The 127,500-nt window shown below is 39.3% G+C and overlaps 2 protein-coding genes, 1 long non-coding RNA gene and 1 other non-coding gene across 8 annotated transcripts; 1 reads left to right on the top strand and 3 right to left on the bottom strand.

The window, feature by feature from the left end:
- Positions 1-16,782: 16,782 nt before the first annotated feature.
- Positions 16,783-56,499, bottom strand: LOC133606832 (tetraspanin-5-like). Of its 3 annotated transcripts, XM_061961194.2 has the most exons (11): positions 56,144-56,499; positions 49,404-49,454; positions 45,747-45,893; positions 45,497-45,667; positions 32,221-32,346; positions 32,048-32,095; positions 27,728-27,844; positions 27,591-27,652; positions 24,750-24,822; positions 24,421-24,461; positions 16,783-21,878 (listed from the first exon to the last, which is right to left on the bottom strand). In XM_061961194.2, the coding sequence occupies exons 1-9, from the start codon at positions 56,222-56,224 to the stop codon at positions 24,756-24,758; spliced, it is 870 nt and encodes a 289-aa protein (XP_061817178.1). In that variant the 5' UTR covers positions 56,225-56,499; the 3' UTR covers positions 16,783-21,878; positions 24,421-24,461; positions 24,750-24,755. The 3 variants fall into 3 exon arrangements, with proteins under 3 accessions (XP_061817178.1, XP_061817180.1, XP_061817179.1); XM_061961196.2 differs by lacking the exon at positions 24,750-24,822 and having other exon boundaries at positions 56,144-56,495; XM_061961195.2 differs by lacking the exons at positions 24,421-24,461; positions 24,750-24,822 and having other exon boundaries at positions 56,144-56,498.
- Positions 56,500-56,608: 109 nt separating this feature from the next.
- Positions 56,609-69,552, top strand: LOC133606834 (uncharacterized). Of its 2 annotated transcripts, none has more exons than XR_009815305.2 (4): positions 56,609-57,066; positions 60,605-60,675; positions 61,551-61,721; positions 69,049-69,552. It is a non-coding gene; the product is annotated as an uncharacterized lncRNA (long non-coding RNA). The 2 variants fall into 2 exon arrangements; XR_009815306.2 differs by lacking the exon at positions 56,609-57,066 and adding an exon at positions 58,333-59,187.
- On the bottom strand, positions 58,929-70,554 carry serpine1 (serpin peptidase inhibitor, clade E (nexin, plasminogen activator inhibitor type 1), member 1). 2 transcript variants are annotated; one of them, XM_061961193.2, is made up of 8 exons: positions 69,877-70,554; positions 69,042-69,286; positions 65,828-66,052; positions 63,584-63,778; positions 63,313-63,511; positions 63,129-63,229; positions 60,562-60,648; positions 58,929-59,169 (listed from the first exon to the last, which is right to left on the bottom strand). In XM_061961193.2, the coding sequence occupies exons 2-8, from the start codon at positions 69,283-69,285 to the stop codon at positions 59,045-59,047; spliced, it is 1,176 nt and encodes a 391-aa protein (XP_061817177.1). In that variant the 5' UTR covers position 69,286; positions 69,877-70,554; the 3' UTR covers positions 58,929-59,044. The 2 variants fall into 2 exon arrangements, with proteins under 2 accessions (XP_061817177.1, XP_072769263.1); XM_072913162.1 differs by lacking the exon at positions 69,877-70,554 and having other exon boundaries at positions 69,042-69,398.
- Positions 70,555-96,513: 25,959 nt separating this feature from the next.
- On the bottom strand, positions 96,514-96,595 carry trnas-uga (transfer RNA serine (anticodon UGA)). Its single transcript has one exon. It is a non-coding gene; the product is annotated as a tRNA-Ser (tRNA).
- Positions 96,596-127,500: the final 30,905 nt, after the last annotated feature.

Here is a 127,500-nt window from a genome sequence, read left to right as displayed (position 1 = left end):
CATACTTTTCAGTTGGCCAACATTTCTAAAAATCCCTTTTTTGTATTAGCCTTAAGTAATATTCTAATTTTGTGACACACAGAATTTTGGATTTTCATTTGTTGCCACTTCAAATCATCAAAATTAAATGAAATAAACATTTGAATGCATCAGTCTGTGTGCAATGAATAAATATAATGTACAAGTTACACCTTTTGAATGCAATTACTGAAATAAATCAAGTTTTTCAAAATATTCTAATTTACTGGCTTTTACCTGTATATACATGTATGTATATATGTATATGTATATATATATATACCTATATATGTATATATATATATACGTATATACAGTATATATGTATATATACATATACACATTTATGTATATATGTATATGTATGTATATATAACTATATATGTATATATATATATATATATATATATATATATATATATATATATATATATATATACACGTATATACAGTATATATGTACACATGTTTATGAAATGTATCAAAGCTCTCACCGATTTGTAAAATCATTATACCTATTAAAATAGTTTCTTACTAATTTGTCAATTTTACATTTAGATATTTTATTTGATGGTATTTACCTTATGCTGTTGATGTATTTTACATATTTGAATCCTTTCCTTTTGACAAATATAACATGTTAACCAAATCGTTTGCACATGAAAAAAACAAGTAATAAAACACCGTATAATTTTGATAGATTTGGTAGTCATTTTTATATATTGACCAAAACACTTACACATGTATTAAAAAAAAAGTAGTAATAAATACTTTTTTTCATGGGAATGTCATTTTATCAACTCTTGTAGTAATTACAGCTGCATACATTTTCTTTTTGTACAGACTTCAATGATAATCAATGTATAATTTAATCCAAACAAAACAACTCAGTGTGTGCATGTGTATTAATATAATCTACATGGGGTTGAATATAGAATATTTAAAAAAAAAACACATTTACTGTACTTTTAATGGGACACTTGTTTATTATTAATTGGCTAACCTGTTTCCTGGTATCCACTGTCTGGAACAAAGCGCGTCCCATCATCCCTTGTAGCGCCTTTTTCCTCCTCAAAATCCCCCAGAAAGTCACACTTTTCTCCCCTCAGCTTCTTCTCCTGCTTTAAGTCGAGGATGTTGTCAATGGTGAAGTTGAGGGAAGAAGTCCGACTCTCTTTACTCGTCATATTCCGTAAAGACGTAGAGTTGGACGCGGCTGGGGTGTTGATGAGGATGATGATGATGCGAGCTGCATGGCCTCCTGACTGCAGCTACAGAGCACGCTATGGGGGGGGGGACTCCTGTTTTTTGGCTATTGGGGTTGTAGGCGGGGCTTAAGGAGCACGCCAGAGTGGCCACAACAAATAAACTATACAAGTAATATTCTTACAAGTACAAAACCCAAAACCAGTGAAGTTGGCACGTTGTGTAAATCCTAAATAAAAACAGAATACAATTGACTTATATTCAATTTAATAGACTGCAAAGACAAGATATTTATTGTTCGAACTGAGAAACATTTTTTTTTTTTGCAAGTAACCATGAACTTAGAATTTAATGGCAGCAACACATTGCAAAAAAGTTGACATTGTGTTACATGGCCTTTCCTTATAACAACACTCAGTAAACGTTTGGGAACTGAGGAGACCAATTTTTGAAGCTTTGCAGGTGAAAGTCTTTCCCATTCTTGCTTGATGTACAGCTTAAGTTGTTCAACAGTCCGGGGTCTCCGTTGTGGTATTTTAGGCTTCATAATGCGCCACACATTTTCAAAGGGAGACAGGTCTGGACTACAGGCGGCCAGTTTAGTACCCGCACTCTTTTACTATGAAGCCACGTTGATGTAACACGTGGCTTGGCATTGTCTTGCTGAAATAAGCAGCCTTGCTTGGATGGCAACATATGTTGGTCCAAAACCTGAATGTACAAACCCTGTTTCCATATGAGTTGGGAAATTGTGTTAGATGTAAATATAAACGGAATACAATGATTTGCAAATCATTTTCAACCCATATTCAGTTGAATATGCTATAAAGACAACATATTTGATGTTGAAACTGATAAACTTTTTTTTTTTGCAAAGATTAATCATTAACTTTAGAATTTGATGCCAGCAACACGTGACAAAGAAGTTGGGAAAGGTGGCAATACATACTGATAAAGTTGAGGAATGCTCATCAAACACTTATTTGGAACACCCCACAGGTGAACAGGCAAATTGGGAACAGGTGGGTGCCATGATTGGGTATAAAAGTAGATTCCATGAAATGCTCAGTCATTCACAAACAAGGATGGGGCGAGGGTCACCACTTTGTCAACAAATGCTTGAGCAAATTGTTGAACAGTTTAAGAAAAACCTTTCTCAACCAGCTATTGCAAGGAATTTAGGGATTTCACCATCTACGGTCCGTAATATCATCAAAGGGTTCAGAGAATCTGGAGAAATCACTGCACGTAAGCAGCTAAGCCTGTGACCTTCGCTCCCTCAGGCTGTACTGCATCAACACGCAACATCGGTGTGTAAATGATATCACCACATGGGCTCAGGAACACTTCAGAAACCCACTGTCAGTAACTACAGTTGGTCGCTACATCTGTAAGTGCAAGTTAAAACTCTCCTATGCAAGGCGAAAACGGTTTATCAACAACACCCAGAAACGCCGTTGGCTTCGCTGGGCCTGAGCTCATCTAAGATGGACTGATGCAAAGTGGAAAAGTGTTCTGTGGTCTGACGAGTCCACATTTCAAATTGTTTTTGGAAACTGAGGACGTCGTGTCCTCCGGACCAAAGAGGAAAAGAATCATCCGGATTGTTCTAGGCGCAAAGTTGAAAAGCCAGCATCTGTGATGGTATGGGGGTGTATTAGTGCCCAAGACATGGGTAACTTACACATCTGTGAAGGCGCCATTAATGCTGAAAGGTACATACAGGTTTTGGAGCAACATATGTTGCCATCCAAGCAACGTTACCATGGACGCCCCTGCTTATTTCAGCAAGACAATGCCAAGCCACGTGTTACATTAACGTGGCTTCATAGTAAAAGAGTGCGGGCACTAGACTGGCCTGCCTGTAGTCCAGACCTGTCTCCCATTGAAAATGTGTGGCGCATTATGAAGCCTAAAATACCACAACGGAGACCCCCGGACTGTTGAACTACTTAAGCTGTACATCAAGCAAGAATGGGAAAGAATTCCACTTGAGAAGCTTAAAAAATGCGTCTCCTCAGTTCCCAAACGTTTACTGAGTGTTGTTAAAAGGAAAGGCCATGTAACACAGTGGTGAACACGTGCCAACTACTTTGGCACGTGTTGCAGCCATGAAATTCTAAGTTAATTATTATTTGCAAAAAAAATTATTAAGTTTATGAGTTTGAACATCAAATATGTTGTCTTTGTAGTGCATTCAATTGAATATGGGTTGAAAATGATTTGCAAATCATTGTATTCCGTTAATATTTACATCTAACTCAATTTCCCAACTCATATGGAAACGGGGTTTGTACCTTTCAGCATTAATGGTGCCTTCATAGATGTGTAAGTTACCCATGTCTTGGGCACTAATACACCCCCATACCATCACACATGCTGGCTTTTCAACTTTGCGCCTATAACAATCCGGATGGCTTTTTTCCTCTTTGGTCCGGAGGACACGACGTCCACGATTTCCCAAATCAATTTGAAATGCGGACTCATCAGACGACAGAACACTTTTCCATTTTGCATCAGTCCATCTTAGATGAGCTCGGGCCCAGCAAAGCCGGCGGCGTTTCTGGGTGTTGTTGATGAATGGCTTTCGCTTTGCATAACTTGCACTTACAGATGTAGCGACAAACTGTTACTGACAGTGGTTTTCTGTGGTGATATCCTTTACACAATGATGTCGCTTTTTGATGCAGTACCGCCTGAGGGATCGAAGGTCACGGGCATTCATTGCTGGTTTTCAGCCTTGCTGTGATTTCTCCAGATTCTCTGAACCTTTTGATGCTATTACGGACCGTAGATGATGAAATCTCTAAATTCCTTGTTGAGAAATGTTGTTCTTAAACTGTTGGACAATTTGCTCACACATTTGTTGACAAAGTGGTGACCCTCGCCCCATCCTTGTTTGAGAATGACTGAGCATTTCATGGAATCTACTTTTATACCCAATCACCTGTTCCCAACTGTTCACCTGTGGGATGTTCCAAATAAGTGTTTGATGAGCATTTCTCAACATTCTCCATCTTTTTTGCCACTTGTGCCAGTTTTTTTGAAACATGCTGCAGGCATCAAATTCCAAATGAGCTAATATTTGCAAAATATAACAAAGTTTACTTGTTTGAACGTTAAGTATCTTGTCTTTGCAGTCTATTCAATTAGGTTGAAAAGGATTTGCAAATCATTGTATTATGCTTTTATTTATGATCTACACAACGTGTCAACTCAGCATTAAGGGTTGGAATTGGGGGTTAAATCACCAATAATGATTCCCGTGCGCGGCCACCGCTGCTCCCAAGGGGTGATCAAGGGTGATGGGTCAAATGCAGAGAATAATTTTGCCACACCTAGTGTGTGTGTGACTATCATTGGTACTTTAACTTTAACTTTAACTTCATTTGTTTTGGGTTTTGTATAAGAAAAAAAGGCATATTAATATAATATTTAAAATCCTCAAAATGTGTGCAATCAGCATTTTATTGGAAAATGTTGTTTTGTATGATTTTGCAATGCAACTGTGAGTAACAGGTGACGAAAGGCGGCCACAACAGATAAAACAATATTTGTCAACATTTAAATTATTGTAACGTCTGTGGAGACACTTAAAGGAGGACAGGAATTCCATCGGTCCCTTTATTTAGCGAAATTGTTTGTCGGCCATAACCACACCAAAACAATGTGTAAAATACTTTTATCTAGCAAAACTGGTCGTTGTCCACCGTACAAACCAAGCCAAAAGCAACTCTTTGTCATCTTTTATATCAACAGCAGCTGCTTGCTCTCTCTCTCACCTGCACCAACACATACACTATGGCAATTAGCCACTGGTGCGTTTATGGCCACAAAAAAGTTGGACAACTCCAATACTACACATAAAGTGTAAATTCCAGGTTGTTTTACTATGACTCCTCAATCAGTGTGCTTATTCTACTGTCATTTGTTAAGAATTTTATTTTTTGCATATTAATCATGAAATTATGTTACAGGACTACATAATTGCTATTAAAAATATTTATTTTACGGACAGAAAGTTAATAAACACTTCATCTCATGCAACATGTGAATGTTTTAAAGGGAACTAAATGTGATCTCTGAAAGGGGTACACAATCTTTCCAAAGCAGGACCCCCACCCAGGCATAAAATACTATAGTGCATAGCTGATTAAAAAAACAATATCTAAGTGGGCCAAATCACATATATTAGAAAATAATCTCTTGAAATTGACTAGTCACTTGATTATAATAATAAGACATTTAAATTGTTATGTCAGGTTTGAGACAAATGTGCTGCTGGTATGACCACAGTGTACACGTCTGCATTCCACTGAATGCTCAGGGTGTTTGTGTGTTTGCTCACACACATGAAAAATTAGAGAGAACATTGGTTACAGCATATCTGCAGTCTCTTGGTGCAGATTCAAAAGGACCAACGATGTCGATTGACACTTTACCCCATGTGGCATCAGGCAAAGGCACAGGTTGGAGTGGGGCATTGTAACTGACTTGTCATTTTGTCTGCATGTAGTACAGTCTTTGATGAGTGATTCAACTTGTGCATCCATTTTAGGCTACCGGTATAGTTATCTGAGGCGGTGTTTTGTTTTGACAATGCCCTGATGAGTCTCATGTGCAATGTCTATGAGCCTTTTCTGTAGTGACCCTGGAACCACGAGACGGTGAGTGCCTCTGACCACGCAGTCATCCAAAATTGCCTGTTCATCGCGTATCAGGTAGTATGGCTGTAGGTCATGGTCAAGCACTTTTTTTTGTCTTGGCCAAGGCTTTTGAAGCTGTGAGTGAAGTTTGGTCAGCACAGAGCACGAGTTACTCTCCGCTTTGAAGTCCGCCTGAGTGACTGCTTGAATGTCGTCCAGTATTGTTGCGACTGACTCCACGGTCTCAGTATAATCCACGTTTGTAGCAGGAAGTGGTAGTCTGGATAAGCAGTCGGCGATGCTGTTCAGTGTTCCAGCTGGACCTCATAGTCAACTCCATTAAGCAAGCAGACCCCCGGGTAACCCGAAGTCCAGCTTGATTATTTCCTTTGGTAGTCAGGAGTGTAGTTAAAGCTTGATGGTCGGTGCGTAACAGGAACTTCCTTCCCCTAAGCCAAACAAAACACATGCAAGAGCCTCTTTTTCAACTATCGAGTACTTTCTTTCAGCATCTGATAAACTGCGGGAAGCGAAAGCGATTGTGTCTTCCTCCCCTCCATTCACCTGTGTCAAAACAGCTCCAAGTCCGTAATCAGAAGCGTCAGTTGAGACCACTGTTGGTTTGTTTGGGTCAAACAGTGGAGGGTTCTGGGCTGTTGACAACCATGTTTTTGACTTGATCAAAGCTCTTTTGTGCTGCATCATTCCAATTGAATATCGTATTGTTCCGCAACAGAGCTCTCTTTGGCTCGACCAGGCTGGTGTAGTTAGGTATAAATTTGCTATACCATGGACTTAGGTCCAGGAATGAACGCAGGGTGGCTGCAACAGTAGGAGCAGGCGCATTCAGGATTGCAGTCAGATGGCCATCACTTGGCTGTACACCTTCAGGTGAGAGTCTGTGGCCCAGGAATGTCAGTGTAGTCTGACTGAAGAGGCATTTTTCCTTGTTGAGCTACAGACCCACTTCCTGGATACACTTCATTACAGCTTTCAGGTTAGCATCCTGTTCTTTCTGTGAGGGCCCATAGATTATGACATCATCTAGGTAACACTTAACGCCCTATAGTCCAGTATTTTTGTCATCATTTTCTGGAATGCTGCAGGGGCTGAACTTAGTCCATAAGGAACTCTGCGGTATCTGTACAATCCTTCATGTGTAATGAAAGCAGTGAGACCTCTGCTCTCCTCATGCAGTTCCAGTTGATGGTAGGCGCTTTTCAGATCCAAGGTAGAGTACATCTTTAACCCACGCAGCTCAGCTATTACGTCCTCGATCAGTGGTAATGGATGGCTGTCGGGGACCACTGCCTTGTTAGGTTCTCTCATATCCACACACATGCGGATTTTCCCGTTCTTCCTCCTTGTGACTACAATAGGGGAAACCCATTTGGATGAATCAACTCCCTCTATGATTCCCTGATTTTCCAGTTCATTCAGCTCTGCCGTGACGGTATCACGTACTGAAAGCGGCATGCGTCTGAGTTTTTGTTGCACTGGTTTAACATCTGTGCGTATCTGCACCTTATGCACAAAGCCTTTAGCATGTCCAATATCCAAAGTGGTTGTAGTTTCAGGGAGCTTAGGTAATTGGGAAAGCATGGCGCAGTCCACTGTTGGTTCCACCAACTTTCCTCCTTTAATCTCTATGTTGAGGTCTTCACATAGATCCAGCCCAATGAGGGATGTACCAGAATTTACAATGTTGAAAAATCCAGTTGCAGTCCTCTGTCGGTATGTTACTGTCCAAAAACTTTTAGGCTCTGTCTTGAGTATGTCAACAGTTTTACTGTAGACAGACTTAGTTTACTTGTGCTGAAGTTGTCTTTGTACAGTTTTTCGGGTAGTATTGAAACAGCAGCAGCTCCTGTCAACTAACATGTCACTTGTATGTGTACTTATATGTGATGTAGCCAGAGTGAAAGTTAAGTTTTCCTTGCACATCAGTCTTCTTGCCAAATGGTAAAATGGTAAATGGGTTGTACTTGCATAGCGCTTTTCTACCTTTTTAAGGAACTCAAAGCGCTTTGACACTATTTCCACATTCACCCATTCACACACACATTCACACACTGATGGCCAACATTGAAGATAGTCACTTCAAGCAAACTCACTTCATTGACTGATTTAGCAGAGGATTTGCACACTCTGGAATAGTGGCCTATCTTCCCACATGTTTTGCATTTACCTTCTTTAGCTGGGCATGACTGGTCGTTAGCAAGGTGATCAGCAGAGCCACATCTGTAAAATTGTTGACTGGTGTCATTCTGTTTTCCCCCTTTGTGTTTATACTTGTCTTTGGGGTTTCCTGCCTTCTTATTTCCCTGTCTGTAGACTGCAGAGACTAGCTTCGTTCCACTCTCAGTGGACGTTTTTGCATCAGCAACGGCAATTTAAATTCGTCGTAAGTGCCTTGTCAAGAGTTAGCTCAGGTTCCAACGACAGTCTTTCACGTAAATGAGGCACACACGTTTTCTCCACTATCTGATCACGTATCATTTCATTTTCCTTTACACCGAAATTGCACGTTTTCACTAGCTCACGCAGCACTGCCACATAGTGATCCGTTGACTCACCCATAGCTTGAGCGCGCTGCCGAAAACGGTACCTTTTTGCGACCACGTTGACTTTCGGGGTGAAAAATGTTTGCAAAGCCAGTAAGCTACCACTGTAGGTATCCTCAGTAAGCGGCAACGTATTGTACAACCTTTGTGCTTCTGTTCCCAGACAGTGAATCAGCAGGGCTCTTTTCCTCCCCGCGGAAAATTCTTGACTTCCGATTGCTAGCAAGTTGTTGTTGAATAACTTCCTCCAAGCCTCGAACGGAGCACTCCAGGAACGCAGAGGGCGGTTGTAAACCGAGTAAAGCCGTTCGTTTATTTCTTTATCCTCGTCGCCACTTGTTATGCTGGGTGTGTAGTAATAACCAACACGAACGCGTTACTTTCCAGTCAACATCTTTAGCTCCTTACTTGCATCCACCTACATTACGTTCTTCTTCTCTCCTCATCTCGCCGTATCTCATTAGTCTGACTCACTATGCCACCTAGAGGCTGTACAATGTAACTGAAATAACTGTATGGGTAACTCAATGTAGTGAACACAACAAGATGCAAACGGTATCATTCAGCGGCCACAATGTGACGTCCCAAACCTAAAACTGTTTGCGACCGGTGTTTTTACGTTTATCTCTTGCACCTTTGGAAGCCTCATGGAAACTGGCACAGTCTTACGCCATGTCGAGCCTCCCTACCACGAGTCGGAGTAGCGGATATCACATTGAACCCCGTAAGATCCGACCAAAACAACCAGCGTCTCGCTTGCTAGAATGTTGGCTAATAGCTAGCAAGACATGGTTTTGTTTTTGCCACCATGGAGTTGAAGAAAGCGAGTGTAAAGGACAGTGCCGAGAAGAGGAAGTGGCTTACATCCAATAAATACTACGAGCGTAGCATTGCTAGTCTGCGCCATACAGACGCAAAATGAGTCGGGGGCATTCAAATCATGGTGGACATTTATCCATGAAAATTTGAGGAATCTGCTGACAGAAAAGCAGCTCAAAGAAGATGCCGTAGAAATCCACTTTTCAAGGTAAATTCTGCACATGACTACATTATTTCATTAAACTACTGTAGTTGTTTATTATATTGGATTTTTTTTTTTTTAAAGGTGAACCATCACAAATTCATTTGATTTCAATTCATTTCCGTGGGCGAGATTGATTTGAGATCCGAATGTTTTGGGTTGCGAGCATCACCACAAAATGAATTAAACTTATAAGCCGAGGTACAATTACTTTGTACAAAACCCAAAACCAGTGAAGTTGGCACGTTGTGTAATTCGTCAATAAAAACAGAATACAATTATTTGCAAATCCTTTTCAACTTATATTCAATTGAATAAACTGCAAAGACAAGATATTTAATGTTCGAACTGAGAAGCTTTATATATATTTTTTCGCAAATCATTAACTTAGAATTTAATGGCAGCAACACATTGCAAAAAAGTTGGCACAGGGGCATTTTTACCACTGTGATAGCCGGCTGCGTTTCGTGGTGTTGTTGATAAATGGCTTTCGCTCTGCATAGTAGAATTTTAACTTGCACTTACAGATGTAGCGACAAACTGACAGTGGTTTTCTGAAGTGTTCCTGAGCCCATGTGGTGATATCCTTTACACACTGATGTCGCTTTTTGATGGAGTACTGCCTGAGGGATTGACGTTCACGGGCATTTAATGTTGGTTTTCAGCCTTGCTGTTTACGTGCAGTGATTTCTCCAGATTCTCTGAACCTTTTGATGATATTACGGACCGTAGATGGTGAAATCTCTAAATTCCTTGCAATAGCTCGTTGAGAAATGTTGTTCGTAAATGCATTTGTTGACAAAGTGGTGACCCTCGCCCCGTCCTTGTTTGTGAATGACTGAGCATTTCATGGAAGCTGCTTTTATACCCAATCATGGCACCCACCTGTCAAGGTCTCGTCTTAAAACCCACTTTTATTCTTTGGCTTTTAACACTACGTGAGTTGTGTGGTCTTCTGTCCTCTGTGGGTTGTTTTTTTTAATACATTTTGATTTCTATTTACTGTTTTAATTGGTTTTACCCTTTAAAATCATGTTTAATCATATTTATTTTTATATTGTTTTTATATTGGTTTTATATTTATTTATTTTTTGTTTTTATTCAGTCATTGGTGGAGCTAAGGATAATATTTGAATATTGTTTTTAATATTGTTGTGCAGCACTTTGGAAACATTTTTGTTGTTTAATGTGCTATATAAATTAAGTGGATTGGATTGATTGGATTGTTCCCAATGAGCCTGACTCGTCAGACCACAGAACATTTTTCCATTTTGCATCAGTCCATCTTAGATGAGTTCGGGCCCAGCAAAGCCGGCGGCGTTTCTGGGTGTTGTTGATAAATGGTTTTGGCTTTGCATAGGAGAGTTTTAACTTGCACTTACAGATGTAGCGACCAACTGTAGTTACTGACCGTGGTTTTCTGAAGTGTTCCTGAGCCCATGTGGTGATATCCTTTACACACTGATGCCGCTTTTTGATGCAGTACCGCCTGAGGGATTGGTCACGGGCTTAGCCGCTAACGTGCAGTGATTTCTCCAAATTCTCTGAACCTTTTGATGATATTACAGACCGTGGATGCAATAGTTGGTTGTTAAACTGTTCTACAATTTGCTCACGTATTTGTTCACAAAGTGGTGACCCTCGCCCCGTTCTTGTTTGTGAATGACTGAGCATTTCATGGAAGCTGCTTTCATACCCAATCATGGCACCCACCTGTTCCCAATGAGCCTGTTCACCTGTGGGGTGTTCCAAATAAGTGTTTGATGAGCATTCCTCAACTTTGTCAGTCTTTTTTGCCACTTTTGCCAGCTTTTTTTTGAAACATGTTGCAGGCATCAAATTCCAAATGAGCTAATATTTGCAAAAAATAACCAAGTTTTCCAGTTCGAACGTTAAGTATCTTGTCTTTGCAGTCTATTCAATTGAATATAGGTTGAAAGGGATTTGCAAATCATTGTATTCTGTTGTTATTTACGATTTAAACAACGTGCCAACTTCACTGGTTTTGGGTTTTGTACATTCATTAGTTACATTTTGGACTGGATGGATGGCTTAAGGGCTAATTTGGAGCCAGTCACAAAAATGAGCCAATACTTACAGTATCTCTTCTGGAGTATATTCTCACTATGCTGCATTTTCTTGCGTCTGGATCATTGCACCTCACCATCCCAAGTGAGTGCCAGCATTTCCCAGAATCCTTTCTCTAGTGTGCTGTCCCAAGTGTTGAATTTCAATTTCAATTTCAAGTATATCCAGTTCCCATGCACCGAGTTGGGACACAATAAATGACACATCATGCCTCTTTCTCTCGGTTCTTGTTTTCAACCCGACCGCCGGGGAGGAACATCGCTGTAATGTTGTGGCCCGCATTCAAAATGGAGGTGTCGGTGTGCTATAAAGTCTGCTCCGTAGTCTCGAGAGCCCTGAAAAAGGTGGTGCGGATTACAGTTGTGTGCTACATGTTCCGCAATAATAGCAAATTACCACAGGTTGGAGCATGAATGTGGAGATGAATGAGGTGACAGCCGGTACATACACAATTTTCATTAAATAGGCACTTATCATTTGCCTGAATTTAGTGCTGCGGCCCTGGTCGTACTTATTTTCAGCGCATGTGTAAAAGATGTGAGCTGGCTTAGCTTAGCGCTCGAATGCTAGTCACCCTCACGCTGCAGTAATTGAAAAGAATAATGCTAGCATGCTAACAAGAAAACAATGATGCATTTTAAATGATACATTGGATGTTTTATTTATTTATTATTGTTATTTTTCATTGGATGTTTTTATTTATTTATTATTATTGTTATTTTTCATTGGATGCTTTATTCATGTATTTATTATCTTTCATTGGATATTTTATTTATTTGTTGTTTTTCATTGGATGCTTTATATATTTATTCAATGTTTTTCATTGGATGTTTTATTTATTGATTTATTATTTTTCATTGTATGTTTTATTTATTTATTATAATTATTATAACTATTTCATTGGATGCTTTATTTATTCATTTATTATTTCTCATTAGATGCTTTATTTATTTAATACTTTTCATTGGATGTTTTTTTCTTATTTTTCTTTGGAAATGTTATAAAACAAAATTTTCATTGAATGCTTTATTTAATTATTTATTATTTTTCATTGGATGTTTTATTTATGAATTTATTTATTTTCATTGACTGTTTTAGTTTTGTATTTATTATTTTCATTGGATGTTTCATTTATTACTATTATTATTTTTGTTGGATGTTTTATTTATTTTCTATTTTTCATTAGATGTTTTATTTTTTTTTCCATTGGATGTTTTATTTATTGTTTTCATTGGATGATTTATTTGTTCATTTATTATTTTCATTTGATGTTTTATTTATTATTTTTCATTAAATGTTTTATTTGTTCATTTATTATTTTCATTTGATGTTTTATTTATTATTATTATTTTTCATTAGATGTTTTATTTAGTTATGTATTATTTGTCATTGGATGTTTTATTTATTTGTTCATTTATTATTTTCATTTGATGTTTTATTTATTATTATTATTTATTATTTTTCATTAGATGTTTTATTTAGTTATGTATTATTTGTCATTGGATGTTTTATTTATTTGTTATTTTTCATTGGAATATTTTTGTTGTTATTTTCAATTGAATGCTTTATTTATTATTTGTCATTGGATGTTTTATTTATGTATTTATTTATTTTCATTGGATGTTTTATTTTTGTATTTAATATTTTCATTGGCTGAGATAGGCACTCTCCCATGAAGTGAGAAGAGAAAGTCCAAATGAAGAAATTGTGGATAAAAGAGGAAATGTCACCTAGACAGTTTTTGATGTTTTCAAAGGGGACCCGTAGTCATTTCACGTTTGTGTTGACATTTCCATGATAGCTGAGGGATTATAATCAGAGGAAGTTACATTTGAAATAATACATATTTTCTCATTAAAAAAAATATACAAAATTATAGATATGGACCAAAAAAACACTGATATCGTGATACAGTTTTCAGCCGTATCACCCAGCCTTCCACAAAAAGTACTTCAAATTGGTGCCGGTATCGAGTCCAAGGTTCCTGGAATTGGTACAGTACATCTTTTCCATGAAGTCCACACTTGTTTACAGTTTTATTTTAGTACTCACTACTAGAGAACAACAAGAAGTCATTCATGACAACAATAATACAAATATCATTTGTACCAAACAGCACCAAAAGAGACCTACTGGTCTCTTTTGTGTAGTGCTGCCACCTGCTGGTCTCTTGTATGTAGTGCTGCCACCTGATGGTCTCTTGTATGTAGTGCTGCCACCTGCTGGTCTCTTATATGTAGTAGTCTAATTAGACTACAAAAAGACTAAATAAATGCAAGATGAGAGTGAAATAGATGATTAACTAAATATATGTTATTCCTCCTCATTAATGATTGGACTATAGACACATTTCAGCAGATGATATGATATGTCCTGATATTTTCCATAATTATTGCATGAATGTAGGAATCACAAATAAATACAAGAGAAGTTTTAGGTGTAATGACAGACAAGCACCGCTAGATAGAAGCAGAAACACTTTGGCGATCTGAGGAGTGAGAAGATGATGATGATGATGTGATGCATCTGCAGAGTGTTTACTTGTGTGTGTGATATCATGTGCGATTTTTTACTCAATATGACAGTAATGTTCTTAGAATCCGGAAGTAAATAAGTCCTGCAGCGTGTTTACGTGTGTGTGATATCATGTGCGATACAAGCAGTCCTGCAGAGTGTTTACTTGTGTGTGTGATATCATGTGCGATACAAGCAGTACTGCAGAGTGTTTACTTGTGTGTAATATCATGTGCGATACAAGCAGTCATGCAGAGTGTTTACTTGTGTGTGTGTGATATCATGTGCGATACAGGCAATTCTGCAGCGTGTTTACTTGTGTGATATCATGTGCGATACAATAAGTCATGCAGCGTGTTTACTTGTGTGTGATATCACATGCGATACAAGCAGTCTTGCAGCGTGTTTACTTGTGTGTGATATCATGTGCGATACAAGCAGTCCTGCAGAGTGTTTACTTGTGTGTGATATCATGTGCGATACAAGCAGTCTTTCAGAGTGTTTATTTGTGTGTGTGATATCATGTGCGATACAAGCAACCCTGCAGCGTGTTTACTTGTGTGTGATATCACGTGCGATACAAGCAGTCTTGCAGCGTGTTTACTTGTGTGTGATATCATGTGCGATACAAGCAGTCCTGCAGAGTGTTTACTTGTGTGTGTGATATCATGTGCGATTTTTTACTCAATATAAATGATAAATAAATGGGTTGTACTTGTATAGCGCTTTTCTACCTTCAAGGTACTCAAAGCGCTTTGACACTACTTCCACATTTACCCATTCACACACACATTCACACACTGATGGAGGGAGCTGCCATGCAAGGCGCTAACCAGCACCCATCAGGAGCAAGGGTGAAGTGTCTTGCTCAGGACACAACGGACATGACGAGGTTGGTACTAGGTGGGGATTGAACCAGGGACCCTCGGATCGCGCACGGCCACTCTTCCACTGCGCCATGACAGTAATGTTCTTAGAATCCGGAAGTAAATAAGTCCTGCAGCGTGTTTACTTGTGTGTGATATCATGTGTGATACAACAAGTCCTGCAGAGTGTTTACTTGTGTGTGTGATATCATGTGCGATACAAGCAGTACTGCAGAGTGTAAACACTGCTTGTATCGTACATGATATCACACACAAGGAAACACTCTGCAGGACTGCTTGTATCGCACATGATATCACACACAAGTAAACACTCTGCAGGACTTGTTGTATCACACATGATATCACACATTGCATGATTGATGATTGGTTTATGAGTTATCTTTGAAACAATTTTTTATTGCTTCAAACGCGTTTTCTCTAGATTCTAAGAACATTAATGTCATATTGAGTTAAAAACTAATTTTTGCGTTTGCAATCTTTACAAAAGCACATGTTGCTAGTAAAACTCACAGAGATACATTAATACAGGCATATTTCATGTTTGGTATAGGAGTTATTCTTGAAAAAAAATATTACGTCAAACTAATTTTTTCCGGATTCTAAGAACATTACTGTCATATTGAGTCAAAAACAAATTTTTGCATTTGCAAACCTTACAAAGCACATGTTTCTAGTAAAACTCACAAATATACATTAACACAGGCATTATTAGAAATATTGCATGTTTGGTTTAGGAGTTATCTTTGAAACAAATTTTTATTGCTTCAAACACATCTCCAGATTCTAAGAACATTACTGTCATATTGAGTTAAAAAGAAATTGTTGTGTTTGCAAACCTTACAAAAGCACATGTTTCTAGTAAAACTCACAAAGATACAATAATTCAGGCATATTTAGGCATATTTCATGTTTGGTTTAGGAGTTATCCTTGAAACTATTTTTTATTGTCTCAAACACGTTTTCTGCGGATTCTAAGAACAATATTGTCATATTGAGTCAAAAACAAATTTTTGCATTTGCAAACCTTACAAAGCACATGTTTCTAGTAAAACTCACAAATATACATTAATACAGGCATTTTTAGACATATTGCATGTTTGGTTTAGGAGTTATCTTTGAAACAAATTTTTATTGCTTCAAACACATCTTCTCCAGATTCTAAGAACGTTACTGTCATATTGAGTTAAAAACTCATTTTTGCGTTTACAAACCTTACAAAAGCACATGTTCCTAGTAAAACTCACAAAGATACAGTAATACAGACATATTAAGGCATATTTCATTTCAAGGAGTTATCCTTGAAACATTTTTTTTATAGCTTCAAACGTGTTTTCTCCGGATTCTAAGAACATTACTGTCATATTGAGTTAAAAACAAATTTTTGTGTTTGCAAACCTTACAAAAAGCACATATTTCAAGTAAAACTCACAAAAATACATTAGTACAGGCATTATTAGACATATAGCATTATTGGTTTATGAGTTATCTTAGAAACATTTTTTTATTGCTTCAAACACGTTTTTTCCGGATTCTAAGAACATTATTGTCATATTGAGGTAAACACATTTTGTTTTCTTTTTTAAACCTTACAAAAGCACGTTTTTAGTAAAACTCACAAAGACACATTAATACAGGCATTATTAGACATATTATATGTTTGGTTTAGAAGTTATCCTTAAAACAATTTTGTATTGCTTCAAACGCATCTCCGGATTCTAAGAACATTATTGTCATATTGAGTTAAAAACAAATTGTTGCGTTTGCAAACCTTACAAAAGCTCATGTTTCTAGTACAACTCACAAAAAGACATTAATGAGGTAACAGAACACAGAACAAATGTTTGAAAATCAGCTTTTATTCCAAAAGCAGTCAAATGTTTTGAACAATGCAATGGGCGAAAGCATACAATAAGTAACAGTTTTCACGGGACATAATGTGTAACCCTAACAGTAACAACCAAAAACAAAAATTACAAAACAACAAATACAATGCAATTGTAACGTCATTTAACATTTCCAACAAAAAAAAAACCAAGCGCTCCAGGTTTACTTCAAGTGTGTGTAAGGGTGGTGATAAAAATATACAGATATTTCAATTAAACATTAATACATTATTGGCTAATCATGAGTGCACAGCTACATACTGTATAGACTGAATGATTTAAACAAATAAATACAACAAAACCAAAATATGAACACAAATCGGGAAGCCTTTGTTTATTTACACATTTATAAACAGTGCTACAACTTTAGGAAAATACTGAAGTGTTTCACTGACAAACACAAACATGAATTGTAAGAACATGGGCATGCGTCGCCATAAAGAAAACAAAAATGACAAGAGTGTTTCTTAAGTTTCAGTCACGACTTTTGTGAGCGTGAGACTGGTGGTGTGTAGATTCATGTTTGTGCCAGTGTTTCATTTAAAATCTCCATATGAGACGACGACAAGCGTCTTCAAGCTTGACCAAGTTGTGACATTCCCCATTCTCGTCAAGTTTTCCTTTGTATCACATTCACATTTGGCATGTGTGTATTTGACATCCCAACATGCACCATCTTTGTTACCGTATCCAACATCCCGACTTTTGACCAAGTTACACCTTTTTTTGTGGGCAGAACAGTGTTTTGAAATTCTGACATTTCACTGTGGCAAAAACACCAGTCAGGCTTTTCTTCCCACGTTAACACGTTATGTGTTTGTGAAGTGTTGCACATCTTGACGTGGCAAAAAAAAAGTATCTTCAGTTTTGGTGTTACGACATTTACACGTGCATACTCGGAGGTCGCATGACTTCAGAATCGTTGAAAGCCAACGAGTCACTGATGACGTCCTTTCTCCGTCATAAATAAAAACACATGCATGTCTAAAAGTCTCATCTCCATGTTCGAAAACTTTGAAGAAAAAAACAAAGCGTGTTTTCACAAAATGCCAGCGAAAAGGGGCAGCACTGATTTTTGCCTTGACAGGAAGTACAACACCCGATTTTCGGATGAATCACAAATCTTACTTGTAACAATTGTTAATTGATTAAAAAAAAAATAATCAAAAAGAAGATTTAAAAAAAACAACCTGCCCAGCCACTTTAACAAATCATATTGTTGATGTAGATCAGGGATGTCAAAGTCAAGGCCCGCGGGCCAAGTCAATTAATTATCTATGGCCCCCGGGATGATATTTGATTAATATTAGAACCGGCCCGCAGGCCACAGCCGCGTGCTGCTGTTTTGCACGCACCAATACTCCATCAGTGTTGGCGCTAGGGACCCCATAAATTCATCAAAATGGGGTCCCACAGTAAATTTTTGGGGTCCCACTTTTTTGTAACCGTTTTGAAAACAAAGGATAAATGTATGCATTATCCTGTTATATCTCACATTCTATATTGTGTTTTGGAAACGTTACTTAGTTCATTAAAAAAATTGTACAAAAGAAAACACATTTTTATGCATATGTAAATGTGTTCAGTTGTGTACCCCGCCTTCCGCCCGAATGCAGCTGAGATAAGCTCCAGCACCCCCCGCGACCCCTAACGGGACAAGCGGTAGAAAATGGGTGGATGGATGGAACATTCATTCACTTTCTTCTTTCCTTCATGGATCTAAACGTAACTTTACCGCTGCCAGTATTTTTTTCTATATTTTTATTGTAATATTTTCAGAATGTGTTTGTTCTTTTTTTGGCCAAAGTAAGACCAAGAAAACAATCTGAAGTTGTCTTTATTTTTTAGTTTTAATGCCATGATTTTAATAGTCGGGCCCGCGTGTGCACAGATTTTGTACTCCATGCGACCCCTGAGCTAAAATTAGTTTGATACCCCTGATGTAGATGATCTATATCTGCTGTACAGATTTACTTTAGAAAAGAGAAGTGTTGGATACTTTTCCTGTTGCCTTATTTGCATACTTGCCAACCTTGAGACCTCCGAATTCGGGAGTTTGGGGGTAGGGGGGGGGGGTGTATATATTTTCAAGTATTTCATATATATATATATATATATACTGCTCAAAAAATTAAAGGAACACTTTGAAAACACATCAGATTTCAATGGTGAAAAAAAAATGTCGGATATCCATACTGATATGAACAGTTTAATGTCTCAGGAACAAAAGGATGCCACATCTTTTGATAGAAATAAAAGTTTTCAGCCTACAGAGGGCTCCGTATATAGACACCCCAAATATCAAAGTGAAAAAATTATGTGGCAGGCTCGTCCATTTTGCCTAAATTCAATTTCTGCAACTGAAAATTATTTTCAATATCTTGTGTGGCCCCCACGTGCTTGTATGCATGCTTGACAACGTCGCGGCATGCTCCTAATGAGACGACGGATGGTGTCTTGTGGGATGTCCTCCCAGATCTGTCTAAGGGCATCAGTGAGCTCCTGTAAAGTCTGAGGAGCAACCTGGCGGCGTCTGATGGATCGAAACATTATGTCCCAGAGGAGTTCTATCGGGTTTAGATCAGGTGATCGTGAGGGCCATTCAATTGTGTCAATTCCTTCATCCTCCAGATACTGTCTGCATACTCTTGCCACATGAGGCATTGTCGTGGACCAGGAGGAACCCAGGACCTACTGCATCAGCGTAGGGTCTGACCATGGGTGCAAGGAATTCATCCCGATACCTAATGGCAGTCAGACTGCCGTTCTCTTGCCTGTAGAGGTCTGTTCGTCCCTCCATGGAAATGCCTCCCCAGACCATCACTGACCCACCACCGAACGGGTCATGCTGAATGATGTTGCAGGCAGCATAGCGCTCTCCTTGGCTTCTCCAGACCCTTTCACGTCTATCACAGTTGCTCAGGGTAAACCTGCTCTCATCTGTGAAAAGCACAGGGCGCCAGTGGCGGACTTACCAATTCTGGTGTTCTATGGCAAATGCCAATCGAGCTCCACGGTTCTGAGCAGTGAGCACAGGGCACACTACAGGACGTCGTGCCCTGAGGCCACTCTCGTGAAGTCTGATGTCCAGCTCTCCTAGAGTAACTGCCTGTCTCCTGGAATCTCCTCCATGCTCTGGAGATTGTACTGGGAGACACATCAAATCTTCTTGCAACAGCACGCATGGATGTGCCATCCTGGAGGAGTAGGACAATCTGCGCAACTTCAGGAGGGTTAAGAAATCGCCTCATGCTCCCAGTCGTGATAATGACTCTAGCTAAAGCCAACACTTGTGCAAAAACAGTTAAAAAAGATCAAGAGGGAGGAACTTCAAATGGCCTCCACCTGCAAAACCAGTCCTGTTTTGGGGGCCATCTCGTTGTTGCCCCTCTAGTGCACCTGTTGTTAATTCCATCAACACCAATGCAGCTGAAACTGATAAACAACCCCCTCTGCCACGTACCTGACCAAAACCTTATCAGAAAAATGCAATTGAATTCATGCCATACCCTGATAAAAACTGTTCCTTTAATTTTTTTGAGCAGTGTATATATGAATAAATAATCCGTTCATGAATGAGTATATCCGTTCGGCCACCGTGTTCAATGGAAATGTCTGATCTACAAAATGTGCAGGCAGCATACCCCTTCCCCTTTGAGCTGTCCTGGATGAACTGGAATTATTTTTTCCAATCTTTTTGGAAATTGCAAGCGTACTTCTTCTTCTTACTCGTCGTCGCCATGTCTCTTCTTCGTTCTTCTGCTTCGTCTCTGTTATGTTTTTTGGACATTACTACTTGCCGTAGTTTTGATGCAATGCATGATGGGAATCTGGATGTTGTGTGTCAGTGTATTAACGTGCCGGCTGGAATAAACGCACGCTGAGAAATAGCTCCGTGCCTGCCTACTTTATGGGTTATAGATAAACCTATGGATAACGGAGACATATATAATAGTCTCCTTTTCAGGTGAGAGAGGACGCTAAAGGCAGTGCCTTTAAGGCAGGCCCCCAATATTGTTCTTCGGGTGGAAATCGGGAGAAATTCGGGAGAATGGTTGCCCCGGGAGATTTTCGGGAGGGGCAATGAAATTCGGGAGACTCCCGGGAAAATCGGGAGGGTTGGCAAGTATGTTTATGTGTATTTGACTTTATTAAATGTTTGGGTAGAATTTTATTCAACAACACCAGTTTTTTTAAAGTATCATTGATCAGAGCTGTTCTCTATTTTATGAAGGAATGTAGTTAATCGTAGAACTGGCACGTAATTTTACTAAAAAGTATTGGTTTCATATTGAGAATCGTTTTGAATCGGGAATTGTTTTGGAATCGAGAATCAATTCTAAATCGAATCGTTACCCCCAACTGGGTGAGTTTCTGAATAATACGTAATAATATGCTACTTAGCCATGTTAAAAGCACACAAATCAGGAACAAAAAGAAATCCAAGCGAGTCCAACTCTCTTTTCCTACTCTACTTGGATTTTCTGGCCCACATTACAATTGTCTCAAGGACATGTCAGTGTGACTAGTCGACGTCAGGAAATAAACGCCACTGTGCCTCTTAAGGCCGACTGGTCTGTGCAAGCCCTGGTGCAAACACATCACACAATGACTTAACAGGTCAGAATGGAAACGTTGCACAGTCTCTTTAATTGGCATATATTTGATTGACTTTTACCAAAATGGTCTGGTTCGATTTGTCCCGAAAAAACGTGAATGTTGGAATCATTGGGTCAAACAAGTAACGATAGAAGACGGTTAACCGTGTTTTGTCCCTAGACTCTCTGGCACACCAGAGCAAGTGATCCGTACCACGCCGCTGAACGGCATTCAGTCGTACGGCAAACACAAGAATTCCTCTACAGTGGAATGGCAAAAACACAACTATGTTATCAGCATGAAGATCATTTCATATCAAAACATGTTACAATCTGCGTGTAGTGCATCGGGATCCATACTTGTCGCGGTGTAGGTGTGCAGTGGAGTCATCCGTCCTGCTCTTGACGTCCTCATGGAGGCCTCAAGTCCAGGAGCTGAGTTCGTAAAATCCGCTTAACCAAGACAAAAAAAAAAAAAAATCCTTCAGCAGTATTTTTTCCTTCGTCTTAAGAAGTGATCATCAAATGTGTTTTATAACATTGTATCTGCTTCTTAACATTTTAGTTCAATGTGTTGTGATTATAAGAAAGGTTAACTGGATCACACTTCAAACAATCACAAGTCTAACTGTACCTGAGATTTAAAAAAATATGCTATCTCTTAAAGTTAAACAAAGTGTGAGTTAATAACAGTACTATACTTAAATAGTATTTCTATAGGTTGGACAAAACTCTGATTTTTGTGCAAAACACATCATTAGGGATGGGTACAGAATTTGGTTCTTTTGTAGGTACTACTGGGTACCAATTACCGTAAAATCAAACGGTACCACATTTCGATACACTTGTCGGGCAATCGAGCACTCAAGAACTCATAGCGGACTCAACCGGGCTCCCTCTAGGTATTGTTGCCATTTTTCCATGTCAAAAAATTTAAGGAAGCATGCCCGATAGAATGCGCTTTAGCTCAATGCTAATTTACAGAGGTTATGCCATAAAAATGCTACTCATTAGCATTAGTGATTTTACATGGCAAATTCAACACCTCCAAATTTGGTAATTAAAACTACATGTTACATTCAAACAGCTGGTGTGTAAGAAGTACAATACTTACAGTATAAACACTTTGTAGGCTCAACCGAAGACAAACCGAATTGAATGCATACTTGCTGTGATATATCCACTCAGAAAGAGAAACTTATCTGAAGTTTTGCTGGCTTTATTTACAAGGTCCTGACAATTTCAATGCTCTCATTTGTAGTCTGTACACTATTGCCACCCAGTGTCCTGGAATTACAACTGCATGCAAAGTCTACAATGTAATACTTACAAATGAGACTCTGGAAGAAAAGAAGACATAACTGGACAACACAGTGTGAAATGTTACCGTATTTTCCGGACCATAGGGCGCACCGGGTAATAAGGCGCACTGCCGATGAATGGTCTATTTTTGATCTGTTTTCATATATAAGGCGCACTGGATTATAGGGCGCATTAAAGGAGCCATGTTAATTTCTATTTTATTTTATATCATTTCAATGTTATTATTAATTTACCGTGTTTTCTGGACCATAGGGCGCACCGGATTATAAGGCACACTGCCGATGAGCGGGTCTATTCAGGTCTATTTTCATACAAAAGGCGCACCGGATTATAAGGCGCATTGTAGTGGTCATATTATGATTTTTTCTAAATTAAAAACACTTCCTCGTGGTCTACATAACATGTAATGGTGGTTCTTTGGTCAAAATGTTGCATAGATTATGTTTTACAGATCATCTTCAAGCCGCTTTCTGACAGTCGCTTCCGGATGCGTCTTATTTACGTGGCTCACCTTCGGCAGCGTCTTCTCCCCGTCATCTTTGTTGTAGCGGTGTAGCGTGCAAGGACGGGAGTAGAAGAAGTGTCAAAAGATGGAGCTAACTGTTTTAATGACATTCCGACTTTACTTAAATCAATAATGGAGCAGCATCTCCTCATTTGGAAACAACTCCGTAAGTGTGTCCCGTGAAAAACCGTCCGACGATAACTCTAATGACTAAAGTTCCTTGGGTGAATAATGTAAACTTACTACACCGGTATGTTTTAGCGCTTTAATTCCGAGTTTACTGACAGATATTAGTAAGAACCTTACACTACTTTGTATTAGAAATGGCAACAGCGGAGGATGAATGTCCCATAAAAAGAAGATAGAGAAAAATAAGAAGTTTATCGACGACGGACTACTACTACAAAGGCGGATGCGCGCAATTTTTCAGGATTTACGCTGATCCCAAATACAGATCAGCAGGTACCAGAAGGTAGGACAAGTTGCTTTTGCATAATATTGCGAAACAAAACGCCAGATAATATGTCTTACCTTATATACACACCATAATAATACTTGTATGTTGAAGCACATCAAGCGGTGCGGCTTCATAGCTTACCAAAGTTGTACTAAAACATTTTGATAGATTTTTGAGCGCCGTGTGTAATGTTCTATATTTTCAATGGAACATATAAAATGTTGGTGTTGTTTACTTGCCATCATATTGCAGTCTACACTTATCCCTTATGTTTGACTGCCATCTACTGGTCACACTTATCATTACACCATGTACCAAATAAAATTGCTTTGAGGACCGTAAGCAAAACCAGAATTATTCCGTACATTACTGTCGAGTTTTGAGGAAAAAAAGGATTTTAAGTGCGCCTTATAGTCCGCAAAATACGGTACATATAAACACATTTAGTACCGCACGAACACACAGAAGAAAACACAGAAAATTGGTACTGTTGGAGTACTGGTATCGATTGACAGGTACCGGGAATCGGTGCTGTATCAGTTCAATTGCGAAAGGTACCCATCCCTATGGGTCAAAGAACAGTCTGGGCCGCGATAAAAATGTGTTTGTCGCTAAAAGTACTTCAGATATCAACATGGACTAAACATTATATCTCCGTTGTCAATTTCAACCAAATTCCGTAATTTTGGGGGAAAAAATTGACTGCTTACCTGTTCAAAATAAAGTGCTGTTTCCTCTTTAGGTAAAGAAACTAGAAAGACAGATATCATGAGTAAACATTGGAACCTACAGCCCCCAGAGTCTACTACGTACAATTCTACAAATTCTAGCACTAACTCGACACAAAGTCCAAGCAGGAACATCAAATCCATTTTATGTATTGGTACTTCATCTCGCCCCTTAACACACTGATGCTAGTGCTACCACAAAACATTCCTAGCTTAATAGCTTCATATTACTACAACACAACAAACAAGACACACAGCACAAGTAAGCGAGAGCTATTGGATTTCTACCACCCACTAACTAAACCACGCACAATGTCTCACGCATAGTACGCTTTCTTGCTCGTGGGCAGTTGTGGTTGTCGCACGGAGAGGGTGGGGGGCACCCTGATGGAGTAACAATGTACGCATCACAATTCAGAAGACAAATGCTAAAATGCCGTAACTTGACAACAGTGCACACAAATGTGTCACTAGCACAGTGGTTCTTAACCTTGTTGGAGGTACCGAACCCCACCAGTTTCATATGCGCATTCAGCGAACCCTTCTTCAGTGAAAAATAAAATGTTTTGCTTTTTTTCAAATTCAAGAAAAAGTCATGTTTTTTTACTGGTGCACAAAATGAACCGTGCATGAACATCACCTTGTTCAAAGAACAAAACCAACACAGTGCATGAACTCACAACAAATTACACACCTTACACACATTACCATGAATTGATTAACGTGGACCTCGACTTAAAGGCCTACTGAAACCCACTACTACCGACCACGCAGTCTGATAGTTTATACATCAATGATGAAATCTTAACATTGCAACACATGCCAATACGGCCGGGTTAGCTTACTAAAGTGCAATTTTAAATTTTGCGCGAAATATCCTGCTGAAAACGTCTCGGTATGATGACGTCAGCGCGTGACGTCACGGATTGTAGAGGACATTTTGGGACAGCATGGTGGCCAGCTATTAAGTCGTCTGTTTTCATCGCAAAATTCCACAGTATTTTGGACATCTGTGTTGGTGAATCTTTTGCAATTTGTACAATGAACAATGGAGACAGCAAAGAAGAAAGCTGTAGGTGGGAAGCAGTGTATTGCGGCAAGTGTTGTGCCGGATAACGCACCCCCGCTGACTGTTGTGCCGGATAACACAGCCGGTGTTTCATTGTTTACATTCCCGGAAGATGACAGTCAAGCTTTACCATTGGTCTGTGGAGAACTGGGACAACAGAGACTCTAACCAGGAGGACTTTGAGTTGGATACGCATACACGGTACCGTGAGTACGCATGCAGCTGCGGCTTCCAAACATTTGATCGCTTGCCCGTACGTGCGTGCCGCTATGTGCATGTCACGTACGTAACTTTGGGGACTTTGGGGAAATATATATGCTGTATGAACTTTGGGGAGGTGAACGGTACTTTGGGCTGTGGGATTGAGTGTGTTGTGCAGGTGTTTGAGTTGTATTGGCGGGTTGTATGAACGGGAGGGGGGAGGTGTTTGTTATGCGGGATTAATTTGTGGCATATTAAATATAAGCCTGGTTGTGTTGTGGCTAATATGTCTTGTGTTTATTTACTGTTTTAGTCATTCCCAGCTGAATATCAGGTCCCACCCGCCTCTCACAGCATCTTCCCTATCTGAATCGCTCCCACTGCCCTCTAGTCCTTCACTCTCACTTTCCTCATCCACAAATCTTTCATCCTCGCTCAAATTAATGGGGAAATCGTCGCTTTCTCGGTCGAATCGCTCTCGCTGCTGGTGGCCATGATTGTAAACAATGTGCATATGTGAGGAGCTCCACAACCTGTTACGTCACGCGCATATCGTCTGCTACTTCCGGTAGAGGCAAGGCTTTTTTATCAGCAACCAAAAGTTGCGAACTTTATCGTCGATGTTCTCTACTAAATCCTTTCAGCAAAAATATGGCAATATCGCGAAATGATCAAGTATGACACATAGAATGGACCTGCTATCCCCGTTTGAATAAGAAAATCGCATTTCAGTAGGCCTTTAAACAAGTTGAAAAACGTATTCGGGTGTTACCATTTAATGGTCAATTGTACGGAATATGTACTGTACTGTGTAAACTGTACTGTTTCAATTGATCAATCAAACAACCTGCAAATCAGATGGAAAATTAGAGGGAACATTGTTTGGGCGTATCCATAATACGCTGATAGGGAGAAGTTTTTATTTACACGATAAGTCGGATGTGTCTTTACCTCCGTGGCGGAGGCTCCGCCAAACACCTGAGGCCGACTCACCGAACCCCTAGGGTTCGATCAAACCCAGGTTAAGAACCACTGCACTAGCACCTTGCATAATGTTTGTCTGATCTTGAATGGGATTGTGCGGAAAATTTTAATTTCCTCGGGGATTAATAAAGTATTTCTGATTCTGATTGTATTTATATATCACACCTGTATTTGAAATTGTAACTTTAATCCTGCTGTGTCATTTTAATTGTGGACGCTAAACGTGCCTTAAAAAGGACCATAGATGGAAATGAGCATGGTGCTTGATTTGGAGCAGCCACCGTTTTAATTGTCCTTTAAACAAAATAAACAAACTGCAAAATAATTTGACGTAAACCAGATGCTATCGTAAAAATAGCACATAACCACAAGCATCATAGCTACTGACTAGCGTGACAATAGACAATGTAGACACTTGTATTTGTATATTGCGCCTGCATTTTAAATTGTAACTTTAATCTTATGTATTTTTAATCTCGTTGTGTCATTTTGATTGTGGATGCTAAACGTGCCTAAAGAGGACCACAGATGGAAATTAGCATGGTGCTAAATTTGGAGTAACCATCTTTTTAATTGTCCTTTAAACAAAATAAACAAACTGCATAATAATTTGACGTAAACCAGGTGTTATCGTAAACAAGCATCATAGCTAATGACAGGTGTGGAAATAGACAATGTGGTTTATTACATTCAGCAATAACTATTTAACAACAACTGAATTACATCCGAAAAAAATTCTGACTTTAGAGATACCCAGTGTTCACTTAATAACGTAGCAAATTTAAATCTAGCTAAGGTTCAACTCATCAGCAGAAGATGTAAGATAAAGACAGATAGCTTTAAAATATGTAAAAAAAAAAATGTTACTTTAAATGATAACTAATAATAGCTTTCTTACCAGCTTGCCCGCACGGCTTCAATGTCGCTGACGAGGTTTTGCGCTAAACAAATCCCGAAGATCTGCAAGATTTGACACAACTCTGTAAACACATTGACTACTACAATAAATGGAACCTTCTAGCCAGATATACTTACCTGGAGTAACGCCACTCCGATGAATATCCCGGCCACCAAGGTGAGGTTGTCCTGGAGCCACTTCTCAAACTGCGGCACACAGCCTTTCACGTTGATGTAGTCTTTCTGCTCGGAGTCCTGCGGAGTTGCTTCATTGTAACTTAGTTGGCAGGATTACACAAAAACTGTTGCTGCTTGCCGTATTACAAGATGACGTTTAACTGAAAGTTTGCAGACAATTACACTGAAAAGGTAAATGAGAATGCTTGCTGTCTTGAATGAGAAGATCTGGATGGTTGATTCTACCCCAAATGTGTCAAAAATTACAGTGACAAAGAAAGAGTGATGAAAAGCCAATTACTCTTTTATGTTGGAGTAGTTACCAGTGTGTGAGACAGACTACTTGCTGCTAGTCGCTAGGAAACACTATCAGGTTATCAGGTAGCTACTGGGATTGCGTGGAAATTGGAATACATTATTACTAGGGCTGTCAAAGTTAACACGATAATAACGCGTTAACTATAAATTTCAATAACGGCGCAAATTTTTTAAACGGGCAATTAACGCCAAAACTTCCTTTTTGACCCTCGGCCCGTGCAGTAGCGGGCGGAACTTGGCTGCAGTTCACTTGCTACTGATGAGCCACAAGTGAGCAGAAATGGACAGAAGAAAGTCTACCTTGTGGAAATATCTCCCGACAAGAAAGGACTATTTTTTGCCGTGAGAAGAGACGAAACGCCTGCTGCGCGTGTCATTCAGAGGTGGGTGGTGCTTCACTTCCGTGTTCAGATTATGGTTAAGGTGCAGTGATACCATGACATTTAGATTACGGTTAACGTGCAGTGATAACATAACATTTAGATTACGGTTAAGGTGCAGTGATAACATAACATTTAGATTACGGTTCAGGTGCGGTGATAACATAGCATTTAGATTACGGTTCAGGTGCGGTGATAACATAGCATTTAGATTACGGTTAAGGTGCAGTGATAACATAACATTTAGATTACGGTTAGGTGCGGTGATAACATAACATTTAGATTACGGTTAAGGTGCAGTGATAACATAACATTAGATTACGGTATTTTGGTATACAGGTGTAGAGAATTGCACTACTTAAAGGGCAAATGCTCCTCCTTTTTAACTTGGGGGCCGCATTGGGCTAAAATAGTTTGTCCGGAAGCATGTAACACATATATATATATATACATATACATATACATATATACATACATATATATATATACATACACATATATATACATACATATATATATATACATACATATATATATACATACACACATACACATACATATATATATATATATATATATATATATATATATATATATATATATATATATATATAAATATATTATAATATAATGGATATATAATTAATATAATTGGATATTAAGAGTATGTGAAAGTTCGACTCCTACCTTCTTTACTTCCGTGACGACCTCTTTAAAGTTTTGTAATCAATCAGAAATATCAAGCAGCTAAAATGTGCCAAACATGAAAAAGTGTGGAGAGAGTGTTTTGCATTTTTCCCATCATGCATTGTGATGGATTTATATGGGTGTAATTTTGAATTTTTTTATGGTGTGTGGACGTTTTTTTTTTATAAAACCACAAGGTTCAGTGAGCAGGTTTTGTTATGTTTGACCAAGTGTGTACTTTTTGTGTTGGTTGCATTTTTTTTTTTTTGCGCCATTTATAGGGAAGGTTGTTAGTATTGGGTCACATAAGTGAATGCTGTGCTATAGTCCACAATTTTGTTATTCTTAATGAGCAATGACAATAAAATGACAATGACAATAAAAAAACCACGTCAGTCACAATTCATGGTCATTGTCTTGCTTTACTCACATTGTCCACAACATGGTGGCAAATTTGCAGTACACATATTGTCAGATATATAATATTAATTCGGCAACACCCCTGCGGGCCAGATTCGTTATTAAACTCATGGCGTCTTGCGGGCCAAACTGAAGACACCGGGCTTTACAGAATATTTATTTTTTATGCATTTTTATTTCTTTGCATATCATATGGCAAACTGAAATCCATTGATTTCAGACAAATGCCAAATGTTGTAAAATACCGTATGTAGTGATTTTATTCCTCAATCAATCATCGAATGTAATAGCGTAGAAAATATTAAAATGAAAAATAACGGCACAGTTACTGAGCAACTAATTACTCTTACAATGAGGTACTAACTCAATTACTTTTTGGCAGAGTAATTTGTAATTGTAACTAATTACTTTAAGGAGAAAGTAAGGATTGATTGACCGAATAGCAATTTTGCCCCAAAATGCGTTAAACCTCAGACACATTGCTGAAGAAAGGTAGTTTGTTGTACAAACCCCAAAACCAGTGAAGTTGGCACGTTGTGTAAATGGTAAAAAAAAAATACAGAATACAATGATTTGCAAATCCTTTTCAACCTGCAAAGACAAGATACTTAACGTTCAACCTGGAAAACGTTATTTTTTGCAAATATTGGCTCATTTGGAAATTGATGCCTGCCACATGTTTCAAAAAAGCTGGCTCAAGTGGCAAAAAAGACTGAGAAAGTTGAGGAATGCTCATCAAACTTATTTGGAACAGGCTAATTGGTAACAGGTGGGTGCCATGATTGGGTATAAAAACAGCTTCCATGAAATGCTCAGTCATTCACAAACAAGGATGGTGCGAGGGTCACAACATTGTGAACAAATGCGTGAGCAAATTGTCAAACAGTTTAAGAACAACATTTCTCAACAAGCTATTGCAAGGAATTTAGGGATTTCACCATCTACGGTCCGTAATATCATCAAATTTCAGAGAATCTGGAGAATTCACTGCACGTATGCGATGATATTCCAGACCTACGATTCCCCAGGCAGTACTGCATCAAAAAGCGACATCAGTGTGTAAAGGATATCACAACATGGGCTCAGGAACATTTCAGAAAACCACTGTCAGTAACCACAGTTCGTTGCTACATCTGTAAGTGCAAGTTAAAACTCCCCTATGCAAAGCGAAAGCCAAGCCATTTATCAACAACACCCAGAAACAACGCCAGCTTCGCTGGGCCTGAGCTCATCTAAGATGGACTGATGCAAAGTGGAAAAGTGTTCTGTGGTCTGACAAGTCCACATTTCAAATTGTTTTTGGAAACTGTGGACGTCGCGTCCTCCGGAACAAAGAGGAAAAGAACCATCCGGATTGTTATAGGTGCAAAGTTCAAAAGCCAGCATCTGTGATGGTATGGGGGTGTATTAGTGCCCAATGCATGGGTAACTTACACATCTGTGAAGGCACCATTAATGCTGAGAGGTACATACGGGTTTTGGAGCAACATATGTTGCCATCCAAGCAACGTTATCATGGTTATGATGCTTATTTCAGCAAGACAATGCCAAGCCACATGTTACAACAGCATGGCTTCGTCATAAAAGAGTGCAGGTACTAGACTGGCCTGCCTGTAGTCCAGACCTGTCTCCCATTGAAAATGTGTGGCACAATATGAAACCTGAAATACGACAACAGAGACCCCGGACTGTTGAACAACTTAAGCTGTACATCAAGCAAGAATGGGAAAGAATTCCACCTGAAAATCTTCAAAAATTGGTCTGCTCAATTCCCAAACGTATACTAAGTGTTGTTAAAAGGAAAGGCCATGTAACACACTGGTAAAAATGACCCTGTGACAACTTTTTTGCAATGTGTTGCTGCCATTAAATTCTAAGTTAATGATTTGTAAAAAAAAATTAAGTTTCTCAGTTTGAACATTAAATATCTTGTTAGTCTATCCATCCATCCATTTTTTACTGTTTGTCCCTATCTATTCAATTGAATATAATTTGAAAAGGATTTGCAAACCATTGTATTCTGTTTTTATTTACGAATTACACAACGTGCCAATTTCACTGATTTTGGGTTTTGTATTATGACAGAATAGTCTCAACTGTGTTATGTTTTGCTGCCCGCTACTTATATCACAACTTGTCATGATTACGTTTGATCCAAAATCTGCGGGGTAAACAGACGGAGAAAGCAAAAACGCAATATTGCGCTGAAACACTAAAGAAAAGTATATGTTGTTCACTGGGAAGTATGCGATCCTCTTGAGAGATTTTCATGCATTTCAGGTCAAAACTGACAGAGGGAGAAGGCATAAGTGAAAGATGACAGGAGAAATGTTGGTGTTATTCTAGAACAGTCAGGGCAAACCAAATGTATCCCTTTTTGGGGTCACAGTAGGATCATCACATACTGTACAATAGAAAAAACATAAATATGCGGTTCAGATAAAGTGCTGCTTATACACAATTATAGGTTAGTTACCGGTTCTGCTCGGATGTCGTATCCACACTGAGTGTTTATTACGTCCTCCTGAACAAAAACAAACGTCAATCTAACTACAATGTCAATACTAAGACTATTTCCTATTGTTTTCTTACTAAAAAAAGGTTTCAATGAATATTTACATTTTAATTTTATATATGATTTTTTTTTACCGCTGGGTCCTTGGTGCAGCAGGAAAACGGAACACCACACTTTTCCCGACTGGGGTTCGTATCGGTGCAGTTGAAGTAAATGTTGAGGTTCCAGTCGTCCGCGCCAAAGGCGCCGCAGCACTCCCACTGAGGAAAAAAAAACATGTAAATAATTAACGTCATTTATTTTAAATTGCGTAACATGCAGATGCAAGAATAAAACACTTTCGGGTACCTCAATAATACAATGATTTCTTTAGGATTTTTCTGCAACTAACAAATTCCAGACGAAGGATGGGTACCCGTCACATTTGAACTGATATAGTACTGATTACCAGTACTTGGAAATCCATCCATCCATCCATCCATTTTCTACCGCTTATTCCCTTTGGGGTCGCGGGGGGCGCTGGAGCCTATCTCAGCTACAATCGGGCGGAAGGCGGGGTACACCCTGGACAAGTCGCCACCTCATCGCAGGGACTACTTGGAAATTGATGTTACCAATTTTCAATATTTTTTTTTGTGTCTTCATGTGGTGCTAAATGTACATTTGTTTAATAATAAAATCTCAATTCTACACTGAGCTGATAATTCTGTCTGTTGGATCTTGTTTTGTTACACGTCTGAGTCTCATTTGCTTGCATGCTTTTATTTCAGTTTGTTGTAGTCAGGAAGCACTATCGTCTATTGGCATGAAGTTGAATGGGCCAGTCATTGAACCCTACAAAGTGTTTGCTGTTAGAATAATTATGTATATATTATCACACTAACTTTATGCTTAAGGGCCGTTGCTATAAATTATTGTCAATTGTGCTGAAGTTGTATTTTTGTATCTGTGCAAGCTGGCAGTCTTTTGGACTGCCAGCCGACTTTATCAGTGTTGTGTCCAGACTCGGCCTGCTGATTGCCAAGGCCGAACACCGTGACGCAGACAGAGCAGAGACAAGGCGAAATGACCTGCGTCAACTAATTTTTATTTATTCTATAATCATATATTGTGTCTAACTGGAGTTGTCGAGATTACCCTCTTCCCTCAGCGACAGCTTCAGTGATGTAACAGAGCCTTCCAAATAAATAGAGGAGGTGCGCGGGAGAACGTAGTTTGGATCTGTAACTAGAATACAGCCCAAAACACGTGTCTCCTCGAGCTAAATTGAACTCTGTCTCTGCATGATTCCTTGCTTCTTGTCTGATTATTAGATGTCAATGTTTGAACCTGACATTGCGCTGTAAGTATTGTACTTATTCAGCACCAGATGTTTGATTGCAACGTGCATCTCTGGTCACTTTAAAAAATGTGAATGTTGAAGGTCCATTAAGAATCGTTACAAGTAAGAATCGCGATTCATTTGAAAATCAAATTTTTTTACACCCCTCTAGTTTATCCAAATGTGCATTAATCTTGGACATTTTTAAAAGTGAAACCATATTTTAGAGCTTTTTCTATCAGGCATGCTTGCTCTGTTAAGATGGAAAATTTCAACATTACCGAGAGATGTTCTGCCTGCCTGTGCTTGAGCCGGTGCTGAGTTTGTCTATTTTAACGTACAATAAAATGGTATCGAAATTCCGCTTCCGGAATTCGGTCAGTGCCTGTAGAGGTACCTAATTCACGATCCCTATTCCTCACAACTGCTTTCTGCTAGGAATCAGTGTTAATTTCATTGACTGCAAATGTTCATCTTATTTGCACGTTGACGAAAACAATGACAAAATTAATTGACAATTTAGTCGACGAATAAAAACGAGACCAACATAATTGACAAGAGACAAAATACAATCATACTGTATTTAATTTTGTCTCTAGGCAGGTGGGGCAAGTTAGAAATCCATCCAATCACAGTAACATGAAGGGGAGGGCGGGTGGTACATCACAGTGGAGATCCAATCAGAACTACAACTACTAAAACACGGTGTTTGGATTTTTTCACTGGGAATCAACACTACTAATGATGACCACAACAAAACTCCTGACGGTTAGAATTACCCTTTAGAATTAAAATAGTGGTTCTTAACCTTGTTGGAGGTACCGAACCCCACCAGTTTCATATGCGCATTCACTGAACCCTTCTTTAGTGAAAAATTAAATGTTTTTTCAATTCAAGAAAAAGTTATATGTTTTTTTACAGATGCACAAAATTAACTGTGCATGAACATCACCTTGTTCAAAGAACAAAACCAACACAGTGCATGAACTCACAACAAATTAGACACTTTACACACATTATCATGAATTGATTAACGTGGACCCCGACTTAAACAAGTTGAAAAACGTATTCGGGTGTTACCATTTAGTGGTCAATTGTACGGAATATGTACTGTACTGTGTAAACTGTACTGTTTCATATAATGTATTCTCTTCCTTTGCAATCTACTAGTAAAAGTTTCAATCGATCAATCAAACAACCTGCAAATCAGATGGAAAATTAGAGGGAACATTGTTTGGGGGGTATCCATAATACGCCAATAGGGAGAAGTTTTTATTTACACGATAAGTCGGATGTGTCTTTACCTCGTGGCGGAGGCTCCACCGAACCCCTGAGGCCGACTCACCGAACCCCTAGGGTTCGATCGAACCCAGGTTAAGAACCACTGAATTAAAATGATCGAAAAACTGAGATTGATAACTGCTTTTTGATAAGCTCACGGACTGACTGATGCATGAAAACAAGAGACTTTGCCCGTTAAAAACAACATACCCCAATCCTAACTTACATTAGGCCTGGGCGATATATCGATATATTTGAGATTTTTTTCTTCTCTTGCTACGGCATACTTTTTGCCCCTCAGTAGCTTCCGTAACTTGCGTCGTTCCATTACTTCCTTAGCGGCACATGTGACACAACATGGCTAATGCTACCGCTAACGAGAGCGAGACGCTTGTTCCCAAGAAAAGAAGTGTTGTCAGTACTTTGGCTTTGCGGCAACAGGCGTGGAACAAATAACCGCACGCTGCAAAGCGTTTCAAAAAGGCATCCGCACAACAAAATTATTGCAGCATCTGAAACCGAAGCCTCCAGCCATGTTGGGGAAAAAACATCTCTTTATGAGGCGAATAAGACGCAACAACAAACCACACTATGGGATAAAAATCACCTTACTATGGTGGAATCATTTACAGCAGGTATGTATGACGATGACATGTATGATGATACCAAGAAACACAATGACAAAATTGCTCTGCACACCGCCAAGATGTGTGAATGAAAAAGGCCGCGTTTACTTTATCTACCGTATTTTTCGGAGTATAAGTCGCTCCGGAGTATAAGTCGCACCAGCCGAAAATGCATAATAAAGAAGGAAAAAAACATATATAAGTCGCACTGGAGTATAAGTCGCATTTTTGGGGGAAATTTATTTGATAAAACCCAACACCAAGAATAGACATTTGAAAGGCAATTTAAGATAAATAAAGAATAGTGAACAACAGGCTGAATAAGTGTACGTTATATGACGCATAAATAACCAACTGAGAACGTGCCTGGTATGTTAACGTAACTTATTATGGTAAGAGTCATTCAAATAACTATAACATATAGAACATGCTATACGTTTACCAAACAATCTGTCACTCCTAATCGCTAAATCCCATGAAATCTTATACGTCTAGTCTCTTACGTGAATGAGCTAAATAATATTATTTGATATTTTACGGTAATGTGTTAATAATTTCACATATAAGTCGCTCCTGAGTATAAGTCGCACCCCCGGCCAAACTATGAAAAAAACTGCGACTTATAGTCCGAAAAATACGGTACTTACTATAACAAACGATCGTCCTCTAAAGGTTTTATTACTTCATTATTTATTAGGATACAATGTTTAATACGACATTTTTATTTACAGACGTATGTCATTCAAGACAGAAGTTTGAAGTTTGCACTAGATCACTCTCAATGTTGGAGATTATTTGCATGCAAAATGTGCAATACTACATTTTTGTTAACAAGCAGAAGTACTGCTTCCAAATGTAAGCTTTTAATTTATCCTTAGAAAATTTTTGCAAAAATAATTTAAATCTTGTCTAAAAAGAACAACATTAGAATTTTGCCAAGAGTAAGATGTAGTGTATACAGTGTCATTTCAAACTATTATTTTTTGATTAATAAAGAAAAACATTTTTGGAATTATCTCTGTCATTTGTATTCAATGTTTTTTTTTTTTTTAAAGTGAGGAAAAAATCAGAAAAAAATCGAAAATCAGGTATTTTATTTTTAAGCCATATCGCCCATACCTAAATTCTATAAACACCTTCATGTCTGAGCAACTAAGATATTCAGTTGTGCACATTGAACCTCCATGCTGTGCTCTCTGAGAACAAAATGATGATGATCGATCTTTCCTCAGAGGGAAAGGAGGTGGTTTACGGTGCATTCAAGTACCGCTGAACAGCGTAGGACAACCTACGCCAGAAGTAACTCATAATTATGATAGACTTTATTTATCACACCCTTTTCATTTAAATAGATCGTAAAGTGCTACAGTGCAATCTATGGTTGTCCCAATACCAATATTTTAGTACCGGTATCGGTACTAAAATGTATTTCAATACTTTTCAGTATTTTTCTCAATAAGGGGCACCACAAAATAAATGCCATTATTGGCATTATGTTAACTAAAAATCTTACGGTACATTAAACATGTTTCTTATTGCAATCAAAGAACAATTTTGTCCTTAAATAAAATAGTGAACATACTAGACAATTTGTCTTTTAGTAGTAAGTAAGCAAACAAAGGCTCCTAATTAGTCTGCTGACGTATGCATTAACATATTGTGTCATTTTTCATTCTATTTTGTCAAAATTGTGAGGGAGAAGCTGCTAAAATGTATTATTAATCCACTTGTTCACTTACTGTTAATATCTGCTTACTTTCCATTTCAACATGTTCTATCTACACATCTGTTAAAATATAATTATCACTTCTACTTCTGTTGTTTGATACTTTACATTAGTTTTGGATGATACCACAAATTTAGGAATCGACTCGATACCAAGTAGTTACAGGATCATACATTGGTCATATTCAAAGTCCTCATGTGTCCAGGGACGTATTTCCTGATTTTATAAACATAACATGAATTTTTTTAAAAGGAAAAAATATTTTGTGACGATAAAAAATATCAATGTAATCATAGTAGTATTGACTAGATACGCTATTGTACTTGGTATCTTTACAGTGGATGTTAGGTGTCCACCCATGGCATTTGTTTACATTCAGGGGTGCTAGCTTGTCGTTAGCGGTTAGCTATCGTATCCTCCTACGGTGTGTAGTGAAGCATGTTAAGCTATTCCTCGTCCTGCAGGGATGATATTTGTAAGAAACTTACTTTATTCGTCGCCATGGAGGCGAGGATTAGTGATTTAGAAGTAGCTAAAACAACAAAAGCTATCCATGTCTTAAAGCACCTCTTCCTGAGGACTTTTCAGTGTTATCTTAAGTTTTTAGGCCAAAATGCGTCTGTTCTTCCTTTTCTGTCTACACACTGTGTCTGCTTGTAAGTACTCTGTGATTGTGCGCTGCCGAACATGCTCCTCTGCTCGCAAAACCAGCAATGACACAACGTGACGACGCACCGTCATGCCCGGGAACCGGTATTTTTCAAACAGAGTATAGTACCGTTTTTGATTCATTATTACCGCGATATTATACCAGTACCGGTATACCGTACAACCCTAGTGCAAACCAATATTTCCATTACAACACTAAATGTTTAGCTATAAAACAGATACAGATCCTCTGTACCGAGGATGTCGTTGTGGCTTGTGCAGCCCTTTGAGACACTTGTGATTTAGGGCTATATAAATAAACATTGATTGATTGATTGATAAAACACTAAGTGTAAAACACTTCAGTGAAACATAAACACAAGACATGCAAAATAGTGGGTTTTCTAGCTTACAAAAACTTTTGAGTACATTCAACAATACCACGATATTAATGTTAACCGTGATAATTTTGGTCACAATGAAATGTTCATGTTATTACATTCCTACTGTATTGTCACACCCATTACAATGTGTCTGCGACACTTGGAAGAAAGAGAAGTCATATGGACGCACTTCACCTTTGCCACGGTAGACAATGTTACAAGTTGTAAACCCTGTGGCAAAGGTGAAGTAAAATACAGCCAACTTGAAGCGCCATCTGCAGGCTAATCATCAGGACATCTACGCAACAGTAAGCAGGCCTAAACTAATATTTATAAATGACTCATACTGTGCTGAATTACTGTTACTATTAAAGACAGTAGAAGACTGCTTACTCAACCACCACTTCTGTTGCATACTATGAGCGAGCTACAGTGCACTTTAATCGATGTCCTCGGCACACTGTTCAGCTATTAATTGTACAACTTGACAACACACAATGGAGGACAGGTATGTGAGATGTATATCCGTCCTAGATTTATAAGACTAGTTGGTATATTTAGACGGGACAGTGGCCAAGACGCCAATTGCGCACACTAGTGTAGTTATACAAAATATAGAGTAAAACTAATTTCTTCATATGATCATTTTAGTCATATATTATTCAACATTTGAAAATGATGCTTAATACCAGCTTAAATAATAACACAGTAAAGTTACTGTAAAATGTACTTATTGAAATATTCATGGATTGCAGGTCTTCTCGTGGATTTAGTTTCTGAGATGTTCTGCAGTAACCCTAATAAAAGTGGTTTGAGGACAGCTTCAAAGATGCGTTATACTTTATGTTTTAGTCGAAAGAATTTACTGTATTTTCGTCGACTAAAATGTTGAGGAATTTAGTTGACTAAATGACTAAAATATGACCAAAACTAAAATACATTTTCGTCATGGCGGAAACAGATAAAACAATGACGGACAGCGGTTGGGGTATCCGGCAGGGCCGGATACTACAGCAAATGATAAGAGGGGTCACAATGGTTTATTTATGCAGCCAATCAATGTCATTAACAGAGTACTGACTTAATGAGAGGTCAATACAGCAGTGCCAACCTAATTTTTATTACGAAACGATCAGAGAATAGCACATCCATAGATAGAGTATAAATATGTAGATGGGACACGCCTCATTGAGCTGCTATCCTATGGCGAGGCTTAGGGCATTCCGTGGTTATAGAAGCCACGAAAACTGAAACAAAGGAAGCCTGTCCATTGTCTGATAAGGTGTACAATGTCTGTACCACAAAGCTCATGAAAAACAAGATTGTTGTTATTGTTATTATTGCATGTGGGCCAAATTACTTATATTAAAAGTAAAGCACAGCGTGCACGCATGATGTTGAAAGGAATGCAGGGAATTTGTGTGCGGGGGAACATTGGACACGAAAATTATGCTGCTTGCTGCTGGGAAATTAGTATAGCTTGTCGATTTTGACTTAAAATGTTAAGTGTGGAATTTAATGACTACGTGTCTATGGATATTCTCATTCATCCAGGTCTTTGTAATCTCTGGGTATTCAAAATTGAGGCACTTTCTTCTTCTTAACCAGGGGTCCCCAAACTTTTTGACTCGGGGGCCCATTGGGTTAAAAAAATTTGGCCAAGGGCTGTATATATATATATATATATATATATATATATATATATATATATATATATATATATATACACACACACACACATATATACACACACATTTGTCGTCATTTAACATCAGTTGATGTTCATCAACATTTAACATTGTCACGTTATCGATGGGAAAATTCATTTTTGGACAGTATTATTGGCCTGAGCGGCTAGGAGACACCGGAAGTAACAAGCGGTAGAAAATGGATTAGAAAGGAAAGATGAAAAAATAAATCAAATTAAATTAAAAATAATAAAATTAAAATTAAAATTAAAAACAATTTTTTTTTTTACCTGGGACTTCCCATGGGCCGGATTTTGGATGCTGGGGGGCCGGATTCGGCCCGTGGGCCGTAGTTTGGGGACCCCTGTTCTTAACACTCTCCTAATTCTGTATCAGACTCTATTTGAACCACATATAAATTATTGCAATGTCGTATGGTGTAACACGTATCCTAGTTATCTTAAAAAACTGGAGATCCTTCAGAAGAAAGTCATACGTGTTATATCATGGGCAAACCGTAATGCTCCCTCAAATCCTCTTTTTTATGGGTACAATCCTCTGAAGCTTACGGAGTGCAACAGATTCCACAGTGCTTGTATTATGTATAACGTAGTATATGGATTCAATTCTAGACTCTGCCAGCTCATTCCAGTGACCACTATTTCTCATAGACATAACATTGGAAGTAAACCTTTATTAAGAGGTAGGGATGTCCGATAATGGCTTTTTTGCCGATATTCGATATTCCGATTGTCATGTCTGTGTGATCATGTTTTGTTTTAGTAATGTTCGGTTTAAATTTTGGACTTTTTGTGCACTTTTGTTTTGTTTTGTCACCATAGCAACCATTAGTTTCACCTGTCACGTCACGCACCTGTTTCACGTTCGGACTCACACACACCTGTCACCAATCATGTCACTGTTATTTAAGCCTACCTTTGTTCATCACTCGTTCTGCCTGCGTTGTTTTGATGTCACACCGGTTTATGTCTTGTTCTGTCCAAGTAAGTTTCCATGTCCATGCCATAGCTTCTGTTTAAGATTAGTCTCACTTGCGTTTTAGGCACGCTTGCCTCTTTTTTTGTTGTTGTTGTTGTATTGTTTATGTTCGCGGTAGTACATGATTTATGTTAATAAATCCTAGCCTACCTTCACGCTGTTGTCCGGAGCCGTCTATTTTGCATTGGAAGAACAACCCCGCAGCTAGCTGCGAACCCCACGTGACAGAACGCAGGCAGCAGACGTTCTTCCGCAGACCGGCCACGAGGAGGTGATGGAGACGCGCTGGCAAAGCTGGAAGCCAACCAGAAAGGCTTTTTCTCGCCAGCATGACGCGTCGTTCCCCCAAAACCCTCCCACGGACAAGATTCCCCAAGCAGCTCATTTTTCCTTGCCGCCGCAGGAGACCTGTGCTGATGACGTCATCCCGCCCACTGGTGATGACGTCAGAAACCAAGATTTTTTTTTTTTTAGATTCTATTTACGCCCTCTGTCAGCCGCCCACCAAGGACTTCGTTTCAAAAAATAATCCTTTTGAGAATTTTTTTTTCTAAATTTAGATTTTTTCAGACCCAGTCTAAAGTGGGGGTGGTGAATAGATTTTCTGGACAATTTAATGGGGAGGATTCTGCCCCCCTCCATACCTCCCCCCACCCACCCTTAAAGAGAGTTCCAGACCGCAGGGAGCGCGTCTGGTATCCGCTCCTTGAGGGGGGGGGGCTAGGGCTGGGAACTGCACTGGTGGGGTGACTCAGCTTAACCATGTCAAGCCACAGCCTCCCTCACGGCCGCCACCACCAGTCTTTTACCATGCCAAGCCGCAACCCCCAGCTAGACCACCTCCACCTGCACCAGTAGCTCCACGACGCCAAGCTCCGGTACCAGCTCCACGACGCCAAGCTCCGGTACCAGCTCAACGACGCCAAGCTCCGGTACCAGCTCCACAACGCCAAGCTCCGGTACCAGCTCCACGACGCCAAGCTCCGGTACCAGCTCAACAAGTCCAAGACCAAGACCCTCCACGCCAAGACCAAGACCCGCCATGCCAAGACCAAGACCAAGACCCGCCATGCCAAGACCAAGACCAAGACCAAGACCCGCCATGCCAAGACCAAGACCAAGACCCGCCATGCCAAGACCAAGACCCGCCATGCCAAGACCAAGACCAAGACCCGCCATGCCAAGACCAAGACCCGCCATGCCAAGACCAAGACCCGCCATGCCAAGACCAAGACCCACGCCAAGACCAAGACCTATACCAAGACCCACGCCGAGCTTCGCCGCCTGACGCGCCACGCCGAGCTTCGCCGCCTGACTCACCACGCCAAGCCACGCCTGCCACGATGACGACGCGCCTCCCTCCTCGTCGGTCACGGATATGGCCGCTACCTGGTCGCCCGCCACGCCAAGTGCGCCCACCTCCCAGTCGGCCACGAATGTGGCCATTCCCTGGGCGCCCGCCTCGCCTTCTGCGGCGGCGTTCCACTCGCCGCCGCCACCTAACTCTGCCCCGGTGGATACGGGGACACGTGGCCTGGCGACCCACCGCCATGTCCCCCTCCCGCCCTCCCATGACTCTTGTTGATATTTTCTGTTTTTGGACATCTGGGATCTGTCCGTAAGGGGGGGATTCTGTCATGTCTGTGTGATCATGTTTTGTTTTAGTAATGTTCGGTTTAAATTTTGGACTTTTTGTGCACTTTTGTTTTGTTTTGTCACCATAGCAACCATTAGTTTCACCTGTCACGTCACGCACCTGTTTCACGTTCGGACTCACACACACCTGTCACCAATCATGTCACTGTTATTTAAGCCTACCTTTGTTCATCACTCGTTCTGTCTGCGTTGTTTTGATGTCACACCGGTTTATGTCTTGTTCTGTCCAAGTAAGTTTCCATGTCCATGCCATAGCTTCTGTTTAAGATTAGCCTCACTTGCGTTTTAGGCACGCTTGCCTCTTTTTTTGTTGTAGTTGTTGTTGTTGTATTGTTTATGTTCGCGGTAGTGCATGATTTATGTTAATAAATCCTAGCCTACCTTCACGCTGTTGTCCGGAGCCGTCTATTTTGCATTGGAAGAACAACCCCGCAGCTAGCTGCGAACCCCACGTGACACCGATATTGTCCAACTCTTAATTACCAATACCGATATCAACCGATACCGATATATACAGTCGTGGAATTAACACATTATAATGCCTAATTTGGACAACCAGGTATGGTGAAGATTAGGTCCTTTTTAAAAAAATTAACAAAATAAAATAAGATAAATAAATTAAAAACATTTTCTTGAATAAAAAAGAAAGTAAAACAATATAAAAACAGTTACATAGAAACTAGTAATTAATAAAAATGAGTAAAATTAACTGTTAAAGGTTAGTACTACTAGTGGACCAGCAGCACGCACAATCATGTGTGCTTACGGACTGTATCCTTTGCAGACTGTATTGATATATATTGATATATAATGTAGGAACCAGAATATTAATAACAGAAAAAAACAACCCTTTTGTGTGAATGAGTGTGAATGAGTGTAAATGGGGGAGGGAGGTTTTTTGGTTTGGTGCACTAATTGTAAGTGTATCTTGTGTTTTTTATGTTGATTTAATTAAAAAAAACAAAAAAAAACGATACCGATAGTAAAAAAAACGACACAGATAATTTCCGATATTACATTTTAAAGCATTTATCGGCCGATAATATCGGACATCTCTATTAAGAGGGAAAAATCATCATCTAAAGTGTACAAGCTTTAGTATAGCCTGTAGAGGCCCGATGATCTGGAATGAGATTGATAGCTCTATAAAAGAATCACATTTTAAACATTTTTAAAAAGCGTTTTAAGCTAAATTGATTGCGACGTTATGCTTCGTACTTTTAAAACACCCCTTATGGTTGAGGAATTCACGTTAGTCGCATAATTTTGGTCTTGACCTCTGCATGTATGATGAGATTATCGCAGATCTTCAAGATGCAACCTTTTAATCAAATTTGAAAAATAGAATATTGAGACTGATTTGGTGGATTTAAAGATTCCTTTTTTATTTATAAATGAAATTGTAAATGGGTATTTGGTGGGTAGATTTTGAAATGTATTCTATTGTATTTTCTATATTATATGATGATGTATATTTTAATTGTGGGTCCCTGTCCATAAGCTGTGTGCTTTTAGAGAGGACTTTTTTGCAGAACGGACTCTGATATGAACAAAAGAAACAATAATGAAATACAAAACTATGTCTGTCTGTAAATAAATAAATTCAATTGATCGCAACTGGACTGCTTGGTTTGTTCTAAAAGACGTTTCGCCTCTCATCAGAGTAGACTTCATCAGTTCATGCTCATAGACTTAGATTGATCAGATCTAGTCTTATACTTAGATTGATCACATCTAGTCTCGCGGCTAGTGCCAAAACCCCAAATATGTATACTCCAAAAACCAGGAGGGTGTGCCTGGGCAAGGATGGTTTCACCCTATTGTATTGAGAAAAACAACTGTTTTAATGTAAACAAGCAATATTAACTGTCAAAGCCAACAACAGTCGTTGAAGTGTAAATTCCCCTGGTTAGCATTGAGGTATTGTGTGGCAGAACGATCGCTGTGAAAATAGTCGGAATCCCCCACGTAAGCATTCCATTCAGTTGTAAACAAATGGCACAAATGGCATTCTGGTCACCTTCTGTGAGCAGAATGTTTCTAACTCCTGTTATTTGTTGGACGCTATTAGCTAAACTGCAGAGTCTTTTAGGAATGATTGAAAGGACAGTGTTGTATGTGGGATACAGGTGGTGTCGCAGACCACCACCTCTGTTTAGGGATAGTATTTCAACCTTGACATAGATGGCTTCCCTCACTCTCCTTTGGTACCATCTGTCCTCCCTGTCCAGAATGTGTCCATGTTTGTTGTCAAAGGAGTGCTGTTTCTCCCTGAGGTGCAAATAGACATCTGAGTCTTGGCCTGAAGAGTTATGCTGTGCCATGTATCGGCTTAGTGGTGGTTTGGTTTAGCCAATATATGAATCAGCGCATTCATTATTACACTGGATAGCATTCACCAGATTGGTTTTGTGGGTGTGGGGTGTCCGGTCATGAGGATGCACCAGTCTCTGTCTCAGGGTGTTGTCTGGTTTGAAGTGTACTGGAATGTTGTGTTGGTTAAAAATTATTCTGAGTTTCTCACATAGACCTGATACATTTGAAATGACAATATTTTTGCGTCTGTCACCTTTTTCCTCCTCATCCACTCTGTTCTTGTTTTTTCTGGAACTGGATGCACTTTTCACAAACGACCGGCTGGGGTAAGCACAGGTTTTGGGGGCGTCCCTCAAATGCATATGCTCTTTGTCTTTGGCCCGTGGGATGGTAGGAACATTATCAGTACTGTGTTGTAGGGTTCAGATAACGCCCAGTTTGTGTTCCAGTGGGTGGTGTGAGTCAAAAAGCAGGTATTGATCGGTATGTGTGGGTTTTTGGTAAACCACAACATGGAGGCCCCTGTTTTCTCCAATGTGGACATCACGGTCCAAAAAAGACTAGATCTGACCAATCTAAGACTAAAACTAGATATGACCAAAGTCTTTGAGCATGAACTGATGAAGCCTACTCAGATGAGAAGCGAAACATCTTCTAAGACAAACCAAATAGTCCAGTTGTGATCAATTGAATGCCCTGGGATTGAGGACTATGTGTTTTAAGCATCATGTACTGTAGTTCGCTTAACATGAAGAGTGACACTTACGTATTCCTGAGTGAAATCAATAAGGTTTTGCAGGTCGATGTCGTCACGGTACGCCCGGATGTTGTTGTTAATGAACAAGTTGAGCTGGTCTTTGATCCAGTCCTTGAAGACGAAGGCTAGGATTCCCGTGGTCAACTCCAGGAAGAAGATGATTCCCAGAAATACGGAAAACTGCGGTAATTAGCAGAACATTTTAATTGTATCATTATGTCCATGTTTGTCATTACCAATTGAATGGAATGCCACGTACAAATTTGAGCAGGAAAGTGTTTTCCCGCAGGGCTCCGATGCATCCTGCAAAACCCAGAATGAACATAACTCCCCCCACCACCATGAAGAGCCACACCGGGTCCAGACCCCCGAGGTCAGTAATGGACGAAATGTTGGACAGAACCCCCTAGGAGACACAAAGACAAAGTAACTTAACAAAAATCTTACATTTATTCTTTCTTCCTATCACACAATTTATTTAAAAAACACATTTTATTAAATTATTATTTCATAATATTAAAATCATTTAAAATAAACAACAAATATACAATACAACGATACAAATGTTGACCATTATATGTTTTACTATTTTACATTCTAGTAAAAAGATAAATGCTGCGTATATTTAGGGTTTAAAAAAATGTTTATCAATAATGTTTAGTAACTACAGAAAATAAAGTCAGTGATGTAAAATGCTTTCTGTGTAAAGCTTGTTGAGTTTATTTTGTAGGAATTTATTTTAACTTTTTTATTTTTTGCTAATATATATTTTTTTTATAACCAATCTATATTCACAGAGCGCCATCCATGTGGTGACCCATCAGTCCTGTCATATTTGTGTTTCCTTGTACTTTATGGGTGCAATGAACATGACAATCGAAATACATGATAATAATCACCATATAAAATAATTTTTCATGCTAGGTTTTTTTTATCTTTGCATGGTTTTCTGCGTTTGTATTTGTTTTTGTTATAGTAGCTTATTTTGTTGAAAATGTTGAGAATTGTTCGCCATCGTACGTAACGATTTTAAATTTGACCATTTCCGCTAAAGCTACAGACTTTTTAATGATTCTTATAACATAATATAATTGTTTACATTTTGATACTCAGGTGCCAGCAACTCATACAGGAGTTTGTACAAATTAATACAAATAATATTTCAATATTTCAGTGATGTAAAATGCTTTCTGTGTAAAGCTTGTTGAGTTTATTTTGTAGGAATTTATTTTAACTTTTTTATTTTTTGCTAATATATATATATATTTTTTAACCAATCTATATTCACAGAACGGGTGACCCACCAGTCCTGTCATATTTGTGTTTCCTTGTACTTTATGGGTGCAATGAACATGACGATCGAAAATACATGATAATAATCCCCATATAAAATAATTTTTCACGCTAGTTTTTTTTTAATCTTTGCATGGTTTTCTGCATTTGTATTTGTTTTTGTTACAGTAGCTTATTTTGTTGAAAATGTTGAGAATGGTTCGCCATCGTACGTAACGATTTTAAATTTGACTATTTCCGCTAAAGCTACAGACTTTTTAATGATTCTTATAACATAGTATAATTGTTTACATTTTGATACTCAGGTGCCAGCAACTCATACAGGAGTTTGTACAAATTAATACAAATAATATTTAAATTCAGGTGGTCCCTGAAAAAGTCTCTTACTGCTGTTGCTGCTTCACTCACAAGACCAGCTGGGCTCATCAATCTATCTCCGATTAGTTTAAAAAGTGCAACATTTTACATTTCAATGTTATTATTAATTTACCGTGTTTTCTGGACCTTGGGCGCACCAGATTATAAGGCGCACTGCCGATGAGTGGGTCTCTTCAGGTCTATTTTCATACAAAAGGCGCATTAAAGTGGTCATATTATGATTTTTTTCTAAATTAAAAACACTTCCTTGTGGTCTACATCAGTGGTCCCCAACCTATTTGTAACTGCGGACCGGTCAATGCTTGAAAATTTGTCCCACGGGGGGGATGTTTTTTTTTTTGTCATAAAAAATACAATCATGTGTGCTTACGGACTGTATCCCTGCAGACTGTATTGATCTATATTGATATATAATGTAGGAACCAGAAATATTAATAACAGAAAGAAACAACCCGTTTGTGCGAATGAGTGTAAATGGGGGAGGGAGGTTTTTTAGGTTTGGTACACTAATTGTAAGTGTATCTTGTGCTTTTTATGTTGATTTAATTTAAAAAATATAATGTTTTAATTATTTATTTATTTTTATTTCTTGTGCGGCCCGGTACCAGTCAATCCACGGACCGGTATCGGGCCGCGGCCCGGTGGTTGGGGACCACTGGTCTACATAACATGTTATGGTAGTTCCTTAGTCAAAATGATGCATAGATTATGTTTTACAGATCATCCTAAAGTCACTTTCTGACAATCGCTTCAGGATGCGCCGTTTTGTGGGCGGTCTTATTTACGTGGCTCACCTTCGACCAAGTCTTCTCCCCGTCATTTTCGTTGTAGCGTGCAAGGACGGACGGGAGTGGAAGAAGTGTCAAAAAATGGAGCTAACTGTTTTAATGACATTCAGACTTTACTTAAATCAACAACGGAGCAGCATCTCCTCATCTGTGGCTCACTAGTGCAAAAACAACACTAGAAATGCGTCCCGTGAAAAAACGTCCGACTGGAACTCTCTAATAACTAAAGTTTTGTGGGTGAATAATGTAAACTCACGACACTGGTAGTTTTTAGCGCTTCTATAGCGAGATATAAGTTAGAACTTTACGCTACTTTATATTAGAAATGGCAACAGTAGAGGGTTGAATGTGCTATAACAAGAAGATAGTGAAAAAGAAGAAGCTTATCGATTACGGCATTGGCACGGACTACAGCGGTGGATGTTCGCAAATTTTCAGGACTTATGCAGATCTCAAATACACATCAGCAGGTAACAGAAGGTAAGAACATTTGTTTTTGCATAATATTGCGAAACAAAACGCCAGATAATATGTCTGCTAATGGGTGCCATTTTGCGGTCAATATACACACACTATAGTAATACTTGGATCTCTGACTACGGTAGTCGTAATGGGCCGACATTCCATCAAGCGGTGCGTCTTCAAAGTCATACTAAAACATTTTGACAGATTTTTGAGTGCAGTGTGTAATGTTTTTTATTTTCAATGGAACATTTAAAGTTTTGGTGTTGTTTACTGGCGTCATATTGCAGTCCACTCATATCTCTTATGTGTGACTGCCATCTACTGTTCACACTTATAATTTCACCATGTACCAAATAAAATGGATTCATGGTCAATAAGCACAACCAGAATTATTCTGTACATTAGGCGCACCGGGTTATAATGCGCACTGTCGATTTTTGCAAAAATGAAAGGATTTTAAGTGCGCCTTATAGTCCGAAAAATACGGTACACTTGAAGAAATAGTCATGTATGCGCAGTAATGGAATTTTACAGCACAAGTAAAGTACAAGTTCACTTGCAATTCCTTCCTCACTTTAAAATGGCACTTTTGAGACTTGAGACAGTTCAAGTTTAAAAACTGTCCAATTTAGAAGTTTGCAATTATAACATGTTTATGATGAGGAGTAATAGTAAAGTACATTTGTATTTTATAACAGAGTTTCATCATTTCAGTGATTATTTGATTTCGAACCCTATGAATAGAAGTCGAAACAATTGTGGAACTTGATCCCCAACTGGTCACAGCAGGTATTGACGGTTTTATTGTGGATAACCTACAGCACACCTGTGCAATCATCATGCTGTTGAATTAGTATCTTGACGTGCCACAACACAGATTTAGTATTTGGGAGAAATAGACATTTTGTGTTCGTATAAACAAAATAATATCAGATTTCATGTAAAAATGGGAGCAAGAACTAAAGTGTACAATCAAAGAAAGTCGGACTCACCTTCTCACTCCATGCCCACAGTCCGATGCCAACCAAGGCCATGCCGAGCAACTGCAAAATAAGAAGACACATCCTAAACTTTGGAAACATTGTTTTTATTCTCAAAAAGATACAATACACATTTCCCTGGAAAAAAATTTTTTTTTAATATGTCTGATTTTTAATGTGAAAAAAAAAACATTTATATTCAAGCTTTTTTAAATTGTTTAAAAATAAACCTTTCGTCAAGATATACCTGTCCCTTGAACTTGTGAATGTAATGACATTTGAGAAAGTATGATTTATAAACTCTACAAATATGAATAAATGGGAACTAACCTGGAAGCATTTACTGACATATATTGAATCATAACTTATAGATATTTTAAAAAATTGTTGTATCTTTTTTGTAGTTGTATTCCTTTTTTATTATTGTTATTGTTTGTTTTATTGTCCCCACACTACTATTGCTTTTTTGTGTCACTTTTGATATGGTTTTGTCACGGTTTACTTGCTTTTTTTTGTGACTTTTTTTTTTTTACATCTGTAAATGTAAACGAAAATGTGACTTTCGTCTTCTTTTTTAAGTGTGAACAGTGGAGAGGTCCCTGGGAGGTGATCAAATGATCACTTCCTGAGGATCTTTGATACAGAGGAATATTCAACCATCTTGCTATCTGGATCGTCTGCTGATCCCGAGCCAGTGCAGGATGGATGGATGTATACAATATCTGGGTACTTTTTCCTAATGTCTATAGTGTAAACTTTGAGTTGTTAAAGCCCTCTCCTCAAGCGTGCATGTGAGTGTGTATGAGTGCATGTGTGCATGTATGAAGGATCTGACTGAGCAAAGTATGATTGGCAAATGTGATTTTAACTGTAAAATTAAATAAAAATATATTTGCAAATATATATATATATATATATATATATATATATATATATATATATATATATATATATATTTGCAAATATATATATATATATATATATATATATATATATATATATATATATATATATATATATATATATATATACATATATATATACACCGGTATATATATATATATATATACACATACATACAGGTAAAAGCCAGTAAATTAGAATATTTTGAAAAACTTGATTTATTTCAGTAATTGCATTCAAAAGGTGTAACTTGTACATTATATTTATTCATTGCACACAGACTGATGCATTCAAATGTTTATTTCATTTAATTTTGATGATTTGAAGTGGCAACAAATGAAAATCCAAAATTCCGTGTGTCACAAAATTAGAATATTACTTAAGGCTAATACAAAAAAGGGATTTTTAGAAATGTTGGCCAACTGAAAAGTATGAAAATGAAAAATATGAGCATGTACAATACTCAATACTTGGTTGGAGCTCCTTTTGCCTCAATTACTGCGTTAATGCGGCGTGGCATGGAGTCGATGAGTTTCTGGCACTGCTCAGGTGTTATGAGAGCCCAGGTTGCTCTGATAGTGGCCTTCAACTCTTCTGCGTTTTTGGGTCTGGCATTCTGCATCTTCCTTTTCACAATACCCCACAGATTTTCTATGGGGCTAAGGTCAGGGGAGTTGGTGGGCCAATTTAGAACAGAAATACCATGGTCCGTAAACCAGGCACGGGTAGATTTTGCGCTGTGTGCAGGCGCCAAGTCCTGTTGGAACTTGAAATCTCCATCTCCATAGAGCAGGTCAGCAGCAGGAAGCATGAAGTGCTCTAAAACTTGCTGGTAGATGGCTGCGTTGACCCTGGATCTCAGGAAACAGAGTGGACCGACACCAGCAGATGACATGGCACCCCAAACCATCACTGATGGTGGAAACTTTACACTAGACTTCAGGCAACGTGGATCCTGTGCCTCTCCTGTCTTCCTCCAGACTCTGGGACCTCGATTTCCAAAGGAAATGCAAAATTTGCATGGTTGGGTGATGGTTTGGGGTGCCATGTCATCTGCTGGTGTCGGTCCACTCTGTTTCCTGAGATCCAGGGTCAACGCAGCCGTCTACCAGCAAGTTTTAGAGCACTTTATGCTTCCTGCTGCTGACCTGCTCTATGGAGATGGAGATTTCAAGTTCCAACAGGACTTGGCGCCTGCACACAGCGCAAAATCTACCCGTGCCTGGTTTACGGACCTTGGTATTTCTGTTCTAAATTGGCCCGCCAACTCCCCTGACCTTAGCCCCATAGAAAATCTGTGGGGTATTGTGAAAAGGAAGATGCAGAATGCCAGACCCAAAAACGCAGAAGAGTTGAAGGCCACTATCAGAGCAACCTGGGCTCTCATAACACCTGAGCAGTGCCAGAAACTCATCGACTCCATGCCACGCCGCATTAACGCAGTAATTGAGGCAAAAGGAGCTCCAACCAAGTATTGAGTATTGTACATGCTCATATTTTTCATTTTCATACTTTTCAGTTGGCCAACATTTCTAAAAATCCCTTTTTTGTATTAGCCTTAAGTAATATTCTAATTTTGTGACACACGGAATTTTGGATTTTCATTTGTTGCCACTTCAAATCATCAAAATTAAATGAAATAAACATTTGAATGCATCAGTCTGTGTGCAATGAATAAATATAATGTACAAGTTACACCTTTTGAATGCAATTACTGAAATAAATCAAGTTTTTCAAAATATTCTAATTTACTGGCTTTTACCTGTATATATATATTTTTATTTTTATTTATTTTTTTTTAAACTGTCCCTTAAAACAGTGGTCCCCAACCTTTTTATAGAATAGAATAGAAAGTACTTTATTGATCCCTGGGGGAAATTCTGCACCACAGTTCGCTCACAATAGACAATAAACACTTAGGTATTTTTACATGTGAATAATATAAATACAGTCTATTATACAGCATTATTCACATGTGAATAATATAAATAGTCTATTATACAACATTATTCACATGTGAATAACATAAATACAGTCTATTATACAGTATTATTCACATGTGAATAATATAAATACAGTATATTATACATTTAAGTACAGTTAAAAAGTAACATACATTTTGCACCACGGACCGGTTTAATGTAGGTATTATTTTCACGGACCGGCTTCCCACTTGTGAAAAATACAACTCACTATAACGCTGAATTAGTGGGACCGATGGGCTTGTTTCTTTGTAATGAAATGCTGATGGAAATCAGCCTTATTTGGCTACAATTTGTCACATTTATTTTTGATATGTTCATTAATGTGCATTGTATCATGTCACAAAGTTATACCAAAATGGCAACTTCCTATGAGGAGTTTTATTGTACATCTATAAACAAGCTCATTGGTGTGTCTAGTGCACAGGTATCAAACTGATCTGGCCCTCCACGTCATTTTATATGGCCCGCAAAAGCCTGAAAATAATATGTGTCAAAACAATACCTCATATTTTTTCCCATTCACACACACATTCACACACTGATGGCGGGAGCTGCCATGCAAGGCGCTAACCAGCACCCATCAGGAGCAAGGGTGAAGTGTCTTGCCCCAGGACACAACGGACTTGACTAGGATGGTAGAAGGTGGGGATTGAACCCCAGTAACCAGCAACCCTACGATTGCTGGCACGGCCACTCTACCAACTTCGCCACGCCGCCCCTTTTTGTTTTAAATCCACAGTTGATGATTTTATGGTACCACATTTTAGTATGGTAAAAAACTGGCAGCTGAGTTCCCAAAATAAAATTAAACAGCGGTAATGTATTTCTATCTACAGTAATATGTTGTAAAAATTAGGGATGTCCGATTATATCGGACTACCGATATTATCGGCCGATAAATGCTTTAAAACGTACTATCGGAAATTATCGGTATCGGTCTCAAACAGTAAAATGTATTACTTTTTAAAACGCCGTTGTGTACATGGACGTAGGGAGAAGTACAGAGCGGCAATAAACCTTGAAGGCACTGCCTTTGCGTGCCGGCCCAGTCACATAATATCTATGGCTTTTGACACACAAGTGAATGCAAGCATGCTTGGTCAACAGCCATACAGGTTACACTGAGGGTGGCCGTACAAACAACTTTAACACTGTTACAAATATGCACCACACTGTGAACCCACACCAAACAAGAATGACAAACACATTTCGGGAGAACATCCACACTGTAACACAACATAAACACAACAGAACAAATACCCAGAACCCCTTGCAGCACTAACTCTTCCGGGATGCTACAATATACACCCCCTGCTACCCCCTACCCCCCCAACCCCGCCCACCTTAACCTCATGAGCATGTCCCAAATTCCAAGCTGCTGTTTTGAGGAATGTTAAAAAAAAACAATGCACTTTGTGACTTCAATAATAAATATGGCAGTGCCATGTTGGCACTTTTTTCCATAACTTGAGTTGAAGTTGTTCTCTTATTTTGGAAAATTTTGTTACATTGTTTAATGCATCCAGTGGGGCATCACAACAAAATTAGGCATAATAATGTGTTAATTCCATCCATCCATCCATCCATCCATTTTCTACCGCTTATTCCCTCGGGGGGCGCTGGAACCTATCTCAGCTACAATCGGGCGGAAGGCGGGGTACACCCTAGACAAGTCGCCACCTCATCATGTGTTAATTCCACAACTGTATATATCGGTATCGGTTGATATCGGTATCGGTAATTAAGAGTTGGACAATATCGGAATATTGGATATCGACAAAAAAGCCATTATCGGACATCTCTAGTAAAAATAATAATAATAATAAAATAACACCATATATTTTACAGTAAAAGTCTGGCAACTAAGCTGCCAGACTGTAAAAAACAGTGGTCAAATCCACAGATTCTTGTTACTCTTTACGTAATTTTTGTTTTTAATATTTAAAGTCATACGCAAATTCATTAATTGTTTACGGTTACAAGCGGCCCTCTATTGGCAGCCATGACTGCGATGTGGCTCTCAATGAAAACAAGTTTGACACCCTTGGTCTAGTGGGACAGGCCAAAGTTAAGTCGGGAGAAAATGAAGTCCTTTATAAATTATTTATTGTTTCTCTCCAGCCCGGTAACAAATGCGTCACAGACCGGTGGTTGGAGACCACTGCCTTAAAATTTTTTATTTTCCCTATAATTTTTCTACCCCAACGTTTTTCCCATAATATTAACCCTTAATATTAACCCTTGTGTGGTGTTTGGGTCTGTGGGACCTGTTTTCATTTTTTATTAAAAGAAAAATGATACACTTAATGAATTTTTCAAACTGAGACACACTGACTTTGGCTCATTTTCTGTGAAGAACATATATCAGAATACATATTTAATGACCACACACCATACACCCCCCCTACACATTTCTATTACCGTATTTTTCAGAGTATAAGTCGCACCGGAGTATAAGTCGCACCTGCCGAAAATGCATTATAAAGAAGGAAAAAAACATATATATAAGTTGCACTGGAGCCCGGCCAAACTATGAAAAAAACTGCGACTTATAGTCCGAAAAATACGGTACATATAAGATGTCCGGGTCCACTGGACCGGGGGCTAATAGAAGTGTGAAAATTGATGTTCTGTGTACCACCCACTCCCCCACCCACCCACCCACACACACACAACAGGCCTAGACAGGAGGAGGACAGAGTGTAGGTACACAGAACATCAGAGGGTCAAATGTGCGAGAAAATGAGAGCAGACCGTGTTGACAAACAATGTTGCAACCTTGTGATGCAGAAACTGGCAACGTTCATATTGTTGTTACTCAGCCAGCGTTTGTGGGTCTGATGGACCCGTTGCATTTTGTGGCTTTTAATGCCTCACAAACAAACACTTTTACGTAAAATACTGAACAGATGTTTATTGGGATAAGGTAAACATATGCCGATAAACAGAGACGGTATGGGACCCGTTGCATTTTGTGGCTTTTAATGCCTCACAATCAAACACTTGTATGTTAAAATACTGAACAGATGTTTATTGGGATAAGGTAAAGTTAAAAGTTAAAGTTAAAGTACCAATGATTGTCACACACACACTAGGTGTGGCGAAATTATTCTCTGCATTTGACCCATCACCCTTGATCACCCCCTGGGAGGTGGGGGGAGCAGTGGGCAGCAGCGGTGGCTGCGCCCGGGAATCATTTTGGTGATTTAACCCCCAATTCCAACCCTTGATGCTGAGTGCCAAGCAGGGAGGTAATGGGTCCCATTTTTATAGTCTTTGGTATGACTCGGCCGGGATTTGAACTCCCAACCTACCGATCTCAGGACGGACACTCTAACCACTAGGCCACTGAGTAGGTAAACATATGTAAACATATGTAAACATATGTTCAGTATTTTAACATAAAAAGTGTTTGATTGTGAGGCATTAAAAACCACAAAATGCAACGGGTCCATCAGACCCACAAACCCTGGCTAAGTAAGAACAATATGAACATTACACAAGGGTTAAAGTAACATTATCATGTGTACTATACGAGAACATATAGAAAATCCACAAGTACATTGTGTTCAAAAGTAAAATACACTACATAAATATGCAACTTTATTACATAGAGAATAAAAAGCGTGATTGTAATAATGCTGTGAAACTAATGTTTTATGACTCCTATATTCTATTGTTTATGTTGCTGGCAAGGCTGACATTGAAGGGCACCAACAACAAACAAGAAGCCGATTAGCAGCTGCTAGCATCCCCAGCAGTAGGATTACAAGAGCTGGCATTACATTGGATTTAAATGACATTTAAAGGCGAATACGAACAAAATGTCCACCTTGTTCGAAGGCTTCCTTCCATCAATCTTACCCAGAAGAGGATGTTGAATCCAAAAATGAAGTATTTGATGCAGCAGCTGACTTCGTGGCCTTTGTATTGATTCCCCGACATGTTTAACAGGCATCATCGACTGGATCTAATCCGTAAATGTAAGAATAAGATAACATGAATAATAGCGGCAATAAAAAAAACGGCCTTTCGTGCTCGTTTACGGGCTTTGTGGAGCATGTAGGTTCATCATTGAATTTTTATCAAATCAACGATGTCCTTTCCTGCTGATTTACGTCATAATTAGGCACTAAAGCTAGATTCTAAAAAGGTCGCGACAGATGATGTCCGTTTGACGCTAAATAACGCGGAATATTCGCCACACCGTTTATTTTGTCTGATAATATTGCGACGAGCAGGTGGAGGCGGGACCAATGAGGCAAGTACCACGCACTGATTGGCTGGGGAAGTATTTGACAGACAGCACGCTAAGCCAATTCCACAAAAATGCTTCACTTCCGGAGCTGTAGCACGTAATTTCCTTCCACTGCATCTGAGTTAGTGAACAAACCCCCTCTATATACGCACGTTATTCGTCCAGGAAGAGTCAATATACAACAGGCCCGCGTTCCACATCTGGCCCGCCCAAGTTTTTCATTTGGCCTGCCGAATAGGCTCGATGAAAGCATTAAAACTAGGGTTGATCGTGTATGCAGTACTCCCGCCAGCCCGCGGGGCGACAGCGAGTGTTATGTGTCACAGTGACGCAGCAGTAGGGTGAGTAGAAGAAGACTACTCAATTCAACCCTGGAAAACAAATCTAAATAAATTGCTAAAAATCGGACTTTTAACGACGACTGTACAACAAAGAATGAATGTTCTACCCTGAGCAAGTATTCGAGTCGTTGTTTTCTGGCGGACCTTTTAAGCGATGGACACATCGATCCAGACAAGCAGCATACAGTGTAAGTTTCATCACAAAACTTGGTCAACCATTTGTAAGTAGATATAATATATTTTTTGCATACATACATTTAGTTTGTGTTGTATTAAAATGTATGACTTTGCAATGTATTTTGTATTCCTGTGTTGTTTTTTGTTTGAGAGTGACGATCAAAACTTGTTTAATACACGTAGTGCTAAATTTGACCAGTAGAGGGAGACAACGCTATTGTTAACTAGCTGCACACGCTGGATTGATTTATTGATTTAAACTTTTATTAGTAGATTGCACAGTACAGTACATATTCCGTACAATTGACCACTGAATGATAACACCCGAATAAGTTTGTCAACTTGTTTAAGTCGGGGTCCACGTTAATCAATTCATGGAAACGAGTAGCGAGGGCAGAATAATGAATTCATTGACAGTGCAGTGTGAAAGCCTATGTGTATATTTTGCCATTAGGTAAACACAGTCTCAAATAAATATAAACTGTGGATGCACTTTCTGATGAAACATCCCCATTTTGATATCCGGCCCCTGAGCCTTTGGGCTTTTGAAACTGCAGCCCTCTTTGTTTTGTAATTGAATAGCCTAGATATACAATAATACAAATTATGACAAACTATTTTACCAAATAACATAGTTACCGTTATTTTGGATTTTTGCAAACATTGCATCCTTAAAATAATTTTACAAAATTAATTTATTTCAGAGTTCAAAACTTATGAAATGGGTAATGTTTTTTTGCCAAACATATCAAAAATAAAATAAATGAATAAATGAATTCATAGATTTGAATGCAGATATATTGTACAGTTTGCAAATGATAAATCCACAAGTTGAAATGGTTTACAAATAATACAATCCAATTTATTTTCATAAAATAGCGATAGCAAGTTAGGTTCAAATTTTCCAAGAAGAAAATATGTTTAAATAAATAAAACATTTATAGTATGAAATAAAGTTGTCATACTAAAATAAAAAGTATGCTTGAAGAAAAATATGTCATATTGAAGGAAAAATGTTGTAACTGCACAAATTTGTAATGTTTCAAGAATTAAAGTCGGAATGTGATTTATTTTTTAAAGTCTTAATTATATGATAAAAAAAAGTCATACATTTACAAGAAAAATGTTAATATTACAATAATAATGTTGTAATGGAATAAAGTTATGACATTATGAAAACATTCTTATTGTTATGACAAAAAAGTTGTAATTATAATAGAAAATATATTAAATTAGAAATTTAGTTGGAAAAAAAAACTCATAATTACCTGACCAAAAAAACAATATTTTAAAAGAAGGAATTAATATTAAAGAATACTGGGACCCATGGGTTGAGTCGCAGCGATAATTGGTGTGTTCCCAAGAGGCAGCGTGCAGGTAAAAAGTATATCATGTGATGACAAAAACAAAAGGTGAGTGCTGCAAAGGGAAAGACTGAAGCTTAGGCAATACTACACATAACGAAACTAAACTGATCAGGCTATAAAACAAAATGCTGGAGAAGAGCAAAGATTTACTCGTAAGACATACAGCAAGAGAAGCATCCACAAACAAAAGGTAGCAGCCGCTACCAAGTTAAATAGTATTGATTGTAAAAGAAAACAGGTGCAGGAAGTGCTCAGAGGCAAGTGTGTAAGTGCTGCAGGAGAACACAAACAAAACAAAGTGCAACCAAAATAAAAGCGCTAAACCACAACTAAGACACTAAACACAGGAAAAACGCCAATACACTCAAAATTCGGCACGATCTGGTTTAACAGATCATGACAGAATACAGTGTATTTTGCTCCACAGTAAGAAATAACCAATCTAAAGTCTTGTTTAAAATATAATATATTTATTTTTAATAAATACAATATAAATACAAATACAGTGTTGCAAAAAAGACAATTAGTAAAAAAAAAAAAAAAAAATGAAGCATAGTAACATATGTCCTTTGTTTTGTGAAGTGCATCAGTGTCATAACAGTAAAGAAAAATACATTTGTATTTAAAGAGGCTGGTTGAAGTGTCCCATGAACGGAATAGCTCCGGTTCCTTTGTGCTGGATAAGGAAGAGGAAAGGTCGATCCAAAGTGAGCTCCTCTACCGCCATTCGAGAGAACATCACAGCAGCTAAAAGCACAAGAAAAGGTCACTATCTAATAAATAAATAAAGTACTGTACTTAAAACTAAACTTATATAGTACAGGTCAAAAGTTTGGACACACCTTCTCATTCAATATGTTTTCATTATTCTTATGACTATTTACATTGTAGATTGTCACTGAAGGCATCAAAACTATGAATGAACACATGTGGAGTTATGTACTTATCAAAAAAAGGTGAAATAACTGAAAACATGTTTTATATCCTAGTTTTTCCAAATAGCCACCCTTTGCTCTGATTACTTTTTCACACACTCTTGGCATTCTCTCTTTGAGCTTCAAGAGGTCGTCACCTGAAATGGTTTTCACTTCACAGGTGTGCTTGAAGCTCATCCAGAGAATGCCAAGAGTGTGCAAAACACTAATCAGCGCAAAGGGTGGCTATTTTGAAGAAACTAGAATATAAAACATGTTTTCAGTTATTTCACCTTTTTTTTGTTATGTACATAACTCCACATGTGTTCATTCATAGTTTCGATGCGTTGTAACAGCTTCTTCCCTCAGGCCGTAAGACTCTTGAACGCATCATAATTAAATTATCCCCTCAACTCCCCCCTAAAATGGATTAACTCGCTGGAATAAAAAAGACAATATAACATACATCCATAAACGTGGACGCATGCAATATATTTATCTGTACAGTAATCTATTTATTTATTTATAAAAATGTATATATATTTATTTATTTTATATATATATATATTTATATATTATTTATATATCCATCCATCCATTTTCTACCGCTTATTCCCTTTGGGGTCGCGGGGGGCACTGGAGCCTATCTCATTTATTTATTTATATATGCACCTTATTGCTTTTTTTATCCTCCACTACCATGAGCTTATGTAACGAAATTTCGTTCTTATCTGTGCTGTAAAGTTCAAATTTGAATGACTATAAAAAAAGAAGTCTAAGTCTCAGTTCAGTGACAATCTACAATGAAAATACCATGAATTGATTTACGTGGACCCCAACTTAAACAAGTTGAAAAACTTATTCGGGTTTTACCATTTAGTGGTCAATTGTACGGAATATGAACTGAACTGTGCAATCTACTAATAAAAGTTTCAATCACTCAATCAAAATAAAGAAAACGCATTGAATGAAGGGAAGGTGTGTCCACATTTTTGGCCTGTACTGTATATATGTGTTTATATAATATATATGTGTATATATGTATTAAAACTGAAAGTATAAATAGTATACATAAATACAGTACTGTATTTAGTAATGTCATATATTTACATGAGGCCCAGAATTCCTGACGTATGTTAAGTACAATACAAATACAATCTATTATTATTTAATTATAGTATGTATGTATAAGCTCCATTATGCTCCTTTGATCTCCGACTCTTACCTGTGGCTGACGCTCCTTTTGTTCCCCGCTCATTGACCTCTAGCTTCACAGTCTGGAAAACCTTGGACACGCATAGCCTCTCATCACCTGAAGAGTTCAAGGAAACAAGACAAGGTTAGCTTTGAACTCGGGTCTGAAGGAGTAACCGGTTGGCTGATTCATTCCGCTGATTATAGCCATTAGAGAATAATCGATAGTCTCTCGACCTTTGGCTGAATACGCCAATGTTTAGGAAACCTTTAATTTGGTCTGTAATTCTTGTTTTCCTAATTCTGTTGACTGAATTTTGAGTTTTGTTCTCGTACAATTATGATTTTATTCTTAAATCATTGACAATATAAATTATATCTTTATTCTACAGTATAACTATTTTACATTATCCTTATAACATAACCAAATGCATGCTTCTCTTTCCTGGCTAACAGTGCGGAACAGGTTGTCAGCTAATACTCTAATATTGTTCAAATCTGTAACCGGTAGTAAAACTCCTGCTTTGCTCATGGCCCAAATAGTTCACAGTAGCACTATACATAATCATAATACCAGGGCGTCTAGTGAGGGGCATCTGTACTCCCTCGTCCCAGGAAGAATGCTTTGCGGAAATCTTTTATTTATAGATCTGTATCGCTCTGGAATAACCTGCCTCGAATTCTCACCGGCATTGAAAGTAAACAGGTTTTTAAAAGGAAAGTAATATCTTATCTGAGTCTTTAAATTAGTTTGCTTGTTGATGATTTTGTTTGGTTTTGTATTGTGTAGTTATATTTACATGGTAATTATTATTCTGTGACTGTAAATTGTTTGCTAGTTTTCTTATTGATGCTTTTATTTTTTCTGTATTGTGTAGTTATAATTATATGCTTTTACTTGTATTGTATTGAGTTTGTGGACCCCAGGAAGACTAGTGGGTTGTTGTGGCAACCAGCTAATGGGGATCCTTAATACAAATCAAAAATCAAATCAAATAACATTGCCACTTTTTCTCTTAGGTTTTTCATGGGACACATTTATTTTTCTATTAGAAATGGCAACAGCGGAGGATGAATGTCCCATAACAAGAAGATAGAGAAAAAGAAGAAGCTTATCGACTACAAAGGCGGAAGCGCGCACATTTTCAGGACTTATGCAGATCCCAAATACAGATCAGCAGGTACCAGAAGGTAAGAAAAGTTGCTTTTGCATAATATTGCGAAACAAAACGCCAGATAATATGTCTTACCTTATACACACACCATAATAATACTCTTATATTTAATGCGCCAACAATCCATCAAGCGGTGCGGCTTCATAGCTTACCAAAGTTGTACTAAAACATTTTGATAGATTTTTGAGCGCCGTGTGTAATGTTCTATATTTTCAATGGAACATATACAAAGTTGGTGTTGTTTTCTTGAGTCATATTGCCATCATATTGTAGTCTACATGTATCTCTTATGTTTGACTGCCATCTACTGGTCACACTTATCATTACACCATGTACCAAATAAAATTGCTTCGAGGTCGGTAAGAAAAAACAGAATTATTCCTTACATCAGCCGCATGAGGTTATACGGCGCACTGTCGAGTTTTGAGAAAGAAAAATGATTTTAAGTGTGCCTTATAGTCTGGAAAATACTAGAGATGTCCGATAATGGCTTTTTTGCCGATATCCGATATTCCGATATTGTCCAACTCTTAATTACCGATTCCGATATTAACCGATACCGATATATACAGTTGTGGAATTAACACATTATTATGCCTAATTTTGTTGTGATGCCCCGCTGGATGCATTAAACAATGTAACAAAGTTTTCCAAAATAAATCAACTCAAGTTATGGAAAAAAATGCCAACATGGCACTGCCATATTTATTATTGAAGTCACAAAGTGCATTATTTTTTTTAACATGCCTCAAAACAGCAGCTTGGAATTTGGGACATGCTCTCCCTGAGAGAGCATGAGGAGGTTGAGGTGGCCGTGGTAGCGGGGGGTGTATATTGTAGCGTCCCGGAAGAGTTAGTGCTGCAAGGGGTTCTGGGTATTTGTTCTGTTGTGTTTATGTTGTTTTACGGTGCGGATGTTCTCCTGAAATGTGTTTGTCATTCTTGTTTGGTGTGGTTTCACATTGTGGCGCATATGTGTAACCGTGTTAAAGTTGTTCATACGGCCACCCTCAGTGTGACCTGTATGGCTGTTGACCAAGTATGCATTGCATTTACTTGTGAGTGTGTGAAAAGCCATAGATATTATGTGATTGGGCCGGCACGCAAAGGCAGTGCCTCTAAGGTTTATTGGCGCTCTGTACTTCTCCCTACTTCCGTGTACACCTCGGTGTTTTAAAAAGTCATACATTTTACTTTTTGAAACCGATACCGATAATTTTGAAACCGATACCGATAATTTCTGATATTACATTTTAAAGCATTTATCGGCCGATAATATCGGCAGTCCGATATTATCGGACATCTCTAGAAAATACGGTATTCAGTTTTGCAACATTTGCATACAATTTCCCAGACATATTGTGGACATTTTTTTATTGTTGGAATGACAACTCGGTGTGCGTTGTTTTATTGTTGTACTCACCGGTGATGCGTGTAAAATCGGCAGTAGCTAGATTGAAAATGTTTCCCAAGCCCATGTTGACGAGAGCATCCTTTAAATTGACGTCGGAGTTGAGCGTAAACCTAAAAAACAACAATGTCAATAATGATAAATCAATAAGGTGCTAATAAATAGCACAATCCAGCAAGCATAGCCTACACCTTACCTGGGCATGGATAATTGTCTCCGAACATGACGTAGTTCCGATCGCCACTGCTTGATCCTCTGGCTGCTCAGTTCGCTACTGAGCGCGCTCAGTGGCACGTCGCGCTCGAAGGGCGACACTAGCAGCATGCTAAGTGAGTCACCCTCGTATGGCAGCTCCAGAACATCATAATCCACGCCGTCGGATGTCACAAACTCACCTGTAGACGCGGAACCAAATCTAGTTAGCTGATAAGATCCTTTGTTGATTCGTAAGATCATTTGAGGCTCACCGTAGTTGAAGCGGCTGGTCAACGTCATCATGCTAACCGGGACAGCACTGCCGTTAGCACAGTGGAACATTCTTTCATGGGTCCGCCTGGGCTCGAATGGAACTTTCCAGAGCCCCTGGAAGTGGAGGGCGTTCAGGAGAACAAGGCGTGTCTCATCCGACACCGATCCCGGCGCCAAAAAGTTGGGAATGGCTCCTGCAAAAAAAAATGGAAACAAACAAGTGAACAAATTTGTGTGGAGGACGGCGGGCCAAAAAAATAAAATAAAGTTACGTTTTTTTCAATACTGCAAGAAAAAAGCTTACATTTTGCAAGAAATTGTCAACATAACGGGAATAAAGTTACGCTACGATAGGGAAAAAAGTTATGAGAAATATTACAAGCCTCAAATTGAACTCTAAACGAGAAGAAAGTTGTAATACTGCAAGAATAGTCACGTAATCACGACACTGAACTATTACGAGAAAAAAGGCACCATTTTATAGGAAAAAAAATAGACATTTTTACGGAATAATGTCATGGTTGCAAATGTAAAACCATTTTTGCAATAACAGCGACATCATTTTGGAAGTATAAGATCGTAATATTAGGAGAAAAAAGTTGTCAGAAGTATAATGTGGTAGTTATAGAAATAAATTGATTACAAGGCAATAATTAAAAGAGCTTTTCCGACTTAATTACCTAATAACGATCTAATTACGACTTAATTTATAGAGAAAAAAAACAGATAGTTGAACAGTGTTTTTTCCTCGTAATATTATAATTTTGTCTATTTTTGTAATCTCTAAAATGTGACAATTTTCTATGACTCTTTCCTTGTAAAACTCTGTTTTCCTAAAATAACTTTTTATCGCGATATTGCCACTTTTCCCATGTGAAATTACAACTTGTGTCGTAATATTCCCGATTTATTCTTGTAAAATTTAAACTTTTTTGCTGATATTTTACAACATTATTTTTCATTTGCTTTAAAAACATGACATATTATTGAAATTATGTTGTTATATTAAAGTAATAATGTTGCTGTTACTTTTGGTTGTACTTTTTGCCCTTAGGTCCCTAAAATGGTCTTGCTAATAAAATGATTACTTTTTTTAATTTCTACTCAATTTAATCTCGATATATTACAGCTTTTATTTCTTAGAAAAATGCTACTTTTTATGTGATATTGAAACTTAAAAAAATAAATAAATGAAATGACATTATTACAATCATGATATTTTCACTTTGATCTTGGAAAAGTACAACTTTAGTATTGTAATATTGCCACCTGATGGTGCTGTTTGCAATTTCTTCAAAGCAACATTTTTCCAAGCAAAACAGCTAACTTATGTTACCATTAGTGGTTTCACAGAACATTTGTTCTGTTAAACCACATTCAGTGACAGCTAATTCTAACTAAGGACTGTTTTCACTGCTGGACTCTAGAAAGAGGTTCCGCAGCCTCCGAAGCAGAACCTCGAGGTTCTGTAACAGCTTCTTCCCTCAGGCCGTAAGACTCTTGAACACATCATAATAATCCCTTCAGTTCCCCACAAAAACGGATTAACTCGCTAGAATATAAAGACAATATAACATAAACCTGGATGCATATGCAAAAGTGAAATATATTTATCTGTACAGTAATCTATTTATTTATATCTGCACCTTATTGCTTTTTTATCCTGCACTACCATGAGCTAATGCAACAACATTTCGTTCTTATCTGTACTGTAAAGTTCAAATTTGAATGACAATAAAAAGGAAGTCTAAGTCTAGTCTAAGTCTAAGTATCCAAATCACTATTATTAGCTCACAACACCTAAAGGTAATGCGCGTGAATGTGTTTCGTACGTACGTAGTTACGTCATTACGTACGAGAAACCGTGAGAGGGCGGGATATACTCTGTAAAATACTTTGGAAAGTTGGCACCCTCTACGCACCTGTGTTTATGTTGCAAACACACCCTTTAATTCTCAAAAAAGGTACTTTTTATAGTTCCGCACGTTTATTTTACGTCTAATACGAAACGAACCGGCCAACGAACCCCCACATATGTTTTACCGTCGGAAAGGTCTCGTTTGCCCCGACAAGGGTACTTCAAATTGGGAACATTTTGTGTTACCACGGCGACGCTATTCGGAAAACTAATCGCTATGGGCCCATTGAATAGGTACGCAACCGTTATATGGCGGATATTTCCAGCAGAACGCTCCAACCTCCTCTTGTAGCTCAGCCATACTTTCACGTAGCTTGGCAAGTACCTGCTGTGTGGTCAGACACCCAAGCGTTGATGACGCTGGCCGCCTGGTTGGGTCTGGTGAAATCCACCTGGTGAGGGTGGCTGCTGAAGGCCTTGATGAGGGCGCGGCGGAAGCTTTTCTCCAGGATCATCTTCCTCTCCACCATCACTCCACTCGCCATGTCCAAACCTTCTTCGTTGTGCAGCTCAAACTGCAACGTACGCTGCTGCCTGGACATACCACGCTCTAAATACAAAAATAATAATACAACTTAAATAGTAGTAATAGTCAAATAATAAAGCAAATAATAAAGATTCAACAAGACTGCTTGTAACATAAAAATAACAGACGGCGCCGCAACAATAGATTATGAATAAAGTTGTAATTATGATAAGGAAGTTGATCGATGCTTAGGGTAACAAAACGGTTGGACTATGAAGAGGTAAAAAAATCGAAATGTTCCAACAAAAAGTAATTGTACGAGAAATAAATCATAACGTCTTACAAAAAAAGTCACAATATTTAAACATATACGAGATGTCGCCGAAATAAAGTTAAACCATGACAAGACAATAGTGGCAATTTCTTTGCGAGAAAAAAAATATTTTTCTCAAAAAAAAAGTACTAATTGCCTGCATGATAGATATGAAGTATTACGAGAACAAATGTCGTAATTTGAGAGAATAATTTTGCAGTTACGTAAAGAAGTTATAATATTGCAAGAATTAGGTTTACCTCTCGGGATAATATTTGTCAGTCATAATTTGCGTGAAAAAATATTCCTGTCAAATATATATATATATATATATATATATATATATGTATATATATATATATATATATATATATATATATTAGGGTTGTACGGTATCGCGGTACTAGTATAGTATTGCGGTACTAATGAATCAAAAACGGTACTATACTCTGAAAAGTACTGGCTCACCTTTTTTTTTATTAAAGTTTTTTTTTTTTACGGGCATGTCGCCGCGTGGTTACATCCTGACATTGCTGGTTTTACGAGCAGAGGAGCATGTTCGGCAGCGCACAATCATGGAGTACTTTCAAGCAGAAAAGGTGTGTAGACAGAAAAAGGGACATGTTGGCCTAAAAACTAACGATAAAGGTGAAGTTATAACACTGAAACGCCCTCAGGAAGGGGTGCTTTAAGACACGGCTAGCTAACTAGCAGCTAACATCCATCCGCAGTCAACAGTGTTTTAGCTACTTCTAAATCACTAATCCTCGCCTCCATGGCGACAAATAAAGTGAGTTTCTTACAAGTATCCTCCCTGCAGGACGAGGAATAGCTAAACATGCTTTACTACACACCGTAGCTCACCGCCGTCACCACTAATGACGCCAATCCTGAATGTATACAAATGCCATGGGTGGATCTACACCAAACATTCACTGTAATGATACCAAGTACAATAGCGTATCTAGTTAATATTACTATGATTACATCGTTACTTTTTATCGTCACAAAATCTTTTTTTCTCTAAAAAAAAATCATATCATGTTTATAAACTCGGGAAAAATGTCCCTGGACACATGAGGACTTTGGATATGACCAATATATGATCTTGTAACAATTTGGTATCGGATCGATACCTACATTTGTGGTGTCATCCAAAACTAATGTAAAGTATCCAAACAAGAAAAGAATAAGTGATTATTACTAGGGATGTCCGATAATATCGGCCTGTCGATATTATCGGCCGATAAATACTTTAAAATGTAATATCGGAAATTATCGGTATCGTTTTTTTTATTATCAAAATCGTTTTTTTTTTGTTGTCGTTTTTTTTTGTTTTTATTAAATCAACATAAAAAACACAAGATACACTTACAATTAGTGCACCAACCCAAAAAACTTCCCTCCCCCATTCACACTCATTCACACAAAAGGGTTGTTTCTTTCTGTTATTAATATTCTGGTTCCTACATTATATAACAATATATATCAATACAGTCTGCAAGGGATACAGTCCGTAAGCACACATGATTGTGCGTGCTGCTGGTCCACTAATAGTACTAACCTTTAACAGTTAATTTTACTAATTTTCATTAATTACTAGTTTCAATGTAACTGTTTTTATATTGTTTTACTTTCTTTTTTATTCAAGAAAATGTTTTTAATTTATTTCTTTTAATAATTTTTTTCAAAAGTACCTTATCTTCACCATACCTGGTTGTCCAAATTAGGCATAATAATGTGTTAATTCCACGACTGCATATATCGGTTGATATTGGTATCGGCAATTAAAGAGTTGGACAATATCGGAAAATCGGATATCGGCAAAAAGCCATTATCGGACATCCCTAATTATTACATTTTAACAGAAGTGCAGATAGAACACGTTGAAACAGAAAATAAGCAGATATTAACAGTAAATGAACAAGTAGATAAATAATAAATGTTTACAGCTTGTCCTTTATAATGTTGACAAAATAATAGAATGATAAATGACACAATATGTTACTGCATACGTCAGTAGCTTAATTAGGAACCTTTGTTTGTTTACTTACTACTAAAAGACAAGTTGTCTTGTATGTTCACTATTTTATTTAAGGACAAAATTGTTCTTTGATTGAAATAAGAAACATATGTTTAATGTACCGTAAGATTTTTCATTAAAATAAAGCCAATAATGCCATTTCTTGTGGCCCCCTTTATTTAGAAAAGTATCGAAATACATTTTGGTACCGGTACCATATTGGTATCGGGACATATATACATACATACACCGGCTTCCTACCACCTCCAAAGACATGCACCTGGGGATAGGTTGATTGTCAACACTAAATAGTCCCTAGTGTGTGAATGTGAGTGTGAATGTTGTCTGTCTATCTGTGTTGGTGAGGTGGCAACTTGTCCAGGGTGTACCCCGCATACCGCCCAAATGCAGCTGGGATAGGCTCCAGCCACCCCGGCAAGACTTTATGCACTTTTTTCTCTTCTTGAGTTTTAGTGTGTTTGCTGGTTATGTCTGAGTGTTTTACAGCTCCACATGAAGGTGTGGCCGATGTATTACATCGTTTTTAATCGGTGATACAATCCATCAAAAAAATGGTTTTAATCTGAGTCAATGGGACCCAAACATTCCTGATAGTAAATAGTCTAAATATTTTTGCAAATGATCTCCAGAAGGGGTCGTGGATAGTAATAATAATAACAATTTAAAAAAAAACTAAATCCTGTTTGAGATAATGAACAGTGAAGAATATGTTATACCTTGCAGGTTGAAGCCCATGGCGGCCGTCATGGCCTTGCGGGTGTTTCTGGCGGCACCCAGCTGAGCCATGGCCAGCACGGAGGAGACGCCGTAGGGGGACAAGACCACATTGCTGTCCCCGGTGGCTCTTGCCAAGTGGGAGAAGACCTTCAGCCCAAAGTCGGTGTGCTTGTCTGACAGCGATGCTTGTCCGCCTCTGCCAGTGCTCAGTAGGACCACAAGGAGAACGTACGTGCAAAACATCCTGTGTGAAAAAAGTATTAATTGTGCATTGTTGTACTCTAAATTGTACCGTGAGTCAAATCAGTGATATAAAAAATTATAATAATCGAAAAACATGTTTAAAAATATATAAAAATGGCAAATAGTCTAGTAAAAAAAGTGTAGGAAATATGTTATTTTAAATATACTAAAACATACTTGTACACAACTACAGTTAAATTGACACTAATAACAAATGTAAACCTTAAAAAATGCTTCAAATCTTCCGAAGTAAGTTTAAGAACAAAATTATTCTTAATAGTGTTATGATAATAAATGAATAAAAATAAACAAAACGTATTTGTATTTAAATAGTATTTTTAATATATTCAAACATACTAAATTATTGATGAATTAAAAAGTGATATATTCAAAAATGCTTAAATTATACCAAATTCCTTATTCTTAATTATATGTGTTATAATAAATGGTTAAGAAAAAAACTAAAATGAAACAAAATTGCTTAAACTCATAAAAATGCCTGTTTTTAAATAATATATTTTTGTAATAATTTATCATCCTTTCAAATATTAAATCAATGAACAAAAACCCTAAAAAAAAGTAAAATATTACCTTTTGTCTTGTTGCTGGTCTTCTGCTGCTTGAATAGAAAATGAACTTTTGCTGGACTTCCTTTGCTTTTATAGCCTTCACACACAGACACACACATACACCCTCCTTCCCTTGTGCACACAGAGGTTATTTGCGACGGCTATGATGTCATTTGGCAATGTCTGGAAAAGCTTCCCTTTTTCACGACACACACACACACACACACACGCACACACTCACTCGTTCCACGTCTGACAGCGTCAGTGGACAAACATGGAGCAGTCACACACACTTTCACAAATGGTTGCGGTATGTGAGCCCTCCCCCGATGTGGAAAGTGTTCCCCAAATGTCTCATTGTGATAAACGATGGAAAAATGTCTAAAAAGTATGCTGACACATTCTTTCATCATTACTGTAATACATATTATTACTACTATAATTAGTTACATTTTGTGCTCTTGTGGGAGAAAAATGTTGTCATTGTAAAAAAATTTTTTTAATAAAACATAATTTCCAACTGGTATAGTCACCATTTTACGAGAGGGAAAAGTCAATATTTGTTTGTTAATATTACAACTTCAGCTTCTAACGTTACAATTTGTTCTTGTTACATTACAAATCTAGTTTCCAAACATTACAACTTTAGTCTTCTAGCATAACAACATTTATCTTTTAGTGTTGTAACATTACGATTAGACATTTTCCAATCAGGGTATTATGCTGCCGATTCCGATACCTATCAGCCATGATTGAGACATACATGTATACATATACACACACATATATACCTGCATATACACACACACATATAAATACATATACATATATACATATATATATATATATATATATATATATATATATATATATATATATATATATATATATATATATATATATATATATATACACAAACATGGAGCAAACATGTGTATGTACATATATATATATATATATATATATATATATATATATATATATATATATATATATATATATATATATATATATATACATATATATATATATATATATATATATATATATATACAAAAATGGAGCAAACATGTGTATGTACATATATATATATATATATATATATATATATATATATATATATATATAAATATATATACAAACCCCGTTTCCATATGAGTTGGGAAATTGTGTTAGATGTAAATATAAACAAAATACAATGATTTGCAAATCCTTTTCAATCCATATTCAATTGAATGCACTACAAAGACACGATATTTGATGTTCAAACTTATAAACTTAGTTTTTTTTTTGCAAATAATAATTAACTTAGAATTTCATGGCTGCAACACGTGCCAAAGTAGTTGGGAAAACGCATGTTCACCACTGTGTTACATCACCTTTTCTTTTAACAACACTCAATAAACGATTGGGAACTGAGAAAACTAATTGTTGAAGCTTTGAAAGTGGAATTCTTTCCCATTCTTGTTTTATGTAGAGCTTCATTCGTTCAACAGTCCAGGGTCTCTGCTGTCGTATTTTACGCTTCATAATGCGCCACACATTTTCAATGGGAGACAGGTCTGGACTGCAGGCTGGCCAGAAAAGTACCCGCACTCTTTTTTTACGAAGCCAGGCTGTTGTAACACGTGCTGAATGTGGCTTGGCATTTTCTTGCTGAAATAAGCAGGGGCGTCCATGAAAAAAGACGGCGCTTAGATGGCAGCCTATGTTGTTCCAAAACCTGTATGTGTACCTTTCAGCATTAATGGTGCATTAATGTGTAAGTTACCCATGCCTTGGGCACTAATGCACCCCCATAGCATCACAGATACTGGCTTTTGAACTTTGCGTCGATAACAGTCTAGATGGTTCGCTTCCCCTTTGGTCCGGATGACCTGATGTTGAATATTTCAAAAAAAAAATTTGAAATGTGGACTCGTCAGACCACAGAACACTTTTCCACTTTGTATTAGTCCATCTGAGATGATCTCGGGCCCAGAAAATCCGGCGGCGTTTCTGGATGTTGTTGATAAATGGCTTTCGCTTTGCATAGTAGAGCTTTAACTTGCACTTACAGATGTAGCGACCAACTGTATTTAGTGACAGTGGTTTTCAATGTTGGTTTCCGGCCATACCGCTTATGTGGAGTGATTTCTCCAGATTCTCTGAACCTTTTGATGATATTATGGACCGTATATGTTTAAATCCCTAAATGTCTTGCAATTGCACTTTGATAAACGTTGTTCTTAAACTGTTTGACTATTTGCTCACACAGTTGTGGACAAAGGGGTGTACCTCGCCCCATCCTTTCTTGTGAAAGACTGAGCATTTTTTGGGAAGCTGTTTTTATACCCAATCATGGCACCCACCTGTTCCCAATTAGCCTGCACACCTGTGGGATGTTCCAAATAAGTGTTTGATGAGCATACCTCAACTTTATCAGTATTTATTGCCACCTTTCCCAACTTTTTGTCACGTGTTGCTGGCATCAAATTAATGATTATTTGCAAAGAAAAAAAAGTTTATCAGTTTGAACATCAAATATGTTGTCTTTGTAGCATATTCAACTGAATATGGGTTGAAAATGATTTGCAAATCATTGTATTCCGTTTATATTTACATCTAACACAATTTCCCAACTCATATGGAAACGGGGTTTGTATATATATATATATATATATACATTTATATCTATGTGCAGCAGAGATAGGCTCCCGCACCCCCCGCGACCCCAAAAAGGGACAAGCGGTCGGTAGAAAATGGATGGATGTGTATATATATATATATATGTATGTATGTATGTATGTATGTATGTATGTATGTATGTACGTACGTGTGTGTGTGTGTGTGTATATATATATATATATATATATATATATATATATATATATATATATATATATATATATATATATATATATATATATATATATACACATATATATGTATGTATATTTACAGTATATATATATGTATATATGTGTGTGTGTGTATATATGTGTGTGTGTGTGTGTATATATATATATATATATATATATATATATATATATATATATATATATATATATATATATATATATATATATATATATATATATATATATATGTATTAGAGATGCGCGGTTTGCGGACACAACCGCGGAATCCGCGGATCGGGCGGTTGAAATAAAAAAAAAATTAAGATTTTATCCGCGGGTCGGGTCGGGCGGTTGAAATAAAAAAAAATTAGATTTTAAATAGATTCAGGCGGGTGGCAGTTAAACCAATTCGTAAATATATATACATAGTTAAATGTTGTTACCCACATACGAAAAACGAGCAGGCACCTGCAGCATATGCCACAACAGAAGAAGAAAAAAAAAAGAGATGGACACTTTTACGGAGCGGAGAAGGGACGCCTCGCCGGGGTCCGGGACCGAGGCCCCTTCCCCCGAGAGGGCCCCACCGGGAGCCGTAGCTGAGGTGATCCGCGAGAAGGGCCCGACGCACGTCCAGGGTCACCACCGCGCCCACCGCACCGACACCCCGCCTCGTCCGCCTTCGCCGCGGCCGGCGTCACGCGCAGCAGGTAAGCAGCTTACCTGCCCGCCACCCCTGTGGCCGGGGGCTCGTAACAGGGGTCACTCCGCGCGCTCCGCCCGCGCAGCGTACCTGCCCGCCACCCCCGTTGCCGGGGGAGCGTAACAGGGGTCACTCCGCGCGCAGTGCACTTACGAAAGGGGTGGGGCTCACCCTGGTGAGCCGAGTGCGCCACTTTTAGTAAGCAGAACTGGCGCTGCGGGATGAACCGAACGCCGGGTTAAGGCGCCCGATGCCGACGCTCATCAGACCCCAGAAAAGGTGTTGGTTGATATAGACAGCAGGACGGTGGCCATGGAAGTCGGAACCCGCTAAGGAGTGTGTAACAACCCACCTGCCGAATCAACTAGCCCTGAAAATGGATGGCGCTGGAGCGTCGGGCCCATACCCGGCCGTCGCCGGCAGCGAGAGCCGCGAGGGCTAGGCCGCGACGAGTAGGATGGACGCCGCGGTGCGCGCTGAAGCCTCGGGCGGGAGCCCGGGTGGAGCCGCCGCGGGTGCAAGGGACATCGCACCTCCACGCGCTTGGAGGTGCGCTCAGCGCGGCTCCCAGATGATTGCGCACTGGTGTCTCCTTTCTTTAACAGGCAAAAGCTTTATAACCTCACTAATGCCTTGCATCGTCTATATTAGATATATAACAACGGGCGGGTGCGGGCGGGTGCATCCATCCATCCATCTTCTTCCGCTTATCCGAGGTCGGGTCGCGGGGGCAGCAGCCTAAGCAGGGAAGCCCAGACTTCCCTCTCCCCAGCCACTTTGTCCAGCTCCTCCTGGGGGATCCCGAGGCGTTCCCAGGCCAGCCGGTAGACATAGTCTTCCCAACGTGTCCTGGGTCTTCCCCGTGGCCTCCTACCGGTCGGACGTGCCCTAAACACCTCCCGAGGGAGGCGATCGGGTGGCATCCTGACCAGATGCCCGAACCACCTCATCTGGCTCCTCTCGATGTGGAGGAGCAGCGGCTTTACTTTGAGCTCCTCCCGGATGGCAGAGCTTCTCACCCTATCTCTAAGGGAGAGCCATGCCACCTGGCGGAGGAAACTCATTTCGGCCGCTTGTACCCGTGATCTTGTCCTTTCGGTCATAACCCAAAGCTCATGACCATAGGTGAGGATGGGAACGTAGATCGACCGGTAAATTGAGAGCTTTGCCTTCCGGCTCAGCTCCTTCTTCACCACAACGGATCGATACAGCGTCCGCATTACTGAAGACGCCGCACCGATCCGCCTGTCGATCTCACGATCCACTCTTCCCTCACTCGTGAACAAGACTCCGAGGTACTTGAACTCCTCCACTTGGGGCAAGATCTCCTCCCCAACCCGAAGATGGCATTCCACCCTTTTCCGGGCGAGAACCATGGACTCGGACTTGGAGGTGCTGATTCTCATCCCAGTCGCTTCACACTCGGCTGCGAACCGATCCAGCGAGAGCTGAAGATCCTGGCCAGATGAAGCCATCAGGACCACATCATCTGCAAAAAGCAGAGACCTAATCCTGCAGCCACCAAACCAGATCCCCTCAACGCCTTGACTGCGCCTAGAAATTCTGTCCATAAAAGTTATGAACAGAATCGGTGACAAAGGGCAGCCTTGGCGGAGTCCAACCCTCACTGGAAACGTGTCCGACTTACTGCCGGCAATGCGGACCAAGCTCTGACACTGATCATACAGGGAGCGGACCGCCAAAATCAGACAGTCCGATACCCCATACTCTCTGAGCACTCCCCACAGGACTTCCCGAGGGACACGGTCGAATGCCTTCTCCAAGTCCACAAAACACATGTAGACTGGTTGGGCAAACTCCCATGCACCCTCAAGGACCCTGCCGAGAGTATAGAGCTGGTCCACAGTTCCACGACCAGGACGAAAACCACACTGTTCCTCCTGAATCCGAGGTTTGACTATCCAGCGTAGCCTCCTCTCCAGTACACCTGAATAGACCTTACCGGGAAGGCTGAGGAGTGTGATCCCACGATAGTTAGAACACACCCTCCGGTTCCCCTTCTTAAAGAGAGGAACCACCACCCCGGTCTGCCAATCCAGAGGTACCGCCCCCGATGTCCACGCGATGCTGCAGAGTCTTGTCAACCAAGACAGCCCCACAGCATCCAGAGCCTTAAGGAACTCCGGGCGGATCTCATCCACCCCCGGGGCCTTGCCACCGAGGAGCTTTTTAACTACCTCAGCAACCTCAGCCCCAGAAATAGAAGAGTCCACCACAGATTCCCCAGGCACTGCTTCCTCATAGGAAGACGTGTTGGTGGGATTGAGGAGGTCTTCGAAGTATTCCCTCCACCGATCCACAACATCCGCAGTCGAGGTCAGCAGAACACCATCCTCACCATACACGGTGTTGATAGTGCACTGCTTCCCCTTCCTGAGGCGGCGGATGGTGTTCCAGAATCGCTTCGAAGCCATCCGGAAGTCATTTTCCATGGCTTCCCCGAACTCCTCCCATGTCCGAGTTTTTGCCTCCGCAACCGCTGAAGCCGCACACCGCTTGGCCTGTCTGTACCTGTCCTCTGCCTCAGGAGTCCTATGAGCCAAAAGAACCCGATAGGACTCCTTCTTCAGCTTGACGGCATCCCTCACCGCCGGTGTCCACCAACGGGTTCTAGGATTACCGCCACGACAGGCACCAACTACCTTGCGGCCACAGCTCCAATCAGCTGCCTCGACAATAGAGGTGCGGAACATGGTCCACTCGGACTCAATGTCCAGCACCTCCCTCGTGACATGTTCAAAGTTCTTCCGGAGGTGGGAATTGAAACTCTCTCTGACAGGAGACTCTGCTAGACGTTCCCAGCAAACCCTCACAATGCGTTTGGGCCTGCCAGGTCTGTCCGGCATCCTCCCCCACCATCGCAGCCAACTCACCACCAGGTGGTGATCGGTTGAAAGCTCTGCCCCTCTCTTCACCCGAGTGTCCAAAACATGAGGCCGCAAATCCGATGACACAACTACAAAGTCGATCATGGAACTGCGGCCTAGGGTGTCCTGGTGCCAAGTGCACATATGGACACCCTTATGTTCGAACATGGTGTTCATTATGGACAATCTGTAACGGGCACAAAAGTCCAATAACAGAACACCACTCGGGTTCAGATCCGGGCGGCCATTCTTCCCAATCTCTCCAGGTTTCACTGTCGCTGCCAACATGAGCATTGAAGTCCCCCAGTAAAACGAGGGAATCACCCGGGGGAGCACTCTCAAGTACTCCCTCGAGCGAATCCAAAAAGGGTGGGTACTCTGAGCTGCGGTTTGGCGCGTAAGCGCAAACCACAGTCAGGACCCATCCCCCCACCTGAAGGCGGAGGGAAGCTACCCTCTCGTCCACCGGGTTGAACTCCAACGTGCAGGCTCTGAGCCGGGGGGCAACAAGAATTGCCACCCCAGCCCGTCGCCTCTCATTGCCGGCAACGCCAGAGTGGAAGAGAGTCCAGCCCCTCTCGAGAGAACTGGTTCCAGAGCCCTTGCTGTGCGTCGAAGTGAGTCCGACTATATCTAGCCGGAACTTCTCAACCTCGCGCACTAGCTCAGGCTCCTTCCCCCCCAGCGAGGTGACGTTCCACGTCCCAAGAGCTAGCTTCTGTAGCCGAGGATCGGATCGCCAAGTGCCCTGCCGTCGGCTGCCGCCCAGCTCACAATGCACCCGACCTCTATGGCCCCTGCCATGGGTGGTGAGCCCATTGGAGGGGGGACCCACGTTGCCTCTTCGGGCTGTGCCCGGCCGGGCCCCATGGGGACAGGCCCGGCCACCAGGCGCTCGCCATCGTGCCCCACCTCCGGGCCTGGCTCCAGAGGGGGGCCCCGGTGACCCGCGTCCGGGCGAGGGAAATCTGGGTCCTTTATTTTTATTCGTCATGGAGGTCTTCGAGCTGCTCTTTGTCTGATCCCTCACCTAGGACCAGTTTGTCTTGGGAGACCCTACCAGGGGGCATAAAGCCCCCGGACAACATAGCTCCTAGGATCATTGGGACACGCAAACTCCTCTACCACGGTAAGGTGGCAGCTCAGAGAGGAGGGCGGGTGCAGTTCTGATTAAATGTTAGTTCTGGTGGATGGCGGGTGGTTGACGACTTTTGTGATGCGGTTGCGGATGAAATAATTGCCTATCCGCGCATCTCTAATATATATATATTTATATATATATATATATATATATATATATATATATATATTTATATATATATATATATATATATATATATATGACATATATAAAGACAGGTGGGAGCAAAGGAGCATATTGTTGCGTCTTCCTAGCAATGTCTTCAGGTCAAAGTTGGACATCAAAGTTGACCAACTTCTCGGCCTTTGGACACAACCTTCTACTCTACAAGTGAGAAGCAGGATTTATTAACTAGCACAAACTTTTACCAATTCAGAGGCGATGCAGCATCTCAGTCTGTCAATAGCTGCAGTAGCTAGTTATCTCTTGTTGCCGCTAAAAGTAGTTCACCAGCGTTAGCTCTTACAATAACAACGTTGTTAATACTTGGTTGATATGCAGTTAATGTACATGGAATATTGTTGGCATTTTTTAAAATGTTTTTAAGTTGGTTTTATGGGTGGGTGGGGGGTTTGATGTATTCCGATACTTTTCGATAATTTTCCAAATGAAGGGAACTACAAACATTTGTAATTTTGGCTTTATTTTAACAGAGAATCTTACAATACAATACACATATGTTTCCTATTGCACTCAAATAACAATTTTACAATGTTCAAATATAAATTAAAGGCCATTAAACACATTGGGCTTTTCTTGTTGCACTCAAAGAACAATTTTACAATGTTCAAATATAAATTAAAGGCCATTAAACACATTGGGCTTTTCTTGTTGCACTCAAAGAACAATTTTCTATATTACATATATCCATCCATCCATCCATCCATTTTCTACCGCTTATTCCCTTTTGGGGTCGCGGGGGGCGCTGAAGCCTATCTCAGCTACAATCGGGCGGAAGGCGGGGTACACCCTGGACAAGTCGCCACCTCATCGCAGGGCCAACACAGATAGACAGACAACATTCACACTCACATCCACACACTAGGGCCAATTTTAGTGTTGCCAATCAACCTATCCCCAGGTGCATGTCTTTGGAGGTGGGAGGAAGCCGGAGTACCCGGAGGGAACCCACGCAGTCACGGGGAGAACATGCAAACTCCACACAGAAAGATCCCGAGCCCGGGATTGAACCCAAGACATTACATATAGTCTGCCATAATCAATGATTAGGTTAGAATATAATAAAAAGCTTTATTGACATTATATTGAATATTCATGATTTATGGTTGCCACTCCAGGTCTGTGCTTTAAGAAAAATAAAATTATTAGTAAGTACTAAAAACAAAACTATGGATACATGTACCCAGATAAGCCATGTAGCAGCTTTATTTATCTTTTTTTAAAGATAAATAAATTGTAGCAATTTGTTACCAAATTCAGTCATTTCACTTGCATTAGTTGACGTTAGATGGGCGGTCTTAACTCGGCTAATATTTGGCATCAAGCCAAGGAGCTGTGTGCGCATCTACGTTTCTACATGTTATGTATCAACATGTTATGTATCTACATGTTACGTATCTACATGTTACATATCTACATGTTACGTACCTACATGTTACGTATCTACACGTTACGTAGCTACATGTTACGTAGCTACATGTTACGTATCTACATGTTACGTATCTACATGTTATATACCTACATGTTACGTATCTACATGTTGCGTATCTACATGTTACGTACCTACATGTTACGTATCTACATGTTACGTATCTACATGTTATATACCTACATGTTACGTATCTACATGTTACGTATGTACATGTTACGTACCTACATGTTACGTATCTACACGTTACGTATCTACACGTTACATATCTACATGTCACGTATCTATATATTACGTATCTACATGTTATGTACCTACATGTTACGTAGCTACATGTTATGTAGCTACATGTTACGTACCTACATGTTACGTATCTACATGTTACGTATCTACATGTTACGTATGTACAGGTTACGTATCTACACGTTACGTATCTACACGTTACGTACCTACATGTTACGTATCTACACGTTACGTATCTACACGTTACGTACCTACATGTTGCGTATCTACATGTTACGTATCTACATGTTACGTACCTACATGTTACATATCTACATGTCACATATCTACATGTCACGTATCTATATATTACGTATCTACATGTTACGTATCTACATGTTACGTACCTACATGTTACGTATCTACATGTTACGTACCTACATGTTACGTACCTACATGTTACGTAACTACACGTTACGTATCTACACGTTACGTATCTACACGTTACGTACCTACACGTTACGTACCTACACGTTACGTACCTACATGTTACGTATCTACATGTTGTGTATCTACATGTTACGTATCTACACGTTACGTATCTACACGTTACGTATCTACACGTTACGTATCTACACGTTACGTATCTACATGTTACGTACCTACACGTTACGTATCTACACGTTATGTATCTACACGTTACGTATTTACATGTCACATATCTACATGTCACATAAATTCAGTCATTTCACTTGCATTAGTTGACGTTAGATGGGCGGTCTTAACTCGGCTAATATTTGGCATCAAGCCAAGGAGCTGTGTGCGCATCTACGTTTCTACATGTTATGTATCAACATGTTATGTATCTACATGTTACGTATCTACATGTTACATATCTACATGTTACGTACCTACATGTTACGTATCTACACGTTACGTAGCTACATGTTACGTAGCTACATGTTACGTATCTACATGTTACGTATCTACATGTTATATACCTACATGTTACGTATCTACATGTTACGTATCTACATGTTACGTACCTACATGTTACGTATCTACATGTTACGTATCTACATGTTATATACCTACATGTTACGTATCTACATGTTACGTATGTACATGTTACGTACCTACATGTTACGTATCTACACGTTACGTATCTACACGTTACATATCTACATGTCACGTATCTATATATTACGTATCTACATGTTACGTACCTACATGTTACGTAGCTACATGTTATGTAGCTACATGTTACGTACCTACATGTTACGTATCTACATGTTACGTATCTACATGTTACGTATGTACAGGTTACGTATCTACACGTTACGTATCTACACGTTACGTACCTACATGTTACGTATCTACACGTTACGTACCTACATGTTGCGTATCTACATGTTATGTAGCTACATGTTACGTACCTACATGTTACGTATCTACATGTTACGTATCTACATGTTACGTATGTACAGGTTACGTATCTACACGTTACGTATCTACACGTTACGTATCTACATGTTACGTATCTACATGTTATATACCTACATGTTATGTAGCTACATGTTACGTACCTACATGTTACGTATCTACATGTTACGTATCTACATGTTACGTATGTACAGGTTACGTATCTACACGTTACGTATCTACACGTTACGTACCTACATGTTACGTATCTACACGTTACGTACCTACATGTTGCGTATCTACATGTTACGTATCTACATGTTACGTACCTACATGTTACATAGCTACATGTCACATATCTACATGTCACGTATCTATATATTACGTATCTACATGTTACGTACCTACATGTTACGTACCTACATGTTACGTATCTACATGTTACGTACCTACATGTTACGTACCTACATGTTACGTAACTACATGTTACGTATCTACATGTTACATATCTACATGTTACGTATCTACAGGTTACGTATCTACACGTTACGTATCTACACGTTACGTATCTACACGTTACGTACCTACACGTTACGTACCTACATGTTACGTACCTACATGTTACGTACCTACATGTTACGTATCTACACGTTACGTATCTACACGTTACGTATCTACATGTTACGTACCTACACGTTACGTATCTACACGTTATGTATCTACACGTTACGTATTTACATGTCACATATCTACATGTCACATATCTACATGTCACGTACCTACATGTTACGTACCTACATGTTACGTACCTACATGTTACGTATCTACATGTTACGTATCTACATGTGCACAACAGAGGAGCTGGTTAACTTATGAGAGTAGTGTACAGTATGTTTGTCTGTGAGAATGTCAACATGTTGACTGAGTGACGTCAGTGGGCGAGTAAAGAGAGGGGAGGGAGTGCACTGTGCAGTAGAGTGATGAATGGGTCCAGTTGTGTCCTGCAAAACGAATAATAAAGCAACCAGATTGTCACGACTCGGTGGCGTCGTCATTCTGACAGGAAAGTGGGACTTAGCAGACCGATTGGCGGGTAAAGTGAAGAGTGTTACCCCCGACGAAAAGGGCATTAAACACATTGAGCTTTTTGTCTGCCCTGTGCTCCTCTACTACAGTCCGCATGGGAGCCGAACAGCAGAACAGGTGTAACAACTACATTATTACCTGTCACTCTTTATATCCTTGTGCAGATATGAATGCTTATTATTTTAAATGTTCACCTAAGTTTGAAGCAAAGGTGGTAATACTAATCGCCACATTTGGCGAGGCGTGTTTTAAAGCAACACTTCTCCCTCCTTTTGTTAGTTTTGAAGCCCAAATACCTCCATGTTGTACTTCACCACCCTTGTGGTGAATTGTCGTTTTTTGCCATTCTTCCTCTCCAAGATGTTATTGCTTGTATGCACTTTGTGTGTGCGTTTTGACACACTCAACATCATGCGCCTCAGCTCTGTAGTCACCGCCGCACAGCGGCATTCAGATGAAAGAACGGTACCGGTACTTTTCAAAGGCAGTATAGTACCTATTTCAATTCATTAATATTGCGATACTTTATTAGTACCGAACAACCCTACTTTCAGGTTAATAATCTTACTATTTTATGCAGAGATATAGTTATAACAATTTTATAGACGAATGGGTGGAGAGTGGGGGGGCGCGAAATATTTTCTTCTTCCTAGGAGTGAGGCCTAACAGAAAATATTTAAGAAACACTGTATTACCAACATCATATTTGTCAGTCAAGGCATGATTGTACAAACCACATTTTGTATGGTATTATGCACTGCTACGATTCGATTCAGTTCAATTCTTGTGGGTAACAATTCAATTCAGAATCGATTCTCGATTCAAAATCCATACTTTTTTTTAATAACATTGCATGCCAATTCTATGAGTAACTACATTTTTCCATAAAATAGATAAACAGCTCTGATCAATTTCTATATAAAAATAAACAAAACTGGTTTGTTACAAAATGTTTCCCAAACATTTAATAAAGTCAAATACAAATAAGTCAACAAGAGAAGTAGCCAACACTTCTCTTTTCCAAAGTAAATCTTTACAGTAGATATAGATCATCTACAATATGATTTGTCTGAGTGGCTGGAAATGACAAATTGAAAACACACGCATATATATATATATATATATATATATATATATATATATATGTCTATATATATATATGTGTGTATATATATATAAATATATATATATATATACATATATATATGTATATATATATATATATATATATATATATATGTGTGTCTATATATATATAAATATGTATATATATATGTGTGTATATATGTGTGTATATATGTGTGTATATATATACATACATATATATATATATATATATATATATATATATATATATATATATATATATATATATATATATATATTCATATTCGAGGTTATTGTGGTTTATCCATCATACACACACACATATATATATATATATATATATATATATATTCATATTCGAGGTTATTGTGGTTTATCCATCATACACACACACATATATATATATATATATATATATATGTGTGTGTGTGTATATATGACACATATATATAAATATATATATATATATATATATATATATATATATTATATATATATATATATATATATATATATATATATATATGTGTGTGTGTGTGTGTGTGTGTGTGTGTGTGTGTGTGTGTGTGTATATATGACGGATAAACCTTAATAACCTCGAATATGAGTATATAAATATATATATATATATATATATATATATATATATATATATATATACATTTTTTAAATGTATTTATTTTTGCCGATTTTTGATTCTTTGATTAAGAATTGTTACAAAGAACAATTTTTTTTTACACCGCTACTAAACACAGGAGTGTCGCTGGTGTCCAAACACAGAACATACTGTAGCTCCGCCCCCTCTGAGGTGATTCACACTCTTGCAGCAGGGGATGCACATTTTCTCAAAACAGTTTTCGATTAAAATTCCTGATGTTATGTAAGATGTATTTCACGTCATTACGTGACAAGTCTTCTACCGCTTGTTCCGCCCGCACATGATTATCCTTTATTCCACACAGCTGTTTGAAGAAAACCAAGTCAGCAGTACACCGTCGGGAAAGAAAAGCCAAAACTACTATCTACTACTGTTTGAAATTCTTTGGTTTTGCCCTCAAAGTCTAGGGACTTATTCCTTCATTTGTAAACATTAACGAAAAAGAATGAGACTATTAATTTTGTTGTTTCAAGCTATCTTAGCGATTAGCATGCCTGCTCTTGCTTGCTCTGAGTCAGTGTCTAACATATTACATAATTAGCTGCTAGCCGTCTCTGTCGGCCGAGGGACCAACAATAAAAAAGTATCAGCCAGAGGTGGCCAGCTTTTGTGCATTGAAAGGTATTAATCGGCAATTGCCGATCACATACTTTTTCACAATCTTCACAACTACGATGTTTTTCTAATAACACCTTTGTCCTAATATTACGACTTTAGTGTTCCAACGTTATGACAATATTAGGACTGTAGTCTCCCATCACTGTAACATTTTTCTCCTAACACTACTATGTTTTAAATTAATATTACAATTTAATTTCCTATCATTATCTCATAATATTTCAACTCCTATTTCCTTACGTTAAGACGTTTGTCCTGTAATATTTTGACATGACAATAGTTTTTGCTTATTATTATAACTTCATCTCCTCACATAAAGGCACTTTTCTCATGATATCACGATTTTAGTCTACAGTGCTTACACTGTAGTCTCCTAACAATATTACGCCATTTTTCTTGTAATATAATGACTTCCTCTCCTAATTTTTCCTCCCTCTTTTCTCATATTTATGCGACTTTGGTCTCTAAACAAATTGCAACTTTAGTCTTCGACCATTGCACAATTTTGCTTGTAATATTACGACTTTTAGTCTCCTAATGTTATGACTTTTAGTCTCCTAATGGTACGACTTTTAGTCTCCTAATGTTACGACTTTTAGTCTCCTAATGTTACGACTTTTAGTCTCCTAATGTTATGACTTTTAGTCTCCTAATGTTACGACTTTTAGTCTCCTAATGTTATGACTTTTAGTCTCCTAATGTTATGACTTTTAGTCTCCTAATGTTACGACTTTTAGTATCCTAATGTTACGACTTTTAGTATCCTAATGTTACAACTTGTAGTCTCCGAATGTTACTACTTTTAGTCTCCTAATGTTACGATTTCTCCTCTCTGAGCTGCCACCTTACCGTGGTAGAGGAGTTTGCGTGTCCCAATGATCCTAGGAGCTATGTTGTCCGGGGGTTTCTATGCCCCCTGGTAGGGTCTCCCAAGGCAAACTGGTCCTAGGTGAGGGATCAGACAAAGAGCAGCTCGAAGACCTCGATGAAGAACACAAACCAAGGACCCAGATTTCCCTCGCCCGGACGCGGGTCACCGGGGCCCCCCTCTGGAGCCAGGCCCGGAGGTGGGGCACGATGGCGAGCGCCTGGTGGCCGGGCCTGTCCCCATGGGGCCCGGCCGGGCACAGCCCGAAGAGGCAACGTGGGTCCCCCTTCCAATGGGCTCACCACCCATAGCAGGGGCCATAGAGGTCGGGTGCAGTGTGAGCTGGGCGGCAGCCGAGGGCAGGGCACTTGGCGGTCCAATCCTCGGCTACATAAGCTGGCTCTTGGGACGTGGAACGTCACTTCGCTGGGGGGGAAGGAGCCTGAGCTAGTGCGTGAGGTGGAGAAGTTCCGGCTAGATATAGTCGGACTCACTTCGACGCACAGCAAGGGCTCTGGAACCACTTCTCTTGAGAGGGGCTGGACTCTCTTCCACTCTGGCGTTGCCGGCAGTGAGAGGCGACGGGCTGGGGTGGCAATTCTTGTTGCCCCTCGGCTCAAAGCCTGCACGTTGGAGTTCAACCCGGTGGACGAGAGGGTTGCTTCCCTCCGCCTTCGGGTGGGGGGGACGGGTCCTGACTGTTGTTTGCGTTTACGCGCCAAACAGCAGCTCAGAGTACCCACCCTTTTTGGATTCACTCGAGGGAGTACTGGAGAGTGCTTCCCCGGGTGATTCCCTCGTTCTACTGGGGGACTTCAACGCTCATGTTGGCAGCGACAGTGAAACCTGGAGAGGTGTGATTGGGAAGAATGGCCGCCCGGATCTGAACCCGAGAGGTGTTCTGTTATTGGACTTTTGTGCTCGTCACGGATTGTCAATAACAAACACCATGTTCAAACATAAGGGTGTCCATATGTGCACTTGGCACCAGGACACCCTAGGCCGCAGTTCCATGATCGACTTTGTAGTTGTGTCATCGGATTTGCGGCCTCATGTTTTGGACACTCGGGTGAAGAGAGGGGCGGAGCTTTCTACCGATCACCACCTGGTGGTGAGTTGGCTGCGATGGTGGGGGAGGATGCCGGACAGACCTGGCAGGCCCAAACGCATTGTGAGTGTTTGCTGGGAACGCCTGGCAGAGTCTCCTGTCAGAGAGAGTTTCAATTCCCACCTCCGGAAGAACTTTGAACATGCCACGAGGGAGGTGCTGGACATTGAGTCCGAGTGGACAATGTTCCGTACCTCTATTGTCGAGGCGGCCGATTGGAGCTGTGGCCGCAAGGTAGTTGGTGCCTGTCGTGGCGGTAATCCTAGAACCCGTTGGTGGACGCCGGCGATGAGGGATGCCGTCAGGCTGAAGAAGGAGTCCTATCGGGTTCTTTTGGCTCATGGGACTCCTGAGGCAGCAGACAGGTACCGACAGGCCAAGCGGTGTGCGGCTTCAGCGGTCGCGGAGGCAAAAACTCGGACATGGGAGGAGTTCGGGGAGGCCATGGAAAAAGACTTCCGGACGGCTTCGAAGCAATTCTGGACCACCATCCGCCGCCTCAGGAAGGGGAAGCAGTGCAGTGTCAACACCGTGTATGGTGGGGATGGTGCTCTGCTGACCTCGACTGCGGATGTTGTGGATCGGTGGAGGGAATACTTCGAAGACCTCCTCAATCCTACCAGCACGTCTTCCTATAAGGAAGCAGGGCCTGGGGTATTTGTGGTGGGCTCTCCTATTTCTGGGGCTGAGGTTGCCGAGGTAGTTAAAAAGCTCCTCGGTGGCAAGGCCCCGGGGGTGGATGAGATCCGCCCGGAGTTCCTTAAGGCTCTGGATGTTGTGAGGCTGTCTTGGTTGACAAGACTCTGCAACATCGCGTGGACATCGGGGGCGGTACCTCTGGATTGGCAGACCGGGGTGGTGGATCCTCTCTTTAAGAAGGGGAACCGGAGAGTGTGTTCCAACTATCGTGGGATCACACTCCTCAGCCTTCCCGGTAAGGTCTATTCAGGTGTACTGGAGAGGAGGCTACGCCGGATAGTCGAACCTCGGATTCAGGAGGAACAGTGTGGTTTTCGTCCTGGTCGTGGAACTGTGGACCAGCTCTATACTCTCGGCAGGGTCCTTGAGGGTGCATGGGAGTTTGCCCAACCAGTCTACATGTGCTTTGTGGACTTTGAGAAGGCATTCGACCGTGTACCCCGGGAAGTCCTGTGGGGAGTGCTCAGAGAGTATGGGGTAACGGACTGTCTTATTGTGGCAGTTCGCTCCCTGTATAATCAGTGTCAGAGCTTGGTCCGCATTGCCGGCAGTAAGTCGGACACGTTTCCAGTGAGGGTTGGACTCCGCCAAGGCTGCCCTTTGTCACCGATTCTGTTCATAACCTTTATGGACAGAATTTCTAGGCGCAGTCAGGGCGTTGAGGGGATCTGGTTTGGTGGCTGCAGGATTAGGTCACTGCTATTTGCAGATGATGTGGTCCTGATGGCTTCCTCCGGCCAAGATCTTCAGCTCTCACTGGATCGGTTCGCAGCCGAGTGTGAAGCGACTGGGATGGGAATCAGCACCTCCAAGTCCGAGTCCATGGTTCTCTCCCGGAAAAGGGTGGAGTGCCATCTCCGGGTTGGGGAGGAGATCTTGCCCCAAGTGGAGGAGTTCAAGTACCTCGGAGTCTTGTTCACGAGTGAGGGAAGAGTGGATCGTGAGATCGACAGGCGGATCGGTGCGGCGTCTTCAGTAATGCGGACGCTGTATCGATCCGTTGTGGTGAAGAAGGAGCTGAGCCGGAAGGCAAAGCTCTCGATTTACCGGTCGATCTACGTTCCCATCCTCACCTATGGTCATGAGCTTTGGGTCATGACCGAAAGGACAAGATCACGAGTACAAGCGGCCGAAATGAGTTTCCTCCGCCGAGTGGCGGGGCTCTCCCTTAGAGATAGGGTGAGAAGCTCTGTCATTCGGGAGGAGCTCAAAGTAAAGCCGCTGCTCCTCCACATCGAGAGGAGCCAGATGAGGTGGTTCAGGCATCTGGTCAGGATGCCACCCGAACGCCTCCCTAGGAAGGTGTTTCGGGCACGTCCGACCGGTAGGAGGCCACGGGGAAGACCCAGGACACGCTGGGAAGACTATCTCTCCCGGCTGGCCTGGGAACGCCTCGGGATCCCCCGGGAGGAGCTGGACGAAGTGGCTGGGGAGAGGGAAGTCTGGGCTTCCCTGCTTAAGCTGCTGCCCCCGCGACCCGACCTCGGATAAGCGGAAGAAGATGGATGGATGGATGGAATGTTACGATTTGTAATCTCCTAATGTTGTAACTTTAAGTCTCCTAATGTTACGACTTTTAGTCTCCTAATGTTACGACTTTTAGTCTCTTAATGTTACGACTTTTAGTTTCCTAATGTTAGGACTTTTAGTCTCCTAATACTACGACATTTAGTCTCTTAATGTTACGACTTTTAGTTTCCTTACGTTACGACTTTTAGTCTCCGAATGTTACGACTTTTAGTCTCCTAATACTACAACTTTTGGGTTCCTAATATTACGACTTTTAGTTTCTTAATATTACGACTTTTAGTCTCCGAATGTTACGACTTTTAGTCTCCTAATGTTACGACTTTTAGTTTCCTAATGTTACGACTTTTAGTCTCCTAACGTTACGACTTTTAGTCTCCGAATGTTAGGACTTTTAGTCTCCTAATACTACGACTTTTGGGTTCCTAATATTACGACTTTTAGTTTCCTAATATTACGACTTTTAGTCTCCTAATGTTATGACTTTTAGTCACCGAATGTTACGACTTTTCGTCTGCGAATGTTACGACTTTTAGTCTCCTAATGCTACGACTTTTAGTCTCCTAATGTTACAACTTTTAGTCTCCTAATGTTACGACTTTTAGTCTCCTAATGTTCTGAATTTTAGTCTCCTAACATTACGACTTTTAGTCTCCTAATGTTACGACTTTTAGTCTCCTAATGTTACGACTTTTAGTCTCCTAATGTTACAACTTTAAGTCTCCTAATACTACGACATTTAGTCTCTTAATGTTACGACTTTTAGTTTCCTTACGTTACGACTTTTAGTCTCCGAATGTTACGACTTTTAGTCTCCTAATACTACGACTTTTGGGTTCCTAATATTACGACTTTTAGTTTCCTAATATTACGACTTTTAGTCTCCTAATGTTATGACTTTTAGTCTCCGAATGTTACGACTTTTCGTCTGCGAATGCTACGACTTTTAGTCTCCTAATGTTACAACTTTTAGTCTCCAAATGCTACGACTTTTAGTGTCCTAATGTTACAACTTTTAGTCTCCTAATATTACGACTTTTAGTCTCCTAATGTTACAACTTTTAGTCCCCTAGTTTTACGACATTGTTCTCAAATTATTATGACGGTTCCCCTAAAACATTTTTCTTGTCATATTACGACTTCATCTTCTAATTTTACATATTTCTCCTAACATAATAACATTTTTCTCATAATATTACAACTTCAGTAACTCCTAAGATCATACATTTTTTCTAACGTTACATTTTTCTTGTATTATTACGACTCGAGTCTTCTAACATGATGCCATTTTCTCTTAGTATCACGACTCTTCTCCTAACATCACAACGTTTTTCTCATATTTTTATACAACTACTTTAGTCTAACATTACAATACTTTTCTTATATTTCAACTCTATTCCACTAACATTACAACATTTGTCTCGTAATATTACAATTTTAGCCTCCTAACATGAAGTTGGTCTCTCAATTTATGACTTTTAACTTTCTAATATGACAACATTTTTGTTGATTGTTCATAAAATTACAGTGGTTCATATAACAACTATAGTCCGAAAAAGGACAGTATGGACAGATTATCCAGTCACATTAGCGTTAACATGCATAGTAATATACACATCCCCCCAAAAATGTGTGGATGCTGAGGGACAAACTAACGATGAAAAAAACCAATCTGAATCATTGTTTCTTTGTCTTTGTAGTCATTGGTAAAGTGGAGTGACACATGAAAACAGGACATCGAGGGAATACTAGCATTCCTCAACCCACGACTCACTGAGCTTCTGCCGGGGGAAAATAACATGTTTTTTCCATCGGTACGACCTTTAGCAACCCCCAGTAGGGTCAAGTCATTACTTATCTGACTTTATAAGCAAACACGGAAAATGCGATCATGTATTATGTGCGGGAGGAGGATGGAGGTGTCTCATCGGTCAAAGATGTGGGATAAAAATACACAAGAATACGAGCGTTTGTCATCCCATAATCGGTAACACATGTAAACACTGCTTTTATTGTGGCGTTTCTGGGAGCACAACTACGCTCCATGTCTTCTTCATTATAATAATACAATTACAAAACACTACACAGAAATGTATTATGTATATATTGTTATTTACAGATAAACACTGACATTTATTATTGATATATTGTTATTCACAGATAAACACTGACATTTATTATTGATATATTGTTATTCCCAGATAAACACTTACATATATTATTGATATATTGTTATTTACAGTACCCAAATTGGAATCGTAAATGAGAATACATTTTTGGGAGTAATAATTGATAGTAAACTACCATGGAAACCTCATGTCAGACACATTAAAACCAAAATCTCCCAAAGCCTCTCAATTATAAACAAAGCAGAACTATACCTCAATGAAAAGGCACTCCGTACTCTATACTGCACCTTGGTACTCCCATACCTTACATATTGTGTTGAGGTATGGGGGATACTTACCACAACATAATTAATCCTCTGATCATATTACAGAAAAAAGCAGTGCGGATCATTCATAACGTTGTTTTTTTTAGAACATACTCATAATCTGTTTATGCAATCAAAGTTGCTCAAATTTGATGACCTTGTTAAATATAATAATTAATAATCTTATATAAAGCATTTAGCAAATGATTGCCGCCTAATCTACAAACCACGTTTCCATATGAGTTGGGAAATTGTGTTAGATGTAAATATAAACGGAATACAATGATTTGCAAATCATTTTCAACTTTTTTTTTTTTTTTTCAAATAATCATTAACTTTAGAATTTGATGCCAGCAACACGTGACAAAAAAGTTGGGAAAGGTGGCAATAAATACTGATAAAGTTGAGGAATGCTCATCAAACACTTATTTGGAACATCCCACAGGTGTACAGGCTAATTGGGAACAGGTGGGTGCCATGATTGGGTATAAAAGTAGATTCCATGAAATGCTCAGTCATTCACAAACAAAGATGGGGCGAGGGTCACCACTTTGTCAACAAATGTGTGAGCAAATTGTTGAACAGTTTAAGAAAAAACTGTCTCAACCAGCTATTGCAAGAAATTTAGGGATTTCACCATCTACGGTCCGTAATATCATCAAAGGGTTCAGAGAATCTGGAGAAATCACTGCACGTAAGCAGCTAAGCCCGTGACCTTCGATCCCTCAGGCTCTACTGCATCAACAAGCGACATCAGTGTGTAAAGGATATCACCACATGGGCTCAGGAACACTTCAGAAACCCACTGTCAGTAACTACAGTTGGTCGCTACATCTGTAAGTGCAAGTTAAAACTCTCCTATGCAAGGCGAAAACCGTTTATCAACAACACCCAGAAACGCCGTCGGCTTCGCTGGGCCTGAGCTCATCTAAGATGGACTTATACAAAGTGGAAAAGTGTTCTGTGGTCTGACGAGTCCACATTTCAAATTGTTTTTGAAAACTGTGAACGTCGTGTCCTCCGGACCAAAGAGGGAAAGAACCATCCGGATTGTTATAGGCGCAAAGTTGAAAAGCCAGCATCTGTGATGGTATGGGGGTGTATTAGTGCCCAAGACATGGGTAATTTACACATCTGTGAAGGCGCCATTAATGCTGAAAGGTACATACAGGTTTTGGAGCAACATATGTTGCCATCCAAGCAACATTACCATGGACACCCCTGCTTATTTCAGCAAGACAATGCCAAGCCACGTGTTACATCAACATGGCTTAATAGTAAAAGAGTGTGGGTACTAGACTGGCCTGCCTGTAGTCCAGACCTGTCTCCCATTGAAAATGTGTGGCGCATTATGAAGCCTAAAATACCACAACGAAGACCCACGGACTGTTGAACAACTTAAGCTGTACATCAAGCAAGTATGGGAAAGAATTCCACCTGAGAAGCTTAAAAAATGTGTCTCCTCAGTTCCCAAACGTTTACTGAGTGTTGTTAAAAGGAAAAGCCATGTAACATAGTGGTGAACATGCTCTTTCCCAACTACTTTGGCACGTGTTGCAGCCATGAAATTCTAAGTTAATTATTATTTGCAAAAAAAAAATAAAGTTTATGAGTTGGATCATCAAATATCTTGTCTTTGTAGTGCATTCAATTGAATATGGGCTGAAAAGGATTTGCAAATCATTGTATTCCGTTTGTATTTACATCCAACACAATTTCCCAACTCATATGGAAACGGGTTTGTACAACGTTTTTCTATAAGACGAGTGTAGGCTCATAACTTGAAAGGCTTTGAATATTTCTTATTGCCGAGAGCTAAAACCACTCGTAAACGTTTTTGTGTGTCTGTATGCGGAGTAAAACTATGGAACAAACTGGACTTACAACACAAGCAATGCCAAACTATTAATAAATTTAAACTATTATACAAACATGAGGTCTGGATCAAATATAGAGATGAGGGTCTTTAATTTGACCTGCTGTTGTACTCTTGTCTCAAAGTGTTAACATGTGCTCAATGTTTCCTTACCATTATTGCTATGTTGTCTATTACCATTGTTGTATTTTGTCTATTACCATTGTTGGTATATTCATTCTTCCTACATTGTTGATACAAATTGTTGATACAGTGTAATAATTACTGTTACCTGTGGTAATGCCACTATGTAATGTATTAATAACTGAATGGAAATAAGTTATCTTCTTCCCACTCCCTTTCAGGCAAAACTGGACAATCATGCTTACATACTGTGCATTACCTTTTGCATTATGTTAATTTACATTATTATGTATTGTCTACCTTGTACTTTTTTTATGTCATTGCCTGAAATAAATGAAAAAATTAATGAATAACACTGACAATTATTATTGATATATTGTTATTTACGGATAAACACTGACATTTATTATTGATATATTGTTATTTACAGATAAACACTGACATTTATCATTGATACATTGTTATTTACAGATAAACAATGACATATATTATTTATATATTGTTATTTACAGATAAACACTGACATTTATTCTTGATACATTATTATTTACAGATAAACACTGACATTTATTCTTGATATATTGTTATTTACAGATAAACACTGACATTTATTATTGATATATTGTTATTTACAGATAAATACTGACATTTATCATTGATATATTGTTATTTACAGATAAACACTGATATGTATTATTTATATATTGTTATTCACAGATAAACACTGACATGTATTGTTGGTATATTGTTATTCACAAATAAACACTGACATTTAATATTGATATTTTGTTATTTACAGATAAACACTAACATTTATTATTGATATATTGATAATTACAGATAAACACTGACGTTTATTATTTATATATTGTTATTCACAGATAAATACTGACATGTATTATTTATCTATTGTTATTTACAGATAAACACTGACATTATTTATATATTGTTATTCACAGATAAACACTGCCATGTATTATTGATATGTTGGTTTTTACAGATAAACACTGACATTTATTATTGATATATTGTTATTCACAGATAAACACTGACATGTATTATTTATATATTGTTATTTACAGATAAACACTGACATTTATTATTTATATATTGTTATTTACAGATAAACATTGACATTTATTATTGATATAGTGTTATTCACAGATAAACACTGATGTATTATTGATATATTGTTATTTACAGATAAACACTGACATGTATTATTGATATATTGTTATTTACAGATAAATACTGGCATTTATTATTGATATATTGTTATTCACAGATAAATGCTGACATGTATTATTTACATATTGTTATTTACAGATAAACACTGACATTTATTCTTGATACATTATTATTTACAGATAAACACTGACATTTAGTCTTGATATTTTGTTATTTACAGATAAACACTAACATTTATTATTGATATATTGATAATTACAGATAAACACTGACGTTTATTATTTATATATTGTTATTTACAGATAAACACTGACATTTATTATTTATATATTGTTATTTACAGATAAACACTGACATTTATTTTTGATATAGTGTTATTCACAGATAAACACTGACATTTATTATTGATATATTGTTATTTACAGATAAACACTGACATGTATTATTGATATATTGTTATTTACAGATAAATACTGACATTTATTATTTATATATTGTTATTTACAGATAAACACTGACGTTTATTTTTTATATAGTGTTATTCACAGATAAACACTGACATTTATTATTGATATATTGTTATTTACAGATAAACACTGACATGTATTATTGATATATTGTTATTTACAGATAAATACTGACATTTATTATTGATATATTGTTATTTACAGATAAACACTGACATTTATCATTGATATATTGTTATTTACAGATAAATACTGACATTTATTATTGATATATTATTTACAGATAAACACTGACATTTATCATTGATATATTGTTATTTACAGATAAACATTGACATATATTATTTATATATTGTTATTTACAGATAAACACTGACATTTATTCTTGATACATTATTATTTACAGATAAACACTGACATTTATTCTTGATATATTGTTATTTACAAATAAACACTGACATTTATTATTGATATATTGTTATTTACAGATAAATACTAACATTTATTATTGATATATTGTTATTTACAGATAAACACTGATGTTTATTATTTATATATTGTTATTCACAGAAAAACACTGCCATGTATTATTTATATATTGTTATTTACAGATAAACACTGACATTTATTATTCATATATTGTTATTTACTGATAAACACTGACATTTATTATTGATATAGTGTTATTCACAGATAAAAACTGACATTTATTATTGATATATTGTTATTTACAGTTAAACACTGACATTTATTATTGATATATTGTTATTTACAGATAAATACTGACATTTATTATTGATATATTGTTATTTACAGATAAATACTGACATTTATTATTGATATATTGTTATTTACTGATAAACACTGACATTTATCATTGATATATTGTTATTTACAGATAGAAACTGACATTTAATATTGATATATTGTTATTTACAGATAAACACTGACATTTATCATTGATATATTGTTATTTACAGATAAACAATGACATATATTATTTACATATTGTTATTTACAGATAAACTGACATTTATTCTTGATACATTATTATTTACAGAGAGACACTGACATTTATTATTGATATAATGTTGTTTACAGTTAAGCACTGACATTTATTATTGATATATTGTTATTTACAGATGGACACTGACATTCATTATTTATTTTTTTCCATCCATGTTTTGAGGTGCCCTGTGTATGTGTTGTTGAGTTGTTTCCTACTAAAGGGGACCCAGTTCAACCATATGATCAAATAAATACATACGTATTATTATGAGAAAAGTTTCATAATGTTATAAGAATAAAGTTGTACTATTACGAGAGAAAAATGTTCGGAGACTTGCTGTAAGTCTTACAAGCAAACGAGCATCACGATAGGACACTAAAGTCGACATGTTGTGGAAAAATGTGTTGCGTTAGTCCCCAAGTTTTCAGTGTGAAATGAGCCGTTACCATGGCGACAGTCTACCCCATAAAAAGAGCTGACATTATATAATGAAGCGTCTGTGAGTAACATATGTGAAGTTGGCCTCTCCTTACTGACTCAGCAGCGCTTCAAACTTTCCATTGCTTTTCTCTCAAAGATTGTCTCTAACTTGACTGAACAAGTGAGTGTCATAACCTTTTCCCCTTACACACACTCACTCACACACACACACACGCGCACACACACACACACACACACACACACACACACACACACACTCACTCACTCACTCACACACACACAGACACACACACAGACACACTCTTGATTCACAGTAAGCCCTTATAAAGACAACTTGCATTTACTCAGCACACACTATGACAATAAACAGAGCTTTAACTCTTTAAAATACACAAATTTAAAACGATGAGCCCCTGAAAATAATGACCCCAATTTTATAAACTAAACATAACATTAAAAACTGAAACAATACATGTTAAAATTGAAGTAACACACTCATAATTAGAATAATTCAGAACAAACATATTTAAGGTCATTAAACTGAATATTAAAAACACAAAATCAAGAGAAGGTAAATAGAATTTTTGAAATGTAAAATCTTTCCAATAATCATTAAAAAAACATACGCTGCGAGCAGGGTTCGAACCTGCGCGGGAAGATCCCATTGGATTTCAAGTCCAACGCCTTAACCACTCGGCCATCGCAGCGATGTCTAAACGCTAGTAGCATTTGGTATTTTCAACAAATTACAAGGTGACGACGTCACAAAAGGGACAACATTTTGTGTGCTTTGAAGTACCCGGTTAGCGTAACTCCATGTTGCAATGTCGCAGTACATTCAACTGTCATGACAAATTTCATCCACAAGTCACGGGCGGAGGAAAGGGTTCAACGTTAGGGGGAGCCACACGAACGCACACTATTTCCCGTGCTTAGTGCTTGTATTCAGTCACGTGACTTCTTCCCGGAAGAGCAAAATGCTAGCTGGTTGTTGTGCGCATAGATATTGTCACAGAGTTTACCGCGGACCTCTGCTGCCTATTGGCGCTGACGAGCCAGCGGGCCGCCATCTTAAACCGGTCAACATCTCCATCTAGTGACAGGATCGATGAAGTGTCAGCACATTCAATTCCATCATAACTTTCTAACTTTCTCAATATTTAACTGATTTTCACAAAGTTTTTTTTTCATGCAACCGCCATACATGTTGCTATGATACAGTGCAAATGAACTGTCGTATTTGTGGTGATGGGCAAGCTACTTGGAAAATGTATTAAGCTAAGCTACAGTTACTCTCAATTAAATAGAATAGAGTTTTAATGTCATTATTACAGTGAACAGGTTCAAAGAACAACGGAATTGGAGCAGATCCCCTAAGGCGCATACACAATAATTTAGTAATATAAATAGTAAGAAAAAGATTTAAAAAATAAGATATGTATCTATATATATGTATATATCCACACATATGCACATATCCATACATATGCATAAATATACACATACCCATATAACATTATTGCACATTATAGTCCGAAAAAATAAAAATGTAACAAAGCTACAGTTACTCTCAATTAAATGTAGCAAAGCTATTCCAGGAGAATTATATATATAGCACATCATAGAAACATCTAAGAACACAAAGGACATCAAAGACATTAAAAGAGCAGAGCTGATTCATCCATCCATCCATCTTCTTCCGCTTATCCGAGGTCAGGTCGCGGGGGCAGCAGCCTAAGCAGGGAAGCCCATACTTCCCTCTCTCCAGCCACTTCGTCCAGCAGTTCCTGGGGGATCCCGAGGCGTTCCCAGGCCAGCCGGGAGACATAGTCTTCCCAACGTGTCCTGGGTCTTCCCCGTGGCCTCCTACCGGTCGGACGTGCCCTAAACACCTCCCTAGGGAGGCGTTCGGGTGGCTGACCAGATGCCCGGACCACCTCATCTGGCTCCTCTCGATGTGGAGGAGCAGCGGCTTTACTTTGAGCTCCCCCCGGATGGCAGAGCTTCTCACCCCATCTCTAAGGGAGATTTCGGCCGCTTTTACCCGTGATCTTGTTCTTTCGGTCATAACCCAGAGCTCATGACCATAGGTGAGGATGGGAACGTAGATCGACCGGTTAATTGAGAGCTTTGCCTTCCGGCTCAGCTCTGTCTTCCCCACAACGGATCGATACATCGTCCGCATTACTGAAGAAGCCGCACCGATCCGCCTGTCGATCTCACGATCCCTCACTCGTGAACAAGACTCCGAGGTACTTGAACTCCTCCATTTGGGGCAGGGTCTCCTCCTCAACCCGGAGATGGCACTCCACCCTTTTCCGGGCGAGAACCATGGACTCGGACTTGGAGGTGCTGATTCTCATCCCAGTCGCTTCACACTCGGCTGCGAACCGATCCAGTGATAGCTGAAGATCATGGCCAGATGTAGCCATCAGGACCACATCATCTTCAAAAAGCAGAGACCCAATCCTGCAGAGCTGATGCAACCAGCCATTTCTACACACATCCACAAAAGTAAAAAAACAACAAAAAACAAAAGCATATACTCTGTGGTGGCCTCTGCGGTGTTCCACGCCATGGTCTGCTGGGGTGGGGAGAGCATGGCCAGAGACAGGAGCAGACCCAACAAAGCAACCAAGAGAGCCGACGCAACCCTCAGCCGCCCACCAACTCTCGGCAAGTGTCCAGTCTGCATGGATGAGCAAATACCTGCTCATTCATCCAAGACACTGTGAAGCTTGTCCGTCCCGGCGCTCAGCGCCAGCTCCGCAGCCCTGTCTCTTCATCCGCATCTCCTCCAGTCTCTCCAAACGGACTCTGGTGTGGCAGAGACCCAGCAGCTGGTCTCCATGGCCAAAAGGCTCCCGGGGAGGCAGATCCAGAAGTTCACAAAAAAGCACCGCAGAAGTCACCAAAGTGCCACTCCTTGTCACAGTCCCAAAGGGTCCCGAGCCAAAAGGCAAACAAAAAACCCACATGAAAATAAGAGGGAAACATCAGGAACACAAAAGGATGACACAAGAGCACAGAGCTCCAGCCAACAGCAGCCACTACAGCGGCTTCCATCTGTTGAAAAGCTCTATGGAGATGATGATTTCATTTTCCAGCATGATCTGGCACCTACCCACAGTGCCACAACCACCAATAACTGGTGTACTGACTATGGCATTACTGTCCTCGATTGGCCTGCCAACTCCCCTGACCTAACCCCATAGAGAATTTGTGGGGTATTGTGAAGAAGAAGCTGATAGACACCAGACCCAATAATGCAAATGAGCTAAAGGCCGCTATTGAAGCATCCTGGGCATCCATAACACCTCAGCAATGCCACAGGCTGATTGCCTCCATGCCACGCCGCATTGATGCAGTAATCCGTGCAAAAGGATTACCAACCAAGTACTGAGTGCATTAACTGACATTTTCAAATGTTTGATTTTGTTTTGGTGTTATAAATCTTTTTTTTTTTAATTGGTCTGAGGAAATATTCTAATTTTTTGAGATGGAATTTTTGAGTTTTCGTAAGCTGTATGCCATAATCAGCAATATTAAAATAATAAAAGGCTTGCAATATTTCAGTTGATGTATAATGAATCCAGAATGTATGACATTTTAGTTTTTTTAATTGCATTACAGAAAACAAAGAACTTTATCACAATATTAAAATTTTCTGAGACAGACCTGTATACATATACATATATATATACATACATACATATGTATATATACATACATACATATATATATATATATATATATATATATATATATATATATATATATATATATATATATATAAATAAATGATAAATAAATATATATATATATATATATATATATATATATAAATAAATGATAAATAAATATATATATATATATATATATATATATATAAATAAATGATAAATAAATATATATATATATATATATATATATATATTTATATATATATGTAACGGGTATAAGAAATACTTTGATTATTTGAGTGAAATTCCTGCTAAAATATGTATATTGTTTTGTTATGCAATGAGAGGTCCACTTGCGCCACCTGCTGGTACCTGAAAGTCCAAATATGACCGGAAACCGGAAGCTTATTAGCAGACTTCCTGTCCTCTGCTAATGGTAAGCCACGTTCTGATATTGCTCTACAAAATATTATAAATTACACTAAAGCTAACGTGAGATTTATTGTAAGATACACAGTTATTTAACAGCAGTTGAAATGCTATGTTGTGGAATTTTCGTTTTGAATTGGTTGTTGCTCACGTAAGATGTATTACTATTTTGCACTGATGTCGATATTATTTTCCCCCTGTAGACATCGAAACCAGTAGAGGTGCTAACCACATATTGTGTGTATGTGCGTTCTGATCACTCATTGCAGGTAATAATTGTTGCACTACGTGCGTTTTACGTGTCAAAACGTTCATATTTAAATTTGTATTGTTCGCCATTTTAACATGCGAACAACGTGGTCTGTCATATTCGCTAGTCACCACCAGAGGGTGCTAAAAGTCCATTTAATTATTTGTGTCACGTCATGTCTTGTATTGTATTTTGTATTTTTCTATTTTCTATTTCATAAATATATAAAAAAGGATGATGTTGGTTAAAAAAACAAGTTAAAAATATTTTGTATTGAATTAATTGTAATACCAGTAAAGATAAAAGCAAGTTAAAACCACTATACGATCACACACGAAAAAAGTATACTGTTAAAGGCCTACTGAAACCCACTACTACCGACCACGCAGTCTGATAGTTTATATATCAATGATGAAATCTTAACATTGCAACACATGCCAATACTTATAAAGTGCAATTTTAAATTTCCTGCGAAACTTCCGGTTGAAAATGTCTAGGTATGATGACGTATGCAGTGTTTCCCACAGGGCAGGCATCTATTTGTGGTGGTGTGGTCGGGGGGCGGGGGGTGGCGGCGGCAGCGGCGATGACCAAGAAGAACGCGGAGTTGGAATATAATTACAACACTTTATGTACATATTTATATACAGATTTGAACAATTAGTTATTCACTGAAATATATTTATTAATTGTGGTTCTTACAAAAATATATCTTATAAAATATAAAAGCTAAAATGTCTCTTAAAGCTCTGCCCCTTTAATTAGTGCATACTAAATAATTTAACTTTAGCCTACAACTACAACCATATTATTTACCAGCAACATAAAGTGAAACAGAGGCAGAGGTGTATGTTTTGTCGTGGTCCTCTCTATAAGGCACATAAGAATATAAATTAGGATCCTTTTCATGAGAAAAGTGCATTTCTGATCTGACCCTGCTTTATTTTTCAGTGTTTGCTGAGTCTCACCTGTTCCCTCCGCCCTAATTTTTCTACTTGCCCGACTTCTCAAATCTACTTGCCCCAATATTTTTACTTGTCCTGCCTAGGTTTTTTTCTGGCTGTGTAGTGCTCATGGCTTATATCTTACTAAAATCCTTCCCGTTGACTATTTACAACACTACACAGTATTTATTATTATTATTATCTATAGTTACATTTAAATGGCATTGCATACATGTAAAATTAAATGCTATTTCACATTATTTGACCAGTAGCAGTTACACCCATCTGAACAGGTCAGCCACCTGTTTAAAGCCCGATCACAGTTGAAATCTTGAAATGAAGGGCCTTTAATGGCCAAAACATTAACCTGGACAACATTTTAACAGATGGTTGGCTCAGATTTTATTCTTTTCATTGCATTCACATGCTGCAGTGGACAGTGGACATTTTAGCTTGAGTATTAATGCAGTATCTGAAGCACCGTCTCCACGTGTGTTTATTGACAACAGGGTTATAACCTGGACACGTTAGCTCGTCGGTATTGTAACACGTGACTGTTACTACGTGTGTCTGCCCCGGCCCCCAAGTCAAACAGCGGCGGTGTTAATGAAGCAGCGTCAGGCTGCTCACCGTCAGTGAAACGCTCGGTGAAATCGCGGATTAACGTTATATGACGAGCCGCGAGCGATGCAGCTATAACCTATCTACCTATAACCTATATTACCCTCGTATTTTGATCCGGTCGGTCCGTTCTTTTACTCCGTCGTCGTCGTCTTCTTCTTCTTCTTCTTCTTCTTCTTCTTCTTCTTCTTCTACTTCTTCTTCTGGCCCACCAGGTGAATTAAGTGCTATTGGCGGAGTTACAATGCATAGTAGGCTACCGCCACCTACTGCACCGGAGTTGTAACTACAAGGTACATTCACAGACAGAGTCCCATTGCTTTTATGAGCGGTCGAGCGAGTCAGAAGCCGAAAAATCCATTTGTGGCGGACGTAATTCTTTCGTGGCGGGCCGCCACAAATAAATGAATGTGTGGGAAACACTGATATATATATATATATATATATATATATATATATATATATATATATATATATATATATATATATAAATGGGTTGTACTTGCATAGCGCTTTTCTACCTTCAAGGTACTCAAAGCGCTTTGACACTACTTCCACATTTACCCATTCACACACTGATGGAGGGAGCTGCCATGCAAGGCGCTAACCAGCACCCATCAGGAGCAAGGGTGAAGTGTCTTGCTCAGGACACAACGGACATGACGAGGTTGGTACTAGGTGGGGATTGAACCAGGGACCCTCGGGTTGCGCACGGCCACTCTCCCACTGCGCCATGCCGTCCCTTATATATATATAAAGGGGGTGGGCTGTGCTGTCAAACGCTGATTGTTTGAATAAGTTCCTAAAACTTATTTTTCAAAAACACGACCGCCATTGGAATATATGTGGCTACTTGTTTATTTCTTATTTCTTGTGTGTTTCTATTATTATGTATTTCTAAACTTGACAACGGGCAGAAAGAAGAACAAAAGGGGCTTTTCGAAATGCAGGAAATATTGTGGAGCATCTTTGTGCTGAAGAACGCTAATCAGCGGAATTATTTGAGGGTTTTTTACTCAGTGTTTAAACTAAATGCAGTTTATTGTTTATTAATTTTATATACTTAATTTCAATACGCAAAGTTACAGAAAGTGGACAGGCTGTCATTTACAGATAAACACTGACATTTATTTATATATTGTTATTTACAGTGTGTGCATAAAAGACACAACCAACATGCTAACGTATTATGCCAGCATTTTAGCTAATGTTATTGAATTCAACCTAAAAATCATGGCTTTTGATACTTGACACCATATTTTTGCATTTTACCTAATTGTATTTGTTTAAACCAACAAATTATGGCTTTTACAACTTGACACTGTCTTGGAAGTATGCAAAAATTTTTATGTTAGCATGACAACTTTAGCATGCTAACATTTTATGCTAGCATCATTAGTTTGATTCTAAACATAGTTGATTATGATACTTTGTGCCATCTAAAAAGTGTGGTAACTTTTCCTGTTTTCATGCTAGCATTTGCATGTAAACATTTTATGCTAGTATTTTAGCAACTTTTATTCATTTGAACCTAAAAATCATGGATTTTGATACTTGGCGCCATCTTAGAAGTAGGCTAACTTTCCCTATGTTACCATGCTAATATTAGCGTGCTAACATGTCATGCAAGCATTTTAGCTCATTTTGATCATTTAAACATAAAATGTGTAGGTTTTGAGACTTGTCTCAATCTCAAAATAATTTTAAGTGTTCCCATTATAACAAGCTCATGCGAGCATGCTAACGTTTTATGCTAGCTTTTTAGCTTCAATCAAGCCAGAGGTCCACGGTGCAAATAGCTGGCACATCATCAACATTTCTGTGGATATATTTTAGTTATTTATATTATAAGAAGCTAGCTTGCTAAAGCTAGAAAACGGCTCTCAGCCTAACACAAACCTTTGCAGTCATTATAAAATTCAGTGGCGTGCAGTGACCTTTACGCTTTGGAGGTATTTAAAAAAAATGTTTTTAACTTAAATCCATATGCTTTAATCACTGTTGATACTTGTTGCTCATTAAGATTATAACAAAATAAGAAGAGAGTAAATCACTGTGTTATAATTCACAGTGTTGAATTTCTTATAATGCGATACCAAACACATTTTAGTACATAAAGCATTAGAGAATGAATGAATGAATGAATGAATGGATGTGGCTGCCAGTATGGAGGATTATATATCCAAGATCAAAAATTTGTCGAAACTGGACTTTGAGAGATATGCAGTGTTGGGACTATCTTACTTACTTATTAACTTACTTTGTAACGCGTTACTGTAACGGCATTATTTTCGGCGGTAACTAGTAGTCTAACGCGTTATTTTTTATATTCAGTAACTCAGTTACCGTTACTACATGATGCGTTACTGTGTTATTTTACGTTATTTTTTATATAGTATCGGCTAGAAAGTGAGAAGATCTGAGTGTGTTTTATTGAAGAGCTGCGGTGTCGTCCTTCTGATTTTTCCTGTGTCACAAGAGGCGCGCTCTGTGTCTGTGTGTGTGTGTGTGTGTTTGTGTGTGTGTGTGTGTGTGTGTGTGTGTGTGTGTGTGTGTGTGTGTGTGTGTGTGTGTGTGTGTGTGTGTGTGTGTGTGTGTGTCGGGGCGGGGGGGCTTGTCTGTGTTTACTAACAAGACATCATGGCGGAGCCAAAGCCGAGTTTCTTAACATGGAGCTATTATCACTACTTTTCTTTTGTCGAGCACAAAGAAAAGAACATTGTAGTTAAATGTAAGTTGTGTCTTGGATCAAAGATCCTATCTACTGCCCAAAACAGCAATTCAAATCTGCTGAAACAGCTATAAAAGCAACATGCTTTGACGAAGCTAGTAAAGAGAGACACAGACTCCGATGCAACTTCACTGGCTGGATTTTAATGGAGGGACTGCTAGCCAGGACAACATTGATAGAGCCATTGCAGCATACAGTATGTGCTAGAAGACATGCAGGCTATTTCTACAGTGGAGTCACCCGCTTTCAGGCAGCTAATTAGCATGATATCGGGCATCAAATGGCAAATGGCACGTAGAACATGTTCCAAGTACCTGGACACAGTGGACAGTGAGTACATAAACATGGAAAGCAAGCTAAAAAAGACACTCCAAACTCTGCCTCTGCTCATCATTCATCACTGAAGGTACACACACACTGTCAATTTTCTTATATACTCTTTCATTCTAGACTTCTAGAGTGTTTGATTATCACATCACTCTAAATGTATAGACTATAAAGCTCACAAACATAAAGAGGGATTTAGTGGGCCAAGCCAATCTTTCCTTTTCTCTAAACTAAAACTGGGGAAATGCGTTGAGGGTCCTGGGCTTCACTGAAGACATGATTTTATTTCACAATTCCGTGAGAGAGAAAAATGCCTGGTTAGGCATGTGTATAGCAGTATGTGTGCTGTATATAGTGACATGACATATAATCATGCCTTCTTTGGGTGAAGCCAGGTTTACAGCTATGTCATACTTGCCAACCCTCCCGAATTTTCCGGGAGACTCACGAAATTCAGCGCCTCTCCGAAAACCTCCCGGGACAAATATTCTCCCGAAAATCTCCCGATTTTCAGCCGGAGCTGGAGGCCACGCTCCCTCCAGCTCTATGCGCACCCAAGTGAGGACAGCCTTTTTTCACGTCCGCTTTCCCACTATATAAACAGCGTGCCTGCCCAAACACGTTATTCCATACGAGGCGTCTGGCATACCGCCGATGAGCATGCGGTGCAGATGGAGAAGATCTTCTCGGCGTCCGTGTTGGCGCACACGTTGCCAAAGCCGACGCTGGTCAGGCTGCTGAGGGTGAAGTAGAGGGCGGCGATGTACGAGCTGCGCACAGACGGGTCGCCGACCGTGTTGTTGACGTAGGGCATCTCCAGGCGTTTGCTCAGCTCATGGAGCCATCCTCGGGGAAGAGACAGGAGGACAACAGGGTGACAAGAACTAAATCATCCAGACTAGAGATAAATTGTATTATGTTTATCTTACCTAAAAATATATATATTTTTTAAACTAAATCCATTTTTACTATATTTTGCTAAAAACATCAAAATTAATTGTATTTTTATTTGTATTTTTTCTGACTCCTTATTACATCCAGCCATAGAATTATACAATAAAATAAACATATTTGAAATAATTAATTTTAAATGATCATAATAATTCATTTAAAATGACCATATTTAATTATTAAAACAATTGCTTGTTTATCAACAACTTTAGCATTTTATTCATTACATTTTGAAGCTCTCAGAAGCCAAGTTATGTTATATTCCTTAAGATTTATTTATGCAAGTTTGAAGTATCAATTATCTAAACACAGTTTTGCTTGCATATTATTTTCAAGATGTGTGTATGTATATATATATATATATATACAGTATATATGTATGTATATATATATATATATATATATATATATATATATATATATATATATATATATATATATATATATATATATATATATATATATAGAGAGAGAGAGAGATGCGCGGATAGGCAATTATTTAATCCGCAACCGCATCAGAAAGTCGTCAACCATCCGCCATTCACCCGATCTAACATTTAATCAACACCGCACCCGCCCGCACCCGCCCGTTGTTATAGACGATGCAAGGCATTAGTGAGGTTATAAAGCTTTTGCCTGTTAAAGAAAGGAGACTGATCCAAAGAAGCACAGACCTTCAATGCGTGCCACGCTGTCACGGCCCAGACGCACACCAGTGCGCAATCATATGGGAGCCGCGCTGAGCGTCCCTCGCACCCGCGGCGGCTCCACCCGGGCTCGCGCCCGAGGCTTCAGCGCGCAACGCGGCGGCCATCCTACTCGTCGCGGCCTAGCCCTCGCGGCTCTCGCTGCCGGTGACGGCCGGGTATGGGCCCGACGCTCCAGCGCCATCCATTTTCAGGGCTAGTTGATTCGGCAGGTGGGTTGTTACACACTCCTTAGCGGGTTCCGACTTCCATGGCCACCGTCCTGCTGTCTATATCAACCAGGGTGACCCCTGTTACGCTCCCCCGGCAACAGGGGTGGCGGGCAGGTAAGCTGCGCGGGCGGAGCGCGCGGAGTGACCCCTGTTACGAGCTCCCGGCCACGGGGGTGGCGGGCAGGTAAGCTGCTTACCTGCTGCGCGTGAGGCCGGCCGCGGCGAAGGCGGACGAGGCGGGGTGTCGGTGCGATGGGCGCGGTGGTGACCCTGGACGTGCGTCGGGCCCTTCTCGCAGATCACCTCAGCTACGGCTCCCGGTGGGGCCCTCTCGGGGGAAGGGGCCTCGGTCCCGGACCCCGGCGAGGCGTCCCTTCTCCGCTCCGTAAAAGTGTCCATCTCTTTTTTTTTTCTTCTTCTGTTGTGGCATATGCTGCAGGTGCCTGCTCGTTTTTCGTATGTGGGTAACAACATTTAACTATGTATATATATTTCCGAATTGGTTTAACTGCCACCCGCCTGAATCTATTTAAAATCAAATTTTTTTTTATTTCAACCGCCCGACCCGACCCGCGGATAAAATCAAATTTTTTTTTATTCCAACCGCCCGATCCGCGGATAATCCGCGGACTCCGCGGTTGTGTCCGCAAACCGCGCATCTCTAATATATAGATATATACTAGGGATGTCCCGATCCAGGTTTTTGCACTTCCGATCCGATACCGATACTGACCGATACTGGCCTATCCGAGCATGTATTAAAGTTTAAAGTTATTTAGCCTACTTAGTTGTCAGAATCATGTTGAAAAGGGTTTTAGTACTCTTGATAACAACTAGCCAGCTGAATTAGGGGAGTTTGAATAATACACAATGGTTGGTAACAAGAAACTGACCTGTTTAGTCAAGGATAAACACAAAATAGACAAAATTATACATGACAAACAGAAATGGCATCATTGAAACTAGGGCTGGGCGATATGGCCTTTTTTTAATATTGCGATATTTTAAGGCCATATTGCGAAACTATATATATATCTCGATATTTTGCCTTAGCCTTGAATGAACACTTGATGCATATAATCACAGCAGTATGATGATTCTATGTGTTTTGATTGATTGATTGAGACTTTTATTAGTAGGTTGCACAGTGAAGTACATATTCCGTACAATTGACCACTAAATGGTAACACCCCAATAAGTTTTTCCACTTGTTTAAGTCGGGGTCCACTTAAATTGATTCATGATACAGATATATACTATCAGATATATACTATCATCATAATACAGTCATCACACAAGATAATCACATTGAATTATTTATAATCCGGGGTGTGGAGGGGGGCCTGATGTGCCTTAAGTGTCAAAAAGACAGCCAAAAGAGTTTGATATGAGAATAAATCTAAAGTTAAAATATAGGGTAGAAATGCACCCATTTGCAGGAAATGTAGTCTTGATTTTCAAAATGTTCTTTCAAGGCTTGCATGTCTACATTAAAACATTCTTCTTCATACTGCATTAATATATGCTACTTTTAAACTTTCATGCAGAGAAGGAAATCACAACTAAAAAAATCACTAATTTTTTCATACGGTGTTGATGTGGAAATTTTTGCCTCGGCATTTTGATGGTGTGGACGTGTGGCACCGAATGGAGATAAGCGTCTCGACAGACGTTACAATATTTGAACAATGATGACGAAAACTGTTTTCTCTGTCGTGTCCGTGTGTCGAAAATTGTTATGCGCTTATTTTTTTATTTGATTTTGTGCGTGGCATAGATTTGCTGTGCGCAGAGGACGTTTGAGCAGGCGCGCACCTTAGCGGCTGCGCTAGCATGACAGCTAACGTTAGCCATGCTGCTACCTCTCTGCTGGGAGAAGACGTATACGTATGTGACGTGTGTAAGAAGTTGCGCTTGCTGTCTGTGAGAAGGAGACAGAAGAAGGAGTGGGAAGAGCCTGTAGTGCAATGCCAGCAGCTAAAAGCAACTGCGTGAGAATCCATAGACCTGTGGATGTGTTGAAGATGTGCTGGAAAATGCGGAACGGAAATAGGGAGCAGCAGAAAAGTGGAATGTATTATTTAAATCTGTGCGTTGGAAAACACGGACCGGAGGTTTTTTTTAAACTGGATCTGAATCGGCATTTTCCCATGCCTTGCCGATATGCATTTTTTGGCAAATATCGGCGGCCGATCCGATCCAAATATCGGATCGGGACATCCCTAATATATACAGTGTTGGGTTAGTTACTGAAAACCAGTAACTAGTTACAGTTACTAGTTACTTTATTTCAAAAGTAACTCAGTTACTAACTCAGTTACTTACACCAAAAAGTAATGCGTTACTGTGAAAAGTAACTATTTAGTTACTTTTTTTCTTCTTTTTTTTAAAAGCTCCCATTAATGCCCTTTTAGCCTTCATTTCAGTACTGTTATTGCACTGGAGAATAATACAATGTGTTGATCAACTTGTCATGCATTTGCATCACTGAACTCTGCTAAGCAATGTGGTCTACATACAACACACAAAGTCTGCTAAGCAATGTGGTCTACATACAACACACAAAGTCTGCTAAGCAATGTGGTCTACATACAACACACAAAGACAAAGATATGTTTCAAAGGGCCAATTTATTTCAGGCCAGAACAAATTGACAAAACTATTTTAAATAGCTGCAACATAACATACATAAGTAACAATCAGCATTATAACAACATAGCTGTAAACCTGGCTTCACCTAAGGAAGGCACACGTGACATACACAAAGCCTAACCAGGCAGATTTGAATTGTTGTTTTGCGCAGTAAATGGGATCTTTGATCCAAGACACAACTTACATTTAACTAAAATGTTCTTTTCTTTGTGCTCGACAAATGAAAAGAAGTGAGAATATCTCATACTTGCCAACCCTCCCGAATTTCAGTGCCTCTCCCCGGGACAACCATTCTCCCGAATTTCTCTCGATTTCCAGCTGGACTTAAGGCACGCCCCCTCCAGGCACGGACCTGAGTGAGGACAGCCTGCCGTCACGTCCGCTTGGCCAACCAAAAAGTAACCACAGAACACTAATACCGTATAGTGTTCTGGGGAGGAGTATATTTACCGCTAGAATTCAGCAAGTCAAGTATTTCATATATATATATATATATATATATATATATATATATATATATATATATAAGAAATACTTGACTTTCAGTGAATTCTAGCTATATATATATATATATATATATTTATTATATATATATATATATATATATATACATATATATATATATATATATATATATATATAAATAAGAGAAATACTTGAATTTCAGTGTTCATTTATTTACACATTTACACACACATAACACTCATCTACTCATTGTTGAGTTAAGGGTTGAATTTTTCTAACCATGCTGAACACCCTCTCTGATGATGCATTCTGCTTCGTCTCCTTGTCACTGCACTCTCTAAAAGCCCTAGATCAGGGGTCGGCAACCCGCGGCTCTTTTAGCGCCGCCCTAGTAGCTCCCTGGAGCTTTTGCAATGATGTATGAAAAATGGAAAAATGATGAGGGGAAATAATTTATTTTTTGTTTTAATATGGTTTCTGTAGGAGGCCAAACACGACACAAACCTCCCTATTTGTTATAAATCCCACTGTTTATATTAAACATGCTTCACTGATTCGAGTATTTGGCGAGTGCCGTTTTGTCCTACTAATTTTGGCGGTCCTTGAACTCACCGTAGTTTGTTTACATGTATAACTTTCTCCGACTTTCTAGGACGTGTTTTATGCCAGTTCTTTTTCTGTCTCATTTTGTCCACGAAACTTTTAACGTTGTGCATGAATGCACAAAGGTGAGTTTTGTTGATGTTATTGTCTTGTGGGGAGTGCTAATCGGGCATATTTGGTCACTACATGACTGCAAGCTAATCGATGCTAACATGCTATTTAGGCTAGCTATATGTACATATTGCATCATAATGCCTCGTTTGTAGGTATATTTGAGCTCATTTAGTTTCCTTTAAGTCCTCTTAATTCAATTTATATCTCATGACACACTATCTGTATGTAATATGGCTTTTAATTTTTTTGCGGCTCCAGACAGATTTGTTTTTGTATTTTTGGTCCAATATGGCTCTTTCAACATTTCGGGTTGCCGACCCCTGCCCTAGATGTTATTGTCACACATGCATGTACAGTAGATGGCAGTATTGCCCTGTTTAAGAGTGTCACAACATTGCTGTTTACGGCAGACAAATTGCTTTACGGTAGACGAAAACGTGACTGCTGTTGTTGTGTGTTGTTGCCGCGCTGGGAGGACGTTAATGAAACTGCCTAACAATAAACCCACATAAGAAACCAAGAACTCGCCCTAGATCATTCTACAGTTGTAACGTCATTGGGCAGGCACGCTGTTTATATTGTGGGAAAGCGAACGTGAAAACAGGCTGTCGACACGTCACTCAGGTCCACCTGAATTTCGGGAGATTTTCGGGAGAAAATTTGTCCCGGGAAGTTTTCGGGAGAAGCGCTAAATTTCGGGAGTCTCCCGGAAAATCCGGGAGGGTTGGCAAGTATGCACAAGAGATTCAGAAGGACGACACCGCACCGCAGATCTTCTGTTTCTAGCCGATACTACATATAAAATAACGCAGTAACGCATCATGTAGTAACGGTAACTGAGTTACTGAGAATTCTAGCTGTAAATATACCCCCCCCCCCCCCCACACACACACACACACACACACATACACACACACACACACAGCCACACACACACCCCGAAATCGGAGGTCTCAAGGTTGGCAAGTATAAGCTATGTTGTTATTATGCTGTTTGTTACTTATGTATGATATTGTTATTATGCTGTTTGTTACTTATGTATGTTGTGTTGCAGCTATTTAATATAGTTGTGTCAATTTGTTCTGGCCTGAAATAAATTGGCCCTTTGAAACATATCTTTTTGTCTTTGTGTGTTGTATATAGACCACATGGCTTAGCAGAGTTCAGTGATGCAAATGCATGCGGTTTCTCATATTCATTCACATCGACGTCCCTTATGTGGGCTCTGTACCGAGGATGTCGTTGTGGCTTGTACAGCCCTTTGAGACTTTTGTGATTTAGGGCTATATAAATAAACATTGATTGATTGATTGATTGATGTCAAGTAGGGCTGGGCGATATATCGATATGCGCGATATATCGCGGGTTTGTCTCTGTGCGATATAGAAAATGACTATATCGTGATATCGAGCATACGTTCTCACGCAGTTGCTTTTAGCTGCGGGCATTACACTACAGACTCTTCCTACTCTTTCCTGTCTCTCCTTCTCACAGACAGCAAGCGCACCTTCTACACACGTTACATACTGTCACGTCATACGTCACATACGTATACGCCCTCTCGGAGCAGAGAGGTAGCAGCATGGCTAACGTTAACTGTGATGCTAGCGGTAATACGAGCGAAAGAAGGTGTGAATCTGGTAACAAATGAAGGAAGAATGAATTCCCCCAAAAAACAGCAGGGAATATGTCGAACAGACAACCGTAATTTGTCAAGTGTGGGGCAAAAGCGTTGCTACAAAAAGTAGCGTTACTGCTAATATGTAGCATCATTTGAAAAGTCCCCTGCTAGTGAATGAAGAGTGCTCACTCCAATCTAATCACTTTATTTATATAGCACATTTAAACAACAAAAATGTTTCCAAAGTGCTGCACAACAATATTAAAAACAATATTTATGTACTCCGCACGTCAACATCTCCGTTCGGTGCCACACGTCCACACCATCAAAATGCCGAGGCAAACATTTCCAGATCAACACCGTATGAAAAAAATAGTGTTTTTTTTTTAGTTGTGATTTCCTTCTCTGCATGAAAGTTTTAAAGTAGAATATATTAATGCATTATGAAGAAGAATGTTTTAATGTAGACACATAGAATTATCATACTGCTGTGATTATATGCATCAAGTGTTAATTCAAGGCTAAGGCAAAATATCGAGATATATACTGTATCATGTATCGCGATATTTAAAAAAGGCCATATCGTCCAGCCCTAATGTCAAGTTGATCAACAGATTGTATTATTCTCCAGTGCAATAACAGTACTGAAATGAAGGCTTAAAGAGCATTAATGGGTGCCTTAAAAAAAGAAAAGAAAAAAAGTAACTAAATAGTTACTTTTCACAGTATTTCAAAAGTAACTCAGTTACTAACTCAGTTACTTACACCAAAAAGTAAGTAACTGAGTTAGTAACTGAGTTACTTTTGAAATAAAGTAACTAGTAACTAACTAGTTACTGGTTTTCAGTAACTAACCCAACACTGGACATATGTTATAAAATATTACTTGGTCAAATTTGTTTGCTTTGATGAAATAAAACATTTAGAGTTGTTCTTACCTTCTTAGACTTAGACTTCCTTTTTATTGTCATTCAAATTTGAACTTTACAGCACAGATAAGAACGAAATTTAATTTCATCAGCTCATGGTAGTGCAGGATAAAAAAGCAATAAGGTGCATATATAGATAAATAAATAGGTTACTGTACAGATAAATATATTGCACTTTTTCACATGCATCCACGTTTATGGACGTATGTTATATTGTCTTTTTTATTCCAGCGAGTTAATCCATTTTGGGGGGAGTTGAGGGGATAATTATGATGCGTTCAAGAGTCTTACGGCCTGAGGGAAGAAGCGGTTACAGAACCTGGAGGTTCTGCTTCGGAGGCTGCGGAACCTCTTTCTAGAGTCCAGCAGTGAAAACAGTTCTTGGTGGGGGTGGGAGGAGTCTTTGCAGATTTTCTGAGCCCTGGTCAGGCAGTGTCTTTTTGCGATCTCCTGGATAGGAGGAAGAGGAGTCCTGATGATCTTTTCCGCCGTCCTCACCACTCTCTGGAGAGACTTCCAGTCTGAGGCACTGCAGGCTCCAGTCCAGACAGAGATGCTGTTGGTCAGCAGGCTCTCTATAGTGCCTCTGTAGAATGTGGTGAGAATGGGGGGAGGGAGCTGTGCTCTTTTCATCCGACGCAAAAAGTGCATGCGCTGCTGAGCTCTTTTTACAAGAGCTCCGGTGTGGAGGGACCAGGTTATATTGTCAGTTATCTGCACCCCCAGGAACTGTATTTGTATCCAAGCCCTAGCTAGTTTCATCCACGAAAACGTATTTTGTATGATCACCTCTGTTTTGTCTCAAAGTCCAGTTTCAACAAATGTTTGATCTTGGATATATAATCATCCATATTGGCAGCCACATTCATTCATTCATTCATTCATTCTCTCATGCTTTATGTACTAAAATGTGTTTGGTATCGCGTTATAAGAAATTCAACACTGTCAAGTTGTGTTATAACTCTCAAGTTGAGTGGTTATCAACTGTCAAGTTGTGTTTAATTTCCCCAGTTCTTTGCCCCAACTTGAAAAGGGCCTTGGTCCTTAGAACGCAAGAAAAACTCAAATATTTTCCTTTTTTTGTTTTCCAGTTAATTGTAGGGTTAATTAGAGGGTGATTAGGTTGATAACCTTAAACAAAGAAAACCATTGCATTATTTTGAGTTTAAACTAATACACAAGTCATCACAACATTGCTTTAAGTTTAACTAAGTTCATTAATCGCATACATGTACCAGTAAATATGCAGCCTAAAGGCCTACTGAAACCCACTACTACCGACCACGCAGTCTGATAGTTTATATATCAATGATGAAATCTTAACATTGCAACACATGCCAATACGGCCGGGTTAGCTTACTAAAGTGCAATTTTAAATTTCGCGCAAAATATCCTGCTGAAAACGTCTCGGTATGATGACGTCGGCGCGTGACGTCACGGGGTGTGGTGGACATTTTGGGACAGCATGGTGGCCAGCTATTAAGTCGTCTGTTTTCATCGCAAAATTCCACAGTATTCTGGACATCTGTGTTGGTGAATCTTTTGCAATTTGTTCAATGAACAATGGAGACAGCAAAGAAGAAAGCTGTCGGTGGGAAGCGGTGTATTGCGGCAGGTGTTGTGCTGGATAACGCACCCCCGCCGTAGAATGCACCCACTGACTGTTTTGCCGGATAACACAGCCGGTGTTTCATTGTTTACATTCCCGAAAGATGACAGTCAAGCTTTACCATTGGCCTGTGGAGAACTGGGACAACAGAGACTCTTACCCGGAGGATTTTGAGTTGGATGCGCAGACACGGTACCGTGAGTACGCATGCAGCTGCGGCTTCCAAACATTTGATCGCTTGCCCGTATGTGCGTGCCGCTATGTGCATGTCACGTACGTAACTTTGGGGACTTTGGGGAAATATATGTGCTGTATGAACTTTGGGGAGGTGAACGGTACTTTGGGCTGTGGGATTGAGTGTGTTGTGCAGGTGTTTGAGTTGTATTGGCGGGTTATATGGACGGGAGGGGGGAGGTGTTTGTTATGCGGTATTAATTTGTGGCATTTTAAATATAAGCCTGGTTGTGTTGTGGCTAATAGAGTGTATATATATATGTCTTGTGTTTATTTACTGTTTTAGTCATTCCCAGCTGAATATCAGGTCCCACCCGCCTCTCACAGCATCTTCCCTATCTGAATCGCTCCCACTGCCCTCTAGTCCTTCACTCTCACTTTCCTCATCCACGAATCTTTCATCCTCGCTCAAATTAATGGGGAAATCGTCGCTTTCTCGGTCCGAATCGCTCTCGCTGCTGGTGGCCATGATTGTAAACAATGTGCACATGTGAGGAGCTCCACAACCTGTGACGTCACGCTACTCGTCTGCTACTTCCGGTAGAGGCAAGGCTTTTTTATCAGCGACCAAAAGTTGCGAACTTTATCGTCGATGTTCTCTACTAAATCCTTTCAACAAAAATATGGCAATATCGCGAAATTATCAAGTATGACACATAGAATGGACCTGCTATCCCCGTTTAAATAAGAAAATCGCATTTCAGTAGGCCTTTAAGTAACTAAGTAAAAAGTAAATAAGCAACTTAACTGAGTGTCTAAACATAAGCATAAGCCAAACATAAGCATCCACTTAGCCTTTGTTAATACTTCAAAATTTATAGAGCCACTCAAAGTTCAGATAAACACAAAGAACACAGCTTGTAGCTCAAACCAAACATTTCAAACAAAGCATTAACCAAATTTACAGCTATAGCATCCAAGTTAATTTCCTACCAGTTGCGTGTGACTAGGAACTGAGGAGTCTCTTTGGGTTTTTCTTTTTCTAGTTGCTTGCTTCGCTTAAGCTTTTGTTTCTTTTACTAACAGGCTTTTCCTTCTTTGTTCTCCAAGCCCACATGCTGGTCTGTAGGCAAAATGGCCGTCCCTGCCACTTGACAGGAATTTTGGTGAATTGTGATGTGCTGTTGTATTTCTCTGCCCCCTGCAGGCTTGGAGGGGGACAAGTGGATATTTGGAATGATACTGATAATCCCGAGTTCAATCCCGGGCTCGGGATCTTTCTGTGTGGAGTTTGCATGTTCTCCCCGTGACTGCGTGGGTTCCCTCCGGGTACTCCGGCTTCCTCCCACCTCCAAAGACATGCACCTGGGGATAGGTTGATTGGCAGCACTAAATGGTCCCTAGTGTGTCAATGTAAGTGTGAATGTTGTCTGTCTATCTGTGTTGGCCCTGTGATGAGGTGGCGACTTGTCCAGGGTGTAAACCGCCTTCCGCCCGAATGCAGCTGAGAAAGGCTCCAGCACCCCCCGCGACCCCAACAGGGACAAGCGGTAGAAAATGGATGGATGGATGGACTTCTGTGTTCTGTTAGTTGACGCGACAAACACTTTTAAGCGCATCAAGTCACAATGAGAAGCTATCAATCTCAAAAGAATGATAACTTGGGTCTTTGATTCCCGTCTTAGGGTTGCTGTCTTCGACCAGAAAACAGTTCATTATCGCAGTAGGAGTAAGGATACAAAGAAAACGGGCTCCACGGGTAAAATGGAGTACAATAATGAGGTGTTTGGAGCTGAGCCACGACGATGATGAGGTAAGCTAGCATCTGTGCTTGTTTGGTTCAAAAAGTAACAATAACCTCTGAAGTGTATTTCTGGTCTTGTCACCCGCTCCCGGCATACTTGCCAACCTTGAGACCTCCAAATTCGGAAGATTGGGGGTGGGTGGTTTGTTTCGGGGCCGAAGGCAGGGTTAAGGGGGGAGGAGTATATTTATAGCTAGAATTCACTGAAATTCAAGTATTTATTTACACATACACTGTATGCACACATAACACTCCTCTACTCATTGTTTGTATTTGAAAGTGCAATGCTTTGCAGCCAGTAGCATAGCCTTTGAAGGAGCAGTGTAATATTCCGGGTTGGAGTCAATAACCAGGCGAGGTGATGAAGTTACGTCTCTTTACTTCATACTTCAGAACCGACTCCCACACTTGCCGTCAGGGTGCGCAATACAACGTAAACCTTTGGCCAACCAAAAAGTAACCACATAACACTATACCCAACATTCACCAGGAGATGGCAACAAACAACTTAGATCACTCTATTACAGGCAGCATCTGTGAAATTTAATTTGCAGGAAAGGAGTGAGTGTAGGGTTGAATTGTCCATCCTCGTTCTATTCTCTGTCACTCGTCGGCGCCATGACTGTGTCTTCTTCGTTCTTCTGCTTCGTCTCCTTCTTGTTGTGGTGCAGTTGTGCACGCGCCAAAAGCCGTAGATGTTATAACGTGACTGGGCCGGCACGTTGTTTATATGAAGGAAAAGCAGACGTGACGACAGGCTGTCCTCACTCAGGTCCGCATGGACCTGGAGGGGGCGTGCCTTAAGTCCGGCTGGAAATCGGGAGAAATTCGGGAGAATGGTTGTCCCGGGAGATTTTCGGGAGAGGCACTGAAATTCGGGAGTCTCCCGGAAAATTCGGGAGGGTTGGCAAGGGCAGTAGGGCAACGCAACAGTGCGGCTGGATCAAAAGAGATGTCGGAGTAGGGCTGGGCGATATGGCCTTTTTTTAATATCGCAATATTTTAAGGCCATATCGCGATACACGATATATATCTCGATATTTTGCCTTAGCCTTGAATGAACACTTGATGCATATAATCACAACAGTATGATGATTCTATGTGTCTACATTAAAATATTCTTCTTCATGCTGCATTAATATACGCTACTTTTAAACTTTCATGCAGAGAAGGAAATCACAACTAAAAAAATCACTATTTTTTTCATACGGTGTTGATCTGGAAATGTTTGCCTCTGCATTTTGATGGTGTGGACGTGTGGCACCGAATGGAGATATTGACGTGCGGAGTAAGCACTCTTCATTCTCTAGCGGGTGACTTTTCAAATGATGCTACATATTAGCAGTGTAGCCGAGTGTCCTGGGTTCGCCTATACAGTGTACTTATCTAATGAAATAATAAACGGGAGACATTAGAGCAGGTTCGGTAGCCACCGCTTCTTTAATGTGAACATCACACACCTCCTTCTACAACTACACACACCCTACCCTACGGCAACAACTCTGGAGGGATAAAACTCCACCTCCTTACCTAACACACTCCGGTGACTTGGGACACCCTCAACTGTTTGTTACAGCAGTAATGCTACTTTTTATAGCAACGCTTTTGCCCCACACTTGACAAATTACGGTTGTCTGTTCGACATCTTCCCACTTGAAGCCAAACCACCGCCAGACAATGGACCCCCTGCTGTTTTTCTTAGGAATTAATTATTCCTCCTTTTGTTACCAGATTCGCACCTTCTTTCTGTTGTATTAGCGCTCGCACCGCTCCGCTAGCATCACAGCTAACGTTAGCCATGCTGCTACCTCTCTGCTCGGTGAGGATGTATACGTATGTGACGTATGACGTGACAGTATGTGACGTGTGTAAGAAGGTGCGCTTGCTGTCTGTGAGAAGGAGAGACAAGACAGAGTGGGAAGAGCCTGTAGTGTAATGCCAGCAGCTAAAAGCAACTGCGTGAGAACGTATACTCGATATCACGATATAGTAATTTTCTATATCGCACAGAGACAAACCCGCGATATATCGCGTATATCGATATATCGCCCAGCCCTACGTCGGAGACGATTTGCTGAACAAAAAGTTGCTTTATTACAAGCGAGTGTCATTAAACAGGTCTGCAGTACTTGGAGGAACTCCAGTCAAAAACTGGGGGACTCCTAACTGGAGAAGCCAAACCGTCAGTTTTTATATTCCTCCTTTCTGTCTCTGGGTGTGTGTGTGCTAAGTCAGGAGAGCGCATCCTGACCATAAAAGGAGATGTTCATGTGTAAGTGTCTAGAAAACAACTGCTTTAAGTCATAACTTAAATGTTGGCGTTGAGCTGGACAGGTAGTCTCTTGTCAAGGATATGGTTATCACTTTTGCATTCCGAAGTCCCAATTAGAGCTTCTTTTCCTATGAGAAGTGATCCAATCCACCTGCGAATATCAAACTAAGGGGCCTTATCTATTTATGTGCTCAAACTGAAATACCACTATTTAATTAAACTTGGTGGTTTGCTTTCTCCAAGGTGAATATAAACATTCACCATATGTAGAACATAATATGAGTTAATTAATTAACTTCACCTGCACATAACTGGTTTCCCTTAACATTTCTTAAGGCCCAAGCTGTTTGTTTACATGCTTTTTTTTATTTCTCTTTGCTATTTGGGCATATTGGACCCTAATTAGAATAAAAACTACCGGTAAGAATCATCTTTTCACCTACTCAGTGGCCTAGTGGTTAGAGTGTCCGCCCTGAGATCGGTAGGTTGTGAGTTCAAACCCCGGCCGAGTCATACCAAAGACTATAAAAATGGGACCCATTACCTCCCTGCTTGGCACTCAGCATCAAGGGTTGGAATTGGGGGTTAAATCACCAAAAATGATTCCCGGGCGCGGCGCCGCTGCTGCCCACTGCTCCCCTCACCTCCTAGGGGGTGATCAAGGGGATGGGTCAAATGCAGAGGACAAATTTCACCACACTTAGTGTGTGTGTGACAATCATTGGTACTTTAACTTTAACTTTAACTTTTGATATGATGTACTTAGTCCATAAGTAACAAACGTGTCTTCATGTTTAATGACATGCTAATTCTTATTTTTTCACTTTTTTTTCCAAATTCCATTGTATGTTATACTCTTCTGATACCACCAGATGACAGTATAAGTGTCCACATAAGCGGCTGTAAGACCCTAATTCAGTGGTGTACACTATTTTGGAAATAAGAGCTAAAAGGTGCTGTCCACGCATGGGGCCACTAAGGCCATTAGAGGTTTTAATTAAGGAAAAGTGTAGGTTTTTTGTAGAGTTAACAATGTTGTGTGGACATAAAGAAATGTAAACACTGTCTCTGCTACATTGTACTCTGTGGCATACTTCTAGTACAGCGGCATCCAGTTCCGGTTTCCACTACATAAGCTATGGGTTATTACTATGACAATGTTATCTCTGCAACGATGAAAGTCCAAAGGCCGCTGATAAAGATTTTTTTTTATGGTAAAAGTGCACTTTTTTAAAATTATGCAAGTTTGATTGTCAAAGCATCAGACGTGAATGGCGATAAGATAACAGGACATGTAACAGACAGAAAATAACAGTGTGTAATAAAATGAATAAAAGCCTTAAACACACAACACACCCTGGTAGTCAAATAAAGGAAGCACTCACGGACTAAATTTCAAATCATTGTAAGAACAGCTTCAAGTGATTTGAGGAAACGGATCACACATACCTTTTGACATTGCTCAGAATCATTGAAACATGACCACTGACCACATCATGCAGGCTTACTTTGAAATAAACAGCACGGCTGGAAATAAACACTGTTTACTACCCAAGGTTTACTACCCTTGGCAACATTTATATTCAGTTCAGTTCAGTTTCAGTTCAGTTTCAGTTTATTTGGAACATGCATACGATACACTGGAATGCATCACCTATTTCCAGTTGTTTCATTACACCACGTCCGAAAAGGAAGCTGAGCTTATTCAATCCTACCCCTTTTCATACCATAGCAATTTTATCTAATGTCCTTGTTCTCTATAACAAAACATCGACTAAATAAATAATATAACATAGTAGGTAAACAAATATTAAATATATAAATAATCCTTATCTGGTAAATACCTGATGCTTTATTCAACTACTAACATCTTCACTTGACCTTTTTCTTGATCATGTACAAACCCCGTTTCCATATGAGTTGGGAAATTGTGTTAGATGTAAATATAAACGGAATACAATGATTTGCAAATCTTTTTCAACCCATATTCAATTGAATGCACTACAAAGACAAGATATTTGATGTTCAAACTCATAAACTTTATTTTTTTTTTGCAAATAATAATTAATTTAGAATTTCATGGCTGCAACACGTGCCAAAGTAGTTGGGAAAGGGCATGTTCACCACTGTGTTACATCACCTTTTCCTTTAACAACACTCAATAAATGATTGGGAACTGAGGAAAGTAATTGTTGAAGCTTTGAAAGTGGAATTCTTTCCCATTCTTGTTTTATGTAGAGCTTCAGTCGTTCAACAGTCCGGCGTCCCTGTTGTCGTATTTTACGCTTCATAATACGCCACACATTTTCGATGGGAGACAGGTCTGGACTGCAGGTGGGCCAGAAAAGTACCCGCACTCTTATTTTACGAAGCCACGCTGTTTTAACACGTGCTGAATGTGGCTTGGCATTGTCTTGCTAAAATAAGCAGGGGTGTCCATGAAAAAGACGGCGCTTAGATGGCAGCATATGTTGTTCCAAAACCTGTATGTACCTTTCAGCATTAATCATATTGATAATCTTCTCTGCTGGAAGACACATATTGACAAACTGTGCAATAGACTGCAACAGAGGCTATATTTTTTGCGAAGATTAAGATTGTACGGCGTAAGCAGACACATCATGATCATTTTCTACCGTGCCATTGTAGAGAGCATCATTAGATACGGGATCACCTCATGGTTTGGCAACCTAACCGTTAAGCTAAAAAGCAAACTGGCCGGCATGCATAAAACGGCAATGAAAATCGTAGGGAGGAAAGAATATGAGCCTATACAGAGCATTTATGAGCAGGCAGTTAGGAAAAAAGCTAAGAAAATTATTTCCAACTCACAACACCCACTCTTCCCTGAATATGGAACCCTGCCATCAGGGAGAAGACTCCGGGTCCCACTATGCAAATCTAACCGCCTTAAATTATCATTTGTCCCAGCCTCCATTAAGCTGACCAACAATGTGCAATAGAATGTTAATACATAGGTTAGCACTTTTTTAGCACATAGCACTTTAGCACATAGCACTTTAGAACTAAGCACTTTAGCACATAGCACTTTAGAACTAAGCACTTTAGCACACAGCACTATATCCATGAGCTTTAGTGCAATGCACACTGGTACTTTATCTTTATCTCCATACTGTAGATTTTATGCCTACATCAAAGTGCCACCTATGTCTATCAAGCTCCATGTTCTGATGTTTAAATGTTAGTTGTCTGGTTGTGGTTGTGTCTGTGCTTGTGTTTTTGTTCTGCTGTTTTTGTGTATGTTAAGAAAGCAATGATGCACTGTGCCCAAGACAAATTTCCCCGCGGGGACAAAAAAAGTTGAACCTTGAACCTTGAATGGTGCCTTCACAGATGTGTAAGTTACCCATGCCTTGGGCACTAATGCACCGCCATACCATCACATATGCTGGCTTTTGAACTTTGCGTCTATAACAGTCTGGATGGTTCGCTTCCCCTTTGGTCCGGATGACACGATGTTGAATATTTCCAAAAACAATTTGAAATGTGGACTCGTCAGACCACAGAACACTTTTCCACTTTGCATGAGTCCATCTTAGATGATCTCGGGCCCAGAGAAGCCAGCAGCGTTTCTGGATGTTGTTGATAAATGGCTTTCGCTTTGCATAGTAGAGTTTTAACTTGCACTTACAGATGTAGCGACGAACTGTATTTAGTGACAGTGGTTTTCTGAAGTGTTCCTGAGCCCATGTGGTGATATCCTTTAGAGATTGATGTCGGTTTTTGATACAGTGCCGTCTGAGGGATCGAAGGTCACGGTCATTCAATGTTGGTTTCCGGCCATGCCGCTTACGTGGAGTCATTTCTCCAGATTCTCTGAACCTTTGAAGATATTATGGACCGTAGATGTTGAAATCCCTAAATTTCTTGCAATTGCACTTTGAGAAACGTTGTTCTTAAACTGTTTGACTATTTGCTCATGCAGTTGTGGACAAAGGGGTGTACCTCGCCCCATCCTTTCTTGTGAAAGACTGAGCATTTTTTGGGAAGCGGTTTTTATACCCAATCATGGCACCCACCTGTTCCCAATTAGACTGCACACCTGTGGGATGTTCCAAATACGTGTTTGATGAGCATTCCTCAACTTTATCAGTATTTATTGCCACCTTTCCCAACTTCTTTGTCACGTGTTGCTGGCATCAAATTCTAAAGTTAATGATTATTTGCAAAAAAAAAAATGTTTATCAGTTTGAACATCAAATATGTTGTCTTTGTAGCATATTCAACTGAATATGGGTTGAAAATGATTTGCAAATCATTGTATTCCGTTTATATTTACATCTAACACAATTTCCCAAATCATATGGAAATGAGGTTTGTAAATAAAAGGCAAAAAAACTCACCCAAGACGATAACATACTTCTAAAAAATGCTTAAAATAAATTTGAGACATTGAACGTCAAAAACATAAAACCAAATAAAAACAACTTAAAAAGCGCTAAAGAAAAGAGATGGGTTTCAAGAAGAGATGACGGTCACATCTGAGCTTTGGCACACTGAAAAGCTGCTGATCATTGAGCGGGAAAGCGTTTGAAGGTGTGTGAAGGCGCGTGAGGGTGTGTGAAGGCATGTGAAGGTGTGAGAAGGCGTGTGTGAAAGTGTATGAAGGTGTGTAAAGGTGTGAGAAGGCATGTGAAGGTGTGTGAAGGTGTGTGAAGGTGTTTGAAGGTGTGTGAAGGCGTGTGAAGGCATGTGAAGGCATGTGAAGGTGTTTGAAGGTGTGGGAAGGTGTGTGAAGGTGTGGGAAGGTGTGGGAAGGCATGTGAAGGTGTGAGAAGGCGTGTATGAAAGTGTATGAAGGTGTGTAAAGGTGTGAGAAGGCGTGTGAAGGTGTGTGAAGGTGTGTGAAGGTGTTTGAAGGTGTGTGAAGGTGTGTGAAGGTGTTTGAAGACGTGTGAAGGTGTGGGAAGGCGTGTTAAGGTGTTTGAAGGTGTGGGTAGGCGTGTGAAGGTGTTTGAAGGCGTGTGAAGGTGTGTGAAGATGTTTGAAGGCGTGTGAAGGCGTGGGAAGGTGTGGGAAGGCGTGTTAAGGTGTTTGAAGGTGTGGGAAGGCGTGTGAAGGCGTGTGAAGGTGTTTGAAAGTGTATGAAGGCGTATGAAGGTGTGTGAAGGCGTATGAAGGTGTGTGTGAAGATGTATGAAGGTATTTGAAGGTGTGTGTGAAAGTTTATGAAGGTGTGTGAAGGTGTGTGTGAAAGTGTGTGAAGGTGTTTGAAGTTGTGAGAAGGTGTGTGAAGGCTTGGGAAGGCGCGTGAAGGTGTTTGAAGGTGTGGGAAGGCATGTGAAGGTGTGTTCAGGTGTATGAAAGTGTGGGAAGGCGTGTGAAGGTGTTTGAAGGTGTGGGAAGGCGTGTGAAGGTGTGCGAAGGCGTGTGAAGGTGTTTGGTGGTGTGTGAAGGTGTGGGCAGGCGTTTGAAGGTGTGTGAAGGTGTGAGAAGGTGTGTGAAGGCGTGTGAAGGTGTGTGAAGGCGTGCGAAGGCGTGTGAAGGCGTAGCAGTTCAGGAAGGTAGGGCAGAGCCAGGCCACTCAGGAATTTATACACAAATACACTACTTTTAAGAAAGTCACTAAACTTAACTGAACTAAACTAAACTGTATGAGCAGCCAGTAGAGAGAAGCTGAAGTGGGGGAAATGAACTCATATTTACGAGGGCCTGTTAAAAGGCGCACAGCAGCATTTTGCAAAACTGGAGACGTGCAAGGAATGTCCCGCTAATCCCAACATACAGTAAAGGGGTTTACAGTAATCCAGCCGAGAGGTGTCACTCTATATATGTGTATACATATATATATATATATATATATATATATATATATATATATATATATATATATATATATATATATGTCTTAATAAGGTTATCCAAAAAATAGTGCTCGATACCGTAGTAGAGCGCAATATATGTATGTGTGGGAAAAAAAAAATCAGATGAAATAGTCTTGTGATTTTTTTCCCCACACATACATACATATATATATATATATATATATATATATATATACTGTATATATGTGTGTGTGTGTATATACACGTGTGTATATACATATATGTCTATATGTATACATGTATATACATATATTTATATATGTATATACATATGCGTATATACAGTATGTACTGTATGTATATACAGTATGTATACATGTACTGTATATACAGTATGTATACATGTATATACATACATATGTGTATATATGTATATACTGTGGTATATACGTATGTACTGTGGTTTGTCCGTTATACAGTGCTCAATACCGGGGTAGAGCGAAATATACGTTAGGTCAGGTAAAAACACAGAGGCCATTTCATCCCTACAAGCCTGTTTCGCAGGTTTCCCTGCTCTTCGTATATGTATGTGTTGTTTGTGTGTGCGTGTGTTTGTATATGTATATGTATGTATCTCAGGGGAATAACAGTGGAATGAAATGCCATGATTCCCAAATATAGAGCCCAGTTGGAGCAGAAAGAAGGAAAAGAGAAGTGGGCATAAAATTGAGCCGTGGGGAACCCCATACGTGAGAGGAGTGTCAGGAGGCTGACACAGAATGAACAATCAGTCAAATAGGACCCGAACTACTCAAGTACTGCGCCTCTGATACCCACCCACTGCCAGTGTTGGGACTAACGCGTTACTTTGTAACGCGTTACTGTAACGCCGTTAGTTTCGGCGGTAACTAGTAATCTAACGCATTATTTTTTATATTCAGTAACTCAGTTACCGTTACTACATGATGCGTTACTGCGTTATTTTACGTTACTTTTTATGTAGTATCGGCTAGAAACTGAGGATCTGAGTGTGTATTATTGCAGCGAAGCAATGACGTGCTTCTGATTCTTCCTCTGCGCTCTCTGTGTGTGTGTGTGTCTGGTGGGTGTGGGGAGGGAGGGGAGGGGGGTGCGCAATACAACGTAAACCGTTGGCCAACCAAAAAGTAACCACAGAACACTATACGACTATACGGTATAGTGTTCTGTGGTTACTTTTTGGTTGGCCAAGCGGACGTGACGACAGGCTGTCCTCACTCAGATCCGCACGGACCTGGAGGGGGCGTGCCTTAAGTCCGCCTGGAAATCGGGAGAAATTTGGAGAATGGTTGTCCCGGGGAGAGGCACTGAAATTCGGGAGGGTTGGCAAGTATGAGATATTCTCACTTTTTTTCTTTTGTCGAGCACAAAGAAAATAACATTTGAGTTAAATGTAAGTTGTGTCTTGGATCAAAGATCCCGTCTACTGCCCAAAACAACAATTCAAATCTGCCTGGTTAGGGCTCTGTGTATGTCACGTGTGCCTTCCTTAGGTGAAGCCAGGTTTACAGCTATGTTGTTGATTGATTGATTGAAACTTTTATTAGTAGATTGCACAGTACAGTACATATTCCGTACAATTGACCACTAAATGGTAACACCCCAATAAGTTTTTCAACTTGTTTAAGTCGGGGTCCACTTAAATTGATTCATGATACAGATATATACTATCAAATATATACTAACATCATAATACAGTCATCACACAAGATAATCATCAGAGTATATACATTGAATTATTTGCATTATTTACAATCCGGGGTGTGGGATATGGGGGGGGGGGGGGGGGGGTTGGTTGGTATCAACACTTCTGTCATCAACAATCAGCATCAACAATTGCATCATCAGAGAAATGGACATTGAAACAGTGTAGGACTGACTTGGTAGGATATGTATAGCAAGTAGTGGACACAGAGAGAGATCAGAAAGTATAAGAAAAAGTGTCTACATTTGATTATTTACAATCCGAAGAGGTATTATGTGGAAGGGAGGGTGTTAGTTTAGGGTTGTAGTTGCCTGGAGGTGTTCTTTTAGTGCGGTTTTGAAGGAGGATAGAGATGCCCTGTATTTTACACCTGTTGGGAGTGCATTCCATATTGAAGTGGCATAGAAAGAGAATGAGTTAAGACCTTTGTTAGTTCGGAATCTGGGTTTAACATGGTTAGTGTTAGTGTTAGTTTTATTATGCTGTTTGTTACTTATGTATGTTATGTTGCAGCTATTTAAAATAGTTTTGTGAATTTGTTCTGGCCTGAAATAAATTGGCCCTTTGAAACATATCTTTGTCTTTGTGTGTTGTATGTAGACCACATTGCTTAGCAGAGTTCAGTGATGCAAATGTATGTCAAGTTGATCAACAGACTGTATTATTCTCCAGTGCAATAACAGTACTGAAATGAAGGCTGAAAGGGCAATAATGGGAGCTTTAAAAAAAAAAGTAGAAGTAACTAAATAGTTACTTTTCACAGTAACGCATTACTTTTTGGTGTAAGTAACTGAGTTAGTAACTGAGTTACTTTTGAACTAAAGTAACTAGTAACTAACTAGTTACTGGTTTTCAGTAACTAACCCAACACTGCCCACTGCTCTAAAGGAGAAATTCAAATCTCCTGGTCCACTGGATCAAAGACTGCAGTAAGCTCGTAAAGCACAAAAACAACACTGTCATTTATATCATGAAAAAACATCT

The sequence above is a fragment of the Nerophis lumbriciformis genome, linkage group LG05 (assembly GCF_033978685.3).
Source record: "Nerophis lumbriciformis linkage group LG05, RoL_Nlum_v2.1, whole genome shotgun sequence".
NCBI lineage: Eukaryota > Metazoa > Chordata > Actinopteri > Syngnathiformes > Syngnathidae > Nerophis > Nerophis lumbriciformis.
Note: the sequence above shows the minus strand (reverse complement) of the source record. Positions and strands in the feature narration are given on the sequence as shown.

Excerpts from the sequence above, each read along its gene's own strand:
- serpine1 (XM_061961193.2), bottom strand. The coding sequence starts at position 69,285 with ATGTTTTGCACGTACGTTCTCCTTGTGGTCCTACTGAGCACTGGCAGA. Across the intron at positions 63,512-63,583 it reads GACCAGCCGCTTCAACTACG|GTGAGTTTGTGACATCCGAC; the intron begins GTGAGCCTCAAA and ends CCGCGTCTACAG. Across the intron at positions 63,230-63,312 it reads AGACAATTATCCATGCCCAG|GTTTACGCTCAACTCCGACG; the intron begins GTAAGGTGTAGG and ends GTTGTTTTTTAG.
- LOC133606832 (XM_061961194.2), bottom strand. The coding sequence starts at position 56,224 with ATGTCGGGGAATCAATACAAAGGCCACGAAGTCAGCTGCTGCATCAAA. Across the intron at positions 27,845-32,047 it reads ACGACATCCGAGCAGAACCG|GACTCCGAGCAGAAAGACTA; the intron begins GTAACTAACCTA and ends GCAACTCCGCAG. Across the intron at positions 27,653-27,727 it reads TCGGAGTGGCGTTACTCCAG|ATCTTCGGGATTTGTTTAGC; the intron begins GTAAGTATATCT and ends CAAATCTTGCAG.